This window comes from Paralichthys olivaceus, chromosome 12, assembly GCF_024713975.1.
Source record: "Paralichthys olivaceus isolate ysfri-2021 chromosome 12, ASM2471397v2, whole genome shotgun sequence".
Lineage (NCBI taxonomy): Eukaryota > Metazoa > Chordata > Actinopteri > Pleuronectiformes > Paralichthyidae > Paralichthys > Paralichthys olivaceus.
This window is the reverse complement of record NC_091104.1, coordinates 19,591,667-19,735,845: the sequence shown is the minus strand read 5'-3', so window position 1 is coordinate 19,735,845 and position 144,179 is coordinate 19,591,667. Positions and strand designations below refer to the sequence as shown.

At 42.0% G+C, this 144,179-nt stretch overlaps 4 protein-coding genes across 6 annotated transcripts; 1 reads left to right on the top strand and 3 right to left on the bottom strand.

Annotated features, from left to right (window-relative positions):
* Positions 1–46,648: 46,648 nt before the first annotated feature.
* On the bottom strand, positions 46,649–98,004 carry eipr1 (EARP complex and GARP complex interacting protein 1). Its single transcript, XM_020084965.2, has 9 exons — positions 97,807–98,004; positions 97,504–97,587; positions 89,437–89,569; positions 85,424–85,580; positions 75,794–75,893; positions 68,161–68,297; positions 53,580–53,747; positions 50,181–50,348; positions 46,649–47,038 (listed from the first exon to the last, which is right to left on the bottom strand). Exons 1-9 carry the CDS (start codon positions 97,846–97,848, stop codon positions 46,864–46,866), a joined length of 1,164 nt encoding a protein of 387 aa, XP_019940524.1. The 5' UTR covers positions 97,849–98,004; the 3' UTR covers positions 46,649–46,863.
* A 43-nt stretch (positions 98,005–98,047) lies between these two features.
* Positions 98,048–128,913, top strand: trappc12 (trafficking protein particle complex subunit 12). Of its 3 annotated transcripts, none has more exons than XM_020084963.2 (12): positions 98,048–98,180; positions 98,616–99,960; positions 102,392–102,508; positions 114,613–114,726; positions 117,924–118,062; positions 121,304–121,416; positions 121,672–121,744; positions 123,171–123,244; positions 124,856–124,954; positions 125,414–125,517; positions 126,161–126,248; positions 127,347–128,913. In XM_020084963.2, exons 2-12 carry the CDS (start codon positions 98,626–98,628, stop codon positions 127,587–127,589), a joined length of 2,499 nt encoding a protein of 832 aa, XP_019940522.2. In that variant the 5' UTR covers positions 98,048–98,180; positions 98,616–98,625; the 3' UTR covers positions 127,590–128,913. The 3 variants fall into 3 exon arrangements, with proteins under 3 accessions (XP_019940522.2, XP_019940523.2, XP_069391712.1); XM_020084964.2 differs by having other exon boundaries at positions 98,078–98,175; XM_069535611.1 differs by lacking the exon at positions 98,048–98,180 and having other exon boundaries at positions 98,490–99,960.
* Positions 128,914–130,125: 1,212 nt separating this feature from the next.
* On the bottom strand, positions 130,126–133,108 carry adi1 (acireductone dioxygenase 1). The gene is made up of 4 exons (XM_020084966.2): positions 132,884–133,108; positions 132,086–132,205; positions 131,525–131,704; positions 130,126–131,309 (listed from the first exon to the last, which is right to left on the bottom strand). Exons 1-4 carry the CDS (start codon positions 133,004–133,006, stop codon positions 131,199–131,201), a joined length of 534 nt encoding a protein of 177 aa, XP_019940525.2. The 5' UTR covers positions 133,007–133,108; the 3' UTR covers positions 130,126–131,198.
* Positions 133,109–135,304: 2,196 nt separating this feature from the next.
* On the bottom strand, positions 135,305–138,078 carry marcksl1a (MARCKS-like 1a). The gene is made up of 2 exons (XM_020085172.2): positions 137,704–138,078; positions 135,305–136,689 (listed from the first exon to the last, which is right to left on the bottom strand). Exons 1-2 carry the CDS (start codon positions 137,785–137,787, stop codon positions 136,147–136,149), a joined length of 627 nt encoding a protein of 208 aa, XP_019940731.1. The 5' UTR covers positions 137,788–138,078; the 3' UTR covers positions 135,305–136,146.
* Between the last annotated feature and the right edge of the window lie 6,101 nt (positions 138,079–144,179).

The following is a 144,179-nucleotide window of genomic DNA, read 5'->3' as shown; positions in this document are numbered from 1 at the left end:
AATCGGTCACGGGTCTCGAGGTTGTGTGTGGTGGGCATCTATGCTCATTGGCACGTTTGGAAACATGAGTGAGGACAGAAGAGCTGTATAAGGTGTAGATGAGTTTTAGTATGGCTTCATACACACATACAGTCACAGACACACTGCCTCGCCCACCCCCCAAATGAGGGACCTCTTTAAAAATTCATTCAGTCAATAATGACCCTTCGCCCTCCCAGTCTCTCCTAGGAGCTAGCATAGCTGCCTCCTACACAGCTCTTTCTCTTTCTCCTTCTCTCTCCATCCACACACACACACACACAGCTATCCTTATCAAGACATTGCATTAACTTCCATCATTGTGGAAAGCTAAACCAAAACCTTTTGCTCTAACCCCATCCTCAACCTTAACCAATTCATGCCTAACCACAAGTCACATCTTACCCCTTAACCAGGACCTCAGAAATGACTTTTAGCCCCAGTAACATTCTGTACACACAAATTAGGACGAACAACGTTTTCCTCGTCGTTTCAGCCTCTTGTCCACACACTGTAAAGATTGTGACCAATGATTACTTTAAAATGTATAGCAACAAAGTGGCACATAATATAATTGAGAAGATTTTAAGTGCTAAAAATGTTATTAAAAGTACTGAATAAATTAACTAAATCAAAACCGAAACATTTGTAGGATTTGGTAGATCCCAATCAATTTCATTAGGAAAACATATTTTCATTTCAATAGTTATTGAGATTCATAATTTAGATTTACCAATTATCTGTAAGATATTAATTTAGATTCACTAATAATCGAGTGAAATTGATTTGGATTCACCTAATAACAGTTCTCATTTTAACCCCTATATTTTGGTACATCGTTGATTAGTTCAACTAAATAACAGATATATTCTTATTTATCTCTACATTTAATAATTATTTAAATTTAAGTCTTAATTGCCATCACAGCACTTTAAATCTATTACATTTTATAAGATGTCACTTTGTTGCTATAATTCTCCTATGTACAATAACGCAATATCATGCCTTCTTCGTGCAAATCCTCAAGTTTTGCTCAACAGATGACAATGGCAAAAATAATAGCATGCAAATAGCATTTTAAGTCAATTACAGAGATGTGTACAACAGTCTTCCAAAGTGCAGTTTTTATGTTTCCCTACGTTTTGTTAGCACTACTACGTCTAATTAATAAAAGTTTGCAGCTAAATTTAGCATTATTGCACCATAAACCTGGCATTCACAGGCAATAGCCAATGGTAGTCAGCCAATAGTACTTGAACCATAGCGATCTTCTATTTTATTTGACAGAGGGTTGACGTAGACTTTATGGACAACTTTTCTGGCCCAGCATTCTTGTTTGAGTGTTTGTTGTCTTTTCTGTGTTCTCATCTGGATGGAGATAGTTTGTGAAACATTCAAAAATATCTGCATCTAGTGGAAACAAGGACTATAGACAGGCCTTTGTCCCCATGAGGACTCCTGGTCCTGACAAGGTCAGTGTTGGAAAAGGCCAGAAAAAGGTATCAAAAACAACTACACACACACACACACACACACACAAACCTTGTCTGCTCAGGATTTAAGCTTTTTGACGGTGCTGTAGCATCACTATTAGTTATGCTAGCATGACAGGTTCAAATGCTACACTTTGTTCACAATACCTGTATGCCACAGTTATCTCATGAATAACAGCAGAGGTATTTTCTAGTCTGACAGATATTTGAAGTGGTTTTCCTTCAAACGACAGAAGTAGAGTTACCGTTTGACTTTGCCAGTGGCTCAACAAATTAGCAGTGCTATCTGGTGGCGAGTCTAGCAGAGATAAGCGTCATGGTACACAGACGATGGGACTCTGATCCAGTCATCCATGTTGTCTGCTCTCCTCCCGGATGGCTCCCATTTATCTGATTACTCATACCTCTGGATCGCGAGTCTTGGACCAGAGAAAAACATTAAAATGTATTTTAGGAATACTGGAGGCCCCAAAGTCTGGGCTGGGAGCCAAGCTTTTCCTTCATGGTCGTGTGTCATTGAATTATATTGTGTTTGTGCCACGTTTGAACTTCATTTGCAGGTTATGCAGACCAGGGCTACTTATCTTGCTTGCCCATTCAAACTGGCTGATAAAATGGACTTTTAATTTACTTAGCATAGAATATAGTCATTCTGTTTAGAAACCAAATTTTAAAATTTTACGTGTCATGTCATTTTTACCATCATTATGTATGAGACTGGTTGGCATGGGTTTGGAGAAAGTGAACCAGAAAATGAATTGGACCCTGAAAAACATAAGAATCTTTATACAGTAAGTAGACCTGTACTTTAATAATCATGTTATCTTTTTAATATACTATAGTTTAATAAAATCTTTCAACTTTGGTAAACCTGGATACATATTTTTTTTCTGCTTTTAAATCAAATTTACATTTAGATTTGGGAGGCCTCCTTATTGAATAACATCCCATATCTATTATTACTTCTACGTCTTATTTCTGTTTCAAACTTTTATAAAATGTTTTCTGAAAAACTCCCATCCTGTTTGCTTTGACACAAAGCCGTCTACATGTAATGCATCAAGGCCAAATGCATATGGGAATGCAGACCTCAAACCCTGTGTTCACCTTTGACTCCACCTGTGCCTGTTCTCTTTATCACCCATTACCACCCATTACCACCTTTCACGGTTTCCAGAAGGACGTCCCTGGTGGCAGCCTGTTCCCCCTTGCGCTCAGCATGGCACCGGTCCTCCTCCTCCTCCTCTCGATCCCTCCCTCCCTCCTTCTATTCATCCATCATGAGTAGGCTGCTAAATGGAGCACAGCGCCTCGCCTCTGACCCCTTTCAATGAAGCATTGGGTCTTCCAGGGGTGCAACACTCCACTGGTCCCGGGGGGAGTGATTTGGAGCGACCCGTTCACATCGATAATGTCCCATAGCATTCAGGGTGCATTAAGCCTGTGGACATCCCCTCCATCTAGGCCTTTCTCTCTCTTTCCCTCCTGTCTCCAGACATCATTTTCTTTCTGCCTCCATTCTTTCTCCTGTTCCATTTTGGTGCACATGACATAGTGAGAGGAAATAGTAGCAATGATTCCAAACTTACTGTCATCATTAAAACCATTTATCTATGTTCTTGCAGCAATGGATTATATGCAATGTATGTTCAATTAATGTCATAGTCTAATGTATATGACCATAACTGTAAGCAGAATATGAGAATATTGATTACCTCAAACATTTCACTGACATGGTGCCCACTTAACCAGTTCTATTTATGCCTTTTTCTAATTATTTATGTGATAAAGTCATTATCTCAGTGCAGGGCATATGGAAGCAAACAATGGCCAATTAAAATGATCTCAAACCTTTGAGCAACTGCCTAACAACTGCCTAGCAACTTGGTAACAACCAAATAAAGCATTTTTTTAAACATAAACCACAGAATATGTAACACAATCACATATAGATAAGCAGGATATTGTTCTGGTCAGACATTCACAGCAACAGGAAAATATCCAGAACATTCAGACAAGGGGAGGTGTATAGTTAGTCCATCTGAAATATTTTCTTCCATTTTTTGTGTCCGTTGTGTGTTAGAAATATATTCAACACACCCACTCGCTCGTTGTCAATTTTGATAGTCGACATTTTCCTGCTGTATTCTCAACTAGACTCACTCAGTCATTTTAATGGGGGGCTGGAAGGAAAAGTACCGGAAACACAGACATTTGCGTTCTCATGACAGCCGCTCTGGACGACTTCAGGAAGTTGTCTGGACCTCACTGCATGTCTGAGTCAGTTTAATTGAATAAATGCTGAATACTTAAATACAAATCATTGAATATAAGCTTGACGTGTTAGCATGCTAGTAATTGCTCATTTGCAGTAAACACAATATACAACTGAGGCTGATCGGAATGTTTTTAATTTTCTCTGCTTTGGGAAATATGAATGTTTGTGCTAAAATAACTTTCAAAACCACACGTCAACATTAGCTCGAACCAAATCTTCTTGGATTTAAATCTGGACCAAAGTGGTGGGCTGACCTTGGCAAAGTAACACTGCTAATATGGATTTAAAAAAATTCCAACCTGAAAATCAAGTATGAACAACCAGTCATGTGACCAAGTAAATAGATATTTAGATAAGTGACTGATTAAAGTCAAATTATCTCCTGGAATTTTCAAACCACATAGATTCAAATAATTTAAAAAAGTTAACAAATAGGATCTTTTCCACAGTGGTTAGATTTTACAGGTATTCAAATCATTTCGGCCTGTCTTTGCTTTCCATACAGCATTAACATCTAAAAGGCGCACAGATTTTATCGTGTATATTATACATACCTGTAGGTTAGCCATGTTGACTTTTACATATTAGTCCGACTCCACTGTCAGCAGACTGTAAAATCCCAATCCCTCATCTTATTATTATTATCATTCCATTACCCCTGAACCATCCGTGCATCTCTGTCTACCCTCTCTTAAATAGCCTACTTCACTCACCCTGTCTGCCACCTGTCCATCCCATCAACACGTCCTCCTCCTCCACCATTTCTCCTGCCAGCCATCCATCCACTTGTCTTCCTCAATCCATCAGTGCATTTCTTCCTCCCTCCATGCCTTTAGTACTTCCGCACTCCCCCATTCATTATTTCATCCCTCCCTCCCTATTTCCCTCACTCCATTCAGCCCCATCCATCTTTTAATGTTATCCTCCTTCTATCCTTCATTTTACCCATCTATCCTTTCAACAGTCAGAACCCTACAACCCAGAAAAAGCCACTCATGTCAGAGGAGAGCAGCAGGCAGAATGTGAACATCTTCCATTAATTCCTGGAAGAAGAAGCCAAAAGTATGCCGGGTACAAAAGCCGCCATCTTGGCTGTTTTGAGCCGAAGTCTGCACAGTAGCTATTTGGGGATGGACCTCCAGTAATGCATCACATAACTGATTTTAACCAGACTTAAGGTAAAAATGAACACTTGAACGTGTTATACGAAGTATTTAAAGTGACACAAACCATTTTTGAGAGATATTTTTTTGATGTGTTCTTTGCAGTTTAATTTAGTCAGTTAATTTAGCTACTAAAATAGAGGAGGTGGGGTTTATGATCTGTACTCCAGCCAGGCACCAGCTTCACTTTTGGGGAACAATCCTGTCATCCTTTTTTATATACAGTCTATGCTGGAGCACTGCCTTACTCACCAACAGTACGGTATGGAGAATATGCATGCAAGACAAATATCATGAATAAAAATATCAATAAACAACATTGTTTCTTTCACATTATTAGCTCTAAGAATGATGGCTTGTCCACAGACACTGTCAAATTTCATGGTCAAAATTTTGCATCAAATGCAGGAGTTCATTAACCCAACCTGCCTTGTTTTTACAGTCTAGACACCTGAACACTATCTTCCAGTGGCTACTTCCACTGCGATAGTCTGAAACCTTTATAAGGTTAAATCAGTGAGTTCAGTGAACTTAACCGACTCAAAGTCAACAGATTGCAAACTAGTAGACCATATTTTGCAGGTAGAACAGGAGATTAATGGCATGAAAGTGAATCTTGACAAATCTGTAGAAATTATGTGATTGAATCTCGACAACGTGGAGCAGAATTTCAAAGAAAATTTGTCATTTGTCAAATCCATATCATGAAGAACTGAAGCGAGATTCAATGGTACGGTGTTCCCAATAAAGTGCTCAGCGATTGTTCACACCAATCCCCAGATGCTTTGTGCAGCCATTGATCTGAGTTTAGTATAAATCGTTCCCTCTGAAGAAAAATCAGGTCCACCCAAACACAATTATTTGACAAACACACAATCAAGTCGTCGGAGATGCAGCATCTGGATTCTTCTCCAAATCCCTTGATGCAAGGAGCTGTGAGAGAGCAAAACAAAGAGTTGGCGTTGTTAGCCTGCAATTGAATCCTCCATTGTTATCCCCTAGTTTTTAATCAACGCATATAATTACAGCCTATAATACAGCATTAGTTCTCATACCCTAAATTATGATTGCACAGAGAAATTGTGATTATGTCTTTTTCCAGGATCTAACCCTTTCTCTGCCGGCTTCATTATAGCCACTTATAGCTCTCAGCAACAGCATGACATCAGCCCTCAAGTTGGGACATTTTGTACCTTGTTCCACAGGTGTCCAAGACAGTTCTTAACAAATGCACCTCTGCAGCACCTCGCAGAGTGAGAATAGTGCCGGATGAATGTGGCAATCAGTGCTTGGTGGGTATGAAAGAGTCATAGAGGCTGATTGCACGGTGGGAGCCGCAGAGCAGTGCTCCTCAGACTCTCTCCATGCTAGGAATAACAAGCTCTATCGCCCACAGTGTGAAACAACAGACTGCTAATTGGAATCAGCACGCCTCTCCCTGAGTTTATTCTAATATCTGCCGGCTGCCTGGTTCGTGATGTAGGTAAGGTATGGGGGTGTTTTGTTGCAGCTGTTGTCCATGTATGACGAATATCTCTTCAGCAGTCTATTTATTAACCATGCGTTGTGCTGGAACGCCCTTCATGAAAAAAGCGCAGAGAACCTATCAAACCAAGTGCATGTTTGAAACTGCCTCAGCACCTTCAGCTCTACATGACATACATCCACCTTAGACTGCAGTTAATTCATGTGTTGTTTTCTGGATACCAGACAATCAGGTGTCCAACCTCACCATTGATATTGTCATGGCCGTGAATAATCCTTTAGCTAGACATTGGGCCACTGCACTAACCCCTGTTCATCCTTGTTCCTCGGGCATCAATCTTGTTTATCCTCACAAAAGACAACAAAAGGCAGCTTCACTAAAATTTGCCTTGGGTCTCAGAAACCAACCTTGGCTTCTATACCATACTCCTCCATGGCCACAAAGCGATTACAGACTGGAGTGTGGGTCACGTTAACACAGTAATGTGTATTATTTGAGAAATGTACATTGTAATTAATTGACTCATCTATTCTTAGTACTAATAGCAACACAAAGCAAACTAACAGTAAAACAAACAGAACTGACACACAGCAATGGAAAAGTGGAGGTGTGTGTCCCCAGGGCAGTTGCCTGGTAAATTGGTAATCCAAGTTGACAGAAAGTACAACAATAAAAATATCCTGCAAAACCCAGAACATTATGAAAGTCTCCATGCCACACACATTTGTCACAGTCAGTCACCCATCCTCCCACTTCTCAGTCAGTCTCCCATCCTTCCACCTCTCAGTACTTTTCCATGGACTCCGCCTCTGCCTCATCTGCCAGCCAAGCCACACCCTCTCACAATCCGACACTGCTGCTCCTCATCACCTGCAATCAAGCCCAGTATATATTCACCAGCTCCACTCTCAGTCAGTGCCAGATTGTTCTACGCCTTCATGCCAGACTTTCCAGCGTTTATCCCCGGACTGATTCTTCGTTGCCGACCCTGCCTGTTCCTGACTATCCTGCCTCGTCCGAAACCTGGTAATCACCTCTGCCTTCCGTATCTGACCAAGTCTTCTGCCTGTTGCTGTCTGACCAAGTCGTCGGCCTGTTGCTGTCTGTATTGCCTGCCACCTGATCTGCTAAGAGCCGACAATAAAGACTGTTACCAACTGTCCATGCTTGTTGTGCTGCATTTGGGTTCCAAAACCATACCCGTTACAGTACAATCTGGCCACAAAATGGACCCAGCGCACACAGCGTCACCACAGTCACGCCTGGAGAGTGTGGAAAACATTCTTCAGCAGCATGAGGCTCTGCTCAACTCCACTGCAGCAGGAATACATCAAGCTGTTGCCACCCAGAAGCAAGCAGCTGCTAGCCAGGAGCAGGCGCTAGCTTTGTTAGCCTCACAAGTACAGCAACTCACCGCTATCCTCTCACAGATGACAACTCCAGCCCCCACTGCAGCGTCCTCCTCTGCTACACCTCCGCCAGCGTCCCCTGGGCCATTCTCTGAGCCACGGGTGGGGGCCCCGGAACGCTATGCGGGGGATCCTGAGAACTGTAATCCTTTCCTCACAAACTGTTCGATCCTGTTTGCCCTGCAGCCGCACACCTTTGCTTCTGAGGAGGCCAGGGTGGCTTTCACCATCAACCACCTCACTGGGAGGGCTCGTCTGTGGGGAACCGCCGAGTGGGAGCGTCGGACTCCAGCCTGCATCTCCTTCCAAGCCTTCGCCGCCGAGCTACGCAAGGTATTTGGGAAGGTCTCCCGGGGTCCGGATTCCACTGGGGGCCTGCTGAGTCTACACCAGGGGGTTAAGACCGTGGCCGATTACTCCATAGACTTTCGCACTCAGGCCCGTCTGAGCAGTTGGAATAATGAAGCCCAGTGTGATGCTTACCTTCTGGGTCTGGAGAGTTACATCAAGGATGAGCTGGTCTCCTATGATCTCCCCACTTCTCTGGATGGGCTCATCGAACTGACGACACGGCTGGATCGACGTATCCAGGTCCGACGTGGGGAGAGACAACGAGGACGAGTCAACCAATGCTTTCCAGACCAGCCTTGTTCTTTTCGAAAGAGGCCAACTCCCATGACGGGGCCACAGAGCGGGGAGCCTGAAGCCATGCAGGTCGGCAGAACCAGCCTCTCATCGGAGGAACGCCAGCGCCGCCGCCAGGGGAACCTCTGCCTGTACTGTGGCCAAGGCGGTCACTTCATCTCCTGTTGTCCAGTAAAAGCCCGGACTCACCAGTAGCGGGGAAAATACTGGTGAGTCCAACCTCTGAACTATTCCCCAAAAGGCGTCCTCTCTGCCATGCCCGCTTACTGCTGGCAGGGGGCACACACACCCTGTCTTTATTCATTGACTCTGGGTCAGACGTCTCCCTCATTGATGACGATCTGGCTCAACAACTCAACATCGACAGGGTTCCACTGCCCCAGCCAGCCCCTGCCAGTGCCCTGGACGGTCATGTTCTGGGGACCGTCACCCACCAGACTAGACCCGTGCGGATGCTCCTGTCCGGGAACCATTATGAGACTATCAGTTTCCACATCCTGAAGTCGCCTCACATCCCTCTCATTCTGGGGTACCCCTGGCTCCGCCGCCATAACCCCCACATCAACTGGACGACGGGGTCCATCCTAGGGTGGAGTCCCGGGTGCCATCAAGTCTGCCTGAAACAAGCCTCTGCTCCGCAGCCCCGGTCCAGTACCTTCCCATCTCCTGACCTCTCCAGGGTTCCACCAGAGTACCATGACTTCCGAGAGGTTTTCAGTAAGGCCAAGGCCACCTCTCTGCCCCCTCATCGTCCCTATGACTGTGCCATTGACCTACAGCCTGGTACCAGTCCACCTCGAGGTCGTCTGTTCTCCCTGTCTGCACCTGAAAGAAAGGCCATGGAGGCTTACATTAATGACTCCCTGGCAGCAGGCATCATTCGCCCGTCCTCGTCCCCTGCTGGTGCAGGGTTTTTCTTCATCGAGAAAAAGGACAAGACCTTGAGGCCCTGCATCGACTATCGGGGCCTGAACGACATCACGGTGAAGAACCGATACCCTCTCCCTCTCATGGCATCAGCCTTCGAGCTCCTGGAGGGGGCCTCCATCTTCACCAAACTAGACCTCCGCAATGCCTACTACCTGGTCCGCATCCGTGAGGGGGACGAGTGGAAGACGGCCTTCAACACTCCTACCGGGCATTATGAATATCTGGTCATGCCCTTTGGCCTAACCAACGCCCCTGCCGTCTTCCAGGCCCTAGTAAATGACGTGCTCCGTGACATGCTCAACAAACATGTCTTCGTCTACCTGGATGACATTCTCATCTTCTCAAGAACCAAGGAGGATCACGTCCACCATGTCCAGGCAGTCCTCCAACGACTTTTGCAGAACTCCCTCTTCGTAAAGGCTGAGAAGTGCGAGTTCCATGCCTCCTCGGTCACCTTCTTGGGGTCCGTCATCAGCCAGGGGAGCATCCAGATGGATCCCAGCAAGGTCTCTGCTGTCGCCGCCTGGCCCATCCCTGAGTCCAGGAAGCAGTTACAGAGGTTCCTGGGCTTTGCAAATTTCTACCGCCGCTTCATCCGTGGGTACAGCACGATGGCCGCCCCGCTCACTGCCCTTACCTCCTCCAAGATCCCCTTCAGTTGGTCTCCTCCTGCCGCTGCAGCCTTCAAAGCCCTCAAAGCCCGCTTCACCTCTGCCCCCATCCTTTGCATGCCAGACCCTGACAGACAATTTGTGGTGGAGGTGGACGCCTCTGACATTGGGGTAGGGGGGGTCCTCTCACAGCGGACAGCCTACGACCAGAAGCTCCATCCCTGCGCCTTCTTCTCTCGGCGACTCTCTCCAGCCGAAATGAACTATGATATTGGCAACCGCGAGCTACTAGCGGTTAAGCTGGCGCTGGAGGAATGGCGCCATTGGTTGGAGGGGGCCAAACAGCCATTCCTGGTCTGGACCGACCACAAGAACCTGGAGTACATTCGGTCGGCCAGGAGGCTAAATTCCAGACAGGCTAGGTGGTCCTTGTTCTTCACACGGTTCAACTTTACGCTCTCATACCGCCCAGGCTCCCGCAATGTGAAGCCTGATGCCCTGTCTCGCCAGTTCCTCAAGGAAGAAGAGGATTCTGCTTCTAGTGGAAACACCATCCTTCCGACCAATCGCCTGGTTGCTGCCCTCACCTGGGGGGTCGAGGAGAGAGTCAAGACAGCCTTGGAGAATCAACCGGGGCCCAGCACCTGCCCTCCCGACCGGCTCTTCGTCCCGACTGCTCTACGTTCCGAGGTTCTGCAGTGGGCCCACAGCACTCACCTAACCTGCCACCCTGGGATCCGTCGGACCAAGGAGGTACTGCAGCGGAGGTTCTGGTGGGCCTCTCTGGACAAGGACACACAGGAATTTGTCAAGGCTTGCCCAGTCTGCAGCCAACACAAACCCTCCCATCAGGCCCCTGCTGGTCTCCTGCAACCTCTTCCTGTGCCCCATCGCCCCTGGTCGCACATCTCTCTAGACTTTGTCACAGGTCTACCACCTTCCCAGGGCCATACCACCATCCTGACTGTGGTGGACCGGTTCAGCAAGATGGCTCACTTCATTCCCCTGCCCAAGCTCCCCTCGGCCAAGGAAACGGCTGAACTGATTCTCCAGCATGTCTTTCGCCTCCACGGCCTTCCTGTCGACGTGGTGTCTGATCGAGGACCCCAGTTCTCATCTGTGTTCTGGAGAGAATTCTGCACCCTCATTGGGGCCTCGGCTAGCCTGTCCTCCGGATTCCACCCTCAGTCGAATGGGCAAACCGAGAGGAAGAACCAGGAGATGGAGGTGGCACTCCGCTGCATGGTCTCCAGTCGCCCCTCGTCCTGGTCACAGCAGCTGCTATGGGTGGAGTATGCCCACAACACCCTGACCAGTTCCTCTACCGGCCTTTCACCCTTCCAGTGTGCTTATGGGTACCAGCCTCCACTGTTTCCTGCCCTGGAGAAGGACACGTCCTGCCCCTCCGTCCAGAGCTTCATTCGCCAGTGTCGCCGCACCTGGGCCAGAGCCAGAACCACCCTCCTACGGTCTGTGGGTCGCTACACGAGGACCGCCAATTGTCGACGCACCAAGGCTCCCACCTACCAGGTCGGCCAAAAGGTTTGGTTATCAACCAGGGATCTTCCACTTCGGGTCGACTCTAAAAAACTGGCGCCCAAGTTTATTGGTCCCTTCAAAATCCTAAAGATCATCAACCCAGCTGCGGTTCGGCTCCAGCTCCCGCGCTCCATGAGGGTCCATCCCACATTCCACATCTCCAGAGTCAAGCCTGTTCTAGAGAGTCCACTGGTTCCCGCTACTCCTCCTCCTCCGCCTCCTCGCTTGGTTGATGGAGGTCCTGTCTACACTGTGCGACGTCTGATCCGTTCCCGACGACGTGGGAGGGGCATCCAGTATCTGGTCGACTGGGAGGGGTATGGGCCAGAAGAGAGGCAATGGGTTCCTGCTCGTCACATCCTGGGACCCAATCTCATTGCGGACTTTCATCGGCAACACCCTGACCAGCCCGCTAAGGCGGCTGTCTCGTCCAGGGTGCCTCGTCACAGTGCTCCCACTGAATCCACGCCCTCTGCTCCAGACATGGAAGACTCCCTCTCCTCTTCAGGGGATTCCTCATCCGACGATGAGGGGTTCCCCCCGCAGGCCTCCCCCACCCGCCCTGCTGGGGGTATGGACTGGTCCGGCTCGGAGGAATTCTAAGTGCACCTTCAGGCCCTCCCTCCCTCCCTTCCTCCCTGCATTCCGGCTTTTGGGGACGTCAGGAGCCGTCCCTTGATGGGGGGGCTCTGTCACAGTCAGTCACCCATCCTCCCACTTCTCAGTCAGTCTCCCATCCTTCCACCTCTCAGTACTTTTCCATGGACTCCGCCTCTGCCTCATCTGCCAGCCAAGCCACACCCTCTCACAATCCGACACTGCTGCTCCTCATCACCTGCAATCAAGCCCAGTATATATTCACCAGCTCCACTCTCAGTCAGTGCCAGATTGTTCTACGCCTTCATGCCAGACTTTCCAGCGTTTATCCCCGGACTGATTCTTCGTTGCCGACCCTGCCTGTTCCTGACTATCCTGCCTCGTCCGAAACCTGGTAATCACCTCTGCCTTCCGTATCTGACCAAGTCTTCTGCCTGTTGCTGTCTGACCAAGTCGTCGGCCTGTTGCTGTCTGTATTGCCTGCCACCTGATCTGCTAAGAGCCGACAATAAAGACTGTTACCAACTGTCCATGCTTGTTGTGCTGCATTTGGGTTCCAAAACCATACCCGTTACAACATTAAAATTGGTCATTCTATCTGCACATCGTAGCTATGTTTAAGTTTAAGTAATGATGTGTTTTAGTCTAAGCTTAAGTTCTGTGACAAGACCAAAACCAACAATGTGTTAGTCCATCTCTAAATACTTTCTCAACTACCTAATATGTCTGCTCAGTAATTTCTAAAAACAGCTGGCCATATAATAACGCCAACAGGAGAAAAAAAATTTGTGCAGTGAAGAGTAATTTGTTTTTGGACAACCACGAAGGTCAGGAAGGAGAAGAAGTTATATCTGGCATTGACTACCCAAGCAGTACTTGTAAGTGAGATCAATTCATTGCTGGTTCTTGTCTTTTTATTACATTACTTTACATTACTAAACTAATATTCATGTCTCCAGATTTATTAAAATACAGGAAAGATTGAGTTTCAAGGAGTGTGAACCTGAGGCTTTCCCATGAAAGTTGGATATGCTACAAGATACCAATCCACCATCTCACTAAACATAAAGTGTGCCACGTGCTGGCAGTGTATTTTATCTAAGACCTGCCCACCATGATGGTACTTAGTGAAACACAGTTGACCCTGCTGCAGTAAAAATACTTGTTGCGTTTTAAATGAGAGTTTGCCTACAGTGGACCGGACCCTCAGCACATTTCGATCAATAAGTCCTCTAGTCCTGCCCTCAATCAGTCTGCTGTGGCTTCTTGAATGAACATCCCCATTACCACATTCCTCCTCCATGTGATTCAAGGGTTAACATACAGCAGCGCTTCATACTATTCAGAGGCTGCACTGAGCTTGAATGGCACGTTTGACACAGCAGCTTTGAGAAGTCACTGTTCCTCCAGCGCAATCACAAAGACTGCTGCTTTCTCTCATAACTCATGTACACACACAGTCCATCACACACTTAAGGACACTACACACAGGCTATAACACAGGACATAATTGTGTGTACATGTGCACTGGAACTACACATTGAAAACACACAGTATGGAGAGGTGTAAGCAGCATTACTCACTTCCATTCATCCATTAGCTATACTGCTTATCCCTTCAGGGTCAGGAGGGGGAGCTGGAGTCAATCCCAGCTGAGATTGGGAGAGAGGTGGGCTTCATCCTGGACATGTCACCAGCATATTGCAACTTGCAGACAAACAGTCATTCAGACGCATTCCCAATCTGCACGTCTTTGGACTGTGAAAAACCCACAGAGACGCTGTGAGAATTATAAACCTTATGATTGTAAAACCTATGTAGACAAGACCTTTCTTTAAAAAAAATAAAAAACGATACTGTGGGGCCCAGAAATAAGAGACTCAGGCATCATAAATGAAAGCAGGAAGCACCATAAAATGGAAGCAGGAAGTAAGCACCATGAAAGGGCGTGGAGGGGATAGAAAAATACCAGAAAACTAGGCTTTTGGACATCTCACTACTTCCCCAACAGAATGTTACAGCATTAAAAAAGAACAAATTTGATAGATTTAAAGAATATGGATGGAGATTCCAGGAGTATCCCACCATATAAAAGAGGTTGCTGTTTTCACTTTCTTCAGTCTTAATCCAGACAGGCTCAGTTTTGTTTTGTAGCTGTATGAAAGAACCTAAAACTCGACTGCAATGAATTTTGGATAACACCAAGGTCCTCTCTGTCTCTAATCGATATCAAAGTAGAAGTTCTCCGTGGCAGTTTTGGAGCATAGGACTGTCTCACTGTCAAAGCCTCGAGACTCTGCAATCAGGGCAGGGATTCAAACGTCTTGCTGTGAGGTGACGGTGCTAACTTTCGTTACTCAACTACAAATTATTATGATACCTATTATTACAGAAATAGCAGAGGGAAGACATTGGATGCCATGATGTGCCATGGAGCTGGACCTTTATAATAATAATAAAAAAAACCTTACGTGCTAGAAGCTTAGCTGCTGCGTTCTGAACTAGTTGGAGGTGGGAGAGGGAATTTTGGCTTATGCCAGAGAGGAGGTAGTTACATTAATCCGGTCTAGAGAAGACTAGTGTGAGTAATGAATTTCTTTTTGCAATTCCAAGCGTGAAAGTACGGGTTTGATTTTGGAGATGAATCTGATTTGTAGGGAGTAGGACTTGGTAGCGTATGCAGTGTTGGGGATTCCCACAGGCTTTGGGCAGTACAGCATTTTACTGGCCATCACATACACATCCACGGATCTGCATTCACAACCAACACCACTCAGTCACTCCGATTCTTTTTCAATCAAACCACCATAACACTATCTTCTGTGGGAGGTGATGGTAGGGGGGCCATAAATAATTCACTGCAGAATTGGGGAACAAAGGAGTCGAGTGACAGCGTTGTTTGTAATACAGTATATCACATCACTAAAGGAATTTAATGACCGGCCAGCAGAGAGGGATATGTGAGACAGTGCACATCTTTCAGATCACTGCCTCGCCGCTACACGCAGTGCATGAGGATGATAAATTACTCGATTTGACAATAGTGGGTGTAACCGCCATCATCCATATCTCAATAGCTTAACAAGGGTTATCATATGCTGTTGTGGTGATAATGATTGCAGGGGTGGGGTTGGTGCTGTATGGTGTGTGCCTGTTTTGTGATTTCATATCTGTATTTATGAGTGTGTGCGTGCATGCTGTTTGTTTTTCGCACGAGCTCAAGTATGTGTGAAATGTAGTGTATTTGTGTGTGTGAATCACACTCCAGCTGCCAATGCAGAGCATCATTGTGTGTGCGTGTGTGTATTTGTGGAGTGGAGTGGGAAGGTAGCCCCCCCCTTAACAAGCCATTATAGTCCTATTGATTTCTCATTAAAGCGCTGGTTAAAAATACAACCTGATGTTGCCTTTGAGGGAAAAAACAGACAATGCGTGTGTCATCCACCTGAGGAGTGAAGACGTGATCTCCGCACGTGTTCGGGTCCACACCTACACAGCTAAAAATATAAAAAACACACAAACCTGGCACCGGGCTGCGCACATATACCTGCAGGCACACACACATAAACACACACCACAAACATGATGCATATTCACAACTGTCAGCAGCACACATACGCTCACAGTCCAACCCTTTGTATGATGTGTGACTGAGGGCACGTACCCCCGCCACCTCCACCCCTCCTTTTAATTAAAGCATGCAGTAAGTGTGAAATTAACTCTCTCCTACACCCGGCCTGACAGCTCTGAGTGGGAGGAGGGAGAATCGAACGCCTTTGTCTACGCACATAATTAGAAGGATGGGAAGAAAGAGAGGGGCAAAGGGAGAAAGACAGAAAGACCAGCCAGTGTGCTGCAATGAGAAACCAGCAGTGAGATGGAGGAGAAAAAGGAAAGAAAGAAAGTAAGAAAGAAAGAAAAAAGAAGCCCATCCTCTCATGCCTGGGGATAATTTGATGATCCACCACCGCTCTGCCTTGCTCTGCAGCAAGAGTGAGAACCACAAGAGAGAAAACCACAGAGCAAGAACAGAGCGGAGAGGAAGAAGGGAGAGGTAGTGAGTGCAGTGGCGGGCTTGATAGATCGTACAATTTGGAAAAGAAGAGAGGCAGGGAGTCTTATGAGTTTAAGAATTGATGAAGACAAAATGGGCCTGGCTAGCCGGGGTAATAACTTGTGGTGCTTCATGCCGCTCCTTATGGGCCGTGTCCCCGCTCGGCCCGCCTCTGATGGACGGTTTCCCCACCTTCCTCCGTCCAGCCGCACCACCTCTCTGCAGCCGAATTGAAAGAAGGGAGGAGCGTCGTGCTTGTTTAAAATGGGGGAGAGATGGCTGGGTGCGGGCGTGGTGAGAAGAAATCAGCTGCAACGTTGAGAGCAGCCACCACGACCGATTTGTCTTCATGAGTTGAGCTTTAACTCCGACCCTCAAACTTTCACAGAACTTCTTCTAAACCGGTGGCATCTGCTACACCGGTGCAGGAAGTGCTGAGGAGCAGGGGCGTAACAACAGAGTATAGGCAAGCAGGAAATTGGCTATTACTGTTTAATACTGCTTTAAAGAGCAGTTTATCATCAGCTGGATTATTTTTTTCTGACTTTCAGGTTAAGGAGGCATTTTCAACTTCTCACCAAACAGCTGTGATGTAAAAGTGGATTTCAGGGTGTGGTCGGTGCCCTCTGATAAGAACACTTGGTGTAACAGACTGTGGTAGAACATTACACCTCAGGTATTAAGTTATTAATTAATTAATTAATTAATTAATGTACTTAAAGTACTAAACTTACCTCAAAAATAACACACAACATGGTTTTACATGGAGCCACCTTTGGAACTGTAGAGGGAAAAAAATCCACGTTGAAATGTTTACTCTCAGTTTACACTAAACCTAAAGAATGAAGTCATTTGCTCACAGAAACCCTGCAAATTTACAAATGGCTTGTTATTTCCTAACTACACAAAATAAGATTTTAAAGATACCACCCCTTAGGGTTACTACTCTTATAGTTGATAGTTGATGGTAATTTGTTTCACTATGTTGTGTTTTATAACTTGAGTCTTATCCTACAGTTTTGTATGAGATTTTTTATCAGTTTGAAAACTTTCTATTCACCAAACTAATGGTTTGTGATCTCGGAATGTGGTAACAGCACTGCAGTAACATTTGATAGGGATAGAACCACAAACAGAGAGATGATCTGTTTATCCAGATGATCTAAGCAGAAAGAGTGCACAGATATTTAGAAAAGAATTTGAAGATTAAACGAGAGACACATTTAAATTAAATGTAGAGATAGTGTGGAGTAATAGCAGCTTGAATTCACACTCCCATTGGATTTATTGTGTACTATAATCTCTGTTCTTTGTATTTTAGCCATCATCTGCTTCACCAAATTCTTTTACTGTTTAAATGGCTGTCTATAACATTTTAAGTGTATAAATGTATGTGTGGTAGTCGTTTAAGTGTAACCTTTGTGCACTTTTTTTGTTTCTGTTTGTACTGTTCAGATGTAGCACTCTTAATTTCATTGTATAATTTTTGTACTGCTGACTTTTATAAAGGGATGAGGCTATGATCTGCAGTGATGTTAACATGAAACCTAGGGTGGACACATCTTCTGCACTGTGACGTCTTACACTGTAAACACTCCTGTGTACCACAATACTGTTAAACCAGTAACACTGCAGCTAATCCTTAATATTTTAAAGTTTACACACAGCAGGGCCAAGCTTACACTGCAAACCATGCTAACTAACTGCTAGATGGCCCATATGTACAGCCCAGTAATAAGTTACAAAACACACATTTACTGGCAGAGGCTCAGACACTGACAGGAGCACCAACCTGTGGATGAAGTGCGATGGATTCAAAAAACAACAATGCGGTTTTCCACTAAACTTGGTGGAAGGATGTGATATGGGTCAGGGAGGAACCCATTCAAATTTGGTGTGAATCCGGATGAAGGGGGCGGTTCAAGGATGTATCTTTCACTTTCTTCAACATTGCAAGCGTTTTTCAACATTTTCATTGTATTCCTAGAGAATAATTAATGGCTCAATCAAGTACATCTAGGGAACTGATATTTCTGAGTGTGGGAAATTTGATGCCCCTCGATGGAATGTAAAGGGACAGCAGGGGCTTGGCGGCTGTGGCTAAGGGGGGTTAGAGTGGTCGATCACAGTCTTCTCCATCTGCTTGCCGAAGTGTCCTTGTGACAAGACACTGAACCCCTTATAGAAAAGGTGCTGCCCATAGATGCACTGTAAGAACATGGTTGTAAACTGGGTGAATGGCAATAAACTGTTGTTTAATCAGCTTTGATTTGTCATCAAAACTAGAGAAAAACTATATAAAAAGAAGAAGGTATCTATTCTATTGTATGGTATTCTAGTTTAGTGTGCAACAGCCATAGACTGAATTCACAACACCTTGCTGTGAACACAAAGAGGTGTGGAGGTGTGGCCAACAACAACTTTGTTTTGGTCAGCGATACAGGGGCTAGTGTGAAATCTAGTGGAAGTAAAAAAACATGTAATTATAATTGTATAGGTTGTTATTTTATCTTACAACAAACCGGTTCTCCAGGTGTCTAGTCCACATGTATTCCACGTACACATACAGATTTACAGTCAGCAGATGCAGGAGTTGGGAGTGTGAAGGAGGAAAGTGGGAGGAATGCGTCTCACATGGAAGTGAATGGAGAAATGAGAGAAAGAGGGAGGATTGCAACAGTTTACCCACGTGGATATGTCGCCCCTAAGGGCATCTTGCCCTGCAGCCAGAGAGAGATGGAGGGGGGGCGCTTACACGGCTGCATTGAAGAACTCTTGGCCAACAAGCAGTTCTGATCGTCTGCACATTATCTGCTACTTAAAGCTTGGAACAGGCCTTAAAGACGAGTCATCCCACACATAACAACTGTTTCCAACAAGGGACACACATTCTCATGAGTGGGTCCATACAACCACTATGTCCATACAGCAAATGACAGGAAGACGGAACAGAAATTGAATCGCAAATTTTAAGGTGTGAACCAAAAAGCTGATTATCTTGAATAATTGTCATTCCTTCTTACTAAGCATAGCCACAGCCCTAAATAATGTAATGTTATTCAATATTGTTTATATATATATATAGATATATATCTATATATATATTTGTCAGTGTGGAGACCTACGTGAATTTGTGGTTTGTCTCAGCTATTTCTGTCCCTGGCTCCTTATCATACTTTCACAGAGACTCTGGAAGCACTTCCTTTAAAAACCACTAATGTTTTTCCTTACACAAACACTATTACAGCAGAGATGTAACATCATCAAAAAGCAAGACGCTGCTCATTACTGCAACAGGTCAGGCAGCTTCAGAGGAATAGATATTTTGGGTGGCAAAGGAAACAGTTGCACTTATCAGGAGCGCATGATGTGTGATTATGTAGATGCACAGAGGTTATTGAAGAATACGACTGCATCACAATAATTACGTAATTTCCCATTCATTTTTTTACTTTATATTTTTTCAATGAAAGTTAATACAAATATTTCAGAATAGTTTTTTTCAAGGGGTTATTTTTACTTTCTGTGGTTGTCTTGACAGCCAGTGGTCCGTCCGTCCATTTGTCAAATTATTGCCTTCAGGGAATTTCTTCAGATTTGGTGCAAACATTCAGATGGACTCGTGGTCAAAGGTTCAAGGTGACATCATGTTTATGTGAACATGATATAACAGAAATGCCCCAAGGTAATTTTATTACATCTGGCACAAATATTCCTTGGACTTAAGGGTGACCTGATTAGAATTCAGAGGTCAAAGATAAAGGGTTAATGTGAAATTTCCATCTCTTAAACGTGAACACAAAAATATTCTCCTTGCCTCACAGATTAACTCAGTAGATTTGGGTGGTTAAAGGTCAAAGGTTAAGGTCATGGTGGCCCCACAAACATGTTTTTGGAGATCTCAAGTCTACTTTGGGAAATGTCTTCATGTTTGAGCAGTTGGCCCTCGACGTCGTACATTTTTTAAATGTAGAATGAAACAGCAGTGGTAGATTGAGGCACATGATACAACTGCAGGGTAGTAATACTGGTTTGTGTTATTTTCAACATTAAAATGAAAAGTATAAATAGTCCTGATTCCAGTTGTAAAAGTCATATATATATAAAACACTTGAAAAGGTGCCATGTGTTAAAACATTGTTTTTACCAGAACCTTCAGAAAAATAACCTCACCTCATCTCCGACCGTTTTAATGGAATATTTTGTTTATTTGAAAATACATGTTCTGACCCTATTATTTCAGCAGCTGTCAATGTCTCACACTAATGGGACCACTGATAAACAAGAGCAATACTGTGTTTCATGAAGAAACCAGACTAACGAAAGCCTCATGATACCCAGCGTAGAGAAAAACAGAAATATTGAGTTGCTCCTCACAGAATGAATTTCGGTCAACTTGTCGATTCACTCCGAGTCGGCCACTTAAACTGTCTGAAGTGTGAAAGGAGCACTGTCAAAGTGTCAGGAGCAGAATCAGCTGGTGACTTCACTAAACACTCTGTTGCTGATCCCTGAGTCTGTTTGTCCAACATCACGCCGCTCTCTTTGTCATGTTTACAACATCCCGGCTCTCAGCGTCAACATCCTCCTAGCCTTGCCAATATTGTCCTGTCTAAGCCGTCCATCAAAACAGCTGCGTGACCCCGCCCCCTTTCCCCTCCATTACTGCACACAAACCCCCAGGCGGCTCCGTGGGACCAGACAGCCCGCCTTGGCCCTTGGCTCCGGCTATCGATTGGTTCTTACGGTAATGGGCATCTGTCTCCCTATTGTCTAATTGGCTAAGTGATGGGATTGATCCTCAGATTGTTCACTAAGTTCATTTGCTGCGGCCAACATCAAGGCCAGCGAGTGGACTGCATCGCATGTTGCAGAGCAGCTGGGAGCTGTGCAAGACATTCAGTGTAATGGCTCTGTAATTGATCAACTGGTGATGGTGGGTGGGGCTGGATGCATTAGTGCTGGAGGATGTTAAGAGAATGTTGATTAAGGCTCATTATGGCCATCATTACGTGATAATCGATCAAGGTGCACGTGTTGTATATGGCCTGATGTGTGTTTTTAAACCTTTTATGTGATGTCTCATCTGCAGAATCACTGATCTCCTGTCAGTTTTCACTGGTTGTTATGAAAGTGCACCGACTAAGGATCCTACATCAGTCCTCATATGTTGAGGAGGTTGAAAGCAAGTAGCCACAGATCTGGGGGAAAATGATGAAAGATCCATATGAGTCACTCAATATCTTGCACCCAGACTGACTTTAATACAACAACGCAATTCAACTCCATCCAGGAAACATCTATTTATAGTCAGGTGCAAACAGGTATTTTCTCTTCTCGACTACAAGCAGAGCTTCAGAGCTCTTTCTTAACCTTTTCATTATCTATTTACACAAATATTTAAGCAATACGTTGGCGTACACATGGCATTTTATTTTATCTCCAGCCAAAATTGTGCACACTGGCTGCCAGAGGCCTGCAGCCTCCAAGTCCTGTCCCAGTAGTAATAACACATACTTAATTTCATATCTCAGTCTCACCTTGCTACTCCCACACTCCTCACATTGTTCCTCTCGCCGCTTACACAGAGTGGGCAGGGAGAGAGAGCGAGGTAGCCGGATAGTCAGAGAGAGAGAGGGTTAGAAATGCATAAATGTTCCCATGAATCCACAACACTACCACAGCACAACACATGCAGTCGTTGATTAAACACAGGATTAACACCTCCAAGGGCCTGCACACACGCACACACTCACACAATCAACAACATCATCATGCATGCACACTTGCCAGCAGCTTGTACAGCCCTCCACTGCCACCACTATGTGTTATCTCCCTCCCATATGTGTACCTCAGGGCCCTACCCTGTCTCTGTAATAGACTGTCTCGCGCAGTACCACTGAGTCTCTGTGCTGCGCTGCAGGGAATATGAATGTGTGTGTGTGTGTGTGTGTGTGTGTGTGTGTGTGTGAAGGTGTGTGAAGGTGTGTGTGTGTGAGGGTCGAGGCCGCCGTTTTCCATGCCGGCCCCTCTCCCTTAAAACAATTGAATCTAAATTCCAACCCCACCCTTCCCTACCGCAGTGGGCCGCAGTAACTGCGACAGACACACAACAGTGGATTCATGTGTGCGCCTGGGTATGTGTGCGTGTTTGTGAATATGCATGACAACATATCCAGCCTACGCCAGTTATGGGGTGTGTGTTTGTGCATGCCTGCATTCTCCACCATTAGCTTTCATCTCCCATCAGCCTCATTAGGAGTCATGACTCATCGAGACAATGTGAAACTCCCTCTGAATGAGCTTCATTCATATTCAGGTAAACGCTGCACATCTACAGTACAATCCCTCTGCCACACACAAATGGCAGCCTTATTGACAAAAAAAAAAAAAGAGTTCAATGCCCCCGACAATGCTAATCCTCTGGTCCCCATGTGCAGCAGACAGGTCGGGAACCCAAAGACAGACAGGCGAACACCGTGCGTGTCACTTTTCTATCAGTCCCATCTGAAATGTTTAGCCAGAAGGGTAAAGAATTCCACACAGGGGAGAAGAGGAAGAAAAAAGAAAAAGTGGAAGAGCAGAATAGCCGTAAGGAAAAGCGAGATAAGAGAAGAGGTATAGAAAAAGAGAGAACAGATTGTGAGAGGAGGAGGAGGATGAAACTATAAGAGGAGACAGTGATACAGAGAGTTGTGTCGGCACAGAGGAAAAAAAGGTTAATCCATTTAACATGCTGCATATGGTCCCATAAGCTGCACGGCAATGATGGGCTTCCCAGAATACTGCCCTTTATAGGTAACGTTGTCAAAATGACCCTCTTGAATACACAATGTGGGTCACTGCTGGGGTCAGCGCTTATTAGAGATTCATGAGATTGGTAGAATTAGTCAACCGAATTTAAAACCTTACGATGGAGATTGTTTATGCTGCAGTGAGTCCCATGATGCTGCAGTCAGTGTAGCACATGAAGCCACAGCATGGATTAGAGGGAAGTACATGTGTTACCAAGACAAGGAGGGATGATGAGCGCTAATAGTGACCCGCTGTGTGTGCGCTAGCTAGCCAGGACTCCAATTACAGACAGCAACAGGAGTAGCAGCAGAATCTATAGGTCGTTACTGTGATACAGAGCGTGGCTGGTCCCTGTTTAATGGACACCAGGGTGTCTGGACCATTAGGTTGCTTCCCTACAGCCATCTGGTCATCTGAAGAAACTCCTTTAACATCCGAACATTGCACATTATTATTACGGCCTTGGCTGGACATGAGCACGTAGCATGTGTGCGTCCGAGGGAATGTGTGGAAGTGTGTGCTTTGACAAACGGAGGTTAGCGCTCGGTCGATGATAGAATCTGCAAATGGACGCCACCTTTTGCAGCAGGCAGACAAGTCGTTTTAGCAGCCTAATGAAATTTTACAGCATGGGAATACAGTGTATAGAAGGAGATATCATCTCTCGCAATAGGAAGAGCCGTGTGCTGTGATGAATTTTGATATTTCTATTTATTCCCTCACAGTAGAAGACAAAACTTGTTTCCAGTTGAGGTTACCACAGATGAGATTGCACGGACCTCAGACACAGCCCAGTGTAAGACAGAACATGGTCTTCACTGGGTCTAAAAGCGAGGGACCACCCAGTTTCCCAGGTACGGAAGACACTCATTGATATAAAGATAAATTTCAGTGCCGTTTACAGCTCAGCCAGCACTTCAGCACAAGCGCCTGCCTCTCGCGCAGCTAATTTATGACCATCTTTCCTTACAAGTCTGGCTTTTAATAAACGGAGCCCGGAGTCGTAAATAACTGTGAGATTTACTAAATCATTAGCCATTAGCCACTTTGCATGCTTGTTTACAAAAGGTTTGCCAGGTGAGGTTTATGCATGTTTATTGACCCTGTGAATTTTTAAGGAGGGCTGTGGAGAGTGCAGTAGATCACTAGCCTTTCTTTATAGGTTCGGCACTAAATCATTTCACATTTGGAGTCAGGGTACAACTTTGACAGTGTTGATGATGGACATTATGTGCAACAATATAGCTGCCAGAATAAAAACTCTTCCCTTACAGCCAATCACTATTATCACGAGAGGGGATAAACATCACTTTGATGTGATTAAAAGATGTCTTATTGGTTTGGAGCCACACAAGAGTTTGGCAAAGCAAAGAGGAGTAATCACATATGGGCAGAGGTGTGTTTTGGTATCGACCAATCCAATCTAAATGTCCTCACGTGAACAGAAACATCAAAGTACCACAGCCCACATCGCCTCAACCCTTTATATAGGGATGGCACCAAATTCACAAAACGGCGCTATGTCAAGTTAAGCAAGTGAGGTAATGCCAGCTGTAACAGTTCAAAATATACTTTCAAATACCGAATCAAATACTTGCCTGTTCCCCCTCCTGGTTTACAAAGTCATGTGATGTTTTATTTCCAAAGACAGTCTACTTATAAAACCTCATTTAAATCACTAGATCCAGATTTTTATTTGCATATGCACCAAATTGCACACACTCATAATTATCAGTTCATATGATCCAGATCCATGAACTATTGTTTCAACAGAAATGTGGAGAAACACCATTTCTCACAATGTTAAAGAAAATGATCCAAATCCAAACTAGAATGTACTGGGTTCTTTTCTGACCCATACTGTATCCTTCCACCAAGTTTTATGGTGATCTGCCCAGTAGTTTGTGTAATGCTGCTAAGTAAAAGACGAACAATCAAACATATGCCGATGAAAACATAAGTTCTTTGACAGAGCTATTTGACGATGACACTCAACATTTATATTGTAATGAAAATTTCATTTTTACCTTACAGCTTGACAACAAGGTGTCCGGTGTTATTTTACATTTATTTTACGGTGTTATTTTATATTTACTGCTTGATATTTTTGGGGGGATATTAATCAAATTATGTCAAATTGGCTCATATCATCAAAACATTGGATTCTCTCATATCATGGACTGTTCATCTTGATTTGTATAGAATAAGATCGGGTCATTCATAGAATGCACATATGGGTAATCTGATGCTTATTTCAGTTTGCTGATGTGGTTGCCAGAAACATAACAACTTTAGCCATACAACACAAAGCCATGTCCACCGAAGAGTGCAAACCGCAGCAGCACTTCAGGTGTCTGCTAATCTCGAGCTCGGTTCCTGAAGAGGACCAGGAAGTGTTAGCTCTCATCTCCTTAGCAACAAGCTGCTTTAAAGAGGCTTCTGAAGAAGGAAACAGGCTTTTGAGAAGCTGTGTGTAAAAGCAACATTCAGCCACAGATAAAGAGGGGAGGAGAAGAGATTTCCCCCTCTCGCCTTCCATGTCACTTCTTACCCACAAGGCTATGGGAGATGGTGGGAGAAAACGGCGTGCACAATAAGCCAGGAGAAACACTAGCATTGCCAACTGTTTGTCTAATTGCCACAGCAGCCTGACAATACAATTTGCATAGTAGAGATGGCAAACGGCTGAATGAGATTTTATTCTAATCTGTCTCCTCTGTGCTGCATCTATCTATGGAGAAATGAAAAATATGTATACACTGCACTCGCTATTACAGCATCACAAAAGTACATCTGACCTCCATTTTGGGCCCATTTGCATCTTGTTGACACCTTACATGTAGAAACAATGCTTCTTGCTCTCTCCCCAGTGAGCAGTTTTAGTGCAAACCCCTCGAAAGCCCTTTGCACTGCCATTTCCAATATCAAGCAGATTTGAATAATCATTCTATTAAGCTGTCAGGTCCCTAAATCCCAATGCTAGTTTGGGAGGTTCAGATATTTCCAGACCTGTAAACAAGAAAATATGATTCAGATTTAAATATAGCTCGGCCTGAAATATGCTCTGTGAAGAGGAAGACACAATCACTTCAGTAAAAAGACATCACTTTTTAACAAGAGAGTCTCTGAAACTGTAGACAATACAGAAATTAAGACATGATGGACGAGATCATGCACATTCACTTAAAAAGGCAGGCGTCTGATGGTAATGGAACAGACTGGGTTTATTTCCACACATTTTACGGAACCTGTTTTATGCATAAATCTTCGTCCCACAAGAATTTAATCTGGAATAATTGATTGATTATATTAACTCAGTGCTGTTATATAATAGATCATGTGAATCTAAAACAAGAAAAGTGATATGGTGGAGGTTTGGGTAGGGAACATACTTGTAGGGTGCAGAGAAATTTTTTTTTGAAAGTTTCGTCAGTGCTGGTAGAATATGAAAGTGCCCTCCAAGTGTAAGTTTAGGAATGTTTTCATGTGAAAGCAAATAGATTTGTACAGAATTGGACAAATCAAGAAAAGGGACATTTTGGGAAGTTTGATTCTCACAAATGAACAACATAGCAGGAGATCCATCTCCGTCTTCTATGGCATATGAGACATTTGTGTTGTTTGTGTTTTTGGTCTAGAAACGTCGTCAACATGCCCACTCACTCACTGCAATTTATGCTGCTGTACTCTCATATGAGCACATTTCACTTGAGTCCTATAACCCTTCTCTGTTTTCCCTCATTCAAGGATTGGCTGCACACCTTAGTCAGTCGCTCACACTCAGCCACACTCAATTCAAAAATGATGACAGAACTGAAAACCACACGTAAACAGCTGAACTTACTGAGACAGATGGAAGCACAGAGATGAGACACACCAGGGAGGCTGCAGGGATAACTGAGCACAGGTGAAACACATGAGGACAGGTGCAGACGACCAAAAGGGCGGGAAACGGGACAAAGACAGGAAGTAGAGCAAGACAGAAAAACAAGGAAAGAATTTTCAGAAATAAAACAGGAATGGAAGAACTTGGAGGGAAAACAAATATCCAAACACAGAACATAAAAATGGAAATCCAAACACAAAAACAAGGTAAATGTCCACAACACAAAAAAACCATACAACAGAAAATCTTTCAGAAGCTCACAAGAGTGCAGAATCAAACAGACTGGTCTGATCTCCTGCATCCCCACAGTTAGTCTGTTTTTTTTGAAATAATCATCATCATCTAGCACCAAACTATCCACACACATTCATACAGTGTATCCATGCAGAGCACTTTTTCTATCATACATCACTCATTGCCAGCACAGCCAAGAGGAACACTCTGGCATGTGGAATGTCAGTGACAGGGATCAAACTGCTGGTTGGTGGACAGCCCGCTCCATCTCCTGAGCCACAGAGTTTGTAAAGAGGGATAGATGTGATTTTGTAATATATGTAGATAAGCAGCTCTGTAGTAAAGTTGAACTACCTGACATGAGTATGAGTATGATTTCTGCAATGCTCAAGGGGATATACTATATTATTCTTTATTCATAGAAACCATTCAAACTTAATATTTGATACACCTGCGGAAAATAATTCAATCTTCACTAAAACAGACAAATAAAAAGGCAGAAAATATATTAACATCCACATTTTGGTTTAAGCTGGCATCGGTTGTGTGGTATTACTCAATATGTCCCATCCTTGTTGTGAGACTCTAGAGTCCAGAAGTTATGTGGGCTGGTGAGTCAAAACTTGTCTGTGTCATCCATCATCGGTGCGGAGACTACCCACCTCTGGTGGCACAGCTGTTTGGGCAGTGACACCAATGTGCCAACAGTGGCCCTTACATCTGCTGCTGGGTCGCTGTTGACAGGGTCATCTGTGACGTTGTGGAGCACAACAGCCAGCGCAGTGCCGTCTGCAGCAGATGGACCGAGAGACACGAAACTCAGGGTCAGAGGGCGGGAGGTGATACTTTGAGAGGAAATTAGTTTGAGATTGAAGTTGATTTCATATCAGCCTGCAGCTTTGCTTATCTGGAAGAAAAAAAGATGGGAAGCTGCAAAAACACGTAAACAATTCCTTACTGACTTTAAGTGCTTGAAAGAAATGTTCACTTTGCTGATTAAACACCCCAAATAAGAGGATATATTTTAATTGAAAACTAAATGTATTCACAGGGAGTGAGATTGATCAGGTTGAGTTTTTTCAGTATGAAAAATAATTCAGTAAACATGGATCTTGAACAGAAAGTCTCATGTTATCTTATGCTCTGTATGAGTACGACTGAAAACAGTGCAGAGAAACTTCGGTCAACCCTCCTCCACCCCAGTCACCTCCAGCCTCCATATCCAGTGTCCATCCCATAGGTCCATCCCGCCAGCAGAGTCTAGACCATGGAGGAACCCCTATACTATGCAGCCACACCTCCTTTAACCATGCTGACATCACTAGAGGTCTTAGCACCAAATACTATAACAGAGCATTTCACGGCAATACATTTTGTTCATCCTTCAAAGTCTCTTCTGGTTTGAATCAGTTCTGATTCTGTCTATGACTATGAATTGCCCAAAAACCCTGAATGTCATAGTCATATTCACAAAAATGAACATTTAGGTTTCAACATGTTTTATCCTAATAACAATGTGCTAAAAATATTTTGTCTGGTTTAAAACATTTTGACTTTTTCTGTTTCCATTCATGTTTTCAGCTATCTCCATTTCAAACATCACATAAACACAACTGAAAGAGGCCTCGGCTGATGTGAGCAGTGAATTCCAAAGCAAAAGACAACAACATATAAAGGAGGATTGTGTAGTCAGCACGATGGAGCAATGGAAGAGAAAGAGGAGAAAAAGGGGGATGCTGTAAACACGACCAGGAGGAGGAAGGATTAAGTCATTTTGGAGTTCAAACCCACAAACAAGTCTGAAGAGCTGATGGGAGGGGAGGATGCTGCTGCTCCTCTCCTCAGCTGCTCCACCCCAGCGAGCGTCTCCTCTCACCTCCCCTGCTGAGAAGTCAGCTTTCATGTTCTTTTCAAAGTCTCAGGTAGTATTACCCAGGGCAACCTCGACAGAGCCCGGGGCAAAGGCAGCGCTCGGCTCTCTGCACCTGAACGAGCACGTCGAGTGTGCGGCAGGTACACGCTCGCTGGCTGCATCACATGCACTCGATTATTCAACCAACCACACACCATCACCACCACCACCAGCCTGGCACTGATGTTCCTCTTCCTACCCACCCACACACTACCTACACACACACACACACACACACACACCCTTTGATTGTCTCCACACCGTGGCTGTCATTAAGGCTCATTAAGGGGGATGGTTTTATTGAAGGCGGTCGTGTTGAGGCATCCGGTGAATTATTCATACTTGCCTGCCACTGCACTCTCTCTCTCTCTCACATTAACACACACATTGACACACACACATACCGCTGAAATGCAGGAAGCTGGTGCAGACGAGAGAGATGCAGCCTATATAGGTCACTTCCTCCTCCACCCGCATCGTTCAGAAAGTGGAACTGGAAGGCGGGAGGGAGACAAAGAGCAAGGCTTATTATAGCAGGCAGGCAGACACACGCAGACACACACACACACACATACACCGAGGCCTCAGCAGATAAAGGAGCACACACCTCAGAGAGTAGCTTGCTCAGAGTGGCTTTTGCCATAAGGTAATACTAATTCATTGTTGAGAGGCCCATTGAGGCTGCGCTGTGTGTGTGTCTGGGTGTGAAGGTTGGGTTGGAGGTTTGGGGGCCATGAAGGGGGGGGGTGAAGGGGGGGCCCAGTAAGGACAAACTGAGGGATTTGATTAAACGGCCACGTTTCATGACACAAACTCCCCCACAGCGCTGAACATACAGCATACAGTATGCACGGAAATGGATACACATTTACATTTAGTTTGATCATATATTCTATCAAATATTCATCACATACAATCGGGTTTAATATGCACGATCACGTGGCCGTAATAGAAAGCAAGAAGAAAACTAAGTGCTGGGGGTAAATGCACACTGGAGGCTAAAGTTGACTGAGATTTTTTTGGGCTATTATTATTGTACATTTGGCCACTGTTTTTCAATCATCAATGAAAACACTGTCAGCATCACTATAACTTACTTCAGTGGGTCGAGACTGCAGCTCCTCAGCTCAGAACGTGGAAAAAAAGCAAACCAAACTGTCAATTTACAGACTAATTTCATGGTTCAGGTTTGACTAACTGTACTCACCAGTTGTCTGCACACAGTTTTCCAGTGCAGTGAGCAGAGGTGTGGTGGTCAGAGTACAGTATGTACCCACCTCTGGGCAACGTGGAGGAATCTATTGGAAGTAAAATAAAACAGAGAGAGTTTGAGGGCATTTTCCCACCTGAAAATCTGAACCAAGTTAGTTTGGGTTTCACATTGTAATTTAGTCTTTTGTATGACACACACACGTCCTGTTGTAATTAACTTTGTGGGCTGTATCTATGGCTTTTGTTTAACTATTGTTTTAGTGAACTATTTTTCATTAAAGTGTAAAGAATAGCTTACCACATTAGATCTGCCCCCTCTCTAGCACACAAAAGCACATCTGTTCTTCTTGGGCTTCTCCTCGAGGTGAGAACTTTTTTATCCTAGCTGATTTTATTTTATCATTGTATATCTTATATTTTATTTTATTGATTTGAATTTAAATTATTCTACTGTCTTATTTTATTTTACTACTTGTCCTCTGATGTATTGTGTGTTACTGTCTTCTTGTTGGGCCTTGTTCTTGTGAAGCACTTTGATCAAGCAAGTTGTTGTAAGTGTGCTTTATAAATAAAATTGACATTGTCAAAGAATAAAAGTAGTCTTTCCACTTGAATGAGACAATGAATGAACTGATTCACTTTGTTAATTTTGTTGCAACTGTAAAATTTAAATATGGTGTTACAACTAGCAAAATAAATCTTCTCATTGTTCAACATTATATCATCTGAGGTGAAGACGACGAGCAATCCTGCTCCTTTTTCTATTATTGTTTAATGCAGTCTCAACTTCCTGAAATTAATGCAAAACTCAGAACTATCAACAACAAAATTTACACTGTAAATGATCCGAGTGATGGTTCAGTTGGATCCAGCCGGAGACCACTTCTCTTGGTCGGACTAAGTTTTGGTCTGTTGGTTTAACCATGGTCCCAGGCTCCTTTCACACCTGTTATTTTGCTTCATACTAAACTAAAAACTCTGAAGGTCCAGACTCAACACGATATATGTGAAAGCACCATCAGATTCAATTATTGTGAGGATCTTCATTATCTTCCCCGCAATATGTAACTTTCTGCCACTAGGTGTCTCCCAATCACAACAATAACAAGGAAGGAGTTCGGTGACGTCGCAAAGTAGCGCAGGATCACGAGAGCGGTTGTCTTCGCCAACATTTTGGTTACAATTCAGTGTTCATCATTGAGGAGCTTTTTACTGGGAGCTGAATGTTCGTCCTGCAGCAGTCTCCTGCTCTCCAAAACAAATACAACGAGAAAGTAGAAGAATGTCCAGGGACTAAAATCCTTCCTCTGGTGAAAAAAGTCTCAGCCAGGGAAGAGAGACAAATGTTTGCATGCAACAAAAGTTAGAATGCTATTGAAGGCCAGTGTGGAGAGGCAGATGTGAGCCTGTGAGTCACCGTTCAGAGGAGGGAGAGAGGGGGAGAGAGAGAGAGACAAATCTTTAAAAACAGATCATGAGGAAATCACTGCAGCAGGTGGAGGATCGGTGAAGGTTTGATCTGACGTCTTTATTGTCGTCAGTTTGATCAGACTACAATGAAGAATTTAGAGTCCCACTTTTAAAGCCACACAGATGCTGCTGAGATCAGTTAATGGGGGGGGGGGGGTTCTTTTTGTTTGTTTCCTTCTCTGTTCTGGAATATTTTGTGATGGGACTGATGCAAAACAATCGAGTAATGATGATGATGACCTTCAGCCATATGCCAGTTAGCTTGACTGTGTATAAAGATGGATGACGCAAAACCAAACTTGAACACTTAAAAAAACTGTGATAGGAAAATGACACAAATCATCTTTGAGCAAAAATATTTTGGTGTGTACTTTGACTTTTTAGTTTGGTACATGTCCTATATATTACATAGAGGAGGCAGGATTTATGATCTGTACTGCAGTCAAGATGTTTTGGCTTTTGAGAGCAGTCATGTGTCCAGTCAAGCTGAGGCTGGCTTTCCTAAATCAAAAGTGGTTGCAGGTGTCCAGCTGGAACACCTATCATAAATTATTTATGCCCCATTCAGCAAATTTCTTAAAGAGATGTTGGCACCTTATGGGACAAATAAGCGCCAAAGCAGAGGTGGCAGAAGCCAGAGAAAAATGTAGTGGCTGAGGGATCTCCTGATCTCCATTACCTGATGTTGCGAGGAAGAGAATCTATGATCACAGCTGATTTACCATAGAGGTGTTAAGGGCAAATGCAAGCGCTTCAAGTCTAGATGCCTTCTGTCAATGTGTAAACGAACAGGATCCTCTCGGATGATCACTGCCTTGCCCATAAAACCACTGCCTGAATCTGAACCGACTGAACACATGAGAAACAGAGCATGCAGCGTTTTAAATGCAATGAAAGGTCTGAAAGAAAGACGACGGGCAGACTTGCATAAACAGTCAGTGATAGATTGGTTCAGGGAACACAGGCAGATAAATCATTGATCAGATGGAGGTGACCTGACAATATGGTAAAGTGGAAGTGCAATAGATTACGACTATATACTGTAGCCAAGGTTAACCCATAGAGCAATAAGGCCGAGCGTAGGAGATCTTCCACACTGAACTTTCACCAAAACTTAATTTACTGTATACCTATACCTAAAAATATACACATCAGTGTCTGTCAGTGCCTGCACTTGTAGGTTTTCATGCACTCTACACTGCTTACGGCCCACTGCAGACCTGTCCTGGTCCCACACATACTGAACATACATAACAGGTGACAACGATGGAGTAAAAAAATCAGTGGTGATGGGAAATGTCAATTTTTGAAAATATAGCAGAAAAGGTTGCCAGACTTTGTAAAACTTCCTGGGTGAGAAATTCATGATTTCAGCTGCTTGAGTTTGAGGTGCAGCATTACATCCTCTGGCCAGCACTTATTTATGAGATGCTTGTTCAGTCTTTTTCCATTGGCGGAGACTAGGTCTGCAAGTCAGTAGGTTAGATAAATATTGCCCTTAATAACTGTGCCATAGTCATTTAAATGTGTATTTAAAAGCTATGTCCAAATATCCTTTAGCCACATACAGGACTAAAACATCTGTCTGTGGGAGGAAGAAGGATTCTCATTGTGTCCTGAAAAATAAAGTTTTGTGTGTTTTCTTTCGGTCGAATGAAGCTAATAGAGCACTCTAAACTGTAAGAGCCTGTGCAAACTGATGAGGTCGGCTGCTTACTGTGCAGTACATCTTCCGAACGCGGCCTAATGTGGTTTAAGAAGGACATACAGCTGCATGAATGCAAGTCTAAAATTCAAAGTTTGTGCTCACCAGTTGGTCGCTAATAGCAACTGTCTGCATATTGTTTTCTAGGCAAGCCAGGTTTTGATGAGAACAAGATGTAGACAACCCACCATCACTACAGCTGGTCCAGTGTGTAAGTTGTCCGTGAAATTGAATACAAAATAATCCTAGTGATCTTTTCACTGGTGTGTTTCATCTAAAGTGTATGAACTGTTGTTTTCTTACTGTAGAATAGGCCTTTTACATGTAAAACCTTATATTTACATGGAGGGGGGTCCTCTCTGTGAAGGCCGCCATGTTTTTTACAGTCATCCAAACTGGACAAACTGAAACCTTTTCAGTTTTCATGACAACAGAAATTCACCACAGGTTCTCTTCCATGTTTGGAAGGGGAGGGCGAGGTGAGGGGTGTTCAGCTGCAACATCAAGCAAGTTCACCTCTAGATGTCACTGAATTCTACACATTGAACCTTTAAGACACGAACTCCGGAAAATGTCTGTGAAACTGGATCCCATTGGATTGTCTGAGTCAGATGCATTCACAACAAAAAGAACATTTCCAAAAACATGGGTAGAGCAGGCAGGGGATCTTCTTTCCAAGTTGACATCTTCATCTGCGTCTTCTATGTGACACCTGTTTTTCATTCCAACATTTTCCTGGTTTAGTCTCACTCAGACATTTGTGTTATCACATACAGCTCCTCTGGAAAGTTTCAGGAAAAGCTAGGACCTCAGTGCATGTCTGAAAGCAGCATTTGACTTCTGTTCAAACATTTCCTGAGATTTTAAGCTGCCTTTAAGATGCCAGTTCATCTCCTGAGTTTTGGTGGGCCTAAAGAGCAGTTGTTTCAAATTACTTTAATGCTGCGCATTAAAATTAATGGAGGGGGTTGATGAATCCACAATATACACAAAGACACCAGTGGCTTCGTGAAATAATTAACTGACATCTTATTTTTAAAGGTCTAAACTCTGATAATCTGATTGCAGCTATGGCTCCACCAGACTTTCTTGCAGCAATGTCACCATGTTCCCAGCTCTCAGTAATTATATAAGAAACTGTCATAGCTGATCAAAATTAAACTATGAAAAGAAGAGTGAAGATGTACCAAACTGGAATTACCTTTTAATAAATAGGTAAATAAAGCATGGATTCAAAATAGACATAATGGATACTTTGACAACAGGCTCAGGTTTTTTGGTCCTTCAAGATTGTTTCATCAGAGAACTCTTCCTGGTATTAATTGTTTCCTGTTGGTGGCTTCTATTCCAAATTATTATGAGGTAAGTGTTTTTAATAGCGCTCTGGAAGGCCACCGTCTCAGTAACAAGACCTTCAATGGCTTTCAGAGCAGAGAAAGGAACACCTACATTTCTGCTGGCTTGACAGGCTGACATGGTGTGGAGTGTATATTTGTAATTTTATATGGTTCAGGTAAGATTTATCATATCAATAAGGGTCCTCACAAAAATACAGATGTGTGTGTGTGTGTGTGTGCGTGTGTGTGTGTGTGTGTGTGTGTGTGTGTGTGTGTGTGTGCTTAGGCTCACAGGGGCAATATCGCAGCAAAGGTTCACTGCTTCTCCTTGTCACCTGGGTTCTTCTGTTCTCACCTGATGTCTTGTCAGTGACCCAAATGTCAAGTGCATCTGTGCCTATGTGTGTGTGCCTATGTGTGTGTGTGTGTTTGCGTGCGTGTGTGTGGTCAGCTGGGCGGAGAAGAAGACAGATCTGGGGCGAGCAGTTCCCATGAGTGTGTCCAGCGCTCCACGGCGGATGACATGTCTGATGAGAGCAAGGAGGAGAGAGAGTGAGAGAGAGTGAGAGGAAGTGAGTGTGCAGCCAGACAGTGGAACAGCCAGGGGTCAGAGGAGGACAGAGGCATCGCATGATCTCACACACACGCACACACCTACACACACACACACACACACACACACACACACACACACACACACACACACACACACACACACTCTTATAGCCTGGTAGCTAATCCACATGCATCAGTGCATCAGTGCTGTGACACTCACGCAAGTGGCTGTGCATGTAGTAGAGCTGTAAATACAGACAAACATATACAGTACAGTACATTCTGCATATCTACATTTAATAAGCCCACACATTTAAAGCTATCAGTTTCCACAGTAATATCAGAGAGTGGTGCAGCAAAACAAATTCACACTGAATGAAATATGTGGTGCTGGATGTGTTGTGGTGACGACTTGTGAGTGAAGCGTCGGTTGTGATTTTGTGAGTAAAGCTCTATTAACATTGTTTCTCCTGAGTCACAGCACGAATGAATAAAACTGGAGGTTGCAGCACAGCAAAACTTCCTCTGAAGGTTCAAAATGAACTAATACAGAATGCAGCTATGGGCAACACCATGTTGAGACGAGGAGGGTCCAGCTACAATGTGTAAACGTGACAATGATGATGCTGAGGTGCTGACATTTAACTCACTTCAACTCAATTTGATCCTTTTTTGATCAATTGTTTCTCCTATAATTGATAAAGATTTATTAAAAAAATTGTGGGATCAGGGGGTTGAGCTTTGTGTGGCTTCTTAAAGGTCCAGTGCGTAAGATTTAAGTAGAAGGGATCTATTGGCAGAAATTGAATACAAAATAATCCCAGTGATGTTTTCACTAGTGTGTTTCAGCTAAATTGTATGAATTGTTGTATCCTTACCCTAGAATGGACGCTTTATATTTAAATACTTTATATTTACATCTCTCTACGGAGGCCACCATGTTTTTTACAGTAGCCTAGACTGGACAAACTAAATATCTTTTGAGTTTGTTATGACAACTGAAGGTTTCCACAGGTTCTCTGTCATGTTTGGAAGGGGAGAGTGAGGTGAGGGGTGTTCAGCTGAAACATGCATCTTCACCACTAGATTCCCTAGTCCCTAAATCCTGCACACTGAACCTTTAAGGGGTTCCTGCCACAAAAACGTTTGAGAAGGACTTCTCTGAATCTACATTTTCTTTCAAAAGTCTCAACTCATTGTTAAAATGCCTGATCTGCAAGTGTTGGTTTTGGCTGCAGGAAGCTGCTGGTTTCTGGGGGGTCGATGACGCTTCCAACACCCGACAGATGCAAAAAGGAGGCATAAGGTAGCATAAAGAGATACCAGGGACTACATCCATATACTGAGCAGGTTGTGATGAATGAATCCTCTCTGGGCAGTAGGTGATTTTTTTTCACCTGAGAAAACTATAGGAGAAAGCAGGTTAACCTCCCTGTTCATCAGTCTTTAATGATTCGGTTGTCTGTTATTAGATGGTTGATGCATTCACAGCCACAGGAGATAAACTCTTCATGCCTGATGTCCTCTCTCCAGTATCCGTAAAAACTTGTTACCAGCTAATGTTACATTACCGTTACCTGCCTGATGAAATTAGCTCAGATGTCTCCTAAGGATCCAGAGCCTCAGTTCCAGCAGAGTAAAGATTCTTATTAAAGCTGGAGGCTTTATCCCACAGTTCAACTCAACTGCTCAAACTCTGATGGTGCTCGTTGTAGCCTGACTACTTCTTGATGCCGGGCTAATCACACGACACCTTGTGACGCCACTGGCGTGTCGCACTCAGTCGACTCGCAGACTTTGATGTGCGTTCCCTGATGGGACACGAGAGTTGAGGGCTGTTCCACAAAATCTGCTAAAACCTGGAAAAACCTGCCAGTGAGTCAGGAGTGTGCGATGGACTTGCAGAAATGGTTTTACTCAAAATTCGCAGTGGAAAAAATGATGAGGCCGGCATTTCAAAATTGTATTCACAAACAGACTTGGTGATGAAGATGAACAACGGTGTTATCTATTAAGAATAAAAGGCTCTGATGTAGAGGTCAGGGATCACGTCAGTTCCTATATCCAAGTCCCTACAGAGGTCAACTCCACTTTATTTAATTCATGTGACTAGTTCAGTTCTATTGATGCAGTTGTTGCCATTATACGATAAATAATTAATTCATGCTTATCCAGTTCTGGTTAGAGAACACTGGTCTCCAACACAACCACAGTGGAAGTGAGTGACAAAGGATGTAGTCAAGTGAGCTTTGTAGTCAAGTGAGCTTTGTGAAAACCCGAGCAGGTCCGACATCACTGAAAATGTATGGTACAGGTGCATTCATCGGGATCACAAGCACATCTACTAAAATCTGCTGATATACGAGGGTCTGGATTTATTGCAGCTTGACTGAATTTAAGGGGACTATTGGGCGGTGGAATGAGCTCTACTGAGAACCATTCTAGCTACGTCCGCCAAGGAGGTTAAGCTTTCATCTGCGTTTGTTTGTCAGCAGGATTATGCAAAAACTACTGGACGGATCACAGCACTTGGTGGAAGGATCCAGTGGAAGGAGAGGGCATTTTCAACATTTTCATGATTTTTCTGAGAATAATTTAAGAAGCTTGATGAAATCAATCCGGTATGTTGATGTGACTGATATTTATGAGTGTGCATAAATTGGTGCAGACCCCCCCCCGACAAAAAAAAAGTCTGGATCAGGTGACTTTTTAAATGCGGTTTCATTCGGGGGCTTTTGGCCCTTGTGTGGAGGAATGCAATCCACCCTTCTAGATTTGGATCAGATCAAAAATGTTGGACCCATGTAAACCTCCACTTTGAACATGGTGGATTGACTTGTGAGGGATTTAAAACTTGTCTGCTTTGTTTGAGAGTGAATAACTTTTTTAGAATAAATAGTTTTTTTAAATTGTGGATTGTTTGACATTTGCATTCACACATACACCTCTGCCAAGATCTCTGGAGTTCAGTGCATGTCTGAAATAAACTATACAGAAATCATTTCTTGCCTCTAATATGGAATAATTGTGTAAGAGCTAAGACATTTTAAAAAGGAGAACTAAATGTATTTATAAAAATAGAGGTTCTTTTACCTGAATGGTCCCTCACTGAGAGCCATTCTCCCCTCATAATAAAGAATGGCACACTGAGTCTTATAAAATAGTATTTAGCAATCAGCTCAGTCCACCAAAGTTTTGAAAATCCATCATTAATTTACCATGGGCTGCACATTTGTGGAGCTCTGAGCTTTATGGCTATGACTAAAGTGGTTTTAATGGATTTCATGGGGTGCCGTTTGTGGGTTGTTTGATTGACAAAGAGGTTTTTGCGAGTTGCCACAGGCCCCTGCTCCCGCTCTGTCCCCCGAGCCACGCACCGTTGATCAAACACATACAAACTGTCACTCTGTATTGCCAGGACGCCGGTGACGGACTCACCAGTCACCTCAATCATTGGTCAATCAGCCGCACATCCAAAACACTAGAGTCGCAAAACTGAAGCAGGAGGATAATGTTGCATCCATCTTCATTTAGTGGGAAGGAAAAAAAGAAAAGAGTCCTTGGATGGACTCATTTTATCTCAAAGGTGAGATGTTTTTGGTGGGGTTGAATTACTGTGTTTAAACTAGATTTGCATAGCAACACATACATTACATTGGTCTTTATTTACCTTTCAGACCTTTTAATTCAGTTTCTTTAAAAACATGTAAGTATCTCTATCCAAATCCCACTGTCCTATACACATATGCAAACACAAATATCCAACACTTGACCTACGACCTGTGATGTCCTTCATCGGCAAAAGGGCTCAATCTCCATGGAGACAACACGAGGCCACGGGAGCTGATGTCCACATACTGGACGTGAGAAATGAGCACAATTACAGCTTTTGAGAGGTAATTATATGTGCATTGTGGTGGCAAGAGCCCATAAATAACCGCTGGCTCCACCCCGCGTGCTTGTTCGGTAATTGAAGAACAATGAGATGAGAGACGGGAGCCGGGTGCTTGTCGCATTGTGATTGTGGCTCGTCCATTGTGGACGCTCTCACCCCGGGAGAAAGGAAGGTCAGTCAGCCAGACAGCTGAATGATATCGAGCACAGAGGCAACAGCGCTGCCAGTGAGCAACTAATAGTGTAGTGGAGGGTAAAGAAAGGGGGAGAACCTGAGCTTATGAGCCTTTTAATGTGTTTTTTATAAAGACGGCTGATAATGTGTAGAAATCTGTGAATACATGTAGCTACTCAGGCCCTGGGAGATTTACAGCATCCCAGAGAATAGAAAGAACATATGCAAATGAATGAGAGGTTTGAAAAAGGAAGACATCACTATAAAGGTTTATTTAAAATCATAACCTATAAATACAGACCCCTCCTTTAATTTCAGCCATGGCTTAATAGCCTGTGTTCGCCACTTCCTAAAGCACTTCATCTTCTCCAGCAGGGATACGATGGTAAATAAGTAGCTTACGGCACACAGGAGCTTTTCCCCTCCGACTACAGGGTTTGTTGTCAGTGTTAAGTAGCTATCCTTGCACGCTCCGAGCTAACATCAAAAGTGATGGGACCATGTTTCATCAGGGCTTCCGACGCTACTGAGCTATGAGAAAGTCGACTAACAAAGAACTCGCTGCAGCTCGGGTGCAACTAGGTTAACATTTAACAGATTTGTACATCGTCCAGTAAATCCTTCAAATTCAAAAGGGTTTGTTTGTTTTTAGTCCTTCACGAGCTTGGTTTGTGGTCAATTTCAGTGCTGCAAGATGTATTCTGATGTTTTAGTGGAGTAAAAGTGCAAATACAGCAACGTTAAAGTACTTTATTGCAAGTGAAAGGCCTGCATGAAAAAAAATCCCACTCAAGTAAACAGTAGGTAGAAGCATTATACCATGATTAAAAGTACATATTTGATTACTTTTATTATTACATATGATGGCGGCGCGGTGGAACAGTAGATAGCATGGTCCTCTCCCTCCAAGAAGGTTCATATATAGCAAACCCCAACGGACTGGCAGACACAGAAACTATGAATTCTTATTTAGGATTAAGATTACAGGGTCTCTGTGTATCGGCACTGTGGTACACTGGCGACCTGTCCAGGGTGTACCCCGCCTCTTGTCTGACGTCAGATGGGATTGACCCCAGCTCCTCCCCACGACCCTTTAGAGGATAAGTGGAACAGTATAGATAATGGATGGATGGACTATTAGATGATGATTTGTGGGTAAGCAGCATGTTACTGTTGTAGCTGCTGCAGGTGGAGCTATAGTCTGAACCACAGTTTTATGCTATATAGAGTTTATATAGAGGGTCACCAGATAAATCTGAGGTGTTAATGAGAGAGGAATAAAGTTCTGATACACAAATCTACTTTCAGTTTTTCCAATCTTGTATTTTTGCTGAGATATTGGATCATTTTAACATTTATCACATCAAGGCTGGAAACAGCTGGTATTCACTTTAAAGTGTTATGCGTTTTAAAAGCTTGTTGTATTTTCCGTTGGGAGAGATCCAGCTGTGAAGAAGTAACTAGAGTTTCCCTCTTGTAGAGAAGCAAAGGTATAAAGAAGCGAAAAACGGAAATACTCCATTAGAAGTAACTCTACAATGCCTTTAAATAAATATACTACACTTTGTTGCACTAAGTCTGCAGTAACACAAAAGCAGCAGGTGGAATGGTCGTCTGGTCCATGTTACTGGTCTATTCCAGCTCAGTTGTCATATAAAAGGAGACACAGACCAAAGAACAGTAACAAACGCTGGATCTGCATTATTCTGGAAAATCATCAGCTCACACACTTCACAAGACTTAACTCTTCCTACACACAGACACACAAAATCCTCCACATACCTTTCGTAGTCATGCCGTTCTCCTCCCTCCCTTGGGTGCCTTCTGTCGACCTCTAGCACCCTCCCTCCTCCTGCTGCTATCAGTCACTCTTTCTCTTCTTTGTCTTTCTCTCTCTCCTCCTGGTGCGGACGTGTTTGTGCATAATTCTCATTTCAAGGGGTCATATAAATTCTCCTCCATGCAAATGAGTGGAAGTCTCTGAGGTAATAATCACCTGAAACCCCCGCTCGCACGCACACAAACACACAAACACCCCAGGTGGCTCCATATTGCATCGCCGACATGAATAAATAATTAAATGAAATCTAATTTTTTTTTATTTCATTTCCACAGCAGCTGAATCCAATTCCGCCTCCGCCCTTTGAGGACGACACCCCGGTGACCCTGAGGTACAATTGAAGGCGTTTCACAAACACTTAAGGTTTTGGAAGTGCGCTTCATTTCTTGTGTTAGACATGTGTACAATATGTCCGATGTTTGGTGATGGAGTAAAAAACACCGTAGAATGTAAATCTGTGTCATTTACAAAGAGAGACAAAAGGAGGAATTAGCAAATATAAACAGTTGCGCCCGCTGATTTCTGAAAAGACACTCCACAGACGTGCACCTCCTTTGCTTCAGAAAACATTCTATTTTACAGCCGCATAAATATTTCAGCCATCTTCTCTTAGTTTCATGCAAGCCTCTTCCCAGGCGAGCGCCACCAGCCACAGCGACACTGTCATCTCTTATTCCAGGTCGAGGTTCAGGACTTGAGGTTTCAGCAGGCACGTATAGCTCTGGGTCACGTGACCTGCAGGTGGCGCCACCCTGGAGTTCTTAGGATTTAGCAGAACTCTGTTGCTAGGGATATCTGAGGGGTGGGGAAGTGAGTTCTCAGAGAGGGGAGGAAATAAGTCATACTTACAACTCTTAACTCCGGATGAACATCACACATATAGTGGCTCCTTCTGAATGCACCTCGAGTGCATTTGAGCTTAAGAATGGATTACAGAAAAACCAATGAAACAGTTGAATTTACTTTCTTTAAAGTAGATTGTGATATTATGTTTCACTTATATTTCTATATTAACAATTGATCAAATGGCTAAACATAATTTGTAGGCCGTCGCTTACATAACTCTGTATTTTCTCTCAACTCTAGACAGGATCTTCAAGATGAAGTAAGATGCTCGTAGGTGGTAGCAGAGAAAGTTGAAGGGCACACGGTAGAGCGCTTTTCTCTGCCAAAGCCTAACAGTCTCCTTAAATTCCATAGATCAAGATCTAACCTCTGTTTTTAGGAAATGGTGGAGAGACAGAAAAGAGCTACAAGGAGATTGATGGTTTATTCATTTCTGAATAAACAAAAGAATTTGAAGAGTGAGTGAAGTGTTTAGTTTGTGGTATCACAGGAGCGTTGTGCAAGGTCAGGGATTCACATTCATTATTGTAGCAGTGACACATGTTTATGAACCGAAACATGTTGGAGAAATGGTGGCCATATGTCAATCATTGAAAAAAACTCCCGACACTGAACGTAATCCACTCTGCAGCTTTTTTATCATCTCGTTTACTTCACAAACACATCTCCTGGTGAACAATGATAAAACTCTGTCTGCTGGATGAGTAAACTGTTTACGATCACTCATAACTCGTAACACGTTTAATTGATAAAATGTCATTGTTATTGTCTCGGCTCGTTCGGCCTCAGGCAGCTAAAAACATAAATGAACACAGCTTACATGGAGGATTCCAAATAGATAAAAAAAAGTCTGAAAAGTACGGAAATCAGATACTTTTTGAGGATTCATAAATATGCATCCATTTCCAGTGTTGTGCATGAACGCATTGGTGGTCACAATGGTCATAAATAATCAACTCGAAACTAGGTCACTTACACCATGTCTTTAGCCTAAATGTCCGCTGATATCTTCTTACGAGGTGCATTCACGGACCGTCGTAAGAGCTCACTTCTGCTAAATAATAAGCTGCGGCTTAAGCTTAAAACACGGTGTAGATGACCTAGTTTCAAATCAATTATAGATGTTGGGGCTTGTGTAGACAATGAGTGAAGTTTCATTTTTGGGTGAACTATCCCTTTAATATTTATACATATCTGAAGACGTTAACAGCTTCTAATTGAAGGTCGGCAGCCCCCCCCCACCCCCACCCCACCCCACCACAAGTGACTGCATAAACAGTTCGGGACAACCCTGGTCTTGACCACGAGGAAACTTCGTTGAGGCATTTTTAGATTTTACAGCGAGGGAAACTTCAGACAATACTTAGAGGTGAAGAGAAACTTTAAAATGAACTTTTTTAACCTCATGTTCACAAGAAGAATCTACAACAATCAAACCTCTTATAATGTAAAAACTTAAACTAAATTTTGGAGAGGAAGACAATAAGATCACAGCACCTACATATAGGATTTCTTTTACTAATGTTATATTCATCCCATAAAACCTGAATAATAATTCCTGAGGTGCTCGGGGACCTGACAGTTCCTCTCTGGGTTTCTGGCTCAGTTAGTCAGGATGCATCTAAGAACTAAGGGTGCCCTTTCATAAATCCTCATTTCAACACGTGGCTTATTAATTCAGGGGGTGAAGAAATCTTTACCCACAGAAATTAAAATGGATCATGAGTGGGATTATACAGATTTTACAGATCAGACTTCTCAAAGAGGGATCCATCATATATGTTTAGATGGTCTTAATTTGTTACACCATTGTGTGCTATTTTTGTAAATGTATTTCTTTTGTTTAGTTTTGTATATTTTAAAAACCTGTCTAGGGACCAACATTGAAGATAAGCATATAGAGAACCTAATGAGGGGGGAAATTAAATTCAATGATGCTATAGTCATACATTTATCAAATAGTGAAAAAGTAGCAAATCCAGGTTTGATGAGGTTGGAAAATATGAAGCTTTGAAACATTTGCAATGATTTTGTGTGTCCATATTTCACATGTATTCACAATATATTATTTATTAATGATATGAAATTGCTGGGTCGTATTTCTCATGTTTGTTTCTTTGTATTTATGTGAATCTGTGGTTAAGCATTGATTTGAATCCCATGGTTGCAAGATTCTATGGATGTTGGCTGCCTGCATGTGTTTAAACCATAAACTATATAAAGATGGGCGACGTGACGGCTCCACGATACTGAAGCCAAAGCGCCTTGATTGCCCTCTGGTGGCTCGCTGCAGTAAAGATCATAAACCCCCATTTCTCCATGTTAACAGACGGGACATGGACCAGACTCAAAGGTAAAAATATATATATTTTTAAATATGGTTTCTGTCATTTATGGTTGTTCTCATGACACTGATATACTGATCACTGATCAAACAGGGGGGGCGGCATTCGCATTAGGTATATTCTTTCAATAATTCCAGTTGGTGATATGAAATGGAGACATGTTGTCAATCAAGCCTGTGTTTTATGGGTAAAATATTTCATGTAAGTAGCTCCACTTTAGGATTTAGGTGGGTGATATGAATGACATCTAAAAGACACAATAATAACATAATAATAACAATATGGTAATTATACCTTTTTAATTCATATTTGCAGGTGACAGAGCTTTACTTTTCTGATTCATGCATCAGCTACTGTCACGTGTTATTGTTGGCAGGAAACACGCTGTAGCACATGAATATGCCATGAACAGAAAGCAGCACAGTGTGCTGGGTATTCATAGTGTCAGCAATAAAACGTGTCCATATTTCTGCATCGACTATCAATGCATCATACTTAGTGTAATTTGTCCTGGGCAAGGACTCAGGAATACTAAAGAGGTGCCATCATCGATTCACATGCAAATCCTCAGCTCTTTGGTGGGTGGATTGACTGATTGGTCACAAAGCTTCAACCTTCATATCAGCTGCTGGATATTCTGTATATGTGGAAATCTGCTTTTTCACATCAACCATTTGTCTTTTAATACAACATAGATACTGACACCTACTCTATCACAGATAAGACCCTGGCACACGTGCTCGTCACCCTCACATCTCTTCATGCACCGGTGCCCAGAAGATTGTAGAGACGTGACAATGAGAGTGTGTGTGTGTGTGTGTGTGTGTGTGTGTGACAAGCATCATGAGCTTCCAGATGGGCGAGTTTCACTGATTACCTTTTCAGCACTCAACATATCTCTGTATCTCCACCCTGATCCTCTCTCTCTATAACTGACTGCAGCGTTACAAGTACTATGTGTTATTGTGTGTGTGTGTGAGCAGCGTCTCTGATTGCATAGCCAAATATACTCTGTATTCAGCCACAGCACTGCCTGCCCCAATTGGCATAGCTTATGAAGTGCCTGTGCCCCTCCCTTGGCGCTACTGTGTGTGCGTGTGTGTTTGAGAGAGATCCATACAGTCAGGGTGCAATTAAAAGGCCTGTCAATGGTGTGTCGGCCATAACAGAGGCTCAGACTGTCACTTTCAACCAGCCTCAACACACAGTGTGTATGGAGCAGCAGACAAAGAGAGAGAGAGAGGAGGAGGGAGAGAAGGAAAACAAGTGATAGTAAAAAAGACAAAATCTACTGTGAGTATTATTATTCCATCTGGTCAGAATAAATCTACAGCCCTATTAAATGTTACACTACACAATGAATCACAGAAGAACAAACAAGTGTTGCTTTTTGAATGGGCTGAAAGTTGTTGCCACATCCTTTTCGGTGATGTTACAGCAGGTACCTATCGAGTGTATGAATATATTTAACAGCTTTGGATTGTACTGGACAGCAGTACATCACTAAATTCACTAAAACAAGAATTAACTTAACAACTGGAGGAAATGTTAAAATCTGATCAAAAATTTCCAAACATTCCCTGGTTCATGCTTCTTAAATGTAGGGTTGTCTGGTCTTATATTGAGAATGTCTGAGTTAAGGACGTTGGTCTGACTAAACACAAAGACACTTTGACCTCTGGGGAATTGAAAAGGGCATTTCATTGCAATGGTAAACGCAGTCTTCATGAAAGTTAAAATGTGCTTAATAGAAATGAACAGAATTATCCTTGAGTATAAGGGCAAATGCAAGATCATGCCACTGTGATTAAGATTTGATTAATTCTAATTATCATTATGAGGCTTTACTCAAATAGTGTGTCTTTAAATGCCAGGATTTTAAAATGTAATAACCTGCAACTCTGAAAGGAGCAAAATAAACAAATTAAATGAACACTTGCTACAGGAGACCACATGTTGACACTGGTGCTGACAGTTCAAAAGAGGACACAAATTGTTTAACACGTTAATGTTAATTATTATACAACACAGTGGTTTTAATGGAATAATGTTGTTGTTTTATGAGCTGCCTCTGTTGAAATGTATTTGTGTGGATTGTACTGAGCAGTCTAAAGTCTAAGAGGTCACACAGATTTCTTTAAAATGTCCCTATGACAAAAATCACACTGTCAAGCTTACAGTTTTTTTTCAGATTTTAATTTGGATATTCCAAACAGATGTTTTGTTTACAGATGTCAGATAAATATATGTACCACAGTATATTTACATCACACACTCTCTTTGCCTCAAACTGCAGGGACAGCTCACTCTGCCATGTTACAAAGGAATGTGTAAAGAAAGCTGTCTTAAGCAAAGGATGTGCACAGTTGTGTCGTCCTCTCTTCTTTTACAAGTCTTCTGTACAAACTCACATCACCTATCCCTCCCTCTGCTCTCAGAGCAGGATGCGGTACTTGAGGGCCCGCGGGACCCTGTTGATGACGAGGCGTCCGTCGTAGCTGAGCGAGGCAAAGAGCCAGGGGTCAGCTGACGACCACTCTGCCGCGTACACGCTGTCCTCGTGCTCCTCGTAGGTGGACACCACGCTGTCCTTTAAGGGCTCCTTACTCCTGGTTCACAAAAATCACACAAAGAGGTGAGAAGAGGAACGCATCACGTGTTGCAGACTAACGTCAGAAGAAAAAGTTTGACAAAACAAAGCAGCTCTGCTCAAAGACATGGATATTAATACACAGGCATTACATGATGTGGGGGAAAGTCAACAAAATCCCATACTACATAAACCCTTTATTAAAAAGGCACCCGTCTTCTATGACATACATTGTCTTTAGAATGCAGCAAACAAAATAATAATTATAATACATTTTATTTGTTAAGTGTTACTCAAAGACACTTTCCATTGTCACATGTGAAATAATCCAGCGAGATTATTATAAATAATAACTTTACTCCTCTGTGTTTTACTTGGGATTTTGTCTAGTCCCAGTTCAGAGGAATGCACTTTCTTGCTCAAAATGTTTGCATTTTAAAAAGATTGCTTTTATATTCATCAGTAATAAAACAATTTGATACATTTGCATTTTGGATCAATGTCTAAGATTTTGAGTTTTGTGGCATCGCTCATTATAGGAGTGATTATAGCTGTTAAAAGTGCTTGTAGTGATGTCCACTGAGGATTGCGTCCAATGAACCATTTTTCCTCGTTTCAAGTTTCTATAAATAAAAAACTCCATATGCTCAAACTAATGTGTTGAATTGATTGTGTTCTTCATATTTGAGTGCAGTTATTGTGAAACTGAAACTCTTTGACACACACACACACACACACACACACACACACACACACACACACACACACACACACACACACACACACACACACACACACACACACACACACACACACACAGTTTGTCTCCTTTGTGTCGTGGTCAGTCCAAACACACCATCGCCTGCTGAGGCCTGGAGAATATTTGCTTGTTTTATTCACAACACAAACAGCAGCCTCCCCAGTGCTGAGACACTTCTCCCGCTGCTACAACAATGTAACAATAAATACAATTTCAGAATTATTATCCGGCATTATTGCCATCCCAAATTTCTCCAAAACCCACTGTGGTAAGTAGTCCTGAAGGAAAACAGTGACGTACATATTTTGATTTATTTTACACATTAACTATATCACGAGGATAGAAGCGGCTCCCTCCGGGCTACAGCCCAAAATAAAAACAGTTCATATAGATTCATTGTGAAAGAACAGAACAAGTGGGTATATGTGAAGGAAGCAAGGATTAGGAAGGAATGTGAAGTTTTTAGAGATTATATTTTGGACAGTTGTGGATCTGAGACGTCTGTAAGAAGTGGTTATCTGAGTAACTGTGGTCTTTCTGTTATTTGCCACAGGCCACGGTCAAAGTCACAAACAGTTTTCTGACGTGAACTCAGAAAAATGCCTGGAACACCGGTGTCTGTGAGAAAAGTAAATTCTGCTGACACCCTCCGGAGTTTATGTCTTAAAGCAGCTGTAGTTTGGAGACCAGAGATTCTTGTCGGGGGTTTCTCCAGGTGAAATATTGCGAGACCCCCTGTTACCAATTGTCTCACTATTACTGCAAGACTCCCGATCACAAGACAGCAAGTCATGCAGTGGAACTGTGCAGTGACGACTATGAATGTGGTGAAGTCTGAACTTGGCATAAGAAATCAGAAAAGTAAACAAGGGAATATGTTTTGGGGAAAGGCCATTCACCCCATGAATACACAATCTGTAGAATGGCCAAGCACTAAAAACTTTAAGAATCTAAGTTTGCTTTAACCTGTGATCCTTATAAAATAGTCATCACCCTCAAAATTGTCTGAATTGTTGATTTTTAAAAATCAGTCAGTCCAGGCAGTGGAAGAAATCTGTACGTGGCGTTCAGGTGCTGTGGAGTGGACACGCACTGTACATACAAGAGGGGTCAATAACTCTAGTGGATGGGTTGAAGCTAAACCAGAGTGTTGGTGATTAGGAAGAAGAGTTGATAATTGTGGATGAGAGTCGGTCATTGCGTGTAAGAGCTGGTAGTTATGGATGAGAGGGGGAATGGGACCATATAATGGATGGAGGACAGTGACAGATTTGGAAAGCACTGAACGGTAACCATTACACATGATATCCCTGCAATTTTAAAATCAACTCTAATCGCCATAGAGAAAAACTCCTGAAGTATTTTGACAGTAAGGTATTTTTAATGTGTTACCTCTCCGCTTTGATCAGTCTGAATGTCACAGCATGTGGACGTGAAGATTCAGGGAGGCAGCTTTAATGTCAGGAGGACCAATAGCAAATGCACAGTTGAAAATGTGCAGCGTGTTTTTATACATACTTAATAGTCTCGGCTTGCTTCATTAGTCTCCTTATAAAACTCCCGAAATGTACAAGAGTAGAGTAATTAAAAAAATTATATCTCATCAGGAAAGATATGAAATACAAGTGTCTGTGCTTTAACACAGTGATACGCTTCCAAATCCGAATTATTATATAGAATCGAATATGAACAAAAGAATACGACTGTCTCCATATACAATAAAAGACAACTGAGGTCATTCATAGATGAGCCTTTAAAAAGAAGAATAAAATCACATCCCTGTTTAAAAAGAGGGGCTGTGAAGGAAGGTTTATATGTGGTTATAAACATTAATGACTGGCAGTGGAGCTGTGCCACTTAAATTTACACTGAGTTCTTTTGTAGGTACACAAAGCTACAACTAATGCAGTATTATAGAGTCCTGTAATAAATCCTCACTTCACATAATGTTCACATTTTGGTTAAAACGTTATTTATCTTGGTTTATGAAAGTTACCATATTTGGAGGAGCAGGGGTGGAGCCTGACAGAGTTTGAGAACACTGCAGACCCGCCTACACCTGAGACCTGCACCCAATGGATGTTTCTTAGCTGTCAATCACATGATATCCATGCCCCAAAGCGTTCTCTGTTTTATTGTCTATTTGACTCTATATGGGATCATAATGTATTAAATATATAAATCTAGTACATTTTTATGAATAATTGTTATATATTGTTTCTTTAAAGAAAAGCTATGTAGTTTACTAAATCTTTAGTTCGATCATAACTGAGCCAGAAAAATAAAATCCAAGCTCTAATAACCATTTTTTATTAAAGCCCCTGTATTATATCTTCCATCATAGTACAGATAATTAAAGCAATTACTACTGCTTTTAAGAGCGCTGTTAAGGTGCTCTTACTTGTCGTCCTGGTGGTTGTCCTCCCCCTCGCTCAGCTCCTCGTCATCCTCCAAGTGTCCGAATGGCTCTGAGGAGATGGACACCATATTGGAGAGGATGAGGCGGCTGTCACTGCTGGCTGTCAACACCAGCTGGTCATGGCTGTGGTTGTAGCGGACGCTCCACACCCTGGGATGGAGACACACATTTATAGACGTGCATTCAGAATTTGACGATGTGGGGAGGACACAATGTGGGGTACATTTTATATTCAGGCAAAGAGTTGGCTGCCATGTATGTATAGTCCATTGTTCCAAATATTGCTAAAGTGAGTGTGTAATAAACATTTATATATACAGTGTATGTCGACTGTGTGCTTACAGGCAGACCACACATGCTGAGACACACACACACACACACAGGCGTGCAGAGAAACCGCATGTGTCTATCTCTCTTTCACACACTTGTGCCCACACAAATCATGCAGAAAATGCAGCATTCTCACAGTGGGATTCACAGCAAAATATGCCTATCGTGGTGTGTATTCAGATGCCAGTAATAGGGATTTGGTACCTTAGAGTCAGTATATGGGCTTAGTTCACATGAGTTGACGATCATTATCATAAACTCCCTGATCCTGGTTTTATTTGCCGCTTGCTCAGTTTCACTTTTTCAATCCAATTGTTTCTCACCTTTCCTCCCTTCCTTACTCCATTTTGTCCGCTTTTTTTCTATTTCTGCAACTGTCAACACTGTCTCTCTCACTCCCCTGTTTTCATCCTCTTTCTCTCTCTCTCTCCTTGTGTTTGTCAATGCCCCTCTCTCTCTCTCTTTGTGAGCCCCGGGCACAGCTCAGAGTGCGGTCCCACTTCCCTCACAGGGAGGGATTGAGGGATAACCGAGGCTGTTGACAGAAAATCAGCCTTGGCCACGCCGTTCCCTGCGCTCCTCTAATCCGCTTCCCTGCTAAAAAATAGTCCCTAATACCCCCAGCAGCCCTGAGGCCATATCCTGGCTGTGCTCTGAAAAAATGAGCACGCACAATAAACACACACACAGATACACATACACACTCAGGGAAACACCCACACACACACATGTATATGCATCATATTAAAGATAAGTGTACAAACAGGACAAATACACTATACACATTATAGAAATGCTTGAATACACAAAAATGCACATAGACACACAAAGAGATAAAAAGAGAGTGCTTGAAGAGAAGCGCACGCACACACACACACATACACACACTTACACGCACACACATACACGCACCTGATATCTGCAACTATCTACGGTTATGGATATGTTTGCCAAGTCTATCTTTCCTTTGGAGATAACACTCACTCTACTGTGTGTGTGCTTGTGTGTGTGTGTGTGTGTGTGTGTGTGTGTGTGTGTGTGTGTGTGTGTGTGTGTGTGTGTGTGTGTGTGTGAGTGTTTGCCTTTATCAGGTGAGGATTGGTGTGCTGCAGCAGTATCCCAGTTTGGCTCGCAGACACACTGATCGTCTATTCAGCTCACACAGGACAGAGAGAGTGTGTGTGTGTGTGTGTCTGTGTGTCTGAACATGCTCCTGCAGTACACCACCGTCAGCTTTTAGCACCGCCTGAAGCTTCACAGAGGACAACTCAGAGCTTGACTGGGCCGTACTGATTTGATCCTCGCTGACAAAACAAGGAGCTCCCTATTTAATTAGTAATTGCTGTATTACTACTTTTTATTGCAGCAGTAGTTAGGGCATTTCATTAGTTAGGAGATAAAGCCATTAATAAAACTAGAAAGCAATCAACAGCGAAGTCAACAGAGTCGTCAAGTTTATCATTAGTGCCAGTGCGTTCTCCTAAATGTGCCTGAATTATCCTCTAATGCTAAGTGAGAGGCGTTTGGTTCATTATGCAAATACATTTTTTCCACCTTAAAATAGTGAAATAGATGAATGGCTTGGCAATATTTCTTGTCAACTTATACCCTATACAACAATAAAAGTTTCGGATAAAATGTTACAGCCTCCAATAATTCCCCCAATAAAAGCTCACACTTGAGCTTCCCAACATTAAAAGTGAGATTGGATAAAAGTTTTGAGCTTGAGGCGCCAAATCAGAGCATCTCTTTGAAAGAATCTATGACATCCATCACTTCTACTCTGTAACATATTTTCTCACTTACCATTAGTGGTATTTGGTCATTTATTCGATTTGTCTCATTTTGTGGCGTCTGCCATCAAGTTTGCCACCGCCCTTGAAAACAGTAGAGTTGTCTGGATTTTATTTCTCAAAAGAGATTCTGCTGTTTTTTTTTATTTTTTATGTCAGATGCACATTATGGGTAAAGGTATGTAGACAACCCAACAAAATATTCAGACACCAGAACATCACGACCATTGTATGTTATAGACCCATTGTATGGGTCAATAAATGTGTATGTGTTTTTGTGTGTGTGTGTGTGTGTGTGCGTGTGTGTTGATCCTGTAAACAACTAAAATCATCACATTCCCAGAATCAATGGGTATTTTAAGAGCTGCACTTTATGTACTTGCTGCCATAGCACCAAACTAATGCAACACATTGGCTATGCCGTCACTCTTCCTACTTGCCAGTGGGCATTGCTTATCTACTTGCAGCACATGACCTGCATAGCTGCAGATGACTTGCTGGGTCAGGGAGTGACGGACGGAGAAAGAATTTCAGTTGCATTTGAAAATAAGCCGACATGAAAACTGAGCCCAAAGCTTGACACGGTCAGTTTGCTGGACTATGTGGAGCATTAAAATCTCTCTTCACTGGAATTAAAATCCAGACCCAGACAGAGCTGTCCATACAGCTTTGGCTATTTATTGTATTTGAAAATGTGTCCAGCAAACATTAAGAACCTGCCTTAACAGAACATTTTGTAAATCTTAGGAACCAAGCAGTTCTAAAAATATTGTTTAAGTGTAATAAATATTGAATACTAGCACATGTTCCAGACCAATGTGGACGTCACAGTGAGTGACATGAGTGAGATCGCGAGAATAAAGATGTGTCGGAACAATTTTTTCATCTTGATTTTCATAGAATTTAAGCATTAAACGCGCCCTTTAAGCTAAACGTAGATATTTATGATAGAAAGACTGAACTGATGAAATCGACACTGCTTATCACACAAATCAATTGGATAGTTAATAACAAAGAGGATAATTATCACAACCTCCTCCACCGTCACCAAATTTCTGTTCTGCCCTCTAGTGGATGTATTTCTTAACAACCATGCCAGTGTAAAGGTCCCATGGAAATATTTGGACAATGACATTACATCCCATAACAAATCTCTTTTCGAGATCCTGTGATTCAAGATTACTGACTCCACTACCTGAGATTCTCAGCCCCCTCCACCACCCCGACCCCATCACCCCTCCCTTTAGAATTCACCGACCAGTGGGAGTGCTCCTCCAGGGTTTTGACAGGCTCCTGGACATTGCGGACATCCCAGAACTTGACCTTGCAGTCGTCTCCGCAGCTAGCCAGGTAGTACTGTCGGTTGGGGTTGAAGTCCAGGTCACGCACCAGCTGGCCATGAGCGTTCTCGATACAGTAGATCTGACTGGAGAGGAGAGAGAGGAGGGAGAGGAGGGAGAGGAGGGAGGGGAAGATTGAGGTGATTAAGTGGAAGGGGGAGAAAGATGAAAAGTAGAAGTAAGGAAAGGAATTAGGATGGAGGGATAAGAGTGAGAGGGAGCAGCCAGGGAGAGAAATGATAAGAGAGGGGCATGGAAGAGAGAGTGGGAGACAGAGGGGAGGGGGACATAGGGCAGAACAACAAAAGGAGATATGAGAGAATGATTCACAGCGTCCACACAAGCGAGAACATTCCCAGGCTAAATCAAAGCCTCCTCTGTATCTGTGTCTGTCAGTGAAGGCCAGGCTCAATAAAGCAGCGGACACCGGTGGTGGTAAATTATAAAGGTAAGTCTCACAACCACGCAGCCTTGAGTACCTTCCAGGGTGAAGTTAGCAGAATGACAGAGGGAGAAAGACGCTCTGTGCATTGTGTCTCCATCTTTCCGACCTTCTCCTTTGAGTTCCTACTCCTACATTCTCGTTGACCTTATCTTCTGTCTTTAAACGTACTTCAAAATAAATATTCCTGTCTATTTGCCTCCTTCCTCACAGCTATGATATTTCTGAATGCACTGCGATGGTCATTTTCAACATCTTAACTTCCCTCTTACTTAAGTAAAGCTAAAAAAAAACAAAACATTTCTTTGTTAGCTGCCTCACACAGTGATGTTTAAGTTATTTCAAGTGGCACTAAGCTACACCCCCCCTGACAATTACAGTGTGGTAACATAGAGATAATAAAGAAAGTAAAATATGGGAGATGCTGCTCATATATGAAACAAAGCCAAAGGGATTTATCCTCCAACTCTGCACTTTCCCTCCGCTCTATAGAGCATTCCAGCATCTTTTAGTAAACTCTGCTCTTATCAGCTTCATTTCCATCAACAGTGAAAAAAGCTTTGATCAACCCACTGCATGCCTCCTACCCAGCACCACAGACAGACAAATCGTCTCACTGCTGAAGAAACTATCCAGCAAGTTATAGTCTGTTACATAAAAATAACTAAAATATATCTTCTCAAACTGGATGAGTAAATAAAAAAACACATTAGATCAATAAATAACGTGATACTTTGTCACGTGATATTTGCTTGTGTCCACAAGTTGCACAAAAGGGATATTTGGGATAATCCCAAAAAGAAATTGTCCTCAAGACAGGTTCATTGTGTAAGAATGTATTCATTCTTAAAACTGATACGAAACTGGTTATGACTGGCTTTGTAAAAAACTGATCAGTACAATGAAGATGTGAACCCATGTTTGCAAAAAGGTACAGTTGGTAATAGTGTCATTAGGTGTACAGCTATGTATATATGTTAATAGCTGTGTTACTAATATTGGCTAGCTGTCTTTGTAGCCTCCTGACACTGTTTTATAAATAAGACATAAGTCAATCAGCTGGGGTTCACAGAATCGAATCCCATTTGAATAAACTGGTAATTAACAGGATCTAGAGCTCTGCCTTCACCATTAATGCAACATGAGACTGTGTCAAATAACTACTTTGTTTTTCTTCATTTCCTCTCCAGACTGGCCTAGCACGGCTTAGTTTGGCACAGTTTTGTTCAGCAGAGTGGAAAGCCACAGCGTTATTGCCCAGCTGGATGCCAACAGCAGCTAGCCAGCAAGCTAGTCACCCTGCTGATCGCGTTAGGCAATTAACATGCTAATTAAAAATCTCATTAAAATAGGGGAGGTATAAGAGAATGACCTGGGGCAGACCGCTGGGCTTCAATTAGGTCAAGACAACTCAGGGACTGTGTGACTCAGAGTATGTGTGTGCGACTCTGCGAGTGTGTGACTGTACGTGCAGTTGCCACCACTAGACCGTGGTATTGATGGCATATGGAGCTTGACAGAAAATGTCACATAACAAGTTTGAGCTTCCGATGAAAACACATTTTTCAAGAGCACAGAGTGAGCTGACAAGCACGTTCCAAATAACTTATTCAGTACAAATGAGTGTACATAAATAGATATATGGTGTACACTTATAACCATGTATACACACAAACATTGATCACTTTTCAACATGCTATCTCTGGATGTGTCAAGATTTCCAAACACAAGCTGTGTCCCAGTTGCATAATATATACAATAATCATGTGTTGAATATGTAGTGCATCCTCACTGGAGAAAAGACAGGCAGTATACATAAAGTAAGACTTTTTTAAAAGTGGCATTGATAGACACTGTTGTCAGTGCAATGTAGGACAGTGCAGGAGCTGCACAAAGCTGACAAAAATCCAAGGACACAGCTATTGCTGCTAGTTCAAGAATCAACGGAAACAGACATTTATTCAATCTTTTCATATTTGTTTTTCAGTTTTATGAGTTCAATCAAGGCTTATTACCTGTTTTCACCCATACGTGTTAATTTGTTTCTATGAAAGATAACGCAAAAGCTACACAGTGGAATGATGCAGCATGGATCAGGAAAATACTGGTATGGATGGTGCAAATTTCTCATTGGTTACCCAGGGAGTAATTCATGGATCTTGATGAGAAAAATAATTATACGTTACATTTGGTGCAGCTTCATTGAATTTAAGGGGAATGTTGGGCCTTGGTGGTGGTTTGCAATTGACTTAATCCCATTTTAGTTTTCGAACTTGAGACAGTGAAAAGATGTCAAACTCAGAGATTGCTGGGATTTTTGAATCACTCTCTGTTCCTATTTCTGTGATTCAACAATTGTTGACTTGTCACTTCTAAAATCACCTTAGTTCTGGGGGTCAAGATTTCTCAGGTAAATGTCCATACGTATAATATCATTAATAGATCACTAAGTTCTCAAACAAGATTTCCACTATTCTAAATTGTAGTTACAAATGTTGAAATCTGAACCCAGATGGATTTGAGAAAGGATTTGGAGGTGATAAGTGGATTGGATGCTGGATTCAGATTATGATATCAAACCCCACCACTGCTGGTAATCACTTCAATATTTCTTGTTTTAAGCCACTGTGGACAGTGTTCGCTGTAATATGGCTTTATTGGACAGGATTTAACAGGATTTTTACTACATCAATTTGATGAAGTACCTTGATTTGTCTTTTTTTGCAGTATTGAATGAAAAAAAGGCATCCCTGTCTGTTCATGTTGTCTTGGTATTGGCTGCACTTCTCCCTCATTACCTCCACCATGGAGGTTATGTTTTTTATACCGGTCTCATTTCCATAAGACTTGGTGGAACAATTGGACACAAGCCATGAAAGACCTCAGTAAATTTGGGGTGAGATCTGGACAAATGATCAGATCCAGCATTTAATTTCACTCTTCTTTAATGTTGCATTTTTTGAAATTTTCACCAATTTTCCCGTAAAAAAATTCATGGATCTTGATGAATTAAATCCGGCATATTCTGGGGGCTGAAATGAGTTTGTCCACTTTGATTCAGATGGTACAGTCTTTTCATGTTGAACAAATGCTGTTCTTGATTTGTACTTTTTATTCTTCCATATAAGAGGCAATGGCTTCATGCAAGGCTAAGTTATAAGTCTTAATTGAATTTCTGGGGAGTTTGAGCCAAATGTCCTTTTGTCATTCTAGTTAGCAAAGGTGTCTGCTGTTTTTTCTCCCTCTCTCTCTTTCTGTCTGTTTGTGTTCGACTACTACATACATCTGCAGTAGATAGGTTACTATACACTTCAGCACATTGTTTTTTAAACTGTCTAATTGTTTATTATCTCATTCTGGCCTGGGCAGCTGAAGAAAAAATGTGTTGAATCTTCAATCTTGAAATGCATTATGGAATATTTATTTGTTTATTTCAATTATGGGCCCCGACTTTAAAGAAGGTAAATCATGATTTGAAACAGGAGCATTGACCAACAGTGTTATTATCAACTCAGAACTTTAGGTGAACTTCAATTTTCACGCTACATTTCTGTCTAATTTTGAGCTGGTGCCCATGATTTATTTACAGTGCTCCCTCCCTCTCCTGAGTGTGACTCTGAGGTAAAAGGCGTGACCCCGGGCTGCAGAGTGGCTGGTGTTCACGCCGGCCCGCCGTGGAATGGGACGCGCCCGCCGCGTGAAAAAAGGAAATGGAGCAGGAAATTGGGTTAGTTTCGCTCATTCCCTCTATGGTGTCTCTGTGCAATCCCCTCCTCAAATGCACGGACGCACACACACTCACAACCACACACACTCAACTCTCACACTCCCTCGGCACAGGGCTAATAGTGGAGAGACCTGGGACTTTTTGTATGTGTGTGTTTGTGTTTGTACGAGTGCGGAGGATTAGAGCAGCGGTCGACCTAAGCCACCAAGCACACTCCATCTAAAGTCATCCAGCCAGCTTGGCTGAGTGTGTGTGAGTGTGTGTGATGGGAAGTTGATGAGGGGACAGGGGACCTATTACACACGCTGTTAGGTGCACACATATAATAACATAAAACAGGAAAACGCAATCGGTAAAATACTGTCTTATGTTTAAATACAGAAGAAGATAGAGGTGTGTAAGAGGGAAGATACAAAGGCTACACACACACACACACACACACACACACACACACACACACACACACACACACACACACACACACACACACACACACACACACACACACACACACCTTGCTGGCTTACTCTGGGTGATAAATCTCCCTGCTGAGGGGATCGACTGGAACACAGACGCTCACAGTCACACGCACACACAAATTCTCTCTCCCTCTCTCTGTCTCTCTCACAGACACACACACATGTCTCTGTTTCTATGACAACTGCTGTGGGGAGAGAGGGGGAGAAAAGAAAAATCGAAAGAGGAGAGCAATCATTTCATCGCTGATCAGAATTAAAGCCTGGCTTTGAGATGGAGCTGGCAAGGAAAGAAAGATGTGAGGGAGAGAGGCAGGCAGGTAGATGGAAGAGGAGAAGGCGAGAAGGAGGGAGGAAGGAAGGATTTTCCGTGAATAAGCAAAAGCAACTTAAATGATGATTGGGGGAATCTTCATGGATTGATAGAAGTGCACACAAAAGACGACAGGAGAAAAACTAATAAAACATCTGTAAGTTCAGGATAAACTTGGAAATAAATGATGTTACAGCCTCTATACATAATTTCATTGTAATTAAATATGTCTGAATTCAGTACTTGTTAGTAATACTGAATCAGTCATTGGGGTTGTAGTAAGAGTGATTGGGTGGTGTCTGTTTTACCCTTTGCGCTGTAAAGAATGGATCCCACAATGAGTTTATCTGTTAGCACACCATTAAATTATTACATTAGTTTGTGGGGATTCAGGTCACATGTCTGGAAGCCAGTCCTGTGGATGCAGCTACTGGTAGTGCCTCTGCCCTGCTCTTAAATGGATTTGGGGCATTTACATTTAAGATACATCAGCCAGCATTAGCAAGGTTTGTTAAACAAGTCCTCATCCTAAATGCCGTCAATGCCTTTTAAAATCAATCTTCAAGTTTAAATCAATGGTAAAACTGATTTGGGGTCACTTCCACATGTTGACTGAAGGAGCATAATGCCACCCATCCTGATGAAAACCCCTGTGTTGCATGAACATTCTGTGCAATTAAGAGTTCCATTTTTTTTTTTTTATAATATAGTCACCATAGATCACTTTGCTACCCAGCTAAGCACAGCTGATTAAATCTTTGAGCAGTAGTTTTCATTTCAAACATTAAAAATGTAATTAAAAAAGAGAATATTGATTAAGTTGAACTCCGTCTGAAACTTTTTCAAAAATAACAATTTTCATGTGACGATTCTGCCTCCATTACAATAACAAACAAAATTGTAATAGGTGCAGCGTGAGAACAAAAGGCTCGCAGTAATAGTCAGTGAGAGGGGTGGTGGGGTTGCAACCATAAATCTTGAGATGTTCATTTTTATTCTTTAATTTCGAGGTCTGCATAAGGTCATGAATATACCATTATGAGAGTTACAGTATAATGTCTGGTTCATGTCTACTGAGGGGGAGGTGGGAGTGGGAGCACATGAAAAGGTTACAGATGATTGATTTGACAGTAGCAGGGTTCAAAAGGTTACAGTCAAAGCAACAGTGGCACATGGAATACCTGCATTTTTATTAAAGCAGCTCACATCTTTTGCATAAAGGCTCGTATATGCTATTCCTAATATACAACACTAATGACTATGAATAGGTGGCATGTGAAGGCTGTTTTAGGAACGGTGGCGTATGTGTGAGTGTGTCTACTTCTTCTCTTTGTACCAACAGACAGCAAGCTTTTGAACCTGGACAGCGAAGGAGCATAAAGCACCACTATCCATCATTTAGCCTACTTTTACGCTCTTTTCATATCGGCTCATTGTGCTGCCTCTCTGTCCACACTCTCTATGTTGCCTATGACTGACACACAGACACACACACACAGACACACACACACACACACACACACACACACACACACACACACACACACACACACACACACACACACACACACACACACACACACACACACACACACACACACACAGGAGGTGTAAATAGTCCATGCTTCACTGCAGCACTGCACTACTTTTCAGTATGCACCCTGCAGTGCACGGTATGGCTGCAGGCCATGCTGTGTGTGTGTGAGTTTGTGTTTTTGTGTGTGTGTGTCAGTCATAGGCAATCTTTGGGGGAACACTTCACACCAAAGACCACTTAAAATGGGAATGGCTTGTCCAGTGTTTGCAATTGTATACATGTATATAAGTAATATAAAGTGAATATTTGGGGTACTTGGTGTTAAGCATTTAGTTGATATAGTCAAGGTTGAGGTGGGGGGGCTAGTGTTGACATAAATTCATGCAAAAACCTAACAAACAAACAAAACGAGTTTTACAAATTCTGCACCATTCACTTGCAAACACAGTCTGGTTTGCAAATACAAAGCACCATTAACAAACAAATACCATTAACATAAATGCTACTTCAAAAACAAATAGCGTTCCACATTACAAAAAAATAAATGTCACAAGTACAAGACAAAAAATATTATTTTACAAGATATTCTACTAATTAGGACACAAAAAATTGACTTGTCACAATTTTTCCACTGTTGTGTCTTGCTGAGGATTTTCTCACTAGTGTCCTGATTAATTCACCCTCCATGCCACAGCAGTAACAATAAGCTATAGATAACTTAAAACTTAAATGATGGACACTAACCTTGCTAGTGACTTAGCATGGGGCAGCCTAGAGCTCAGGTTGTCAGTGTCGGAGATCTTGCATAGTGTCCTTGGGTTGGTTCTCTGTCAGATCCACCTCAGCTCCACCCTCTCTTCCAAATATAACTTTTAATATCTGTTTTCTTTATTATATTTTGTATTTTTATCTCTGTTTCTGAATTCCACACTGTTTGTTGTAAAGCCCTTTGTAAGTTGTAATGAAAAGTGCTATAAAAGTTAACTTATTACAATAATTATCATTATTATTTCTGGTTTCAAAAAAACAGGATGGTCACGTTAAAAAACTCAAGGATTTAAAATGGAAGTTCACAGACTAAAGGTTGTCTTTACGTTGGGTTACAAGTTGGTTTCATCTGAAATGATTTAGTCACACAATTATAAGGGGACATTTACGCTTTCTACATGAGCATGTTTTACTTGTATGTGAGAAAGCTTTTCAGTACTGCATGTAAATGTCACTTGTATATATGAGATTTCCACTTGTTTATGTTCGCGTATTTTTAATTACTGTAAGAGAGTTTCTTGAATTTCCTCAAGAAATTGTTGCATCAAAAAACCTGTGTAAATACAAGACAATTCCCCCTCAGTTATTCCAATAAAGTTTTGCACCACAGACGGATGAGCTGTTTTAAAGCCCTCTATTTAGGAAGAAGTAATTCTTAGACCAACTGTGCCAATTATGGCAAGAAGATTAACTAGTCCCAGTGAACAGGAGGGAGACCAGCCCAGAACCATTGTCAACAGACACACTGCTTAGATTAGTCTTGTCTGTAGTTAGGAAATCCACACAGGAACACATCTGTGCCAGACAAAATCTGTTCAACTTTCTAATCATGTAATCATGTGCTGCACCTTTGAATTTGTAAGTGTCGAGTCAATTCACGTCTATTCAATTAAACTCATATCAATTTATTTTGATTTATTTGCATGACTGTCAAGTGAACAATAGCCAGTATTGAGTGTTGAGGAAAACACAATTCAATGAGTAGTTTTTATGGTTTTTATGGTCTGTGTGCAACAGTTGTTACAATTGTCCCATGAAGCTGTTAGCATGTGAGTGTTATCATAGACAGACAAAAATAAGAAAATTAACCCAGAGGTGAATTAAATAAATGTAGCATTTCAGCCAAGTGAATTTGCACATTGTGTCTATTGTTGCAATGATTTTGAAAGGCATGCAAACTTAATCCCTATCAGTAAAAATCCCATTATGTCAAATGGCATATTGGCATACTGAATTTCCTAACTTATTCTGGAGTCAGTCCATTTGCAGACATCATTAGGTGACCTTACTGAGAGGAATTGGAGTGGAAACAACAAACTGTAATTTTGTGATAAATTGAAATTTAGAATATATTTGTAATATAATGTGCGTCATTACGTTGCGCTGAAAAAGGTGCAGCGTCAGTGTCTAGATTGCCAAAATAAAGAAGTAGAAGGAGAAATGAGTGCATTCACCTGGGTGTCACGTTTCCTTCACTTTCAATTGGAGCTGGAGCTGATAAAAACCTGTGTCTACTGCAGAGCCATTTGACCAGGAAGTGAATGCTGACTGTATCTTTTCCCATTGCAGACAAAAATGTGTAGTAGGTCTTGAAAAGGCTTTAGATTTAAATATATCTGCAGCAGGACAGCGAGGACTGTTAAAACTACAAAGGGTTCAGTTTCTCAAAGCAGCCGCTGTAAAAAATGGAAATTGTCTTTGAATATGGAAAGTAAACCCCAGGAACAGCTAGACATTTCAACATCCTGACTTTAGCCCTCTGTATTTTACTAATATTGTGTAATAAAGACATTTTTGTTACAGCTACCATGCTCCTTATAAAATGTTACACTTGCACATATTATTCATCAAGGGAACTCTTCAAAATGCTGCCAAGCACTTTCTGATGACCTGTGGCAAAAGAGAAATACGACCTTTCAAAAACACAATAATGAAAAAGACCTTGCCTAAAAATCACAACAGCAGCCGTGTACAACAGGGATTAGTTTCTGAATAATGTAAAAGCCAAGATACGCTAAAAAAGACAGGCTGCAAAGAAGTGAAAATGTGTCAGGATTTTCCATTAAACACCGCTTTCTGTCCCCAATATCGGAGTAGAGTATTCCATAATTTACATAATGCTGCATATTACATCAGTACAAACCAGAACAGGATCCATATATGTTTTATAAGTAGTGTTATCTTTATAGTTTTTTCAAAGTGCTGTGTGTCTGGGAAAGAGGGGGCTGCAGATACCGCGCTGCTCTAGGGTGTTAGACTAACTAGAGGTGGGGGCTACGGTCGGGCTCTCGTCCTCTACTCCTTCCAGAGTAAGACGGTGGTGTTTGGGTTGGTAGACTGGGTGACAAGCCCTGGGAGTTTATGTGGAGGGGGCAGAGAAGAGAAGTGTTTGCTGTGCGTGTACTTTTGCGTGCTTTTGTGCAGGTTTGAGGGGACACCTCAGAGTTTGTCCGAGGATGCAGTGGAGCGTACTGAAAGGCTGCCATCCCACAGCTGCCACACCAACTGGACACACTCACACGCATACACTCACGCGCACACACTCGCACACACACAGCATTAATGTACAGGCATGAGTGCACCACGTACACACAAAAGCAGAAAGGTAGACATAGCTGAGAGCAAACACAGGCGCGCACACAGTCACTTGTCACATGCAAGTCGATACTCAAACAGACACACACATGCACAGACAAATGTGACTCACTGCTCATTCACACTTGCAAGCTTTCCACTCACAACCACTTCACACTTGTGCACTGATGTGCAAGCATGAACACACAAGCGCGTACACACACACACACACACACACACACACACACACACACACACACACACACACACACACACACACACACACACACACACACACACACACACACACACACACACACACACACACACACACACACACACACACACACACACACACACACAGTGCCCATGGCTGGTGTCTGCAGATTGAAAGAAGCTAAAGGAGGGGATTCATTCAGTAAATATCTCTGATGGACAAATGATGTGAAACCATAACAATAACCTGCTGCTTACTATAAGAGCATCAGCTTTTTAGATGTTTGAGAGTATTTTTTCAGGGTTTGCTTTTCACATTAGCAATAGTAGTTGCATTCATTATTGATTATTCCACTGGTTTTTGCAGCATACAGAAGAAGAAGCCCATTATAATTACTCCGAGACTCAGATGACTTATTTAGATGTTTTGTTAGTCTGACCAACAATGGATCACAGAGATTCATCAAAGCTAAAATGATCAAAAATGTTGCATAAAATTTCTCCACCTGTGAATCAATCGATTAATCAATTCATTAAAAATGAATTAATTATTTTCAGGTCAGTTTCATGGATTTTCGTAAAGAAAACGCCATTCTTAAAAGAATGGAATGGTAAATGCACATCTAAGACACAACTTATTACCACAAGTTTATTCATTCTTTCGTCCAATAAATTTATTTCATATAAAAATGCTTGATTTATACTTTGTTGTCCTGTGAAATTTAACATGTTCAAGTATTTATTTTATTTAAAGTATTCGTTATATACTTTGCATTTATATCTTAATTTGAAAACCAGGCTGTTTGTGTCTTGTTTGGGTACAATTAAGATTTCATAGCCTCTCTTCAGGCAAAACTGCAACAAAGGTGAGAAAAAAAGCAGCAGCCCACTGAAGGACCTTTAAGTAAAAACTCGAATCTAAATAATTTAATGAGATTAATAAGCTTGCTCAACCTAGAAATGCAAGTCCCCCTCTGCCTTAAATATGTGAATTAATTGAACTTACTGCACTTAAAATAGTTTCGGGGGTCAGGGCTGAATTCAGTCCTAACTTTCAACAAAACAAAAAAATTAACCAACCATGACTTGTACATATTTAAACTATAAAAATAAGTCTCATACAACTCATTCATGTAATCAATTCTATGAACTTTCAGCAGTTCATTAAATTAACTAATTTCAAGCAGAAATAATAATACTACTAAGTAGACCTATTATATTCTTCCCCATTTTAAACACTTTTGCGGAGGCTGCTGAAACGCCTCATGTTCGATTTTATTTGTACTTTAGCGCGCGTCTATGTCACAACGCGGGTGCACGTCAGGGTATGGCGTAGGGCTCTGCGTAGGCTAGAGCATGAATTCGACGCTGGGCCGAGAGGACGAAGGGGTTTTATGAACATTGGAACCTGTAAACCTTTTCAAGTAGTGTTCCAAATTAAAATTATGTACCCCAAAAATGAGCATAATAGATCTGCTTTAAGTCAACTCATTAATATTAATATAAAATGAACTAAAAACATTCTATGTTAGATAAATATTAAATTCACAAAACTCTTATTAGGTCAAATAAAATATTGGTTGATTTCATTGAATTACAGAACCACGTTTAACTGTGCAGAACTTTATTTTCATAAAATTATAAAAAATAAGGCAGACTTTTGGCAGCATATTAAGAAAATAATTTACAAGACATCTAGAGTACTTCCATTTGATGAGATGGTGAAACACACACTGTTCAATAAAGACAAAAGAAATACACAAGGAAAGCTGCATGTTCAAATATATAAGGTGAAACAATGAGATTATTTAAAAAAATGTTTTAAAGCCACTGCACAGTGCTCCCTCTACTGTCTGAAGGGTTTTCTTCAGATAATAATGGTGTATTTTCAGTTCACTTTCATATCAGAGATGAGACTGTCGTGTCTGCTAACAAGCCCTGTGCTGCTGCCCCCCTCCTTCCTTTTGTGCCGACGGCCAAATCAGCACTGTTGCATCTTTCAAAATAGCACAGCAGGAGGAGAATGGCCAAAACGGAGCATGCAGGAACTCTTTAATTTATTATGTGGCTGACGGGGAGTGATATCAATGATTCAGCTATCTTTTCTGAGCCTGTGATGCGCATCTTGTAAATATATTCTCTCTCTCTCACTCTCTCTCCTTCACCCGGCCCCACTCTCAATCTCTTCGGCACTTTGCTGTTATCATGGCGATCGATAGAGAGGTGATTATTATTCCTCTAGCAGAGCCCACACATTATGACCTCACTCATCACGTATTTCAGAAACACAGGAAACACACACACAAACACACAGCTAGAGGTTGTAAGGTGGGCTGATGATAACCTGCAGATACAAGGTTAATGTATGGTACTACAATGCTCCATGTCAACATTAGTGTTCCACCACTTCGCACATTATCATGTGTTGAAGAGAGGCACACACTTCATTACATTCATGAACTGCAACCGCAGGAAGATAAACACGAGTTATAACAAGACAAGGACAGAGATTTCCTCTGCCACATGATGCCAGATGGAGACTTCCAGTTCGGATTTGAAAAGTAGCGATGAGCAGGTCACCCCCGACCCCCCTGCATGTAATTCTCCTGCTTACTGTACACCACTGTTTAATTTTGTTACATCCATAAACTGTATATAAAAAAAGACGTCATGAAAGCTTCCAAAAGTGAAGCAATTAAATCCCCAATGGCAGATAGGACATGGACCAAACTCTTCTGTGGAATCATTTCCCAGTTGGGGAGGCAGCGACCCTCTCTATGTTCAAGAGTCGCCTTAAAACCTTCATTTCTTATAAAGATTTTTAGTTAGAGCTGGATCAGGTCGGCCTTGGGCCAGCTCTTAATTATGCTGCTATATACTGTTACTGACTTGACTTCCTCACAGGAATCCATGTGCTTTATCGTTGCAGATCCAGGATCGCTGCTGCGGCCACATGGTGAATCTTGTCTCATGGTGGGAGTTTACTAGATTACTTAAATGTACAATATGCCTGCCCACAAAAACCACTATTACTGCCAATACCGCTATCATTACATTTGTCATTGCTGCTTCCTTCATCTCTGTCAGACATTTTCCTTTTGTATAATTAGTTTAAACATTGAAACACCTCTTCATTTCTCATGAATGTTGTAAATATTCTTATTTTGTCGATGTGCTCCATTACGCGCAACATCTAGTACATGTCTGTCCGTCATGAGAGAGTGATCCCTCACTTGCGGCTCATATGAGCGGCATAAAAATTTGGTCCTGTCAAACCTCTTGTCACTGGGGCTCATGTTTCTGAGTCCAACTTAATTTTCTCTGTAGCTGATAAATAGCCATCAGCCCTTCACTAACACACATAACCATCACTGCCACTTAGAAATACGAGGTGTGTTTCTGCTGGCTAAACAGGAGAAATGTCATTAAGCTAACAAGCTAACAAGTATAGACGGTCTGAAGGATCCTGGTTCTGTGCTGTTGCTGCTTTGCTTAATGGTATGACTTGTAACTCACATCAGTAAAAACTGTCACGTGAATATGGAAATTGATTCATAAAGGAAACCTTGCAGAAGGATCCTAATTCATGTGCCAGCCCTTCACAACATTTTCATTAATTCATTAAATGTTGGTCAGACTCAAAAGGTAGTCGAGTTCAATACCCAGCCTTAGTCGTAATATGAAACATGATTCAATTAGATATCACTGAATGCATATCATATTATTGACACTGCATAAAATGTGAGAGTCAGAGCTTTGCAGTGACTGGATATAAAGGGCATTTTTTAAATTTTCTAATGACTGTGCAGCCCTGATGTGGATTAGTGCAAAAGTTGTGGCAAAACTCATCAGTAACATTTTCTTTCAGCCTGATGAGTCACATTAATTACATGTTTCTGTGTACTGCACACAAAAATCTTGTAATGACATGTAAACACATGCTGAGAGCTAAGCCCTGGGAGTTTAACTTACACGACTCTTACACGACTCGCTTCTGTCAGATTTTATTGCTGGCTGTTGGAAAACATCTGACTGGCTTTAAGTCAGGTACATGTTGAAATTTGCCATGTAAAAAAAGAAGTGCCTTAATACTGAGTGGCACAGCTTATAGAAAACATGCCTCGTGTTGTTCTTTTTGAGTTCTCAATCCTCTGTGAGACCGAAGCCCTACTTTTAAATCTTCCTGGCACTGGCTTCAGCAGATGAGTAGATGTGGTCTTATCAGCTGGAACATCTGTACTTCTTCAATTTTCCATAAACAATTATTGATACAGTGAAACAGGAGAAGAGGTCTTGATAAAAAAAAAAATCCCTCAAAGGATAATTTTAAGTATCAATATCAGGATTTGAATATGTGAAAAGGGATTAAAACTATATGAATGCACAATATACATGTATATTGGAATATCGTATTTTATGACCAGTCCCCCAGCAAACCGAGCTCACCTCATAGTTCGAAGGTCCCAGCCTCGTATGGCCGTGTCATTCGCTGTGGCGAGCTGACTGCAGTTGTGGTGGGGGCTCCACTTGCCCGAGGTGAACTTCAGCTGACCTTTGCCCTCCAGCGTGGCAGTGCTGGAGACCTGCAGCAACACAAGAAACCCCATCATTAATATCTGAGCGGGGACGTGAATCTCATCCAAATATCTTTGACTGGATCAGCCGGCGGTGAGCATCCAGCATAATTAGACATAATTAGAAGTCATTTTCTCTGCAGGTCACACATTCGTCCAGTGAGACTCTGCAGTAATATTTGGGGCATTACTAGCAAACCAGCTGCCAGTAGATGAACACCATACTGAAACACCATACTGAAACATCAACACTCTCACCAACATTATTTCTACTCAACTTGTTTTGGTCCATTTGGACCATTTGGTCTGATTCAGTCTTTTTTATGACTCAACCAATTTAAAGCTGCACATTTTTTTCCACATTGACAATTGATCAAATGACAAATGTATAATGTGAAACGGGGTCACTCATTGTACTGAACATACAACTGTTTAGCCTCTTTTAGCTCATGGACTGTTTATTTTAGCTTTTTTTGGCAGCTGCTTGTAGTTAGAAGTTCTGGTAAACCTTTTACACCCTGCTCCTGTGGTTTCATACAAGTGTCCGTAAGCCCATAGACATTCGGGCATTCTATGTTTTTTTTTCACATTTGAAGAAGATGTCACCAGTTACTCAAACACTTCTCCACCCTCCATCAGCATAGTGGTGATTAGATAATGAGTGAATTTTCATTTTTGGGTGAACTATTCCTTTAAGATGGGAAGTGTGACAGAATATTAAAGTAACCTCAAATTCTATGTTTAAAAAAATGAAAGGAGATTACTGGTAACATTTAACTTGTGACTATAAATAAAAACCAAATGTAAATGAATGCATCCCCTCAATATGCAGAGCCACTCTCTCGTGCCTGCAGTAGACTCCAAACTATGGATTAGTATGTACTCTGCCTTGGAGTGTGCAAGTTTTTCTGACGGGACCTATACAGCAAGAACCCCAAGAGTGGAGACTGCACCTGTCTAAACTCCTGCTCGGTCAGCAGACCCTACTGACCCCTGACTCTCCACAGTCCCACGGTGGAGATCTATGCATGATATCGCTCATTTACTTGTGGCTATGAGAGAGCGGTTTAGCTGAAAGGCAGTCAGGTTAAATTGCAACATTTAAGACTTTTGACACCAGATCACATGCTTGTCATTGGATATTTATCAAACCTGCTGCACATATTTCACAGGGCAACAAAAATGGTGAAATTAATCAAAGTCAACACACTTCAAGGACTTTGAATTATAAAGCATATCACTTCATCGGCTTACTTTAAAACTGGAATCCAATTAATTCATCAGGCTGGCTGTGGAAATGATTATCTTTCCCTTAAATTATGATGCATCTGACAATTCTAAAAAAGCCACATCACACTGCTTCATTTTTCTTCTTGCTCTGTGACTATCTATAGGTTTTTATCCTCATCTCTCCCCCCTTCTCTCCCATCTCTGCCTGTCGGAGCAGGGATCATCGATCGCGCCGTCACCGCACAGCTCCCTGGTACACTCTCATTATTTCAGCTAGAGAAGACAGAGGGAGAACGAGCGAGAGCGAGACAGGCCAACCGAGCAGAAAGGAGGGAGGGAGGAAGGCTGTGGAAGAATAACTGAGAGGATAAAAGGAGGGAGAACAAAGAAGGCAGAAGAAAAGAAAGGAGTCATAAGAAAGGAGTTGAAGAAAGGTGGCAGAGGACAAGGGACTGATAGAATCAGACAAGGAAGAGAAGCAGGTTTTCCTCTGTGGCCTTGATGTAAAATCCCATGACTTTTCCATGAGTTTTCATGATTAAATCACAGTACCTCCATAAACTCAAACTATCCTTGCTATGCAATTTATTAACTGGAGCTTTAACGTGATTTGTAAATAGATCTTTAACTCTTGGGTTACTGTTACTAAGCAAACAACTACAGACATATTGGAACTTAAAATATTAGGGAGAATGGCAGTAAGAACATTTTGAGAGCACTGATATGCCACATGATGACTGTCCCTCGATATTCTCCTGTGTGATTAAGACACACTGTTTGAATATGAAACTCTGGACCACATTGCAATCCCCATAGAAATAGGTTTCAATACATTAAATTAAATACTTCAGTGTCCCAGAATCATGCAGAATATATCTGCTAATATCTGTTACATTGAGAAGGAACTACAACACCCAGGGACGTTACTAACTACGTATGCCAAAAAAACATTTCTGATATTCTTCATTAAGTGTGACTGAAGTAGCATTAAATCAACGTTAACATACTGAAGATCTACTTCAACTTATTTAAAGCAACACTATATAACTTTTACTGAGCAACAGCGCCCTCTGCAGCCAAATGATGTGATTAAATCATTTTGGCTTTGTTTCAGAGCAATTAAAAACAAAGCCTATCAACTTTTGACTGTGTAGTCCCACCCACTGAACTGTGGGATAGTGGAATAGTGGATATTACCCATGATCCCCTGCTTCCTAAACAAGAAGAGTGGCTGCTGTAACAAATTCATCAAACTCTGTTTGGAATTCTTTATATTTTGAAAAGTTTCCTCCCTGAATTTCATAAATAAACACTGTTATTTTTTACAGATGTTCTTTCTTTATGTAATTAATCTACAGTTTGGCACGACTTTTGAACTTGCTGGGCTTGATTCTGACAGTTGAAACTACGACAGTCAGTTCCACACTTCTCACAGGAGATCGTACACACTCACCAAAGTTTGTGGGAATTAATACTTTTTATTCCGATACAGTGATTTATTTTTAAGGCTTAAAATCCATGTGCAATGTGACATGCTTGCAAAATCTGATGCTGGAACCCTGAATTCTTCACAGACTCTATCAAGTTCCCGTTACTTTCCCCCAAGACAGTACAGAAGCTCAGCAAGCTCTGCGATCAGTGGGAGGTCTGGAGCAGGAGTCTCTCACACACACACACACACACACACACACACACACACACACACCTTACTTCAAACAATGTACACTGGTATATGCTAATGCAAATGATCCTGTCTTATAAATGTGTACACAATGTCACGCAAACACCCACACAGAACACACACACACACAAATCTAGGCCAGGCCGTTGAGAAGAGACATATCCACACTGCAACTGGACACGGCTTGAGATGAACACATCACCCTCTGACAGATAGAGGGAGAGAGAGAGGAGAGTGGGATGTAAGGAGGGAGGAGGGAGGGAGAAAAGGAGATTAGCATTCTCATCAGCACTGGAGGAATTTGTCTTGGCTGCCAAATTCTTTCTCCTCTTTTTCATTCCCTTTCTCCTCATCTGTCCCACTCGCTTTCCTTATCCATATCACCCTCCTAATCTCCATCTTTCCAATCAGCAGGGCCCTTCATTGCTCCCTCAGTCTCCACCCTCCCTCCATCTCACCTTTCTCATTTTATTCCCTTCCTTTCCTCACTTCTTTCCACTTCTCCTTCACTACAGGATTTACGTGTTGTCCACTGTGCGTGTCAGAGGACAGGATCAACAAGCCACTTGCAGGCTTCCTGGTCCAACCTGAGACACCCACCTGAAGGGACAACATAGACTAGATCTAGACTTCTAACTTGAACAGAAAACTTTGTACCTATCCAAAGGCTTTACCCAACAGAATCATGTTGGTGTTTGTCTATACAGTTTAAGTATTGCCTGGTTCCAGGAAATAAAACTAATTGGAAAATCAGCTGACAAATGAACAAAATAAGGTGACTATTAGCTTTGTGCGTGGACCTTCAGAATGTGTCCTTAGACTTCCTGAGTCCCAACAACTTCAGAGGGCTGCCGGAATTACACCAACCAATGTCTGCGCTTCCAGGTGATTGTGTGGCTCATCCATCTGTCTCCACATCTACATGATAGCACCAGTGTAACACAAGCACTGAACCTTCCCCCTGGAGCAAGGCAACGTCATCAGACACAATGAACAGCTGAGAGACTTGGTGACTTAAATTTACATTCAATTTACTGATTGTGAGGAAATGGTATAATTTCTAATTTGCACCAGCATCACAGATGCACAGATGTTTCACATTAACAGCTCAGTAACAGCATTTCCATCAAGAAGATAAACTCGACTCTGCAGATGGGTGTGTGTGACATGACAGTGCTGTGCTGACAGATATGGTGCCACAGAAAATCTCTGAACTGAAAGTAAAATTCACCACGTCAGCTTTAAGGGTTCAGGCAAGTCCACCCCTTTGATACTTTTCTTTTTAAGCTAAAGCGTTTTGTTTTTAACAACCACCATTTTATGTCTCTGTTCCCTGTTTCTACACTGTGGTATCATTGTTGGTGTTTCTTGGCACACAGCATCGTAATTTGATGACTAAGGATTTGTTTAATCCACATTAATTAAAGAGAGATTTTTGTACCTCATTAGGAACAACATACTTATACTGAGAAGGGCCTTTGTTCTCGAAAAATCCTTGATTCATCTTGGCATTAATTCCACAAGATATAGAAAACTTTCCTTTCAGATTCTGCTCCATGTTTAAGTGACTGCATCATCATCATCATTTCTGCCGATTTGTCAGCGGCATATTCACACTGCCAATATACATCCTAAAGATATTCTACTGGATTTAGATCCAGTGACTGTGAAAGGCACTTTATCCACCGTCCTGTTCATGAAACCAGTTTTAGACAAGGTAACCATTAGAAGATGGTAAACTGGGACCATAGAGTGTTGAGCTATAATCCACTGAAGCCTGGGATTTCTGTCCATGGCTGAGAGGAGAGAAACCTGGTGTGGTTAAGGTTCGACATGTTCATTGGGCTCACCACAGTTGTAAAGGGGTGCTACTGTAGGCTCTCTGTCAACTCCAACCAGTCTGGCCGTTCTCCTCTCAACTTTCTTTTCAGCAAGATGTTAACATCCACAAAACTGTTGCTCTCTGGATATTTTTTCCACACCATTCAGAGACTCCAGAGACTGTTGTGAGTGTAAATGTCAAGAGATCAGTTTCACAAATGATAAAACCGTCTCATCCGACACCAACTATCACACCAAAGTCACCGAGATCACATTTTACCATCATTCTGATGTTTGATTTATTGAAGCTCCTGACGTTGTTCTGCAGGATTCTAAGCAAAACTGCAACATGGTTGGGTGATGAATAAGCAGGTGTGCAGATGCCTTTAATAATCTACTTGGTGAGTGTGACTGAATCAATGGAGAAACAGTCAATCAAATAATCATTATGGTTAATTACAGTATAATGCACCATTAAAAAAATAAACAAAATTTCTCCAATCATATTTTCACCTCAATGTGAATATAACAGTTCATTTATGTGTAAAGATGTTTGATTCCTGACTGTATCTTGGAATTCTGTAAAAAAAAAAAAACATCTTGTCTGTGATTCTTTGGGATGAAGAACGTATAGTTTATATACATACAGTCCAAATGGTAAGGTCTTACCTCAACAGAGCTGCAAACTGTCGACACACACCACAGATGGAACAATGCTAGCTTAAAGCTAATATCCACATACATTAGGCATGATGGGAACAAATGCTGGTGCAGTGCCATTTTCTAAAGCAAGATAAATGAACATGGCAGACTTCTCAGTCATCACCCAACATGACAACCCTCCACGATTCCATATTTACATTGCAAATTTCAACAGCCTGATACAGACAGCGTGAGCAATTTAAATCATTGCATTTTCGGAAAATCAGTGGCAACATTAAATCACCTGAAATAAAACTCATCATTGTGATTTGAATCTTAGTTTATGTCAATGTGTAACATTTTAAATCAGAGTACAACACAGTGCCAGAGCAAGTGACAGCACGGAAAGTAATGTACATGCATTTATCCAAACTGTGCAAGAAATGTTTTAAAAAGGTCAGATTACTGTATTCACATGACCACACATGCGTGCACACACAGACAAACACACTTGTTCCTATTAGGTGTGTGGCCCGGCTGCCCTTTATGTGGATCTCTCAACGAGTGCATGAATTACTAATGACCCATCTATATTCTCCATCGCTCATGGCTTCTAATGGAACAACACACACACCCATGAAACACTGGGCTGACACACCACTCTATTACTTCTTCCTCACATGCACATGCACCTTACACACACCATTATCTTGAGTCTTTGAATACATAATGGGCATTTTAATTGCAAAGCTGGTGGGCTGGAGACAGAATTTACAGTGAAAAGCCTCTTCACCTTGCATTAGGAAGGACACAACTAAGTGAACTGACCGAGAGTGCTTAGACAAAATTCAGCTACAGGTATTTGTATGCAATTAAAGGCCATTATTGTGCAATTCTGCAGTATTGAAAAATATGTTTGTCTCTCTAAAATCAATGTGAGACTTCAGCTTGTGTCTGTCCCCCTCCTGATTTAACATAAAAGTATACTTGTTCACACATTGGGGACAATGAAGAAATTGTTTTGCTGGTTCGATTGGGTGGTATTTTACAAAATCATGTGTAAAGCTTTTCTAAAAAAGTTGAGGGTGCTATAATGCTCCTTGAAACAAGACACTTCCAGGAACTATGTAACCATAGAAACTAAAACTGGGAACTACAAAAACGCTTTTGCACATTCCTGTGTTACCACTTCACCTGAAGGACGACATGTCTCCTTCCACCATCCAAAAATGAAGCTGAAATATTCTAGATACCAATAGAGCCATATTGTGCAGATGATGGCCTTTGCAGCCAAGGTCTGCACAGTAGCATTTGAGGGATGGAGTGCGACATTACTTTTGACTTTTAAATTTTAGCAGTGTCCCATCCACTAACATGGGGGGGATGGGGCTCATGATCTGTGCATTAGCCAGCCACCAGGGGGCGATCGAGACCCACTAGCTTCACTTTTGTAGAGCGGTCTTTTTGTCCATCTTTACAGACACTTAGTCCTCAGAATGTTCAAATCCCACTCAAATAGTTTGTGAACTATCTGAAAGTATTTACTCTGAACACAGTTAACAGGGTTATTCTGGAACTAGACAGACATTATTCCTAACTACCATACAGAACTAAGTTTCTTAAATGGCTCTTGGTGCTCCGACAACATTTCTCAGTTATTCATTAATTGTTTTAGAATCATATGTCCCATTACCAAATTTAGGTATAATGTTCCAAAGGCCACACACATTTGGCCATGTAGTACAATCTCTAAAGTTTACTGTGAAAACAGATACAGTGAAGGACTTTCCTCTTATTTATTAGTATCACAGAGGGAGAGACTTGACAAGAATAATATTTAAGTGCCACAGCTTAGAAAACTGACCAGGCTGCTGTGTGTCTGTGTGTGTGTGTGTGTGTGTGTGTGTGTGTGTGTGTGTGTGTGTGTGTGTGTGTGTGTGAAACAGAATTACTAGTGCACACTCTGCTGTTGTGTCAGAGAAAGGATGTTTGCGTCTGATAACACCGAGACGATATGGTGGTTATCAAATAATGAGTTAGCAACTGTATTGTGTGATATATAGTTTGTGTGTGTGTGTGTTTGTGGGTGTGTGTGTGTGTGTGCATGCGTGTGCGTGCATGTGTGTCTTACCGTGGCCTGTGTAGAGCTCTCCTGCAGGTCCCAGAGTAGTGCGTGGTTATCAGCCAGTGAAATCACACGCTTGCCGTCCCCCATGGGTTCCCACAGTACACTGTAAATACATACAAACACAGACACACAGTCAATTTTAATCCAGAAGTTGGTCATGCCTGCATGCACGCTAATCCCCACATGATGCAGGTATAAGGTAATGGGGCAAATTAGTAAGGTTTTTCAATTGCCTGTTAAATACAGCAACACTTGACTGATCTTAAACATCTGTATGTATTTCCTGGTCATGCTACAGGTCAGCATTTGCTTACAAATGTATGAATGCCTATATTTTGCATTTACAGTATCAAAACAAGTTGAAGGAATTCTGTATTCTTAATATAGTCACCAAATTCAATTAAAGAGGATGAAAACCAAAGCAAAATGTCTATGCAATAATGGGTACAAATAAATGGTCCCATAAAGTTTCAGTCATTTTATTTAACTGTATTTCCATTAGCAGGACAAGTTTACGGCACCGTGCCCATCTTTGTCACAAAAGAACACGTGACACAGTGCAACAGGGTGACTGATTCGTGTTTTTCTGGTAAATAATGGAGCTGTGTGGTAACCAGAAACTAATGTGTCTGGTGTGAAACACACCAGACACATTAGTTTCTTTTACTTAGTACAAGATATTCATTGTTGGATTTAGTATTTTTTTATTTGTTGACAATTCTAAGATTCTAAAGCCATGGTGGCAGCAATGTGAGGCTGTACACAGGTACGATAGTGCACTAAATTAATCTGAATGTCAGTATGCTAATATGACCACAATGACAATACTAATGCGCTGATGTTAATCAGATATTATATTAAGCATGTTCAGCCACTCAGTTTAGAGTGTAAGCATGCTTCAATTTTCCATTTGCACTAAACACAAAGTGTTGCTGAGTGTGATGAAAACCTTTCTTACTCTAGCTTGCAATCGCTAATCAGGCTCTGTCCAAAGTTAAAAACAATGAGCCTGTAAACATCTCTAAAGCTGTGTATTGCATTTAACTCATAAATAGAAATGTTAAGTCTTGCTCTGAGAGTGAGAGTACATAGTTTTGCCCTTATACAACACCTAAAACCAAACCCTGTGTGCATAAATTATATCTCACAACCTGTGCTAAAAACAGATATGGTGCAAAAAAGTACAGGGATTTTGAAATTCATCCTCTCATCTCAGTCCAGGAAAAATAGCAAATGTAACGTCATTATTAAAATATTTATCTAAACAACTGAGCTGCCAGTGAGAATTTTCTATAATATTTCCTCAATGTTTGATTTTCTATTATTCCAAATACATTTCGCTGGTTACTGTTCAACCCCTTTACATTTGTCAAGCTTCTGTACTCAGCGGTCTGTGTCATCACCAGCCAGAGGTGTTACTTTAGTTGTGTGTGCATGTTAACGGTCGAGGCAGATGGCCACCCACCCTTAGTCTGCTTCTGCTGGAGGTTTTCTTCCTGTTAAAACTGAGTTTTGTTGACACATTGTGGGAAAATGTTGTGTTTCTCCCTGTAATATCATAAAGTGCTTTGAGATATTGTATGTGATGATTTGCCGCTATATAAATAAAACTGAACAAAATACAATGTGATATTGCCAGTAGCTGGTTTGATTTTCATGAATTAAGCTACAGCCTGCCGCATCATTACTTTGCCAAGAAATTGACGATTGCATACAAGTGAGTACTTACTGCCAAATCTAGCAGCCCGATTCTGTCAATCTAGTGTTCAAAAGCAGCAGTGGGATACAGGGTAGCCTCACTGATGTTACAACAGTGGTAGATTTAACTGCATACTGCTTTGATTTTTTTTTACAGAGTATCGATTCTGCACCACATTCTTTCTCGTAGTGTTGATTCTCCACTTTGCTCTACCTTAAGAAACCACTCTGCGCACAAACCTCAGGGACGTAACCACACCTGACACACCAGAGCCCAAACTTTAGCTTTATAACTCCCTCGGTGTTGGTCGGACCACTTGTATGCTTTTGTTGTTTGCTCTTAGTTTGGATCGGTTTAGCAGCTAAATGTAGGTGGAGACACAACTACACGGTATGAAAAAGAGGACACAGCCCAGGTGAGAAAGCAGTCCTTTTAACTCTGAGCTCTGTCGACTTTAAAAGTCGGAGACTTGGCAAAAAGCGTAACATAACCTTGGCCTAGAAAAGCTGAAATGCACTTGTTCAGCTTTTCATTATTGTGACTTTTTGGCTCAAGGAAAAAAAATCTGTGTCTAATCTGGGTTAAAGGAGGTAAAAAGTCAGGGAGGTGAAGACGTGGTCTGCGACCGAAGGTTCGGGTGTCTGAGCCCATCAGTTTTGCGAAGCAGCTGTCATTAGCGGTTTACAAAATGATGCTATTTGTTTAAGGGCTTCATCAATTAGACAACTCCATTTCCTCTGACTCATTTGTCAATTTGAAGCAGCAACAACAATGCCAGTGTTACAGAGAGAGTGTGTGAGTGAGATAAAAGAAATGACAGGAGGAAAGAAGTTGGTCTGGAGAGGACTGCTTTTGAATGTAATCCAAGTCTCAAATATGCATATGTGGGGAGAGAGATAGAGAGAGGGAGGCAAAAAGGGAGGGAGGACAAAGAGCTATGTTTATAATGGCTGTAAATTCATGGCTGCTGAGGGACAGTTATTACTGTCCTCCTGAAGAGCATGAAATCATGGGCAGGGATGCACAGATACTCCAACCACACTTGTCATTTAGGAGGACACTGACTTATATTTATTGCCTGGAGACCAAAGGGCTAAGTGTGATGTCTTTTTTTAAATACATCAAAATACAACACTCACATGACCATATGTATGTTAAAAGAGTCGCTGGTTGCTGTCATCATACCTGTCCATACTGATTCAAATCCTGCTGTAGACGAGGCTTATGCTAAAATTAGACTGGATTCTATGATGAACACCAAATTCTGGATCATTGTTTTTGTATATTTGTAATGATTCTCCAAATCAGCGTCCTCAATTCATTTTTTTCAACAAAAATGTTACCACTGCTGTTTTGAACATGGCGGGGGTCTGAAACTGAGGGTTATTATCCATATTTAGACTATTTTTACTGCAAATGTAATCTCTGAATCTCAATTTACTGGTGTTGTAATGGGATATAATGGTAAATAATGATATAATGTGCTCAATGTGAGATTCCAGAAACTGTTTTCCGTCGGCCATCTGAAAATTGTCTAATGCAACCATAAAGCTGCGGTGTCCTCCCTCAGGAAAAAAAACAACATCTTCAGCTAAGTGCATATAGTAGAGACACGAGCACGGAGAGAACATATTTCAGAGAAAAGGATTTAGATCAGCTTACACAATCAAGATTGCTTAGCTACAGATGAATACATTTAAAGGGGACAGTGACTTAGGGCCTGATCTACTAAAGGTTTCTGTGTGTGCAAACATGTTTTACTGTCAAAAAAAACATGCAAGCTGATCTACTAACAGTGCACATTGAGGATTGCGTGCAGAATAACGTGCTGTTCATTTAGTATGTTTGCCTTAATGACAATGCAATATCAGGTATTTCTACCCGATTGCACAACATATTTCGAGGAGTAGATGCAAATGCTTTAATTTAGCACACGCATAGTGATTAACAAAGCCTGAAAAAGATTGCGGTGGTTGTGACTATATTTAGTGCGTTTGAAAGGTAGGTGCTTGCGGTACACTGTTATGCACAGATGGCTGTAGTTATTGTGGTGAGGAGGAGACGGCATAGAAGACGGAGAGAACGAGTTTTCTCTGCTCGTGTTAGCATGTTTGGATTGACAGAAGCAAAAATAATCCCTCTTGCCAGGGCACTGATGGCCATCGTCACACCAGATACAGCACTGACCAGCTGCCTGGTGTGCGTTCCGTGTGCGCTACAAGGGCCATTGCGATTGGGCCCCAGGTATATCAGTGGTATTATTTCCTTAAACCAAGAAAGAGTTGAGATATTTCTAACCCTGCATCACATTAAGGAAATAGTCTGCACATTTTATGATAACATTTTGAACTATAGACAACCAGTTGCTCTAAGCTCTCATATTGGCTTCCGCAGTGTTTTTGCACAGAATGTCGACGTTGGTCCTCCATTTCTTACAATGAAGCTCCATGCATGAACAGGAGAAATTATTACAAAGACAAGTTAACATATGTGAACATGCTATAACAATAGACCTGAAAACATCTGACTAACCATTATCGCTACATAACCCCAACCCTTATCCTAAGCAAATATTAAAAGAGAATCATTTGCCTTGGGAGGATCAGCTTTTTGGCATTGAATGGAAGGTGGGACCACATAAGTTAGAATATTTTCGAGTGAACAGATTTATGCCTCCACACTTAATATGAGAGCACATGCACACAGTGGTATCTCAGCATATACACGTTATAGGCAGGATGTTAGAAGCCACTTTCTTTCTCTCACAAACACATTCCCATACAGCAGCTCACTTAAAACATGCTCAACACTTTGGGATTCAAACACCGTACGCTTTCCTGTAGTCTCTATTAATTCATGCAATATAGGGAGGAAGAGACAGGGAGAGACAGTTAATGCTACAGTATCTTATACCACCCTCCTCTCCTATTCCCTCATAATAAGATTAAAAGTTACGTGCATTTGACCTTGAGCTCTACAACAAGATGGCACACTGTACTGGAATGGTATGCAAATACTGCTGGGGGAGAGCTATGGAGGTTTTTACAGCCCCATATATCTACGCCTGGGACACAGATGCTCCTCTCTCTCCACCTCTCTGTTTCTCTCTATGTCCCTCACTCATCAGATTGTGCCCCACTTTGCTGTGCTTTGCAGCCATAGGAGTGTCCTCACAGGCCTTCATATGACTGCATGAGATTTTAGTATGAATACAGTGACACTGAGAGCAACTTATGTGTTTGTGTGTGTAAATGTACTTCTATATTTGTGAGGATCATAAGGAAAAAGGGGATATTTTTGTTGGTACTCATTTTAGCCGCTTTCAGATATGCAGCCCTGAAATTATCCGAGGGGGCTGTATGTGAGAATGTAAATGGCCGAATCGGGGGTTCCAGACTCTATATGGAATTTTTAATGCCAGCCCCCTTGTAAAAACTCCAGATGATATCAGAATGAGCCCACAAGTGAGAGACAACATTGATGTCAATGTGCTGTAAACAAAAACTTGTGATCTCAGTGAGGTAAGTTAAGTTATGTTGTTTATATGTGAAAGTTTGGATGACAGTAAAAAACATGGCGGCCTCCAGAGAGAGGACCCCCTCCATGAAAATATAACGTTTTTATATATAACGGGGCCATTATATGGTAAGAAAACAACAATTCATACAATTTAGATTAAACACATGAGTGAAAACATCACTAAGATTATTTTATGTTAAATTTCTGCCAAAATTCCCTTTCACCTAAATCTAACACACTGAACCTTTAAGGGCCAGACCAAATTAAAATACCCAAAATGGCACCAACTACAAAGGAAAACTGTTCACATACAAGTATGATGGGAGAAACTAGGTTATATTGATGCAATTAGAGATTCACAGATTTCAGCAATTTTGACTTGATGAGTGTCAAACAACAGGTTCCATTGAAGTCTGTTGTATTTCCTTGACTAAATCATGTCACTGCCAGTGTTGGGAGAAATATAATTCTATCACCATGATGTTTGTGAGTAACTAGCAATGTAAGTCCTTACTTATTGAAATAAACACTATTACAGTTACTTAAACATATGAACAGGTTACTCCTTCAGTGATAAAGACAAATTCACCTGAAAAATGCAGGCATCACCCGACTTTACGATGTGGAAAATGAGTGGATCAATCAGCATTAAGCCACACAATGGCCTGAGTAATGTGAGCTGCCAAGGTACAGAAATTAATGGAACTCTGATATTAACGAATATCTTATAGAACCTTTAATCACTTTTGTTAGCAAAGAGCAATGCTGAAAACACCAGGGCTGACTTTTGCAGATTAAAATGGCAAACACAGGCTAGACATGGGTTATGATAATTGGTGCAACTGTGGATCTACATTAGAGAAATATATGGATTTGTTAAGCATTGCTGCCAACGAATCCCTTATTGAATCTTTTATTCACGCTCTCTCTTTAGCCAGTCTCTTCTGCCTCTCGCTGTGAAACTACAGGCATTAGCACAAAACTGATGCAATTTAAAATAATACAAATAAAATGAAAATGAAAAATAAAAAAATCAAATTTTTCAGCCAAATGTCAAGTCATTTGTTTATCTATTTATTTACCATCCACCATGTTTATACAGATCCACCAGACATCAGTAAATCAATATAATTGCTATTCACTGAAAAATAAATTAGAATCAATATTTGTTGCTTTGACTAGAGCTTATAAAGCTTCTGAGGCTGCAGGACAACAAACAGTGTATCAAGTACAAACCGAGTCAGGACAGGACTAATGAATGTCACACAGCAGTGATAAAACATACTGTATAGTAAAGCCCTACAACCATTCAGCACAGTAGAAAGTTTTTGGTTTAGGGTTGATAGTAATTATTGTAGATTATATATAAGTTAAATGAGTGTCACATATCCCACTTGGTCTAGTAATTTTACTCAGTACATATGTGAATTGTAAACCCTTAAGGCAACAATTGATAATTTGATTAATCTAAAAATAAAGAAGACGTTTTTGGTTTTCATTTGACAGCATTAGTGTGCGGTGGCCCTGAGAAGCAAATCATGACAATCACAAAACACAACGGCAAAAAAGGAAAGACAATTGCAAGTAAGGAACCATGAAGACAATCGCAAAACATGTTTGGTCATTTCCTTTGTGAAAATATGACAGTGTGTTCGTCGAATCAGCGACAAACCTTATAGATAGCAGGAACCTACCCTCTGTTTAAAGTTAATGTGTTAATTGTGTTTTGGGATTTGCTGTTGTCATTTGCACTTCAGAGTCACCAAACCAGAGGGTGAGAAGAGATTATTTCATTTCAGTTACTTACAACTTCAGTAAACTTTGGCCCTTGCACTCATACACTCACTTTTCTGAGACCAGGCACATAAACAGACAAAGAGCAGAGAAACTATTGCTCCATAGGGTATGAAAGACTAAAAAGCCTTTCACTTGCAATGATCCCACATACTGCACATGATTGCATTCACACCAACAAACACCTCCTACCCCCTCCTGTCACACCCCACTTTAGAAAATCAACCTTGTTGCCTTTTGCGTTTTACCACTCCCTCCCAGGGCTCTGATTGGCTAAAATGGCTCCACGGGAATCGATTTGCTCGACTGCCACGCGGCTCCCAATCGAAACCAAGTGCGAGAAAGAATAGGAAAAAAACAGCCGAGCACCGGAGAAGAAAAAAAGCATGGTTTTTCCCCAGCTCTGTTTAGCCCCATTTTGTCGGGTGTATTCTGCCGATATTTCTATTCAGAGCACGCCTCACAACAGGGCACAGGCTCAAATGTTTGCCCACCCAAACAATGAGAGGATTTGGAGGAAGGAGAAAGTGTTATCGTTGGTGGGAGTGGAGGGACACCAGCGACTGGAAAACACACCCACGAAGGATGCAGACTGCGCACGGGCAGACACGCTACAGCAGACACAAACATACAGAAGCAGGTGAACAAACACACACAAACGAAAAAGACAAAAGCCACATAAGTATACACGCTCCAATCTCTCACTATTTGGCTGCTCACATGCACACACACACAAAGGTGCAAGCCGCCAGTATTATTAGAGTCAGAGTGTGTGTGTGTGTGTGTGTGTGTGTGTGTCATGAAGAGATGGAAGAGGTGGGCAGCAGACCAAAGCCATCCATCTAAGGAAGCCAATAGTGCACAGCATAGGCTACAGGCTTCACAGCACCCAGCACCCAGCGCGTGCACACACACACACGCACACAGTGTGTGCGTGTGTGTGTGTGTGTGTGTCCTTGTGCCCTTGTGAGGGTTACAGCTCTCGGGGCGTTGAGATGTTGGACCTCAAAGCATCAATCTTTACCCAGCAGCCTTGCTTGACCTACCCTTTGACACACACACATACACACACAGTAAACATACATGGATACAGCGACCTCCACAGATACAAAGACCTCCAGTTTCTACGCACAAGCACAAGAAGCACACAAAGTTGTGTACCCCCACAGACCCCCCCACACACACACACACACTCTGCTTTGTTAGCTTCTCTCCATCTTTCTCCCTCCATTGTCCTCACTCTCTTCCCATATTTATCTCTGCCTCACAGACACCTGCTACAGTAAACATCATGCTAACTGATTGGGGCCTCTATAATTGATAGCAATCATGAGGCAGCTGATGAACAGTGGACTAAAAAGGCGAATGACCATTGATTTTCATTCTCATACACATTGAATTGTAGCAAGGCCTTGTGCACAAGAGCCGAGACTAGAAGAGAAAAGAATCAGGCTACAATCTCAGATGTGGACCAGTCAATCTGGCTCAGTCCGAGCCATGAAAAATAAATATAAAAACAGGAAAGTTAGACACACAGAGAATAGTAATTATTAGGGTAATGTAAGGTAAGTCAAATCAAACAATAAGATTATTTTCCTTTTAAGAGACACTGCTCACTTAAATATGTTTTTAAGCTGTAAACTAAATATGACTGTTCTTTGATAAAACACACTCAAGCTGGTTTTAATATCACATTTATGACCAAAAAAAAGTATGGGTTGAACATGGCTCATAATGCCCCCCAGTGTGACAAGCTGTCTTAGGGTCAATGCTTAGTTGACACCCTCTAATCAAAGGTTGGCATCCCTCCGTCACCAGCAACCGCTTGTGAGTGAGAATCAGGAAAGCTGCAGAAACTAAACCCTTAAACTACCACATGTTCTTCCATCTCCTCAGACATGACTGTCTCACACACACCATTTGAACCGCCAGCTGAGACATTCCCCTGTGCCAGCGGTTCAAACAGCTCAGGACGACAGACGACTTAGCAGTCAGGAAGCTGTCGAGAAGCCCTCTACTTCATACGACATTGCTTGTAAAGTGTGCATACTGACATACTTAACTAGCACTTACTAATTGCTATGTGTGTGTGTGTGAGGATCATGAGATGCAGAGGGAAAAAAACCCTGCTAAGGTGCCCTTGAATTCTGAGTTACTTTGTCGAACTTTAAAAATAATTTCTAATATGACTACGGCGACCACACGTGATTCACTGTTTACTTTGAATAGTAAGATTCAATAAATCAAGACTGTATCGTTTAGCTGATATATCATAAAATTCCATTAGCTAAGTGTGAATCTTACATCAGAGTAGAGTTATGCTGATTTACTGCACAGTTCTATTCAGAAAATGGATTATGCATTAATCAATACAAAGCTTTGGAAGCGACCAAAACTGATCACATAAATGATGTCACTGATTATAGTTCAGACATATTTATATAATTTTATCACCAGAGCAGTATCTAAGTGTCTTAGGCTTCTGTTGGTTTATTCAGATCTCCATGAAAAAATAATTTTCCTTCAGAGGAGCCAAACACAACTGCACACAGCTCTGGATCAAAACAATCACTGCACTTTCATCAACTTTTATTAAGACTTTTACAGTCAGCAACACCTACCAGGCTGCGTTGCCATGGGCACTGTCGTCTAGGTGACAAAGCAGCTCCAGGGTTTGAGGGTTGTGGGCGGTGTCGTCAGGTGACTCGTGGCTACCTGTCTCCCAGTCAGTGGGCATCCGCCATACTGCCGCACAAGAGACCACCCTGCTGTCGCTGGCTGGAGGGATGAAAACACACAAACACACCACATGGTCATTGCACAGTAAAGTGTGTGTATTTATGTTGGTGGGGGGCAGACACTAATGCAGTGACAAGCATACACTCCTTTAATCCACATCACAAATGAGTTATTTTGGCACATGCACACCAGAGCCAGAGCTGCTAATTGGACGCAGTGGAGTAAATGTAGAACTGATACAGTAATTGGAATAAAAGTTTAAGGCTGGAGGGCATAACCTATCACATACAGAGAGAGAGGGAGAGAGAGAGAGAGAGAGAGAGAAAGCAGAGAGGGAGAAAGCAAAAGAGCCTAATTTCTTTTTGGTGTAGCTATTGACAGTGTGTGGGCAGGCGTTGGGCTATGAAACACTGGCGTTAGGCCTATTTGTCAAATTAAAAAGCAATGTGGTGTGAGTCCACGGGCTCTTGAGTGGTTTTAGACAACCTTGCATTTGGAGTATGTGGGCAAGCAATCATCTTGAACAAAAGCCCTATCTTACCCACAAACTGGAGTGCGGGTGGGAGGCAGTATATGGAAACATTGTAAGGAATGCACTTGCGTATGTTTGTATATTTATATGTACTGTATGTACTGTATGTACTGTATATACTGTATCTGGGTGTGTGTGTGTGTGTGTGTGTGTGTGTGCGTGTGTGAGCGGCAGTGTGTAGTGGGATGTTGGGAGATCCTGCCTGGTCGAGAGTGGCTGTCATTCTGTGAACTCAAGCATGTAGCGATCACCTCATGTACGTGTGTGTGGTCTGGTTGACTGCTCTTATGTGTTGCAACCTCAGTCACACATTCTTGACAGGATCCTCAAAACAGCAATTCTAACTCTACAACCAAGTTTTAGCTCAAGCCCTTTAAAGAGATACTGCACAATTAAATGTGCAGTATCTAGACTGTTGTTTGATGAAATATATTAAGATTGGTTTTAATATCACACTTATTACTAAATAAAACAAAATCTACATTTAATGGTTGAACATAACTCATAACACCACCTTGTGTTTCAAACCGTCTTGGACCTTGCAGGGCCAGTGTTTAGGTTGAGTGCACCGTTTGGGATGTCACAACATCATGACATGTACACACAGTTGAAAAGGGTGACACCCTCAATCAAAGGTGGGAGGCGCCCCACCACAAAACTTCTCATGAGTGTGAATTTGGAAAACCGCGATCATTTTCAAATCATTGCTGAAACTAAACCACCACATCGTCTACCATCCAGAGACAGCCCCATCCTCTCCTGCCCCTCGGCTGTCTCGCACGCAAGCTCGCACGCACGAACGCAGGCACAGTATTCCCCACAAATAGTTTAGCTCTGGGTGTCTCAGCACCAGCCACCTGCGGTCTTAGCTGTCAGGAAATTCTTCATACAGCATTTCTGTCGCAAAAGTGTTTGTGCTGCAACTGGAGTCCCAGACAACCTAGATGACGTAGCTTTAGCAAGCTAATCAGTATGTTGCATGTGTTTGAGTTTACGAAGTCAGTGTGTGAGGGGGAGAGAGATGGGGTTGAGGGGGTAGCTAGGCGTGTCTCTGCCTCGCCTTGTGAATTCAGGGGGAGGCACTACACCGAAAACATTGAGGTGAAGTTATACTTTAAAAAAGAGTGCACTGGGAAATTGTTCTAGCTTTCCAAAAATAACCCTGATAATGAGATGTTGACGTGACAACATCCCATCATTTCAGCGTATTGCTCAGATGCACATAAAAGGTCCAAATCACCCATTCAACCACACCCTGAAGGTTTTCTATTGGATTCAGATCTGGTGACTGGGGAGACCACTGAAGTGCACTCAACGTCATCGTCACGCTCATGATACCAGTTTGAGATGACTTTTGCTTTATGATACGCTGCATTATCATGCTGGAGGTAGCCATTAGAAGATGGTAAATTGTGGCCATAAAGGGATGAACATGGTCAGCAACAATTCTCAGATAGGCTGTGGCATTTAAATCATGATTGATTGGTATTAAGGGACCCAAAATGTGCCAAGAAAACATTCCCTGCACCATTACACCACCAGCAGCCTGGATTTTCACATCATTTTGGACCATTATCATTACAGTATTTATAAAAATACAACACAAGTTGTTGTTTTTCACCGTGCACTCAGGCATTAGCAAGAGCGAGGCAGAGCGAAACAAATATACTCACCGAGGAATTGAGCGCTACGTCCTGAAGTAATCGTTTTTGTGAGTGATCACACTGTGTGCCGTACAAAATAACATTGTTAAAACAGAGCTGATTTGAACTTAAATTTACTCCTCCTGCCATAACCACCTGACAGTGCAACAGTGTTTGGCTGTTTTCCAAAATCTTTGTTCTTATTGGATGTCTCACTTTTCCAGTGGCCACTTGTCAGCTGACTGAGTTACTGTGGCGCAGGCGGCTACTCTCTCACTCTCATCCCTCTTGTATAATTATTTTCTCTGACAAGTCAACATTTTTCAGACTGTCAGACTGCAACATAATAAGGCTACAAACAACCCATAATGCAACACTCTCACTGTAAAAGACCATAGTTACACTGAAATGCTCCCCATTCATGAAGCATATCTAATTTAATGAATGAACATATAAATCCTGTGATATAAGATTACTTCAGAATTTTTTCTTATATTAGGACCAATATACTTTTTTCTGTTAATTCTGTTAAGATGTTGGCAGTACACCCAAGAGTTATAATGGTAGGAAAAACCCTAAAGTGTTGTGATTAGCAAAAACATTATAACCACCAGTGCCTAATATGCTGTTAGTTCTTTAATTCCACTATAAATGCCACCAGCTGGAACTTGTACTTTACAAGAAAACTAAATGTGTCCTGTGATATCAGGCAACACAACGATCGAGGCAGATCCTTTAAATCCTGTATATGCAAGGTGAAGCAACCATGGATCAGACTTGTTCCAGCACATCCCTCAACAACATGTCACTGGCTTGAGGTTTGTCCGTACTCGGACTACAGTCAGGAGGTACTCAGCATAGACTGTATAAAAAGCCGCTTCTCAAGTGCAGGAACTTTCCTCAGTGCTTTTGTTATGTGATAATAAACTTTATTCACTTCATCTGAGAGGTCAAAGTCAGCCTTTCTCAGTCTGCATTCTTCTTTGTAGAAGAACTTTTTATTAGACTTTAAAAGTCTATTTAAATGTAAGTACTTAATTACTTTTACTCACTTAGAACATTAGATGTGGTACTTTTACGTTTACTTGAGCATATTTTTTCCATTTATTTATTATTTTACTAGAGCCAAATGTTTGAATACTTCCTTCACCACTGCCTGCATGAAGACGAGAATGTGAAGGTTGACATGTGCACCACATACAACTTAACTTAAGGGACGTCCTCTTTGAATACATTTGGTTTACCTGCCGTGGTCTGTTGTAGATTGTTTTCTACTCTTTCTATTCTGTAGAAAAATAGTATAAACAATTAAAAAAACATGTTTTGGATATTATAGTTGACACACATGTGACCTTAAAGGATTTGTCTTCCTGCCAGACAGTGACTTTGCAGCCGCTGCCACTATCCTTCATGTGGGTCATAATGTCCACACATTAGTATTGATTCTATCAGTCTGAACATGACTCCTAACAAGGCCGCTATACTATCAGACCTGTGAAGACAGGTTATCTTTTAAAGATGCAATTACATGTTCTGAGTCTAAACTAAACTCCAGGTCAGTGTTAGTTCATTGGGAGGAAGACATATGGGGACAAAGGAAAAAAAGATGCAGCAAATGCAAAAAGGAAACAAAGAAGGAGAAACAGAAGGAAAAAGAGAAACATGCTGAATAAAGAGGCAGAGAATAGAACCAGAGACATAAGGAAACAGTGGGACTCACTTTTGTTATAGCAGGTGGTAAGCACAGCCTTATCTGCAGGACTGGCGCCAATGTGCCATATCTCCCCAGCTTGGTGCAGAAGGACATTCTTATTAATGATGTTATTCTCATCATCAAAGTCAATGATGTGGATCTGGAAATAACAGAGAGGCAGAGACAGTGAGGATGAGATGTGTCAAGGATGAAGCTGGAGCTTAAAAACACTGCATGCTCCTCCCTCCACACATTAACCACAGTTCAAAGCTCCACTCATTCCTCAGATTCCTCTAGAAAAGAAGAAGGTTCCTCTTTTAATTTGACAGTAAATGCAATTTCAAGGCAGACGTCGCTTTGGTTCTTTTTTTCCCTCCATCAACTTCATACAGCAGAAGACTTTTCATCTCGATTTGGCCTTTAAAGTGACGATTAAGGCACTTTAAGAAGTCACGTTCCATTCACAGGAGTTCTGCATACGACATGTTGGTGGAGTCGGAGCAAAAGGTACAAAAAAGGAAAATCAATAAAAGGTCATTCATTTTTTAAGTCAATTAGCCCAACTCATAGGGACTGAAGATGGGGAAATTATCCAAGAGAGTTTTTCCTTGAAAGGTTTTTAATTGTGTTCTTTTTCAAAGAGACATTTGTGTGAGCACAGACTTTGTTGAGCTGTGTGTACTCTAATTTCACGTCTCTTATTGATTTGCAGAGTATCAAACTTATCAGTTAAATACGTGAATGAGAAAAATATAGAAAACCAGTGTCAGTGGTGAATAGCTGTGTATTAAGTTAGAAGGGGATAGATGGTTAACCTCTGTTAGCATCAACACTGGAGGCAGAGAGAAATAGCTACAATACAATAAAATACAAAACATCTTTACTATAACTAAACTAATAATAGTCTAAACTGACTATTAATCCCAAAGGCAATATGGTTTAAGAAAATGAAAAGATCAAAAAAATAAGAAAAAGCCATGCACTGAAAAACACCAGAAAAGGCCAAACAAATAATAATACATATATATTTTAAAACATGGGAGATTTAAAAATGTGGGAGAACACAGACATAATGACGATGTAAATGATTTGTAGTCTTTTAATTTTGCGAGTGCGCACACACTAAAGACAATTCAGTAGAGACAAAGGAGTACACAAACGATTTCTTAGCGAATTTAGAGACTGAGGAACTCAGAAACTTATACGGGGAAAAAAGTCTTATCTACACTGTAAGCAGCCATGTTTCAGTTTACGGTGAACTCACTCTTATTGGCTATGGTGCTCACTCGGCCAATCACTGTTCCTTTCAGTCTTCTCAATTTGGAAACATGTTTGATATTAACGCTTCAAAATAAGTGAGGCTCTGATTCAGTTGATGAGATTAAACTCAGATTATGTCTGTAAACCCCTCAAACAACAGGATCATTAAACCAGATTATCTGTTCAGATCAGCCTGAAAACTGCAAGAGAGAAAGTGACTGAGCACATTCCCCCAAATTTTTGGACAGCCTCTTTAGGACGCATTTTTAAATGGATTCCTCCTTTAACCAAGCAAATTTCTGCTGATGTGAGGGGAATGTCTGGAGCAATTACACTTCTGAGGTTTGCATCCTTTAAATATAATTCAGTAAAGCTGTGGGTACTTCTTACCAGGGTGGAAAGTATTTTGTTTCTGTTTAATTCCATAACAAGTGAACCAAGGCCAGTTGGCAATGAGCGCTAAATCTGAATAGGTGATGTTAAACTGATGCTTGCATGGCATGGAAGAATACATGTGAGAGTTCAGATTGTTTGACTCTGAGATGTATAAAATGAATGCCAAAAACTTGTAAAAAGTTACACCACTACATAATACTCAACTATAAATCCTTTTTTCAGCGGTGTAAGCTCCTTGACCTGGCGTAATATTGAGGCCTTGGCTGCACTTTCAACACACAATCAACAGCTGTGCACACTGCTGCACTCACAAGTTGAACAAACAAGCTCAACTTTTATCCATAAGAAGTTAATGGAAACTCCTTCATGATCTCTTTTCATTAGATGGAAATCTATTCTATGAGGGCCCTCCACTGAATGCAGTTCAGGGCCCACCGCTGCCGTAAAACAGTGAGGGCCTCAAGGTTTGATCAGACAATATATGGCAGTTTCTCCCATAAGAGAGACACTTACAGCACCTCGGGGGACTGTTAATGGGGTCGCACTGGACAATAACTCCTGCTAGGCATTTCCACTCCCCTTGCCAGTACTACTTTTACAGGCAGAACAAGAGGATGAAAGGAGGGGTGTATGGAGCAGGGGGAGGAGGAAGAGAAGAGCATTGGAGCAGCAGCATCCTTCAGCCTTTTCAAAGTCAGCTCCGTGGCTATTAACCTTGGGTTGGACTGCAGTGAGCAAAAAATTATTACGCAAAGTTATAATTTTATGGTGGAGGGGGTGCGGTACAAATAAATTCAGGCTGGCGGGACAGGGTAATTGGAAGGCCTAGTAATAGGGTCCCCCCAAATGAACTCAGGTGTGAGGGGAGAGAGAAGTTCTCACCCTCCTCTTTCCTCAGGTGATTTATCCGCCGTTCTCCCAGGCCTGGGGAGTGACTCATAGCCTTCAGCCACTTGGGCACCCAGCCCAGTGCTGTTAATTATGTGCCGCTAGTGGGAGGAATTGAGGTAGCAGTGGGGGGGGAGTCTGTGAAGAAGGGGGTAAGAGAAGGATAAAGCCGAGCTGGCTTGTGGACCCCACTTAAGACGCGTCTCCTCTAAAGCTCTTGAGCCGTACAGATGACAGCGAGCAGGGCGGAGGAGAGGCGAGCGGGTGAGAGGTGCCAAGCTCAGGAGCTTTATCTCGTTAGCAGCCTTAAATGCCATGCCTACGCTCCCACCGATCTGTCATTCCAGCTATTGGTCTCTGAGGGATTTGAGAGGTGCTCTGCGAGTTAAGAGAGGCATTTCCAACCTGCATTATGCTTAATGGGAGGTGGAGAGGCCAGCGGGCTTATGGTACAACAGAAGCTATCAGGGCTGAAATGCCAATCGAAAACACATTTTTCATATTGCAAGTTCAAACTCGGAAGAACTGAGCTAACCAATGTTTGCCAGCAAAGCTACACAGAGTGGAAGAGAGAATGAGCTTCATGAATAAAACGCACCGCACTGACTGAACCCAGGAGTCTAATGGAGGCTGATCTGAAAGTACAGAACAGAGGATGAATAATGATTCCATTTAGGATTTAAAGCTTTGGATGCCCTTTGACGTTGATATTAGAAAACAAAGCAGAGGTCAGTAGAGACATTTCCTTTTGCATTTTACTTGGATTAACACATAAGGCATTTTTTAAACCATGCACAGTTTGGGACTCCGTCTCTTCCTCTATCCTCGTGGACACTAATGGTGTTGTGCTCGGTTTTAGACAAAAACGTAACTTAAGTATTTTCATGATTTAAAATACTGTTTTAATCTAGAATAAGAGCTATTCTAGATTAAAAACAGGGTCAGACTGAGGATAAGGTTGAGATAAAGTCATGAAAAACAGACATGACTTGGTTTTGAACTATCCGTTAAATGTTAAAAAAAGCAGTACTAAATAACCTCTTGTATCACGCTCAGTTTTGAAATTCAAATCAGAGTCAAAGAGGATTCTTAAGTTTCCCGAGGAGAGCATGATATGGGTCAACATGAAGCCAAGGTTTTCTTGTTATCTCTATTACATTAACGATGCTATTATAACATATGTTTATACTGCGATCCATTCTCTCTATTTTAAAACTACAATTTGCTCAGTTGAGCTGTGTGAGATTAGAGGTCAACAGTGGATAGCAGCTAACGGACTACTGGCAAAGGTGCTGTACCTGCTGCCAATTTAAAAAACAAATGTTTCCAGGCAGCGGCTGCAGCCATGGTGACGACTGCTCATTGTCCTTTATGCAGGGGTCAGACCACACAATATCAGCCCGATTATAGCCTGACCCGGAAAACAAAGGGCATCAGGTGAGTTTGGAAATTATTAACGGGCATTGGGCGCCATAGATGACAATCAACGCCACATCTGGGATGATGCATTTCTTTTTTTTTCACCTTCCACAACAGGATTTGCACCTCTGTGACATGACCAATCAGAGCACGGCTGACAAATGTAAACTTGGCGAAGCAAAAGGGGAATGATGCTGTTAGTGTCACAAGGTGGAACTGTGAAACAGAGGGAACGATTTTAGGGTTTTCTAAGCACAAAACACCCAGTATTATACACACCACTTCATTCACCATGTTTACGTTCTTGTCCCCTGAAGTCAGTTGCAAATGCCTCCTTTCTGGTGAAGTCACAGAGGTCGGTAAAGATGGGAAACTGTGATTTGATGGGGAGCAACATGAAGTCGGTCATGTCTCTGGGCCATGAATTTTTGACTGTAACCGCTTTATCTGGCATGGTCACCATCTTGACAGACAAAAAGACTCCAGTATTAGTCAAGACACATACTGAGGCTTAATGCAGACTATTGCAGGCATTGTTTTATTATACGCTCTATATCAGCCGTCAGTCAATGTGTATGAATTTCTTTTTGTTGTATTTATTAGTTTATTTGACAAGACCGATGCAGACAAACAATGTAACAGGTAGCAGGAACCCTAACCCTGACTCAATCTGTTCTTAATTTCCTTCAGTGATATTGGCCAGAAGTGAATGAGTCAAATTAAAAAACAGTATCAGAATCAATGTGAGGAGACAAAAAGCTAGATTGGCAAATCTGTTCTTTAGAGCGACGACCGATGATTTCTCACATTATCAACTTTCATCTGACACAAAATCACACCGTTAGTTTTTGCCTCAAAGCAACGAGTGCACTGAATTAACGAGCAATTTTTACTATTCTTACTATTTAAATCCGAAAATACCAGGACAAGAACATGGCTGTCAAGTATTCATGTCTTTGGTTTTCTTGTGGTTGAGCTTTGTGTTCACACAAGGAAAGTGTTAGGAGGAGCATGTTAACATATTAACAGTGCATAACAATCACACAGATCAACTGGGATGCATTGTCGCCAATCACAACAAGCACAGTATTGGACTGTCTACATAAAACTTGGATTACACATCTGTATTCAGTCCCAGTTTTCAAACTGAGGTCTGCCAGAAAATTGGCTGTTTTTTTATCAAGGCACAAATCTTTCTCTTTCTCTCTTTCTCTCTCACACACACACACTTCCATCCCTCTCTTCCTCCTGCTCTCAGAGAGCTAATTATTTCTTCCCCCATTTAGAGCCAACTGTTTCTGTCATCTGTCTCTGTAATGACCTCTGCATGCATGTATGCATGCATGCACACACTCTCACTCTTTCTCATTCACACACACACACAGACACAGACACACAAAGCACAGAAGCCTCACTACAGACCTTTGTTGAGAAGCCACACGTGTAAATACATCACGGATGCACGTGCAACAGATCTGTCAATTAATTAGTATGACAATGGCTTCAGTGCAGTCATTGATGTATGTGTATATGCTGAAACTAATAGTTAATTTATTAATCAACACATTATTAATCAACAACCACTTTGATTAGTTATTACCTTTTGATGCTGAATTAACTTGTTGATTAATTCATTACTCTACAGTCAGAAAAGTCAACTGCAATTACAATAATTTGATAATTAATCATCGTTTAAGTCATTTTTCAATAAGTCAATGGATCAATCATCGTAATTTTCTTCAGTTTAAATGTATATCTTTGATTGGTTGAACAAAACAAGTTAACTGTGTCTGGACTTTGGGAAATTGTGATGTGATACTGCTCTAGTCATCTGCACATTTTGTAGACTCAACAGTTCAATTATTTTGTACTGCATCTATTAACTGTTTCCATTGTTTAGACTTTTTGATAAAACATTTAGTTGACAAACAAATCAATTCAATTCAATTTAATTGAATGTCTTTATTAATTGTATTCCTTCTCCCAGCTTCTGAATGTTTCTTTTTATTTTAGAGATTACAACTGTAATACTATATCCTTGTTCCAACTACTCATCTGCCCATGTGCCATATCACACAGAGCTCTTAGAAACTTAAACACATTTGCACAGATTTTTAAGTCAATGTTTTTCATAAAATTAAACAAAATTTGCAGTTTTACAGTTCGCATGTGTGGCTCATATAGAAATTTGGACAATCTACTTGACTGCTGTTGTTTTTGTTTTCATAAATTGCATGCTGGCTATTTCAGAGGTCTGTTAAGCAATCGATACAACCAACCCAGATTCCCAACTTTTGAAAATAAAAGCTCTGTAATTCAGCTTGATATAAAGCATTACAGCAACAAGACAAATGTTGTGCTTTTACTTTCTAAAAAAAATACTAACGAGGAAGTGACTCTATGTTGCTGCCATGATGGAGATCAGCACGAGTTCGCGTTTGTGGAAATGAAAATATTAAAATGATCTAGTGGACAGATATTATAAGCAGACTGCTGAGCTAGTTTATCCAGTGACATTGAACCAGATTCAAATTGGTCCACAGAGTAAAGGTGGGCTGTCCCACCCCCACTGACCCCAGCACGCTGGTCGCCTGTTTATTCAAATGTTATCAATATTGAACATTTTGCTTATCCAAATCCCACTAAATTTGACATTGCACTTCACTGGGACACTATCATCTGCACACACAAGATGAATGGTTCACAAGATATGTGTTCCACATACTGACGGACAGACAGACAGACAGACAGAAGTTTGTGGAATAAGTAGGTAGATTGCAACATGATCCGAATAAAAGCTTGTTTATTTGTCGTAGGTTAAATCTTTTTCACACTGTCTAAGGGATGGGAGGCAGTAGCTCAGTCCCTAGAGACTTGGCTTGGGAACCGGAGGGTGGCCTGTTCAAGTCCAGCATGAGCTTGAGGCACCGAACCCCCAATTGCTCCCCGGGCGCCTTCATGGCTGCCCACTGTTCCGTGTGGTCACCGTGTGTGCTGTGTATACCAGATGGGTTAAATGCAGAGGTCAAATTTCCCCATGTTGCATGTAGTGCTGTGTGTGCATGATTGTGGGACAATAAAAAGGAATCCTAATCTTTTTTATTAATTCTTTTGACTGGCTTTTTCAACTTGACATTGGACAAGAAGAAAATCTTGGCTTCATGTTGACATGCTCTCTTCAAAAAAATGAAAGAATCATCTTTGACTCTGATTTGAATTTTAAAACTGAGTGTGATGATAGAGGTTATTTGGTCATGCTTTTAACATTTAACAGATATTTTAAAAACCAAATCATGTCTGTTTGCCTGTAATCTGGACGAAGTTATTCATGACTTTGTCACATCCTTTCCCAGATGAAATTGCTCTTATTTCATTTTATACCACTGAATAAAAAAAAGAAATGTATCACCTGCAGTTGTTTAAAAATGCAGCTCTCCATTAAAAAAAATAATAACCCCCATTTTGGCCAATGTTTTGAACTTGGGACTTTATGATGCTGAAAACATTAGCTAAGAGCAAAATGCAAAACTGAAAGTTAAATGTGGAAGACTATGAAATGTAGCTCATTTTTGTCAAACTTAAGTATGTTTTATAAATCTTAACCTCTTATTTACACTTATATATATACAGTATATGTTCATAAGAAAAACTTCAACTGATAGCAATATTAACAATCAATCAATCAAATTCAATTTGTATAGCCCACAGTCACAGGTCACAAGTTGTCTGATAGGGCTTAAATCATCTGCCCTTAACCCACAATAAACAGGGACCACCATTTAAACTCTGCAGCCATGTTTGAATCTTCTGATCAGAGACTTTAAATCTTTAATCAGTGGTTTCATTCTGACCCTTCATGGACCAATCGACTGATGGATTCATCAAGAAAATAATTGATAATGAAAATAATCATCAGCTGCAGCTCTTGAACCCAGCAGTGCAATGCATCTCTCAAGAAGAAAACAATGCAGCAGGTAGCAGGATGGCTGCACAACACTTATTATCTAGAGACAAATATCAAACAGCTGCACAGGACAAACTACCACTGTGACATAAATGAGTAACAACAGTGGGTTCCCTGTTTGCAAACGTCCATCAGGCTTTATATTTAAAACTGAGTGTTTCTCTCACCTGGTTGTCAAACTTCAGAGACTGGGTACCCACGAGGAAACGGATGGCGTCAGTCTCAGCTGTCTGAGCAGTGAGAGCTCGTGCCTGCAAAGTAAATACACAAGTACATGACTGTACATTCACATGAACACCTGCTAATAAATACTACGATGAGGTCATATTTAGTTAAACATCCCTGTATGCAAACAGTATTGGTGTAACAGGGTGACACGGAGGAGAAAGGCTAAGAATGTCTCATGTGAGGGCTGTAATACAAAGTAATAGAGCTGAGCTAACGTTAGCTGTCAGTGTAGCATCATGTACCTGAAACTCGAGACCGTAGATGACAGGAGCGTCGTCCTCCATGTTGCCTCCGTTAGAAAAAGAAGCACCTCCTTATTCTTTTAAAAGCGTCGTCTCGCGGTGGGACATGAAATAAATATCAGGAGTAATTGTGCTGCGGGCAGAAAACACAACACAGCTCAGGAGCTGCACTTCCGCGATTCGAAAAGAGGAGAAAGCGGAACCGCGCGGGTAAAGTACGTAACGGCACTCATGCGACGTTGCTTATACGGTTAAATAGTGCGTAGAGGGCGTTAAGAATACCAAACATCGCGGCGGCGTGAAGCGTGTCAGCTGTGAGCCACCGTACATGTAGATTTCCCGGGGAGCCTCTCTAGCTGTCAGTCAGCTGTACGGTAAAATAACACCGTTGTTGTGTTGTATTGTTCATCTGTCATTGTGTGGGGCTGTGGTTAGCATAGCGACATGTTCCGCTGCTCTTAAAGCGTGGCTAGCTCTCAGTGACGCGTGTGTGACACATCTGCAACCAGCTGCTAAGTTAGGTTAGCTTAGCCACCGGCTAATGTAGCAGTAGCATGGTAGCTAATAACAATCAGACAATAATCGCAGGTTTGCGGATTAACTGCTCGTTCTGGATGAAGCCGAAAGCTTGAGTTGATCCGGGGTGAAGTGACTCTGCTTCTGAACCTGCAGCCCGGTGCTGACGAGAAGGGGTTGGAAAGATTTAGCATGGCAATGACAGGAAGTGACCAAGGCAGCGTTGTGAAGGATATTGAATAGTCACTGTTAAAATTCCATGTTGAGGTAAATTCCTGTGTTTGTATTGCCAGTGTCAGTAAGATGGATAGTGGCGACGCTCCTGCTCAGCGGCCAGTCACCTTGGACATCTCTGTGGAGGATGTAAATAACGACGCTCCAGTCCCCCCGGAGCCAGCGTCCAGTCAGACCCCCTCCAGAGACAACGTCCTGCCCCAGGAGGACAGCATCGACCTGGGTGGTGGGGAGTTTGCCACTCCCCAGGAGGACAGCATTGCCACACCGTCAGAGAGCCTGATGGAAAAGCTAAATGAGCAGATGATGGAAAGCGTCATGATTTCTGATTCGCCCAACAACAGTGAGGAGAATGATGTGGCTCCCATTGACTCTTTTCTGGACGTGGAGGAGGAGGAGGAGGAGGAGGAAAGGGAGAATGCAGTAGAGATCGCAGGAGACAAGGAGGAACTATGTGAAACTGGACTGAATATAACTAATGTTAAAGTTTTAGTGGAGGAACAGGAGGGAGGGGCTTCTGAGGAGGAAGAAGAAGAGGACACAAATTATCAGACAGACTCACAAGAGGATGCTGTGGCTTGTGTTTCACCTCAGGGTGACACACAGGGTCCACAGGGTGACCTTCAAAGTGAGGATCCAGCACCAGAGGAAGCCAGAGGGACGAGCCCAAAACACGAGCCTCTTCCAGTGTGCACCATATTCAGCCACGGCACCCAGCCCAAGTCTCTGGTGCCTGATGGCTTCCAACCCACCCTCATCAAGTCGCCCAGCTTTAGCATGGGGAGTGGTGGGGGAGGTGATGATGCTGTGACCCCCAGCAAGTTAACAGCCCCCCTTGTATGCCAGCCCAGCCCCAGCCTCAGTAAGTTCTTCACTGACAATGGACAGACCAATCCAGCTTCGGACTTCTTTGATTCATTTACTGCCCCCTCTGACTTCATCTCTGTTTCGAATCCCAATGCGGACATCCCTCCAGGCGCCAGCCCTGCACCCATAGCCCCGACACCTGAGCGCCAGCTTTCTTCCACCTCCTCATCAATCTCCTCCGCTGGAGGGCCCTTGGACTCTGGTACTCCCACCCTTAGTACAGTGTTTGGCCCTGTCCCTACAGAATCAACCACTAAGTCCCAACCTCCTACACCCCACATTGTCCCCGCTCCAACTGCCTCAGCCCCAGCCACTCAGCCAAAGCCCTTCAACCAGCTCCAAGCTGTATTCTCGGGCAATGATGACCCGTTTGCAACAGCGATGAGCCTGAGTGAGGTGGATAGGCGCCATGATGCCTGGCTGCCATCTGAAGAGACCAGGAAGGCGTTTATCTCTGTGGCCACTCAGCAGTACAGCCCAGCCTATGTGGAGACCAGTAAACTTACCATGCCAGGACTCAAGTTTGACAACCTGCAGGTAAGACAAGCACGTAGGCAATAAAATACTACAACTGATGTGTTTAGAAAGCCCTGAGAGAAAGTTTCCCCTTTACAGAGACACTCCACTAGCCAGACTCAACAAAAACAATACAACACACAATATGCCAGTCCTGTAGCCTCTGAAAGGGTTGCCTCATTGTGACTGTGGCAACTTTCATGCAGTTTGCAGAGATGTTTTAGGTTTTTACCCCACACTTGAAATGAACCAAATACAATTTGAAATCAACTTACATTGAATGCTGGAGTATTAATATATAATTAAATTATGTTTAACATTGTTAAACAAGCTTTTCAGTCTCAGGATGTTGGAGGGGGGAGGCGCCCCGTATTAACCAACTACCACTGCTTTGAAGTCCACTTTACTCATCAGGAGTCTTCAACTCAGCCTGTAAAAACAGTTGTGTAATTCTCATTAAAAATAAACTTCTGACCCCAGGTCATGGCAGTCCATATACTTAAATATGAACATATTTTAACTGTACAAATTCTCAATATTAATGTTTTTTAGAAATCATCAAATTAATTGAATTTATACAAAATTGTTTTCTTCATTGAAAAAAGACTGATACGCCAACCAATCATTTTATTTATTACAGTCCTGCAAGGGCCACAGACACCAATTATTTCTTTCTTTTTCGTTTAGGCAATAGGTTGACGTGTGAGGAATAAAGGGTAAGAGGTGTGACGTAAAGGGGAGAGGGGTGTGGGTAAAGAAAGAAGTGGTAAGGACAGGGGAAAAAGTGTTCAGGCCTTTGACTCATCTTCCTCTACTCTTGTCCTTGTCTCTTCTTCTTCTGCTCCTCAGGTTTAATCTTGTTCCCCTCTGGCTCATCTTTCTCCTTCACTCTGCCTCCCATATAAAAGCCCCAAGGGGTTGTTTTTAAAAACTTGAAAATCAATTAAGTACGAAAAAGTTATATGTGGATATATAGTATAGTATATAGACTCGCAAGAGACAGGTTTAAAAAAAAGAAGGGTGATCATTCCTATGCAGACATCAGAATTTTTTTTTACTCTGTAGACCCAACAAACTGCTTGCTACATTTCCCGTAATGCAACTTTCAGAAAAGCGCAGGTGGTCGAGACATCTCACACAAAAACACAAAACTCAGACCCTTGCATCGGTGTTGTGGCTTTTGCAGTTGTGTACAATGGATAGATAGATAAATAGATAGAGACTTTATTGAGCAACTGACTCCGACATTTGCGTTCTCACATACAGCTCCCAGATACTGATTATATTACTATTTATTAGTGAGAAGACAGTTACCTGTTGCACTTGGCACGCATGCACTTGGCCTTTCACTCTCCTTCCACGCTCCCTCCACGCTCCTCCTTATCATGTTAGTTTCTCATAAACATCCTTGGAGCCTGTAAGCAACATTTATCCGTAATAACAGCCCTGATGAAGCAACAATTGTACCTATTTATTTGGTTGATTCTTATGGTATGCGTCCACCTCCCAGCTCTGATTGTGTTCATTATCCCCCCAGAATGTGTTTGAATGTCTGCTTGAATAAATGAATAAGAATTGAAGCGATTTTCCGTCATCTTGCTGTTTTGGCCCACTAACTGTCTGTTTTCAACAAACAAATTAGATCCACTCTAAAGCTGGATTAAAGATGATACTCCAGTCTGTTTTGTTCCTTTCCTCTTAGGGGTTGTTACTGTTTTTACAATAAAACAACAATAGTGATAATAATATAATGTTAATAATAATAAAAATAAACTTTATTTATATTGCACTTTTCCTAGGAATGTTACATAGTAAATATAACCAGACAAGGCAATTTGAATAAAACAGTATAAATAAAATCCTCTGCCAAACAAAAGCTCTCTTTAAACGGGTTTTTGAAAGTAGTGATTTAAAAGAAGAGACTTATTGTGTCTGAGAGAGTAACAGGCAGAGCTCCATCCATGGATGTCAGTGGTCGAGAGGGCACACACCAGGTTAGTAAATCAGAGAGGCACTTAAAGGCTGAGGCCGTTTAAGGTCTTAAAAGTGAGCAATAAAAATTTAAAATCAATTTGAAATCTAACGGGGAGTGTAGATCCCGGGGGAAGTGAGGCAAGAGCCGGGGTGATGTGATCACGCCTCTGTCCCGGTAATGAATTGAGCAGGAGAGTTTAAAGTGTGATGCGTTACCCTCTAAATTCCTAGAAGCCTGAATGATATTATTTGATAGGCCGCCAAGATTAGAGGATCGAGTTTAGGGAACAAACTCAGGGACGACCAGATCACACTCCACTCCGCAGAGTAACTCAAAATAACATTTCATGATCCGATATTTTGATATCGCGCGTTAGTACACATGTAAACACCAGCATGGCAACACTCTCCAGGCTCTCCATGTATTCTGCTGTGTCATTTGGCATTATATTGAACTTGAGTGTGTTTTCTGATGCAGGGCGACGCTGTGAAAGACCTAATGCTTCGTTTCCTGGGGGAACAGGCAGCCATGAAGCGTCAAGTTCTCAACGCCAACTCCGTGGAGCAGTCGTTCACAGGCCTCAAACAGCTCATCGTAAGTCACTCACTGTACTTTTTTGTGCATGTGTCACCCGGAGATGTTCTGTTCTGAGGATCAGTGTTCAGTGTGAAATGAAGCCGGATATATAATAAAAAAAGAAAACAGTGTCTTTTTAATATCATAGTATTTTCATTCATTTAACTCATCTTTGCCAAGGAGGTTATGTTTTCACCTTTTGCTTGTTTTGTCGGATGTGGTATGGGTCAGGAATAAACTCTTTCTGTTTTGGTGCTGATCAGGGAGCAAATCCAGGATGTATTTGCAATACATGGCATTTTTCAACATATTCGGTGAATTCTCACAGATTAATTAATGGATCTTGATGGAAAACAAATCTGACATGTTTAGGTGACTGATATTTGAGTCTGTGAAAGTTGGTGCAGATCTAAATAAAAATCCAGAGCTATTGAATTGAAGTGCGCTTTCATAAGGAGACTGTTGGGCCTTGGCGGAGGGATGCACTCAATCATTCTGGTTCATTTGTTATTTTTGGATTTGTGAGGTTTGCATACAGTTGAAACAAACTAGCTAGTTTGGCAGTTTGTTCTTTTTCTTGGAATTAGCAGATCAAGCAACTCAGTAGAGGAGATTGTTTTGTTAAAAGCTTCTTAGCTTGTTCAGCCCAAATTGTATATTAAAGGTCCAGTGTGTAAGATCTAGGCGAAAGGGATCTATTGGCAGAAATGTAATGTAGAATAATCCTCATGAATTTTTCACCAGTTCGTTTCATTTAAATTGTATGAATTGTAGTTTTCTTTACCCCAGAAAAGGCCCTTTATATCTAAATACTTTATATTTACATTGAGGGGACCCTCTCTACGGAGGCCGCCATGTTTTTTACATTAGTCCAGACTGGACAAACTAAACACCTTTTGAGTTTTTATGACAACTGAAGCTTCCACAGGTTATTTTTCATGTTTGGAAGGAGAGGGTGAGGTGAGGGGTGTTCAGCTGCAACATGTAACTTCACCACTAGATATCACAAAATTCTACACACTGGACCTTTAATAGATGATTTCATAACAGAGACAATTTTGTGCAGTTACCTCAAAAACATTTAGATGAACAATACAAATTGGGCAAAAGTGTTAAATCACCACAACTTTAACAACGGTTCACATTTCCCACCAAACATTAATGTATCACACACATTCATATTTTATATCTTACTGTGCTTGAGCAGAGGCCATGAAAAAAAATGTTAAGACGTAATGATGAAAGTATGATGACAGTATGAGTAATGCTGACCATTTAATAAAAAAAAAATATATATATTTTAACCGGAAACTCCGATCAAGTACAACCTTTAGTCAATTAGAACAAAAGCTTTTAAACCCATTGTAAATACAGTAAGAGGTTACATTTGGACCGTTTTTAAGTCTTAATAACTCAGGTGCTTTAATGATTTTCTGGAGGTGAATGACAGAACCATATGTAGGTCACTACAGCTTAACATCCTGTGGTGTCTGCAGCTCGTCTGACCTTTCCAACAGTCAGTGACTTAACTCAAACTGCTGGGTGGTTCAGCTTTATAGCCGACTGAAAACGGTGAATCGTTCGTCTCTGTTCGACTTATATTTCTTCTCCTACCAAGCTCCATCCATCTCTCCAGCCCCCGTGCTTTCCCTCCATCATAATTTCTGACCCACAAACGACCCTGAGAGATGGTTGTTATTTAAAACATATGCACAGCAGCAGCAGCAGACAGCGTGATGGAGTGAGGGGTAGAGGAGAGGAGGAGGGGGGCTGGAGTGGAGAGGTGGAGATCCACTCGGCTCACAAGTTCTTTTCCCCTGCTGTGCCCATGTATTATGCATAGGATTGGTGTGCATATTTCAAGAGCCTTCTGGACTCTGTACACACACACACACACACACACACACACACACACACACACACACACACACACACACACACACACACACACACACACACACACACACGATGGTTCTTTAAGCTTGCATTCAACTGCACTGTATGGCGTTTGTGTGCGTGTGTGTAAGAGGATCACACTGTCTGCCAATTGGTGTGGGTGGTTCCCTGGAGGAAGAGGAGAGGAGAAAGACAGCCAAAAAGGTAACACAGGCCTACAGGAGAGATGTCATGGAATGACAAGCAAAAAAGAAATAGAAAGCAAATGTTGTGTGAGAGGAGGACTTCACCTGACCCTGGAGCATACACACAGGCACACTTTGGGCTGTGTGTGTTCCACACCACCATGTGTACGAAGTTCTATGTATTAGATTTAGGTTTCTTGATTATTTTAACTAGTTTAATTTGAACATCGGCAACTTATGAATCAAAAAAAAAAAAAAAAAAAGAATCGTCTGCCGAAGTCATTAAAAAAAAAACTTTAATCTCTGATATTTAGCGAGGAAACTTTTTAAATGTGAAGAATTTTAAACAGTGTTTGGAAGATGAGGATCATGGGTTATATCCACTGTTCAGTTGCGTTTCAGTTCAGTGAGTGGGACACTGCAGTCAGAGCTCCGAGTTTGTTTTTGCTCTACATGAAAACCACTTTATCACTTGGAAACAGAGCCCAACAGAATTACTCACCACACATGGTGACAGAGGACGCTGTTGCTGAGTAAAATTTACATAGTGTTGCTTTAAAATAGTGCAATTCAATTTAGTTTAGATTACAAGTTAGTTTAAGAGTTTTATCTAGTAAGTTATCCAGGGATTTAGTTTGGAATGACTGATAAAAAAAAAACAACCTACAACATCCCTCTTTTTCTCCTCCAGTTCCAGGTCTAATTTTTTCAGTGTGGTTTTGAATACCTTATGCTGAATGTCACACCCAGGTCCATTTTATTGTTACTTTTTTGCAGCAGAAAGATAACCTTGCTTCTGCTCTCCGACAAACAACATAATTTGAGGTACTGTTCCTAAATTACCTTCAAGGATCTTACATAAAAACTGCCCGTTGAAGAGAAATATCTTGACAGACAAAAAACAATCATTCACATTTTGGATTTTCTTTTATTTCAGTCAGGTTCATTTTTTGTAGTTTACCTGTTCTTCCTGTCACCTTTTCTCTTTCCTTTTCTCTAAGATCTTGTCTCATATCGCTCTTCTGTGCTGTTTCTTTGTGTGTGAAGGAAGTAAACACAGGGTCAGTTGGTAATCTTCTGCAAATGATACCAGCCTCTACTTGGATAGTATAGCAGTCTAAATTATATTGTATAGGGGTACCTCATTTTAAGATGCTTTTCAGCCCTTTACACAAGCTGAATTTAGAGGCAGATTATGTCTGAGGATGAAAGGTACCGTGCTACAATCAGTTCCCTTGTAAAACTCTCTTTTTACTTGTATCAGACTCTAGTGGATTCAGCTGCCTGCCTGGTTTGTTGATATAATCAAAGAATCATCTTGTTGAGGAAAGATTTTGTAGTAACGACAGGATCAGCAGCCGGTGATCAGTTTTCTTAGCATTGTAAAATATCTCTGCAGCTCCACAGTAGTTATTCAAAAAAAATTTATATTCTATACAACTTTGATAATTTACCTATAGTGGGTATGGTGGTGAATGAGTGACATAGTATTTGTTATTTGTGACTTTCAACATGTTTGGGACAACATTGTCCCACAAAAAAACAAATTGTGTTAGATGAGAAGACAAGCCTTAATTTTGAGCCCTGCAGGGTGTGTATGTGAGATGTCATTTCTGTGTGTGATTGTTTTCACATGTCAGGGTTATCATGTACATGTATGTGTTAACACTTGTAGAACATGTTTCTTGTTTTTCCACATTTGCATGTCAGCTCTGGTTATCTTTTGTACAACCTTTTTCTAGGATGACACCAGCAGTCACTTCATTCTGCTTTGTGTGTGTGTGTGTGTGTGTGTGTGTGTGTGTGTGTGTGTGTGTGTGTGTGTGTGTGTGTGTGTGTGTGTGTGTGTGTGTGTGTGTGTGTGTGTGTGTGTGTGTGTGTGTGTGTGTGTGTGTGTGTGTGTGTGTGTGTGTGTGTGTGTGTGTGTGTGTGTGTGTTGCGGAGCTCTGCTATGAGCTGGCAGAATGAGTCATGCTGCAGAGCCAGAGTGTGACTGCACCCACTGCCACCGCATACTCCCCTTGTTTATACGTATACAGAATCCCACATGTACACTAATGCAATGAATGACAATGTATACTGAATACAACTTGAAGAGGCTGAATTTCTTCCCCCTCTCTCTCACTCTCTCTCTCTCTCTCTCTCTTTTATCTCTTTGTATGTGTCCCTCATCTGGTAAATGTGGACACCTCTAGGGCTCTGGAGGAGAGCTGCCATTACACACAGAAACACACTCAGTGCTTCTCTCTGATGAATCTTCATGTAGAGTGAGAGTGCTACATAATGTAGCACTGTAACACACTGCTGAGAAGGATGTTAAGAAATAATCTCAATACATCTTTGGGAAAATAGTTGGACCAGCACACTGTGCTCTCTGCTTTCTTGTCATTCTCAGGTTCTGACTCATCGTATTTAAAGCAATTTAAGATTATTTTTGTTATGAATTATTCTGATATTATTATTTTCAGCCCACTGCACATTTAAGGAACTGGATCCAGAGAATGTTTACTATGTTTTCTTGATAAATGATTACTCGATATCATAATTGTTGTTGATAAGAATGTCTGTCGATCTTATCGATTGATGGATAGATAGTTTCAGAAGTAACAAATAATGGAGTTTATTGTATGCAGAAATGGGAGAAATTACTGCATTTGCAAAACTACTGTACTCATTTGCATTAATAACTGAAGAAAATGGCAGTGTTACCTTCTTGCATCCCTTAAGTACTTTCTAGAGACACATTGGAATAAACCTTTGGATGCACTGAAATTAAATGTTTGCATGCAGACATTTTGTCTTGATTTTCATCAGGTTTTCCACAAGGCTTTGATAATTTCATCAGTGTTGTCTTTGTCAGTTAGGTAAACACAATAAGGCCACATTTTTATCAACCGGTTTAGTTTGACTCAGAGGACTGATTTACAGCTGTTAGACTGTTAAATTATTCACTAACTGTCTCTAATTGAGTAATTATTCATCCTCATTGAAGGGATGATCTACATTTCTTAAAATTTCTTAGTAAGAGGTGCCATACACACAGAGGACACTGACGAGGACGTCAACTTGGAAAGACGACAAAATCCAAGAGCTTTTGGTGATAAGGCCTGAGGTTAATGTGCTGTAAACAAAACACTTTGCTTTCTGGTGTTAATTTGAATGAGTTGACCCGGACATTCTCCTGCTGCATTCTTCATGTGAAATTTACTGGAAGAATCATAGTTGTTTTTTTTTTTTCTTTTGAAGGTTTTCCAGTTGGCTGTCTCTGTTTTATTGTATTTGCGTTGCAGTGATTTTATATATTATAGTAGAAGGTTAGGACACTGTCTGATTGTCTGACTGCGTGTGGCACCACTGGACTGTGATGCTGTTCTGCTATCCTGTCCTAGATCATACTTTATTGATTACGGTGGTATCATAAACTATAAAGATTAAGTTGAACCAAAGCAGAATCTTTAAAACAAAACCACTTCTTTCAGAAAATGTTGTTTATTGAGTTTTGGATGTTCTATGAACCGAGTTTATTTAGATATATCGGCCTTCCATCTCCCTCTGTCTTTGTCTTCCATATGACCTCTGTCTCCTCTCCTGCCCTCGATGTGGTGTGGTCAGCAGTGGTCTAATCTCTGGCTCAGCACCACCCTGGGCTGGCCTCATCTGTCTCTCTCATTAGCAATCACCCACCCCCCCAATCCTCTGTGTCTCCTCCTACCCGTCCTTGCCTCCTTCTCCTTCATCTCTGTCTTCCACTCTCTCTCTGTTCCCTCTGTACTTCCCACCGGAGACTCTGTCTTTCCTCCCACAGCATGATGCTGTCTGGGCCTGAGGCCAGCATATATGTGTGTGTCTTGGTGTGTGTGTGTGTGTGTGGAGAGACGTGAGAGAGAGAGAGAGACCCACCTTGGCTGGGTCAGACAGACACACCCCCATAATCACTGCAACAACCAAGCTGCTGCATTGCACTTTGATATCATTGCTGTAACCTTTACTCGTCATTATCATAACCTTTTTTACATAGCTGTCATTTCTTCCACCAGTTACACTTGCAGGCTGAGCTGTGGGTAATGCACCATCAGCGTTTGTAGTGCTGAAGGGCATGTTTAAACCTTAGTGGTGCTTGTTCTTACCCGGCTCTGTTTACGTTGGCTGCAACTATTATATCAGACCGATTTTATTGTGTGGATGAAGTTTAGCTTGTTAGTTTGTCTTTCCTATCATATGTATTTGCACATTTGTTACTCAACTGTTGCAAGTTCTAGTTATCAAGAATGTGCCTGAGGGTTTTCCATTCCATTTTGTTTAAAGGGCATACGCATATTAATAATATGGCACTTATGGGCCTGACAAACAATATGCCACTTGTCTGGCACTCAACACTAACATAGGACAGTTTTTATTAACATTTCATGGCATTCCATCCAATACTTGCCAGGGTATTTAGTTAAAAAACATAAATGAAAACTTTCTGGTCACACTAAAGGGAAAGGTCAGAGGATCACAAAAGTTAGCGGACTTAATCATTTAAACACCATGAATGTCTAAAGATTTCATTGCAATCATTCCAATCGTTGCTGAAGAATTTCATGCTGGACCAAAGTGTTCCAACCTACTGATATAGAGAGACAGTTGATGATGCAAGCAGACGAGTGGGGATGCTGTCCCCTTTTCACCAAAATGTTCCTGTAGATAACCTGTTAAATGTATCATATCGTTTCAACCAACCCTCATGAGAGAGAGCGACCAATCCTCCTGGTAAATATTAACAAATCACCTACTGGGTATCGATATATAAAGCAGAAAATAGTTAAGTTATACAAACTCTGCTCCTGAGTCAGGTATTGAGCAAAACTTGGATTATTTGGCAGATTTTTATTTTTTTTGTCATCATACAACCTCCTGACTTCAATCAAAGTGCATCTGAAATGGTCATAACATTTTTATACCTCCTTCCCCCACACCTCTCTGATGTTGGAGTTGAGTACTGGAACCAAACATTTAGTTTTACTGCCAAAAGGTGGTGATAAGTTATGCATGCTCTGAAATTTCCTCTCAATCTTTTTTTAATACAATTCTGTCACTTTTTTATTTTTACAAAATAATTGCCTGTGACTCCATTTCCATCCTTTCCATATCACCTCATGGACAAGTATTGACACTTCTCCATTCAGATGTGTTCGGACAACTCATCTTCACCTTCTAAATGTTGCTGGCCGATCAGCGTCTTTCCAAAATCTGTCAGCATCTTCAGCTCTTGTAGTCCTGGGAAAACTTACTGTGTGTGTAAGTGAGTCGTTGAATGTGATTCAGGCCTGAAACAGAACTTATCTCGAATGCTGTCTTAAGCTGTCATCTCCGAGGAAACAGGAAATGGGACATGCTGTTATTGTTGACAACCAAACCATCAAAAGCTATCCAGTTGCCCACTAGTCAATCAGTGGTTGATATTACCCAGTGGAGCATCACTTAGAACTTGGAAGCTGAGTTGAACCATCTTAGGGAGTGTTATGTGGAGTTCTCTTATAAGCCAAGAGCTACAATGGTGTTTTCACATAATATATTATGCTGGTTTGTATCTCAACGTCTCTGAGTGATACTGTTTGAAGAGTCCAGCGATTGCCTGTGGGAGAGGAAATGGCTGCTCTGCTAAGTTCATATCAGTACAGTAGCCAAGCAGATAGTCCTAAAGCTTGAGGGCGACATTCTGTCCTGGTTGTAGACGAACTGTAAGGCATCAAAGTAAAGTTTGTCACCCACTGGTATGCACTTTTTGCATATTACTAATATTTTTCCCACATCCTCTTTGTAATTCAAAATGCCAGGTCTTAATTGAAGACGCACTGGAGATCCCTGTATTAACTAAAGCTGGTGTGTGTGCTAGCCTTTTTATGTCTGATTCGCCTGGAGGCTTCGGGTCTTGAGAGAGAACAAGTGGGCGTTCGTTTGTTCATCAAGCTTTGTTGTGCAGGTTTTTCCTTTTTCAAACTCACCAAAGGATAGGTGCACTGAACTTGCGATCTTCCACACAATTAAAAAGCCTCACCCCTTTTAAAAGTATGACAAGACTAATTATGTATGTGTTTGTGTGTGTGAGAGAGATAATGGATTTTGTTTTATGAACACTTTTCATGCACACATTTGTGTGGGTGGGTGTGAGTGTGTAGGAGTGTGTGTGGAGCATTGTAATACTATTGAAGTAAAGCTTCTTAATAACAGTCAATGAAATTCTGTTTTTTAGTGATGAACGTACTTCAGGCTGTCTTTACATTTCATCTGTTTATGGGTGAATATTCCTGATGAGTGAATTCATTAGAGTTCTTATAGCTTAAAGGGATAGTTCACCGAAAAATGAAAATTCCCTCATTATCTACTCATCACTATGCTGATGGAAGAGTGGGTTAAGTTTCAGTCCAAAAAACACTTTCGGAGTTTCAGAGGTAAACAGGTTGCAGTCAAATCCAATACAATTGAAGTAAATGGTGACCACTTCTTGAAATGTAAAAAAACATAAAATGCCTCCATACTGCTCTTGTGTCTGCTCTTGTGCCTGTAAGCCCGGGCATTCAAATACGACTCGAAAAGAGGTCATTTACACCATGTTTTTAGCCTGTGACCCACTCCCGGACGTGCCTCCACAGGAGGATATCAGAGGACATTTTGTCTAAAAACGTGTAAATGACCTCTTTTCAAGTCAAATTTGAATACCGGAGCTTATAGACACTCCATCTGCATAGTGGTGAGTAGATAATGAGTGAATTTTTATTTTGTCAGTGAGGTCATATCAGTTTATCCCGTTTTCTTTTGCTCCTTCCTTTTGTCTGATGTCAAGAAAAAAAGTTCAGTCTACTACCAACCAACTACAAATAAATGAAAATGGCCCTTCCCCACTGCCTCGCTATAGACATGCCTACACAATCCCAACACACACTTCTCTCACTAAGCCTCCGTACTCAATTCCTCATTTAATTTCACTGGCAATAAATCATCACAGTAATTCCCCCTCATTTGATTTGGGGAGATCTGATTATGCCTTATTGCAGAGTCACTTAGCTGAGCTAAATTATTAATCGGCCTATTGTTTTTTTATTTTTTGTTCTCCTACCACTTGCCTTCTGTGTTAATTGAAATCATTCAAACCTGGGAAAAGCACTTTGCAAATTCTTAAACGTGGATTAAGTTCTATCTATTGGATGGATTGGCATGAAATGTTATTGTTTGTTTTAAAAAATTTGTGATCCTCTGATTTATACCTTGGACCAGCAGCATGTCAGAGTTTTTACTTAGACAATGAAATAACTCTACAGAGATGGATTGGCACCTACTGGTCAGGGATGATCTGGGACAATCTGTTTATCAACCAAATACTATATATTGAAGTCACACAATGATTTTAAAAAGCCTCTCTGCAGTTTCCTGGAAATTACTAATAAACGGAGAGGTTGAAAAAGTACAAACATAGCCACGAAACTAACAAGTCACAAACCCTGATAAAAGAGAGAGTCTCCTGACAAAAGAAAATGTTAAAACTGCAGCTTTGTCTCGAGCCACCTCACCTGTTGAGCCAATCATTAAAGCACAAGGCAACGTTTGGTTTGAAGCAGAGAACCTAACTGGTTGGCCCTTCATGGTTTCACCCTGGCTGTGTGGCTCAGGCAGGCTCCACTGGACCTGTGGAAAAATGTGATTAGAAATGAAAAAGACAAACAATATGAATTTCAGTCAGTTTAATGTTTGCTGACAGCTGGAGATCTAAAACATCCATAACGATAGATGCATCTTGAGCACCGTCCAGTCGTTGATTGTTCTTTCTCCTTTTCATCATTTGAGATGACACTTGAGACATCCTTCATTATTACATTCAAGGGCACTTGAAGACACTATCTTTAATTGAGACTTACCCCTGAACTTCGGGTCATAGAATATCACCGCTGGAACCACTTAGACCATCTGCTGTCTATTCATTTTATAGATCATGTATTACACTAGACTTCTCGTTTGGACTGATTTGATTCAAGACCTGGTGTGAGATAATATCTCCATACAGTCATGCATAGCAGCACTGCTGCATTGTTACATAAAGGCTGAGCTGAAAGTTCACTTCTCCAGCCTTGTCGTTTTTTTTTACTTCGGCTCCTCGTGGTGCCTCTCTGCATCTCCCTTGGCCCTCAGCTCTCTTCCCCTCATCTCCTTCTCTCTGCTCTGCTACCCACTGCTCCTTTTTTCTCCATCCAACTCTTTTGGCCCAGAGCTCCTCCTTTTTTGTTCTTCCTTCCACTATGGCCAACTTTGACTTCTCTGCTCCTTCACTACATGTGGGCTAGATTTTTTTTTTTTCATCCATATGCTGCTTATCCTCTGTTGAGTCTCCTTATGTCTGTCTGTCTGTCTGTCTGTCTGTCTATGTGTGTGTGTGTGTGTGTCTGTGTGTAGCTACTGTACTTCATGGCTGTTCTCATTTCCTTCCTGTATCCTAGTCTCGCATAGACACTTAGAAACACACACTTGCACACCTGTCTTCCTGTGCCCTGTGGCAGTGCAGCGGTCTACTGTAGAGTACTGTAGGATATGTGTGTGTGAGTGACTGCAGCTGCTTTTGGCCATCCAGGCTGCCTCCTCGTTTTCAGCTTCATTTCCCCCCTTAATGAAGATTCAGAGGCAGCGCAGCTACTGGCACCGGGCAGGGGAGGAGAAGAGGGGGGAGAGTAGCAAGCAGCAATAGAGGAGGAAGCAATGACAGCGGTAAGAGAGGAGAGGCAGAACAGAGAGATGGAAGGAAAGAGGAGTGGAAGCATCGTGATGGAGGGAGAGGAAAGGATGGGAGAACCATGAGGAGGAGAGAAAAGCGAAGGGAAGGAGAGAGGATGAGAGGATAACAACAACATAGAGAGAGATGAATTTTGTGTTACGACTATGCAAAGTATCCCTCTCTCTCCCTCCTCCTCCTCTCTCTCCTAATTACCTCCCTGGCTGTGATGAATGGCACTGCACTTCAGACCCAATCGGCAAACCGACCTTGTCATGTGTGTTGATGGGGTGGGGTGACTCGACACCCCTCTCCCACCTCTGCCCCCCACTTACCTATTGTACCACCCCCTGTGGAAGCAGATGCTGCTAATATCTGTGTGTGTGTGTGTGTGTGGAGGGAGAGGGAGGGAGGGAGGGAGGGAGGTGTTCTGTTACAGGCTACCTTTGGGGACACATTTTAAGCTAAAGACCAGTCAATTGGGGACCACTTGTGCAATTTCAGACAAAAGCTGTGAAACCAATTGTGAAAAGACTGATTTCGTTAGTCCATTAATTGTAAAGGTTGGGGTTAGAGAAAGAGAGGTGATGGTTAGGGTCATGGTCGGGTTGTTGTGAAATCTACCTTGAGGACTCCCCTCACCAAGGATAAGTCTCAAAGAAATGAATGAAATGTTAAGAGATCTGTAGCAGTGTCTGGAATGTGCCCAGAATAGACCCATGACAGTGTGTGTGATTTGATTACACTTTGCAGACTTGGTATTAAAGCTTCAGTAAACAACATTGACCACCACATATTGATCGTCTTTTTTATGATTTCAAATGAGTAAAATCTTATTTCATTGTAGAGCTGTGTCCATCCTTGCCCTGCTGTCTTTCTCCTACAAACACCTTGACAATTGTCCAGTCTGTCATAGTCACACTGTCTTAAAACATCATGGCATCGATAAATATTCTTTGGCTACATGTGAGAAATATCTCTAACGATTCTTGAACACATTGGAACCAAGCAGTGCTTTGATTAATTCTATTTTTTTCACTCGTGATTGAAAACCCATGAAAATAAGATCCCGGTTTTAAAAGAAAATCTAATTTCTCCATCGTTGATGAGAAACACAGCAAGCGGTTTGAGAAGTGCACTCGAAACAAGGTCCTTGATACTAAATATACATATACTACTGTGTTTGTAAACATGACAACTGAAAAAACATTGGTATATTTTAGACATATATCTTCTTCCATGTTTCCATCAGTCAGTCGTGGTGTGTGTTTCAGATTTATTGTTTCTCTTCTCCCCTGCAGACTAGTAAGAACTGGCGGGCTGCGGTAGATCTGACAGGCCGGCTGCTGACAGCTCATGGTCAGGGATACGGGAAGGCCGGCCAGCCAACCTCCCACACCACCGACTCACTGCAGGTGAGATGACAGTTACTTTCTCTTCATCCTTCCGTTGTTCTGTGTTTCCAGCAGTCTACTTGTTGTTGGCCCTGCCTGAACTTTCACATTTCACATCTTTGGTGATCCGATCACGAATAGACAGCTTTCAGAACAGATGTGAATACACCCAAGACACTTTGAGATCCAATCACTTAAACCACATTTGAAGGTGGACACATCTCTTTTTTTGTAATGAGTACTTGAATATGTTGGGCCATGATGAAAGATCATCTACTAAACTGATGTCCCCTGGCGTTACAACTACATAATTGTGCAAAATAGTTTTTGGTTAGTTTACTTGTGGAAGTCCACCGCAATATCAATATTGACAAGAACATATTGATAATGAAATGTTTTACATATAAAATTTGTAAAATTTCATCGTAGGGTTCCATTTTTTCTTTCTCTCTCTTTCTCCCTCTCTTTCCCATGTACACACACTAAAAAATCAGTGCTTAACATTCGGGTTTGTCTGCTTCTCTGGGGCAAGTGGTGGCCATAGAGGTCTTTTGTTAGGTCAATGATAAATGCCTTTATTTTCCTTTATTTCTATGACAAACTTGTTTCACCACACTGCCAGTAGGTCCATCTAATTTCTGTAAGCTATTTTATCATTATTGCTGATAAGGGCCACCACTGTTGTGTCGTTAGAAACCTTAATGATGCACTTGTTGCTGGATGGAGCAGTGCAGTCATACTTCAGGCGCTGAGTGTTCAGAGTGGGCTTAGTACACAGCTCTGGGGAGGGCTGATGCTCAGTGTGGGCACGATAGAGGTGTAGCTGCCAATTTGATTTTTCTGTGGTCCACTAGTGAGGAAGTCCTGGACCTAGTTTCATGAGGAGGTGTTGAGGCCCAATTGGCTGAACTTCATCAAATGTTATAGGGACAGGGCTGGTTGGAGGGGAGATATTTGCTCATCCTCAGTGGAGTAGTTGGAGTGGTAAGCGAACTGGAGGAGGTCAAGTGAGATTGAGAGACTGCAGTGCCAGCCTCTTGAAGCACTTCATATGTGAGTGCCACAAGGTGGGAAACATTCAGGCAATACACGGAAGACTTCTTAGGGACTGGGATGATGGAGGTGGCTGACATGAAGCATGGGGGGGGTGACTGTTTGTTGAAGATGTCTGTGAGGACATTCGCCAGCTGTCTAGCCAGGTCATGATGGAATGAACCAGGATTCTGTTTGGTTCCGCTGCTTTGTGAGGGTTGAGCCTGGAAAGTGTACTCCAAACATTGTCTCTAGTCACATGCAGAACCTGGTCAACATCCCCTGCACATTGATCAACCTGTAAAATCCTGCAAGTTATTTATCACTGTACATCTCAACAAGAGGTATCAATATCCAAAGTCTGTGGTAGGGCTTTATAGTCAGTCATGGCTTGGATGTTGAAAATTGTCCTGTGTTGTCAGTAAAGTCGTAGTTGATTATCTCATTTCTTTCCTGATACCATGTGGCAGTTTATTTCCTGCTGCTCTGTGGGCTGCTTTCTCCCCAGATCTGAAAGAATCATCTTTGATCGGACCTCAGCTGTCAGCCATGGCTTCTGATATGCCCTTAAGGTGATGGTGTTAGTGACTGTGACATCATCAATACACATATTGATGTAGACTGTCAGAGTTTCTGTGTATGCCTCTAGATCGATACAGTCCCCACAGGAAGTTGCCTCTTTGAACTGATCTGAATCAAAGAGGCAGCATTCCAATCAGTGCTTTCTATGCTGTCCAGCAGGGCTGACATAATGCCCCCTGGCCAGACCATAATAATTATTTGGGGGATCTGAATGGCAAACGTTTGGGACGTATGGGGACACTTTCTATACATTCTCAATCCCCAAAGCTTCCAACTATGACCTGCTACCTTTCTACCTGTTAGACACAGCCAGTAACTGTTGGATGCAGATGGTCTAGACCAGAAGCATATCTGTCTGCTAGAGATCATGTCAACAAAATCAGTCCGGACCTGCTCCTGCTGTCCCTTTGCATTGGGGAGATCACTGTAGCTTGAGAGTCTAGCAGGACATCAAGGTTGTAGAGTGCAGGTGGCGGTGACTTGCATATGTTTTGTGGTCAAATCCATCACTGATCTCCTGAAAGAAATGAGAGTTTGAGTGTGGACCCAATGGCAAACCACCAGGTCTTTGTAAGAGACGATCAAGTATAACAGCAACTGGATTTGACTGACCAGATCTGGGCTCAAAGGAGGTTTATAGGAAGCACAATGAATGAACCACCAGTGAAGGAGAGTTATCATTTTTGTGACAACAATGAAGTGATTACCCCGGGAAGAATTGAAACTGTTAGAACACAAAGGCTAATGGGACCTAAATAACCTTACACCACTATATAATTAATCAAACGAGTGCTGATAATGAACTTCTCTTTGTCTGAAACAGCTGCCCCTTCAAGTGAAATCGTATACTTTTATATGTTCTATCAGTGTTGCTGTAAGAACATTTAATTCTTGTTAATGGTGTTTTATCCAGAAGGTGGATCGCTGAATAAGCCATCCCTGCCTGAGACTGCCGATCAGTCCACCATGTTGGCTCTTGTTATATATTACAGTTTGTTTTTTTTACATCTTTTTTACTGCATTAAATATGTGGTCCGCATCACTCTGTACTTGTCCAAACTTTAGAAATAATACCAACAAAAGCATCACTTAATCTCAATAAGCTTCACAGTGAAAGTATTCCTTTAGGTATTTATGTTTACCTTTTAGAAACCACTGTAAACCTGAGGGACATTATGTAGTAATTGACTAGTCGCTCATCTTTTCATTCATTTCCACAGTGAAACAAAAGCCGTTTCTTTCTGTTTCTCATTGTTATTCTCCACATTTTATAGATGAGAAAATGAATATTTTACATCATAGATAAAAAAATTATATTACATTATTTCAAAGTCCTTGTACTTTATCACATTATTGCATTATGTAATGGTTTTCTTTTGACCAAGTTGAGTGAATAATGTTTTTAGTTTTAGAGCAAATGTCGTAATTTGAAAATTACTATCTTATTTTTGACAAAATTACAAATAGCATACAAGCAGAGGGCAGTACAACTGTGACCACACAGGATGAAAGTATTTCATTTTTTATTTTTCTTCTCGTTACACATGAATTAAGTTTTCTACATTTTACCAAGAAAGAGAGTTGTGCTTCTGTGTGTGTTGCAGCTCTGGTTTGTGCGGCTGGCTCTTCTCACCAAGCTGAGCCTCTTCCAAAATGCTGAGCTGGAGTTTGAACCCTTTGGCAACCTGGATCATCCAGATCTCTACTACGAGTACTATCCTGCTGTTTACCCTGGGAGGAGAGGTATATATGCACATAAACACAAATACACACACATACACCACTTGCACAAAACCCCATGTTTTTGCTTATTATGATTGACCCTTATGTAGGAGGAGCACCTTTTTATATTGATTACACAGAAACTCTCATATAGGGATTTGCGTTGTAAAAATCACACATGGTTTTCATGTTGCTCTCTGCAAAATCTGCTCTGTGAATTCTCATGGAGACCCAACTGAGGGTTGAATTGTGCTGTTCGTGATTGTACTGAAAAGCTGCTCTGGAACTCTTCATCTGTGAATTTGGAATGTGTTATTTGCCTGGTCTCGAAAAGGATTTTGCATCTTACCCACATTTTTTTTAAAGATACACAAGCATACCACCGCTATCCTATTAAATATTCAAAGGAAAGTTTCTGCCAGTAGCTTGATATAAGACTGTATCGTCAAGAAGCTCCAACAACTCCACTTGTCTCCAGCAGTTCCTTGGTTTTGTTTTTCTTCTTTTTAGACTGCATGAATTGCTCTCTAATGTATTCCCATTACTTTGGATCTGCTTCGCCCCTTGGGCTACTACAGTGAAGACAGAGGCAGAAACTCAGCTGCAAACACACACACACACACACACACACACACACACACACACACACACACACACACACACACACACACACACACACACACACACACACTGCTACACCACACTGCACAGCCTTCTAAAGAGAGCACCAATTGACTTTCCATTGCTCAGTATTAAATGCTTTGTGCCCTGCTAGGTGCTCGCAGACAAACTGGCACAAGTTGTGTGGCCTGGTGTTAGAAGTTGAAACATTTCTCTGGCCCAAGTCTTGATTCCCATAAGAGGCATTTGTTTGTGTGTCGCTCTATCTGGAATCAAGATCAACTGATCGTTTTTTGAAAGAATCGTTTTTGGTTATTTATTTGTCTGCCAAATGAAAAGTTCACTCTGATTTAGATAAAAAGACACATTTACCACATGCCTATGAAGTATTATTCATTCATGCTGTGTTTTTTTTTTTTAGCTCTATCTTTATTTTCAGGTCAGATTCCTTTCATATTTAGATCAATGAAAAAGTCACGCATGAGTTTCCTTGTAGGTGAAATAAAATGTGCTCACAGTCAAAATTGAACATTCCCAGCTTCTTTGAGAAAGGGATTGTGTCTTTATTCAACAGCTAGTTGAAATAACCCCTGCGCTCTCTGTACTCTAACAAATCAGAGTCAAGTGGTTTAATGTCAAACAAAAAGATGCACATGCAAGGCCGGGGAAATTCATAGACTCAAAATTCAAGAACATTCAAATTGAATCTAAAGGTCCCCTGTGCAGTTTTACATTTAATGTTTCTCACCAAAGTAATCGATAGCTTTGTCTCAATTCAGTGGCCCCATCCTGTAGAGGTCTATGCAGCCGACGTAACATTATCGTCTAGCTCTTTGCCACCATTACCTATTTGAAAAACAGTTTGTCACTGACTTGCCACCAACTGTATTGCATCTAAAATAAGTGGCACTGAAAGCTTAGTGATGTCCAGCCAGGGTGAGTTCATACCCCCCCCCCCCCCGATGAATCCAATTCAGTCAAGAAATATATTATTACCCACCATCCAATCAAAATTTTAATTATTGTTTTTAATTTGTATTAATTGTATGTATTGGTTTATTTGTTCAGTACATTTCTATCATTCGTTTACACTTATTTCATGTTGCGGTCTCAATCAAAGGTGTGGAACCTTTTTCCCATCAATGGCCATTTCAGTTTTTATAACATCCCTGGAGGACCATAGACCTTATATACTTCTCAATACACACAGTATATCACTCTAACTTTTTAATGCAATGGCTGGAACTGCTTCTCTTTGGGGAGGTTGGTTTCCCAGGTTTTGGTCAGTTAAGTCTTTGAAAGAGTCCATTTTGCAAACAACAGCTCACAGCAATAGACTGTCCCAGAGCACGTCACCTCAGAACGACAAAATCCTCAGGACGTACAAAGAGTTTATAGAACTTGAGTAGTTCAACTTTGTAGATCAGTGATTTCATGTCACAGTTTGTCTAACTTTCACATTAACAACCATATTTTACTTGTCGTGTGCTGAAACCTCTCGCCGAATTAATGAATCTCATCACGATATTCAGATGTATCAGCCTTTTGTTCTTGCAGAGAATCCAAGAAAATGCAATTAAAATTTTTCATTGTCCATTGCCAGCAATTTGGACGATGTGTGTCAAAGTTCGCCAAAGTAAATCCAGTAATTCTCTGTTACTCCAAAATTTCACAATAACGCTGATGTGACCGGGCCCTGCAGTTCCAGTGAATCACATCACCCATATGCTTCAGTACATAAATGTGCAATATGCGTTAAAAGAGACAAGATATAAAATAAATAATCACCCGTCCATCACACCAATGCTAAGTGACCCATGTACTGGTTAAAAACTCACATGGTATTTTGTTAATTTGTGTACAAGGTTGTGGTTTCATGGGTTTTTTTTTCTTTCTTTGTTACCAAGTCGCACAAACATTTAATTTTCATAGATATTTTAAAGTAGGAAATTGAATCTGATGAAACTTGCTAATATAGAAAAGGGAACGAATAAAAGGGCTGTCCCGTCAGTATGAAGATAAAACAGTGCAACAGAGAGCAGTCGTACAGACAACAGGTTAATGGGGAAAAAGAGTGTGTATTCTATTCTGATGATGAGGAAAGATAGAAAGCACAAGCAGATAGACGGCTTAGATAGAAATAGAGATACATAGACTGTATCAGGCAGTATCAAAGAGACCCTGATCAAAGCCTGGGGACTCACCTGAATATAGGCTCTTCCTCAGGTTGGAGCGTGTGTGTGTGTGCGTGCGTGCAAGTGAGGCAGTGTGAATGATGTAGAGGCAGCTAGAGACAGAGGGACGAGGCAGAGAGATGAGTGATGGAGCTGTGCAGCACACCCAGAGAGAGAGAGATGAGAGGGTTTAATAAGCAGCCATACGTAGCTCAATGCCATCTGTAGGTTCCTGCCTCCAGGGCTGTGTGCAGTCTGTGTGTGGGTGGATGGGTTTATATTCTCATCTCGTGCTCTGTGTCTTTCTGGCTCTCTCCCTTGCCTTCCCTCCCTTTTCCCTCTCTCTTCCTCCTGCTATGTCCTCATCCCACCCTGTTTCTTATTTCCCCCTTTTCCCCTCACACATTTTCGTCCCTCTGTCTCCTGTTTTCTTCTTGTCCTCCCTCCCCCCCCTCCCCCCCATGCAGGCTCCATGCTGCCATTCTCCATGCGGCTGTTGCACGCTGAGCTTCCCCAGTACCTGGCCAAGCCCCAGGAGGCTCTGGACCGCCTGCACACTCTCAAAACCGTCTGCCATGCCGTTAGTATCCACACATACACCAACACAGCCTCTGGATGAACATAAAGATATGTATACTCTGTAGTGCTCGCACAATAAAACTACACACCCACAGAAAAGCACATTAGCCACCCTAATCCTTAAGCCCACCTGTATAAACAGCCAAATATGGTTGGATTTTATTGAATATGCATATTCTAATACACACATAAAAAGCCTTCAGGATTCACCATAAAACAACTTCTGTCTCTGAAGTTTGAATTTCTCAATTAACAGATTCTAGAGAACTTGGAGAAAGGCTTGGCTGAGGATGGAACTATGATCACCTTAACACAAGAGAACAGGCAAGGTAAGTGTGCACACACACACACACACACACACACACACACACACACACACATTCATACAGACATTTGGCAACAGATCTGGCCTCAGTCCCAGACTGCATCACACTGTGGGAAGAGAGTGAGGTCATGGGCCCCAGTGGGTAATACAGACGCACACACACTGAGGCAGAGGCACACCTGGTGCAGGACTGCAGCATACCTTGGCCACACACTCACACACACACACACACACACTCAACCACACAAAAACACCAATGCGGTGCTCTAAAAGTGTTTAGCACCTCACTGCTCCGCTACTCGCACTGAATATCAAACGGTCTCTCCAGCCCTTCACGCCGAGCAGATCAATACAGATCGATTCTATCCAATCCACTCACATCTGCACAAGTGTGCTGGGGAAATAGGCACCTTCATCTAAAATTCACCAGGTTTGGGTCGACACTCCTCCACATAACCCCTGTTAAAAGATCTCTTCTTTTCTTACTCTCTGCTCTTCTCTCCTGTCATCCCCCGTCTTCCTCTCCCTCCCCTCACCTCTTTCTCTACCTTTCCCTCTCCCTCTCTTCTCCTCTCCATCTTCTCTTTGTCTCTCTCTCCTCTCACTCTCTTTTCCTCTTTCTCTCCCTCTCTCTATCCCTCACCTCACCTCTTCCTCTCTTCTCCTTCTCCTCTCTTCTTCTCTTTCTCCTCTCTTCTTCTCTTTCTCTCCCTCACGTCTTCCTCTCCTGTCCTCACCTCTCCTCACCTCTTTTTTGTCCTCTCATCGTTTACAAGTCCTGTGACCACTGATTTTTTTTTTGTGTGACTAAAAGCTACTTAATCAGCTAATTCACAGCAGTGAACAATAACGAGACACTTGGCAAAGTTGAGCTAAATGTACCAAGATGCTTGCTCGATTATAACTGCGAGAATTGGCAGGTCGGTGATGTGACGGTGTGCCGGTTCTACCGACTTCTCCCACTCTCTAACAGTAGAGTAATAGCTGTGCCCTCTGTCTCTCCTCTCCCTGCCCATGCAGACAGTCGACAGTCAAGTCAATAACGCGCAGGGCCTTCCCTTCACACATCAGACCCCTACTGAGTGATTAGCTCCTCTCCCCAGCACACACACACACACATGACTGCGGCGATGAATGCTAATAGGCCTGCACACAAGCCCTTCCACACACTGTCTGAGGGAAAAGAGGAAAGCGTGTGAGAGTGTGCCGCAGTGTCTTCCTCACCACCTCGCCTTAAAATAAACCCTTGTGTGCAGGGGGAGGAGGGGATGGGGAGACTGGAGGTGTAATGAAGGGGATGGAGGGATAAGAGGGATGGCTTTAAGAGAGGGGGAGAAAAGGGGTGACACTACAGGGACATCCAAAACAAGTGAAAATGGGAAGAGTCACCCTGTTTCTGTCTTCTCTTCTTCTTCTCTACCTGTTTGTAGCATCACTTAAACTGTGGCAGTCTCGCCTCAGCCGGGTCATGTACTCCATGGCCAACTGTCTGCTGCTGATGAAGGTAGGTGTGGATGTGTGTGTGTGTGTGTGTGTTTGCTGACACTTTGTGTATCACAGTGTGTTGAATTGAATATGTCCCTCTGTTCACGTCTACCTGGATGTCCGTGTGTGTGTGTTTGTGTGTGTGTGAGAGAGGGAGTCTCAGAGATCTCTGATGCCGGGCTGGTGGAGGATTCACAGTGAAATCCCCCTAGACTGACCACTAATTGGATTCGTGGTCAGTGAGAGAGAGAACAAGAAAGAGAGAGAGGGAGGATGGAGAGTGTATTTGGATCAGACTTAATAGAGAAACCACAGTGCCATCTACTGGTGAAGTCCAGTTATAAATATGAAAATTTTGATTGCAAGTGAAGCTGTTTGGAACGTGTGTATTCCATCCAAACATGAATTAATGCATGTGAAATAAATAGCGTTATGATATAATATAAAAAGCAATTGAGGATGAATTCACATTTTTGTTGCCCATGTGAGTATAGCAGCAGAATGGTGGATGCAGGACTCGGTCAAAATAAATGACCTAAATTACAGAGTGTGTTTGTCTGTGTGTTTGTCTGTGTGTTTGTCTGTGTGTGTGTGTGTGTGTGTGTGTGTTTGTCTGTCTGTCTGTCTGTGGTAATAAAGAAAAAATGTCACAAGTGCAACAGTGTGGCTCACTGATGTATTTTTAATACTTGTTGAACAGTGGAGCTGTGGTTCAGAGGAATACGATCTAACATACATTCTTGGTAGTTGGATATGTTCATTGTTGGTTTGAGTCACTTCATGGAATTAATTTATCATAAGAAAATAATAAATATATCCAAAATGATCCCATAAGGAGCTAAAAAAAAAAGGTATCATACGTCTACCTCATTGTCACAGGTGTATCTTTAATAAATGTGCATGGATGCAATGTAGAGACCAGCCACAGTCATATCTTGTTGTTTGTGAGAATGTGGAGTTTTAGTGTAAAATCTGACTCTAGAATAGATATTTACAGTCATACAGTATAGTCAGTGATAAATAGAATACAAAAAGATGCATTTCACAATTTCATAACTTCTAATATAAAATGTCATCAAGAGTTTCCCTGGAAACTGTTGTGATGTGAAAACTGAGCCAAAGCAGTTGTAAAACAACACCACCATGATACACACATACATGCACATGTACACACTTTTATGTACTTTGTGTCCCAGCCCAGTGCACACTTTATCTATACACACACACACAATCACACACACACACACACACACACACACCCTACACCTCTATGACCTCTCTCTGTCGCCCGGCTCAGCAGTCGAGTCACCATGTGAGCGATGAGTAGCAGTGCAGTGTGGAGGTGGGAGAAGGGTCACATCGCCCCGCTAATACTCCATATGTTTGATTAATGCCCTCTCTCTCTCTCTCTCTCTCTCTCTCTTTCTCTCTCTTTCTCTCTCTTTCTCTTTCTCTCTACACTCTACTTTCCTCGGCTCATCTCAACTCGCTCACTACCAACTACTAACTTCTGACTTTACTTCCATTGTTCGACATTCTTCATTCATATTTCTCTTTTTTTCTTTCTTACTCTTGCACTCTTTGTTTTTTGTCTTTTTTTCTTTCTTTCTTTTCTCCCTCTCTCCATCAGGACTATGTTTTGGCTGTGGAGACCTATAACTCCATCATCCAATATGAACCTCAGCAGAGAGTGCAGCTGCTCAGTGGTATAGGACGCATCTTCTTGCAGGTTTGCAAAATAACACACACACACATTGCAGTGGCTGAGCAGTGATTAGCCTAGCTTACCAGGAAGAATGGAAGGGAGAAGAAGAATAATGATATAAAAATCAGCAGTTTTAGGGTGGCTTAGTCAGTCCTATTTTGACAAACTCCAGTTTGTCGGTCCAACCTGCACCTCTATGCAGAATCTCACTTTACAGCACAGGTTGACTGGAAACTACACAGTGGCAATAAGACTCTGGAAAGTCATTTTATCTTTATGCCAAGCTGTCTGTAGTTATTGCACAGACATGAGATTTATATCAATATTCATATTCAAACAAAGCTAATAATACATTTCCTGAATTATTGAATTGACTCTGATGAGAATCAGGAGCAGAAGTAGGAATAAGACCCAATATTCACACCTTCATAGACACACTTAGTCGAGTGGTTAATGTGTCGCTGCTGCTTTGTTGTTGGCTAGATCGGAGATGTAAAAACAGCAGAGAGGTACTTCCAGGATGTGGAGAGAGCCTGCCAGATGAAAGGGAGCCAGTCCAGTCACATCACATGCATGCTGATGAACAGGTATGTCTGTCGTACGTTTAGCACCTCTGAACGGTGTGTGAGTGTGTACTTTATGCTGTTCAGGATCATTTTGCTCCACGGACTCTGTGCTTCCTCCTGGCATGTGATTTAGCACAGGATGTCACACCTCTGTAGCTCTGACCTGAGGAGATGTGGAATTATGAGGCAGAGCTCAAGTGACAGAAGCTATCTTCCTCACAGCTGCGTGTGTTGATGCTCGCTTCACAGAGGCAGGCATGTTATTTGTTGTTTTGGTTATTGTTTTTATTTAGTGCATTTGCTAAGGCATGGGGGACCTGTACACCCCCCCAATCATCATACAGTCACACATAATGGAAAAATATTGACTGTTAAAAACATTGTTGGTTTGCTCACACTTGTGCTTGGTATCTAGCATATACTTTAGTTTCTGACCTACATCTAAATAATGCACCTGAACAACCGACTGTTTACAATCTGTTGCAGATAACCTGCCCCCTCATGTACATTTACCCATGACTCCACAGAGATGCCTTCTCACACTGTAGTACTCACTCCACTCCACTACTCTGTTTCTTATTTACCAAATTTGCCTCCATGTATCTGCTCACATGACTTTCCAAACTGCTTAACACTGAATCTTTTATGTTTTGTTTTTTTCCAGGGCCTTTGTCCACCTCAGTCAGAACAACTACTCAGAAGCTCATACATCCTTCGCTGAGGTCTTAAAGATTGACCCTAAAAACCCTGTGGTAAGTACGAGCACGTTTTTGTTTATTCAGTAGATTCTTGGGCAAAAGTGGCAAATTAAAAGTAAATCGACTTAATAAATTGTGCAAAGTCTGAACACCTCCTGAAGCCACTGTATTTATTTAGTGCTTCAGTTACAGAACATTGATTGATGTGTCATTTTAACTGTAACATTCAACCTATAAGCAATAGCATGCAGTATCATGTAAAGCTCTTGAGAAACAGATGATATAAAAACACAATAATATAGAAACGCTATTGATTCATTCATAGTTAAGAAATCTACTGTACAGTGTCCTCAGTGATTCCACTCAGACCTGTTATTAACATCACAAATGGTCAGTGCTAAGTTCAGGTGTGACACATACAAATGCCTCCTGAGAGCCGATGACTTGAACCACATACAGAGGTGGACACATGTGGCCACATCCTTTATGCTGTGTGAATGCAAATGCATCTTAAGAGTTGAAGGACAAAATCCTCTGAAATCCACTGACCTGCTACAGTTCAAACATATTTTTACGATTCTCAGTGGGCACATGTTGATTAGTTTGTGGCCACCGTCACAATATAAACACTCATCACCACATTATGAGATATTTTTTCAAATATATCTTCATAGCAGATCTACGCACAGCATCGATTCATTCGGCTCTTCCTGACTCTGCTCACTCTCTCTCTCTCTCTCTCTCTCTCTCTCTCTCTCTCTCTCTCTCTCTCTCTCTCTCTCTCTTGCTCGCTCTCTCTCTCTCCTACCGACAAACACACAAACATTGTCATCAGACACATCTGTAACTCAAACAGGGCTCATGCAGCATCATTTGCTCTTTACGAACACAAATGACACACATGATTATTTGCATATCGGGCGTGGAAGTGAGATGCGATCACAAGCGGTCACTGGAGACACATTCAGGACACAGATGAACTGTCCATTTGTGATTGGATCTTTCAGGACGGATGATAATACCAGGTCTGAACGGGTCCCGGCGTGATTTGATTGTTTAAGGAGTCAGAACATTATCTGTAGTAATCAACAGTGATAACACCATTAGTGAGAAGTTCATATTTAATCTGTTTCCACCTACTCCCTCCTCAAGGCCAACAACAACGCAGCAGTGTGCCTGCTGTACCTGGGCCATTTGAAGGAGTCCCTCGGCCAGCTCGAGGGTCTAGTGCAGCAGGACCCCGCGCTCTACCTCCACGAGAGCGTCCTCTTCAACCTCACCACCATGTACGAGCTGGAGTCATCCCGCAGCACCCAAAAGAAGCAGGCTCTGCTGGAGGCCGTGGCCTGTCGAGAGGGCGACAGCTTCAACACGCAGTGCCTCAAACTGGTCTAAAGAGGCAGGAGGTGGGACTGGGGGAGGACACACACCCACACACTACTGCTACTGTAAACCCCCCGAGAATAGAATCCACCTACCGGCTCCTCTGAAACTCACCAATGCCCTAGTTAGAAGTTGTTGGTTTAATCCGTACTAAAGCAAACGTGTGGAATGTTGCAGTTTTAAAGGGCTTTGTGTTATAGACTATTACTTGACCAGGCCCAAGACATGGACGACTGAGGGACCGCTACGCCCTGCGAGGTGAGTCATATGACCAGCGGGGGTCGCTGTTAACAAGGTTATCATCACTACCAAATCTGCTTGCGTGCTTATGGCAAGACTGTTCAAGCCGTTGTCATGATATTATCTTTGAGACCATGCTGGCTGTGGGTTCGACAATGTTTTATACATTTTTATGTGGCACTGGATGTATTACAGCAGGAATTCACATTTAAAAATGACACTTTTCGGACTTTCCACTACATTCCACTGTTCCTTTTCCTAACCGGTCAATAATCAGACTGTGAGCAGAGGTGGTGATTCACTCACATGACAGAATTTGAGGGAAGATTCTTGGGTAAATACAACTGTAATAGAGAAATGTTTTTAAAAACTGATAAATCAGAATTGATGTCCCCATGATTTTTGTGCAGGGTCGTATAAACGTCTTAAACGTCACTAATGAGCCCTTTCATATATGAAACCTCGGCACTGATTACAGTCACATCAGAGTCCTGCTTTATCTTCAGAGAATTGAAAGAATGAAGAGACATCACACGTTTATTAACAGGCTTTGCAGCATTTACGCCCTTTGCTGTTAAGTTTCACATTTTGGATTCTGGTATTAAGCTCTTCTTTAATTCTAATATTGTAAGTGGATCAGTTAGCAAGGCTAAGAAAAGCTGGCCAATGACATCCATTAAGTGACTCCTACCTTACAGGTCATGGGACGTTGCGGTCCCTGAGAAGAAATGGTCCTGCACTTGACATGGGCATTATCCTAAGCTTCAGTGGGCTTTAAGATTTAAGTCCTCTTTTCATTGGCACACACCTGTTTGAGATGCATGTTTTTTTTACCAGGTTTATTAACAGTGAAAACAAACACGTCTTTCAGATTTCATCATACCCTCTTCTTTCTTCTTAACTAAATCATCATGTAAGATAATAGCAAACCAAAAGTGTAAACAGAGTAGAGCGATTTCTTTAAATTATTGTAAAAAATGATTGTGTTGTTAAATCTTTTATTGATTTGTTCTGGTTGATCTTTAATTATCATTGTTTACAAATTGTGTTTATCATATTTATGTATATTAAAAAAGGCATTGTTACATATACAGAACCCACATATTCATACTGTGTTTGTGTGTTCAAAGGTTTAAGTATAAAAGTACTGATGAAGTACTTGTAATCTCATGAACGGTTGAATATTTAAATTCTACGTTATGACTGTGTTATATTACTGATAATGATAGAACCCATTTAGGTTTATATGTATATACATTTATATATAGCTAATACATGGCATTCATAGGAACAATTTGGATACTGTGCAGGAGGAAGCACAGGGGCGGAGGTAGACCGGATCGTCCGTGGGTAAGATATTGAACCTGAAATGATCCGGCTGTGTGTAATAGAAAAAAACGTATAAACGTGTAAAGACAACAACACTTTGAAAATCGCCATATAAATACAGTCCTTTGAAAAATTGTCGGAGCCCAAATTCAGGACAGCTGTCACACATGTATTCACTTGTCAATTATAAGTCACACCTAGTTAAAATGATACACAAGCATCAAACTCCATCAATTAAATCACAATGTAGATTTACTTTAAGGGTCATTTTACTGTTTCCATGGTGCTGCTGAAATGTACTGGGTCGGACTGTGTCTTATATTTTGTCCATCCAAATGATATCAACATTAAATCAGTCAGAAACAACAGCCTGTGACACAGAACACCATCAGGGATAATCCACTCATGGAAAACCATCCTCACCAGAGAGCGTTTCTTCTCTGTGTACATAAATACTTTTGAAAGGCCAGGACCACATCTTCTCTCATTTCATTGGCCACAAAAAATAATGTTCTGACCCCTTTGGCCAAATAAAAAATATTTATTTGGTTGTAGACTATTTTACTAGCTGGTATTATGTGTACAAAGTAATTGTTCCGGACATCCCAACCGTCGTGTGTAGTGATAAAATGTCACTTTAAATTTATTATTATTATGCTAGTGAGTGATTGGACCCTCGGCTGGAGACTTAATAGCTGGATGCTCTTTATATTGGCAGGGGATAGATAATAGGAGTAAGAGTTTCCACTGTGAACTAAATTATATAATATATGACAGAAACTAAACAACTTAATCTTAAGGAAACCAACCGTGTACTCCACACAGTACAGCTCTCACACATTTTCACTTTTGATGGTTTAATTTTGAATGAGATTATAAAGGAGGGTTCCTTTATGATCTCAGTCAAATTCAATTGTTAGCCATGTTTGGACAACCTAACAGTCAGTGGGGGTGGGGTAATAAATCACTTACAGATATCTTGTGATTGCCAGTTTAATTTTCAGATATAAAGTTTTGCAGCACACACTAACAAATACTCTCAACATCACCAGCAACCAGGATATTTTACTGTGAAAATTAAAAACATGAAAATTCATTGCCTGATACATTTTTCTCCAATGCTGGTGAAGGTAAGATTTGACAGAACCTAGTATATATATATAATAATCAATAGGAAGAAGGCACTTTACCCAGTGTACCCAGCAGTGGTAGAAGTATTCAGAAGCAGTATTAATTATGGTTCGACTAATACTAATACTGCCAATTCTATAGAGTTTGTTTGAGTTAACCTGAAGAGGGATGGGGTTGTTGTTCATTAAGTGACGTATTTCACAAAGTAGTCAGTGATTTATTGTGAAGACTACCTTCCTCAGCACCCCCCCCCTCCACTCAGCTGTGATGCTACATGTGCCACACATTGTTATACACAATGGAGTTGGAGCGCCCTCTGCTGGACAAACTGACTATACTTTAAACTTGAATTATTTTCACAGCAGACTTTCAAAGTAGCCGGTGATTTGAAGATTGTCAGGGTTTAGATCTATTTTGTTTATTTCTCTTTCACCCTCACTTCGATGTCTTGTTCAATAATCTTCAGGTAAGATTTGTGGAGGTTAATAGAACTAGTTAATGTTGGTACGGATCATCTGCCAGTTTCCCTGATGCACCTGGTCTTAGCAATAACATCTCTCCATAAAATCTATTCCTTCATCCTGTCACAGAAGTAAAGGTGGGAATTATATTAACTACTCTATGTATTAATGGGTACTGCAGTGTTTATCTTAGCAACTGTAGTGAAGTCAGGTATTTGCCACTTAAATATAGTGGTTGGAAGAGTAAGCAAATATGAAAAACACTTGCATCTCCGAGTATTTAAGCAGCTGTCTGCAATTATTTAGATTTCCACTGAGCTTGTCTAAATGTTTGCTACATCGTTTCATTTTCACTCATTAGAAAACCTGCTTTATTGCCCTGGTAGAATCACATTAGAGACCCTGACGGATTCCAGTCTATCGATGATGATGAGGTGTGCAGCGTCTTCCTGTCCCAGGATCACTGCAGAGAAGCCATGTACTTCAAACGCACGTCCATGTCATCAGCTGGACGGTTGTAAGCCTTCCACACAGGCTCCCCCACAAACAGCCTCATGGCTTTAGTGTAGTTCTGAGAAACAAACACAGATAAAGTCAATCCCAATGATAATCACGTTCTTCCACCAAGCTGCATGTTTGCCTTCAAGATTTTAAAAATATTGACAATTACAAAAAAGTCCCTTTTGTTCATTTCATTGCATTGTATTTCTTTTCACAGGGCGGCTTTATCAGCTAAGAACAACAGCATCTAGTTAAGTGTAATCATGCAGATGCTGTCAGGCGTACGGTCTCGTCCAGGGTGAAGCGGTGGTAGATTCCTGCCGGTAGAGTGATCAAGTCTCCTTTGCTCATAGAAATTCTGATCCATCTATCCTCCTTGTCCCTGACGTCAAAGTAGGCCCGGCCGTCCAGGATGTAGCGGATCTCGTCATCCTGGTGCAGGTGCTCCTCGAAGAACATCTTCAGCTGAGGGGACAATCAAACAACAGACAGAGGCCTGAATAATGGTGTTACGTTCAACAGCTCAGTGAAGAAGCCACAGAGTTAAGTGCGAGCAGTCTTATCTTTACAGATGCTTGCAAAATATGGCATATTTTATATAGCATATGATATATGTGTAATGCCGTATCCCGCCATGTTAAAGAAAGTAGAATAAATCGTTCCTGTATCCGGCTGTTTATCTGAATCCGCTACAAAATGCAACAGGTTGTCTCTTGGGTCCCACCCCTCCTCAAACTTAAATGGAAATCAGTTCAGAAATGAAAACATAGTCTCCTCAGTGGAGGTAAAAAGATCATTAAATTACTAATTTAATATGAGCAGCTTTTAGCAGTGTAGTCAGGTTACCTTGTCCTCGTAGCCAGGTAGCGTGTCCTTGTGAACAGTGATGATGTCCATGTAGCTGTAGCCCTGGTCCTTGCGGATCTGCTCCAGCTCTGGGTCCGTTTCATAGATATCAGCATTCAACTGCAAAGACATGACAATCAGTAAACATGCCCATGTGTCGGAGGGTGCAAAAACCATCTTCATCATCTTTAGATCACATGTTATAACAAACTCAAATGCTGGCACTGTCATGTAATAGTTAAGTTAGCATAAAAATAAATAAATGACAAAATCCTGCACAGGAATAAAGTTATCACACAGACTCTTGTTCGAGTGTGTCAACAAACAACATTGTCCTTTTTGAGTCAGTTAATGGAATCATACATTTCTTTAACCACAGACACGTGACTTTCACAGAGCAGAACTCTGAATGCATCATTAGAATCTGTCACGTGAGGCTGTAGCTGCTCAGAACATCAGCACACTGTAGAAAGTGCTGTTGTCACATCTGTGCTCCTCAGACTTTAATACTAATGTGCACAAGCAATGCGTGTTTATCCACAGACCGTAATGCTCGTCTTGATTTCCTGAACTGTGTCAGCTCAACAATCTCAGGGCAACAACACAATAGACATGTTTGTTACAGCGTTAGTTTCTGGGTCACAGTGGTTATGCAACTCAGAGGCTCAGTGAATTCTTCATTTCCACATTCACATCGTGGATCCGCTGCCTTCAGCTCCGTGTGATGCACTTCAGTGTTTGTTGTGTTGCAGCTGTAGACGGCTGAAGTGGGTTAGCGCTCGTGTGGGTGCGTGGTACCTTCCTGTGGAACACCCCGAGCTGCTCCAGCACGCCCAGCGAAGCAGGCTGGTTGGGCTCCAGTCTCCGCGGCCTCCTCTGGTCCTCGTCAGAGCTGTTCATGTACCACGCTTCTATCTCCATTGTAGCCGCTGGACCCCACGAGTAAACACGATCCTTCCTCCTTCTCCTCTTCCTCCTCCTGCTGCTGCTGCTGGGCGGAGCACACTGATCACTGTGTGTCGCACGCAGCGTGACGCGTTGCACCGTCGTGACGTCAGAGCTGCGAGGTTCAGGAGCGGAGGGTTGGACCGTGGACTCTGTTTCCCCCGTTGCCGTGGAGACGATTGAAGCAAATAAAGTGTCAACGGTAATAGCTGCAACACACCGACACACACACACACACACACACACACACACACACACACACACACACACACACACACACACACACACACACTCACACACACACACGTGTTTGTACTTCTACCTTAGACTCTCATTGGCAAAATACATCCCTAGACCCTTACCTTAACCTTCACCATCCAAACTATCCTAACATAATCCTAACATAAACTTAACTCTAACCTAACTCTAACCCTAACATAAACTTAACTCTAACCTAACTCTAACCCTAACATAAACTTAACTCTAACATAACTCTAACATAAACCTAACTCTGTCCCCACTCTCTGTAGGGTCTATGCCTAAAATGGTCCTCACAAAGATGAGGACCATTTTGTCTACTCAAAGGTGAGTACAGGAACACACTCCATGACTTCACAGGACATTGCATTGACTGATGGATTGAAGGCTGAGGGCCTCAGTGAACAGATGTATTTGAGAGATGTAGCGTTGCAGATTGCAGCATGGACAGAATTCCAGAGGGTGGAGGCTGCAACACAGAAGGCTGTGTCTCCAAAAGTTTGCAATCCTGAGTTTGAGGACTGCAGCCTTATGAGTGGAGTGTAGTTGTGCAGGAGGTCAGTAAAATATGGTGTTTTACTGTAAATCTAAAATCAACAGGGCAAAGAATCAAGTTCCATCCATACTTCTGTCCACTAGAGGGAGCCAGAGACCAACAAATGATAATAAAGCACGTTAACTATGTGGTGGGGAACAGCTTAATAATGTTGGTTTTATTTCTCCATCTGAAGACTAAATATCATGTGTAGCCATAATTAATTCATAACTATGTAAGAGAGCTTGTTATGCAACTTGAGCAGAGCTGCCTCACATCAAATCCTCTTAGTGTCTCATAGACCTGCCTTCAGCTTCATGTCCTCTAAAGGTACAGTGTGTAGAATTTTGTGATATCTAGTGTTGAAGTTGCATGTTGCAGCTGAACACCCCTCACCTCACCCTCTCCTTCCAAACATGAAAAAGAACCTGTGGTAGCTTCAGTCGTCATAAAAACTCAAAAGGTGTTTAGTTTGTCCAGTCTGGACTAATGTAAAAAACATGGCGGCCTCCATAGAGAGGGTCCCCTCGACGTAAATATAAAGTATTTAAATATAAAGGGCCTTTTCTGGGGTAAAGAAAACTACAAGTCATACAATTCAGATGAAATGAACTAGTGAAAACATCATAAGGATTATTCTACATTAAATTTCTGCCAATAGTTCCCTTTCACCTGAATCTTACAAACTAGACCTTTAAATCCGTTCTTTGATTCAAAATCTGTCATACATATAAAATGTATTGAAGGATATGACAAAACTAAATGTTGATAATTGTATTTATACAAAGTGTATTTACTACAGAAACTAGTGCAGGTGTGTATTTAATTACACACAAGGATAAATCAAGTATGACTCAGCCTCTTGAAAGTTCATCTTCTCATTAATGTTATTGGAACCTGACAAATGTACTGTTTAACCAATTAAAATCAGCTAATATACACTTTTCACAGACATGTAAGTATCCACGTCTTTGTTTGCTTATATCCGCTAGTGTCAACTTATATTTTACAGAATTTCCACTACATTAAATATATGAATGTTTATTTTCTAGATTAAAGTTCAGTTTATTTAGTTACATAAGTTTTGTTTCATTTATAGTCATTCATAATATGGTTTATGGTTAAACCGTAAAATCTCAAGGATTTGATAATATCAGTGGAATCAGTGCCAAAATTTTTCCTAATGTATATTTATATATCCATATAGAAATGTGATAAGAAACCCCTTGTATCCAAATCACCGCATAAAAATCAATTATGGCTGGGCTGTAAGTTTTAATACACCTTGTTTGTCCCTGTCTAGTCACTAGTCATTTTTTGTTTTTAATTTGTATAATCTAACGAACTCCTGTATATATCAATTATTTAATCCAAGATGATCTAATAATGAATGTGTATGTGCTGATGAATACCAAATTCATAACATCTAAAAGTAACTCCAGTAGCAGTGTTGGTGTGAATCAGCAGGCAGAACACAGACAGAGGGGATCAAACATTTATTTACCCTTATTAAAAGTTACAATAAAACCATTAACATCTTCAAACGATAGCAAAATAAAGAGAACCAAAAATATTGGCCAAAACATATTTACAGAGACAGTTTGCAGATAAAAAGCTCACATTTTGTACACAATCCCGAAACCCTGCGTCATAAACTCTGAAATGTGAACACTGCAATACTCAAGAAGCTCGAATGTAGTTTTAGCCAGAAAAAAGAATGAAAATGCACGAACAAAGACATTGCTCTTTTTCCACCCCCCCTCCTCGATTTTCACTTTTCTATACATGACAAAATACTCGAAATTTTGGGGTAAAACATAGGAATGTAGAATTCTAAAAATTAAGATCATTTGAAAGGTTTCATGTGTCCGTATAACAGTCATTTCGAGTGAAGGAGATGGTCTGCCCCGCTCCACAGTGGTGACGATTTTTAGATCCCAAAAAAGCTGAGAAAGAAAAATAAAATGTTATAGGGCTGCCACGCTGTTAAAAAGGATGCTTCTCCATGAATTGGGAAAATAAGTCAGTATTCCTGATTCGCTCCACATCCAATCCATTACCTTCCAACATGCCAGTCCCTGTGTGTACCATGAGGGGGCGACACAAGCCGACACTTTTATCATGAGAGGGCCCGGTGAGGTTCCGTCTGTCGAAGAACTAATAAAAGGCAGTGAACTGGTGGTTGAATCAGCAAACGTGATATATCCTTTGTCTTCTTTTGTAGTTTTGTTTATAACTTTAAGAATGTGGCACGAGTCTCTCATATATATATTTATATACTTTAATCTTGGAAAATCAGTTCAGGTGCCGTGATGGGGTGCAGTCACTCTGCCTTGGCCTCGCCCTCGGAGGCTGCGGGTGTTGTGACCTCGGCGGGGGCGGGGGCAGCAGCGGGCTCCTCAGCGGGAGCAGCCTCTGTGGCTGGGGCCTCCTCTGCTGCCTTGGTCTCACCCTCGGGTGTAGCTGCCTCGGCAGCAGCGGCCTCGCCTTCTTTGGCCTCAGGGGCCGGCGTCTCCTCTTTGGTTTCCTTGGCTGTGTGGCCATTCTCCTCAGGCTTGTCCTCGGTCGTGGGGGAAGTGGCCTCCTCCTTGCCCTCCTCGCTACCCTTCTTGCTCTTCTTCAGGGAGATGCCCTTGAACTTGAAGGAGTTCTTCAGGGAGAACTTCTTCTTCTTCTTGCCCTCCTTGGCGGCTTCGCCCTCTGCTTTGGCGGCCTCGCCCTCAGCTGCAGGAGCAGGCTCGATTGCGTCCCCGGCACCGTTCTCGCCCTCCTTGGCTGGTTCAGCCGTTCCGTTTCCATCGGCGGCAGCCACTTCCCCGTCAGGCTTGGCTGGCATGTCCCCGTTGGTTTTGACATGACCATTCTCCTGCAAAGAAGAGGATTGGTTAGCCATACAATAAAATATTTCAACTAGGCCAAAACAAACACTTTGAATCTGGAGGAGAAAATGAGGTTAAATGTATCCATCTACTTCAACAAACCAAACACATGACGACAGACTCGCAGTAGCTCACTTGAACATAAGTCATAGAGAGAGGCGCTTGGTCCAGAGAGGGGATCAACAGCTGTTTGCAGGACCCTACGCAGACGCACGGGGGCAGTAGTGCTCCATCGAAATGTCAACACAGAGCGAGGTGAGGGAACAAAGGAATCCCAGAGAAACTGCTCTGTGCTCTCATCCAACATCTCTACAGCTGTCTGAGCGAGCAGACATCAGACAAAGCCCCGGTCCCTCATACCCACTCCGTCCACTACAGACTGTATAGAGTCAACATGTGTGGATGGAGGAGCGCACTGTGGCACATTTAACATCTGATCTGAGGTCAGACTCAGTCAACTCTCTATCAATCAGTCAGCCATCAATCAAATCAAAGTGTCTTAATAAACCTCCAGTTATACACATCTCACTAAAAGACGCTTGGAGGAAAATGGAGATTGAATTGGCGCCTGTACGCGCTTTGTTTCGGATTCCGCAAACTGCGCCTCCAGCAGAGCGCATTTACATCCTTCTTGCGGCCGGTTTGCATCTTTTGTTCGACGCTGGAGCTCGATCCCAGACTGCTGAGGACATTTGCACCAGAATGTGAGTTTCTCTGACACATTCAGGTGAACCAGCAGCAGACTGGTTTTACAAAGGCTGGTCTGCTGCGCGCAGAGCGGGGACGTGCACACCACTCGACGGCTGCTCTGCTGGAGGTCTCCCCCCCCCACACCACCGGCTCTTTAACTTTCATTCACTCCTCATCCCTCACTACAGCCGCGTGTCTGCACACAGAGACGGGTCTCAGCCCGGTGAATCAGCGGCTCAGCACCCACCCAGCCCGGGGCACCCATGCTGCTAGTGGGCGTTGGGTGCCATGTGGCTCCCGGCTCTACTCACCTGGCCGTTGGCTTTGGCAGCAGCAGGGTCGCCGGTGGCTTTCCCCTCCACAGCTACTCCACCCTTTGCAAGCTGGGATCCCATTTTTTTCTCTCCTGTTGGTGTTGTGAACAAAAAAAATAATAAAAATTCGAAAAAGAAAAACCTCGTGGGAGCTTTGGAGATTCTTAGTTTTTTATTAAATCCAGATCTGGGCTGGTGGGTGAGATCTTGCCCAAGGAAGGTGGAGAGAAAAAAAATCCGACCGGCTCTCCTTCTCCCTGGCTGGGTCTGGAAGCGAGATGATCCCCGTGTGTGTGTGAGTGTGTGCACCCCAAGGCTGCTGGGCTCAAATTAAAGGATGTCAGGGACACGACTGTGAGTATTTCAACCGCGCCTCGAAATCGACCACAGTCTCCTCCCACGGGCGTGACAGGCGGGCCTCGACCAATCTGCGGCCGGGGGATGGGCCTCCCTCGCCCCCTGTCACTGCCACAGATCGCCCTGAAGTGGAGCATCAGCACAGAGTTGATCCACTGTCTCAGGTGTCTGGAAGGTTTTTACTCTTAGTTTGTCAACTTAATCACAACATGTTGCATGTTGATACACAATGACAACACTTAGATATATCAGATATATCAGATTAGATACATTAAAATGGTAGATACAGTTGTATATTCGGGTGTTGGGTCTTAATGGGGAAACAAGATATGTTTAAAAGATTTAAGGATTGAGACCCCACAAAAGCTCCTAAGATCGATTGATGGGTTGCAGGAGAATAAGAAGGAACAAAGACAAAACAATTCGGTTTTCAACCCTTAATGTTTGCTTTTGAGCGAGATTTTGCAGAAAATACTGGTCGGATTAGCACACAATATTTTGGAAGGTTGTGGTATGAGTCAGGACATAACTCATTAAATTGAGGTGTGGATATGAATCAGGGGGAATTGTTTTATCACTTTCTTTAACATTGCTAGATAGGGTGTTTTTTGACATGTTCACCCAGGGAATAACTATGTGCAACAATAACACATTCTTAGAGGAGTAATTTTAAACAGCCTGATTGAATTTAAGCTGACTATTTGGGCTTGGCGCTGGACTGAGTGACACTCTAGTTTAATGACTTTTCTCAAATCTTTGCTTGTTTCTTGTTAAGTAGCAGAGAGTTTGACTGGCGGACTATTGAAATGGAAGAATCTGAGAAGAGAAAATCCCTTTTTTTAAATGCTCACAGCTCCAAAATATACAAGGGGTGATGAATAGGCATGTATTAATAATTTACAGTAAGGGTTTTTGCTATAAATGGTAAAAAATTAAGGGAAAGGGTTTTGGCCCAGTGCAGTGGACCAGTCAAAGCTCATACTTGCCTCTGTTTTACTTTCATATACACTTGGTGGCTCTTATTTTCTAGCTTTACGATGTCTTCACATTTCAGTGACTTCCTTTCACTAAAATAAACTTCTCTGTGGAGGATTTGAAAGAATGAGAGTCCAGGAATTTGAATGGTCTCCCCTGGATTTTTCTTTTTGAGTGACAGTGCCCGGGCTCTCATAGAATAAAGTGGTTACATAACACACGGCCAGCTTCACACTTGGTGGAGAGACCTTGCAATGATGGCACTGGGGCTGCTTTGTCAACGCCGCAGACAGGGAGACAGTGAATCACCTTGTCAGCTGGTAACGAGGTCTCCACAAGGTCTCTCAGCCAGAGCAGTGTGTCCCACGGTCGCAGCAGCAATGACACTGCATTTTGCTTTGAGTAGCACAAAACTGATGGGTTCCGCTTGTGATCCAGCGAGGTCAGGGGTGAAATGTTTGAAGCTGAAGTTATGAGATACAGTACAAACTTTCCGCCAGTCTTCGGACAGGGTCACACATGGATTTCTATTTGCTGTCTGCTTCCTTTTGAAGAAGAACTCTTAATTCTGGCCACTTTAAAGGAATTTCCTTTCTTTCCCACTAACCAGACCCTCATTTATCCCACAGATGAAACCATGATGACTAAATGGCTTTCTGTCTACTCACCATCCTTTAGTTTCAGGGAATTTACAATTTCCTCTTATCACAGCTCTTCTGACGCATCCGTTAATACGTCTCCCTCTCTCTCTTTACCTTGTTTCTACAAATCAAATGACACACAGAACGCCCCCTCCTCACACACACATACGCACACACACACATTCATACACACCCCCTCTCAGACATGTCACAGCCGTGGTATGCGAGGCATGCACACGCCAACCAGAGAATGATCTCTATCCGTTCAGTGGGCTGAGCTATCCAGAGAGGAATACACCCTGAGGGGTCCGACCACCACTTCGCACATTCTTCCAAACTGAGTCAAGAGGGAGACCAATGAATTGAAAATATGTTTTTTAACCCCCCCAATCATACAGCTCAGTCGTGGTTTGGGAATTCTTTGTTGCCCTGTGATGTGGGATAGCCTGAGTCTTTCTGGGGAGGTCTATACATTTAAGGCTGTCAGGTTTCAAAGGGATGCTTCTGGTTTAATCAGCAAAAGAAAGAGATATTTCACATTGGGGAATCCAAGCCTCTGCAGAGGGATCCCTGACAAGGATGGCCTCGGGTTTGAGGCTCTCAAGCTGCAGTTTTAGGTGGTGTCTTCATTGATGTGGATCATTTGGAAATCAAATCAGGGTTTGTCCATTTTGGCCTTACCTCCATACTCTCTGACCACAGAAACAATTGAAAAATAGTCCTTCAAAGTCACTCAAAAGCTGGGTTTGTAGTGATTGCTCAGAATAGCATATAAGCTGCTGTCAGACATGCACTGAAGTCTGGACATTTACTTGATTCATTCATCCTTTTCCAGAGGGCGGGTATGTGAGTTGCTCCGGACGTTTTATTTCATTTAATATTTTATTTTTCTTGTCAGCAGCCTAGTAAAATAACCGAAAAATGTCAGAGTGAGCCCATGTGAGAATACAGCAGGAAAATTATGTCTGGGAAATTCACAGCAAGCAAGTGCACGTGTTCAACATGTGACAACGCAATGGACGCAGATCTGAAAGAATACAAATATCTGTGGAGGAAACAGAGGTGTGACATGTAGAAGACATCAATTTGGAAAGAAGAGATTTGCGAGCTTTTGAAGATAAGGGTCAATTACTTTTGCAGCAGAATGTATACGTCCCGCCTCCTGCTACTCTACCCGTTCCGTTCTTCATTTGTGAAATGCAAACTTACCAAATTACGATGTCTTAAAAAGCTATAGTTGTATATGGAGATTCTTGATTTACTGCTGTCCTCCACACTCTGTGTAGGGAAACGTCAGAAAACTGCTTATCAGGTCTATGCAGACGGGTGCAGCTGAGATTTATGTGTCTGTTTTCATAGTGAATACTGACACTGAAGGTGTCAATGTGTGCACATAGCCGTACAGTGTGTAGTACATACTTGTACCAAATACATGGTGTGATGATGACAAGGCCTGATCTTGAGAAAAAAGGAGATTACTACTCCAGGACTTCCTCCAGCCCTGACTGCCTTTACTTATTTCACATTTCATACAGAGTTTCTCCTCCTCTTCAAACACCTCTTTCCTGCACTCATCAATGCCCCTGTCGCAAATGCTGCTTAAAAGCTTCCATTGAGAGAGAGAGACGAGAGAGAGAAAACAAGAGGGAAAAAAAGAGCAAGGCGGACCAGAGCGACAGAGGAAGAATCAGAAACACGTCCCCGGGGCTCAGTTTGCTTCAGGAAGGAGAAAAGTTTATGATAGTCACCTTGAACAGATTATTCGGGTATTTCAGCATGATGAATATGTAATTTCCCAAGGTTCCTCCATTCGTCAGAAGCTCATGCATACACAATCGGAGAAACAACAGGGGGCCATTTCCTGTGTGCTGCCTTATGGATTTGTGACATAATAATGGTTAATAGTTTATTGCGGTTTTTCCTGAGCTAATGAGGTAAACACATGACTAAGGCGTGGTTTTAAAATTGGAAGTAATCTGACGACAACCATTATAGTGGATTATGTCGAGCGACAACAGTTTCAAATGAAAACATCATGTAACACAAATGCAAATACAGCCATGTATTGTCTCAGAAGTGATCTCTAAGCAGTTCTGTGTGCTTGTTGAAATGTAAATGTGATTTTATGTGTCTGCTACAGTCTGGCACAAGCACAACATTTGCATTGCCAAGCACCTAATCACAAGGAGAATCAGGTGCACAGGCCTCTTCACTGGCATGAATAAGGGCTCGTAAGACTTAAGAGAAAGCCCTTTTGTGATGCTAATTAATTCGATCCACTGGCTTATTGACTGCAAAAAGGAGCTCACCAGCAGGCGACCGACACTGCTACACATGGCAGCCATCTTGGCCGGGCGGCTTGTGCAGAAGCATGTGTCTGTCGGGGCTCTGGCAGGAGGTGGAGGAGGAGGAGGAAGGGATGCTGTAGCTGGGATGTCCAATGCTCAGCCAGGCTTGCATGTCTGACTCGCCTCATTGATAAAGCGGTCGTCGGCGTCACAGGGGAGCATGGAAACGCAACACAGGGAAACCGGCAGCAATCATGCTGATGTGTGTAGATTTGCCTCACATCCCCCCACACTCTCCCCGTCTCCCGGTGCCTGAGGTGTCAGACATTGCTGTGTGCGTGCAGACATACCACCGAGCTGGTTACCACGGCAACCGCTGCTCCTATCGACATCTTCAGAGGGACGTTCGGTGGGAACCCAGTCAAGGGTGTATGTGTGTAGGGGGGTGGGGGGTTGGAAGAGGATATGGCTTTGGCGTTGTTTTTGTTTCCCTTATCATCTCTGGCATGTTTATTTGAGATGACTCCGACTCCCACAATTTATGCAGCTGAGACGCTCAACCTCCGTGTGACCGCAGGGAAATGAAACGCGGTTTCCTTTTAACCTTTACCCTCAGCACCTCGTCCTCACATTCTATTTTTTCCCCCCTCATTCTTTCTCTCAAGTTTTGTGTACTGTGCGACTCCTTCCTCCCTTCCTATCCGCGACTGCCTCTGCTTGAGTCACTTCAGACAAATTCACCCAGCGGTGGCTTGTTTCCATCTGTTGTCCTGAGATGAAGGCCAGAAAAGAAGTAGTAACAAGCAAGAGATAAAACAGATGACGAGACAAGAAAAGGGGAGAGGGTGTGGGGTTAAGAAGTGTTGATGAGTGAAACAGAGGGAGAGGATAGGGTCTAGAGTGTGTGTGTGTGCGTGTGTTTGTGTGTCAGACAGGGGCACACAGTAGTAGGGCAGCTCATCCCCAATGGCGACAGCATCGCAGCATTACTAGGTCAGTGTGCCATCATCCCATTCATCATTATCACAGCCTGCTCTTCTTCCTCCACTTTCTCACTCTTCATTCCTCCCACGCTTTCTTGCAGTTGCTCTCCTCTTCTTCCCTTACTCCCACACACACGCAGCGTTATAGACTGAATAGAAAGTAAACCCAGACAGAGCAGATATGTATTTGAGGGTTTGATTTCAGATTCACAGGAATCACAATAGCTTACGTCATCTTTGGCCATGCATCAACCTCAGCTGTATTTTGTCTTACCCACGATATAGCTGGCTATTATCACCATATTAGCATTTTCTTTGTGATAATGTAGTTGGTTGCATACTAACAAGAAAACAACAGTAAAAAGTAAGAAAGGCAATTCATTTTCTTGGACCAACGATGTGGTGGAACCTGTAACTGACTGTAAAAGATTGCAACGATTGCAATGACCGATAAGAGCCAATCACGATGCAAATGACGGCGTCACACTTTTCACGCATCCCTGTTTTTACGCGTCCAGACAACCACGCAACCTGGGAGTTTTCAAACCAAAACTGGGCCCACAGCATTTCCAAACTTCTCTGTTGTAGGTGCTGGAAAAGTATAAAGTATAAGTATAAAGCGTGGAAGGCAGGTTTAAATATATTTATATAGGAGAAAAAGGTTACAGCCCCCCCCCCCCCACTAATGATGCCTTTTAGAACTACAACATAGTAGTGTGGGTGTAACCTCTGCTGGTAAGTATGCAAACCCGTGGCTCGTTGACAATGGCATTATTTTTGAAGGCTGAATTGTTATTTTAACAGAAAAGCACTTCATTAGAAAAAGGAACAGTTTATCTACCATTAATTACACAATTCATCAAATCCATGTCTTTTTCCGTCAAAGATCACAAAACGTCTGCTGCCCTGACATATATCAATTATCCCCCTGTGAATCAGTTTAATGGTCTGGAAGCGGAGGGGCATAGATACCCTGACACACTCTGCGCCGTTAAAACAGCAGCAATAAAACATAATGGGCTGTTTGTCATGACACAGCTTTGCATTCCTGCATATTAAAAAAAAAAGAGGCCTGAGCAATACAACCCCACACACACGGGTCCCCTGCTGCTCCGAGAATAGCTGGCAGCATTGGTATGGTTTGTTTAGTATACACAAAGACATATATGTGACAACAACCACTTGCGTGCAGCCACATGCAAATTAATCTGCCCCCTACCACCGCTACA

Coding starts and splice junctions, on each gene's coding strand:
- trappc12 (XM_020084963.2), top strand. CDS start 98,626: ATGGATAGTGGCGACGCTCCTGCTCAGCGGCCAGTCACCTTGGACATC. Junction 121,417..121,671: donor TCAAAACCGTCTGCCATGCC/GTTAGTATCCAC, acceptor CTCAATTAACAG/ATTCTAGAGAACTTGGAGAA. Junction 121,745..123,170: donor AACACAAGAGAACAGGCAAG/GTAAGTGTGCAC, acceptor ACCTGTTTGTAG/CATCACTTAAACTGTGGCAG.
- eipr1 (XM_020084965.2), bottom strand. CDS start 97,848: ATGGAGGACGACGCTCCTGTCATCTACGGTCTCGAGTTTCAG. Junction 89,570..97,503: donor CTCTGAAGTTTGACAACCAG/GTGAGAGAAACA, acceptor TGTTATTTCCAG/ATCCACATCATTGACTTTGA. Junction 68,298..75,793: donor AGAGCTCTACACAGGCCACG/GTAAGACACACA, acceptor GTGTTGCTGCAG/GTCTCCAGCACTGCCACGCT.
- marcksl1a (XM_020085172.2), bottom strand. CDS start 137,787: ATGGGATCCCAGCTTGCAAAGGGTGGAGTAGCTGTGGAGGGGAAAGCC. Junction 136,690..137,703: donor CTGCCAAAGCCAACGGCCAG/GTGAGTAGAGCC, acceptor TCTTCTTTGCAG/GAGAATGGTCATGTCAAAAC.
- adi1 (XM_020084966.2), bottom strand. CDS start 133,006: ATGGAGATAGAAGCGTGGTACATGAACAGCTCTGACGAGGACCAGAGG. Junction 132,206..132,883: donor TCGGGGTGTTCCACAGGAAG/GTACCACGCACC, acceptor ATGTCTTTGCAG/TTGAATGCTGATATCTATGA. Junction 131,310..131,524: donor GCTTCACCCTGGACGAGACC/GTACGCCTGACA, acceptor TTTGTTTCTCAG/AACTACACTAAAGCCATGAG.